We start from the raw sequence: 121,896 nt of genomic DNA on the forward strand, positions 1-121,896 counted from the left end.
GCCTATCACCTGTCCAGCTCTCGGCTCTATCCCTCCCCCTCCTGTCTTCTCCTATCATTTTGCATCTCCCCCTCCCCCTCCAGCTTTCAAATCCCTTACTCACTCTTCCTTCAGTTAGTCCTGACGAAGGGTCTCGGCCTGAAACGTCGACTGCACCTCTTCCTATAGATGCTGCTTGGCCTGCTGCGTTCACCAGCAACTTTGATGTGTGTTGCTTAACTTTTCCTAATATTCCTGCCTGGTTGACACTGAGGGGCAAAAGACATGGTTGTATACTGCACAGCTCTATGACTGTGTGGTAAGTAGCAATTTCACAGAAACAAGACAACAAACACGATCATGTCTTATTTTGTCAATTCTGTGAATTTCCAGATCAGAATCTTATGGAAATGTATACAAGTTTTGCTCAAGTTCCCAGAGACTCCCTGTTCATTGTTGACAGCTTCCAGCAAGTGTGATCATGCAGACTCTTTGTACTTTTTTAATATAGATTTCTGATTCAATCTCCATGGATTCATTATCACATGAATTGATTAGTTAGCACAAGTTTCTTCAGAGTCTGGACTGCTTAAGAAGTTTTGTTTTTATGTGAAAGATTTTCTGTATATTCAAGTCATTGCTTATATGGACGTTATCACTAAGTATCTTCCATTTAAAGCAGTACAGGAGACCATTCCATTAATCAATGTGTTCTTGGGGATACTGTTTAAATAAGGTAGAGTCAACCATACAAAGGAAATCAGTGCAGAAAACTTTTACCTGCAAATTTTGGCATAATATTTCTGCTACTATAACCAAATAAGATGTAGTATTCCAATTCCAAACATCTTAAAATTCAACAACTGAAGGAACACTTAAGTATAGAGATGCCTGCTTGCAAATTGGAGATATAATTAATAAGATTTTTGAACTTTATGGTATAGACAATCTTTCAACCAACCTATTATCCCTGTATCATTACCTCTTTTTTCCTCCCCCACAAAGAGCCGATTCTTTTGCCTTGCACGTATTTGTCAAATAGTTGATGCGCTTGAAAGCTTGAAGTCATAAAGGTGAAAATTTTCAGTTCCCCTGTATTTACTATTTTTCAATTGAGAATGATTAGCAAACTTGTCTTTATACAGAAGTTTCTTCAGATGAATTTAACCCAGCATCTCATAAACCTATGGTGCAAGCTATATGCAAGAATATGGGCTGAATGTGTATGTAACAACTGTAATTGGAGAATAGGAACTAAATAATTAAATACTTTCACTCTAATGCTTTAGTCATCTGGTGGTACCTATATTTTAATAGAGACCTCAATCTTTTCAAACCCAAGTAACTCAATAATGAAAGTTTACACCCAAGGCAATTCTCATCTCATTCATCCCTATGAGAAGCAGGGAAAGTGTAAGTGAAACTGAGGATTTATATAGCTTTCTCTACACTGCACACGCCCTACCCTTAATCCTACAGCCCGCAGCTCTCTTGCACTTTCCAGATTTTATTCACTCCTCTATTGGTTGTCCTGTTGATTCCTGAACTCTCTCGTATTCTCTCCACAAACTTCTCACCTAGCTTTCCCCTTTAAGACAATCCTTAAAATTGAAGCTTGATGACAATTTTTGCTTAATAACAATCATTTATGACTGCCACATAATTAGGAAGTTGTTGATATTGCCAAGTATTTTTGAAGCCAGGCAGATGAACTACAGGAGTCCTCAAATTAGCTGTCCCTTTAGAAATGAGTACGCATGTTAAAGGTTGGGGTACTCTCTGCAACTCCGAATGTATCACAGTTCAATTCATTAATTTGTTCCCTCTGAAGGTTGTGGACGTAATTGCCATGCTCAAGGTGTGCCAATCAGTGGGAGAGTTAATTCTGAGAAACACAGGGCTAACTGATGACCTGCTAGAAATGCTCGTCAGTGCGTTAGCAAACAACAGCCAATCAGAAGTGGAAACAATTAACCTCAATATTAATAACCTTGGGTGGCAGAGTGCCAAGCTTCTGGTGGAGCTTCTTAAAGTCAAGCCCTCAATCAAGTGCCTGCTGTAAGTAGCACATTACTTGCACTGTATGTGACAACACAAATGAGGTTTATTAATTTGTGTATTCAATTATTTGTACATAACCATCTCATGACAAGCTAAAGTACAAGAAAACAAATACAAACTAAATACTAATAGATGGAAATGCAAAAGACTGCAGATACTGCAATCGGGAGGAACAGTCTGCTGGAGGAACTGAGTGGCTGAACAGTGCCTACAATCTGAAATGGAAATGTAGCACAGACAGCACGAGAGTTGCAGTCAACGTTTCAGGCCATCGACCTCTCGGAACTGCTGATGGACCTTAACAAATAACATTGTCACTGAGCTATTTAAAAATCCAGGAAATGGTAATTAGGAATCATATCTCTTGGACAGAGAATCTAAGGAGTGCTTTTGGTCCATTGGCCTTCATACGTCAAAGTACTGAGTACAGGAGTTGGGATGTTGTGTTGAAGTTGTACAGGACAATACTGAGGCCTATTTCGGAGTAATGTGTGTAGTTCTGGTTATCTACCTACGGAACATGTATCAATAGGATTGAAAAAAGTATGGAAGGATTTACAAGGATGTTGCTGGGATTTGAGGACCTGAGTTGCGGGACAAGGTTGAGAAAGTTAGGACTTTATTCCCTGAAGAAAAGGAGAATGAGGGGAGATCTGAGAAAGGTACATAAAATTATGAGTGGTATTGACAGGATAAATGCAGGCAGGTCTTTTCCTCTGAGGGTGGGTGAGACTAGAACTAGAGGTCATGAGTTAAGGGTGAAATGTTTAAGGGGAACATGAGGAGAGACTTCTTCACTCAGAGGGCGGTGAGAGTGTGGAATGAACTGCCAGCACAAGTGGTAGAAAATATGGAAAATATTGGAAAAATCAGCAGCAACCAGATAGAATAGTTTACTAACTATGATGTTCAAAATTGGAAGATAATGGAAATGCTGAACAAGTAAATTAAAGTTTTGAAACAGGCCAGTTGTTTCAATCACACCAGTGAATACGCCCCACACAAGATTTTTTTTTCCTCACCTTAATTGATTTAATTCCATCAAGGTAACCTCTCTCTTCCTTTTATTGTTTGACTATAAGTATTAACTGTTTCTCTCCCCACAAATGCTGCCTGATCTGCTGAGTGTCTCCAGCATTTTCTGGTTTTATTTCAGATTTCCGGCATCTGCAGATTAAAAGTTTTGCTTTCCATATCCTTTCTCATGTATTTAACTGTTCCTTAAGTCCATTCACACGGCATAAAGGGGCACATATAATAAGGTAACACTTTACCCACCTTCTGGTTAACAGGATGTGATCCCCAATGCCCAGTGCCAATTTTGGAACAAATATAGGAGGCACTGAGATACAATGCAAAGTGGAGATGAGCTGAAGGCAAGATTGCAAGAGCAAAGCTTGAGTCATTTTAGTAATCACAATCCCATTAGGAATCAGTAAACATGCCAGGATATTAATTTATTTTCTATGTGTAATCAGTTAAGTGGGTTTTTAACTGTATAGGAGAAGGACACACAGCTTGTACCACAGTGCTAGCTCCATACAGATTCCAACCAGTCATGCACTCCACATCATTTAAATTTAAAACAGAAGATAGTAGAAACTTGTAGCAGGTCAGGAAGTACTTGTGGAAAGAGAAAATCTTTGTGTACTGGAAAGTGCATTGACTGGCTGCATTGCAGCCTAGTATGGGAACACCAATAACTCCGAGCAGAAAATCCTATAAAAGACAGTGGATTCAGCCCAGTACATCACGGGTAAAGCCCTCCCAACCATTCAGCACATCTATATGAAACATTGCCGTAGAAAAGCAGCATCCATCAACAAAAATCCTCACCACCCAGGCCATGCTCTTTTCTTGCTGCTGCCATCAAGTAGAAGATACAAGAGCCTCAGGACTTTCACCACCGGGTTCAAGAACAGTTACTACCCTTGAACCATCGGGCTCTTGAACAAAAGGGGATAACTACACTCATTTAAGGACTCTCATTGTTATTTAATGCTCATTATTTCTATCTGCATTTGCAATTTACAGTTCCTGATGTTTACAGTTTAGTTAATGTTCCATAGATTTGCTAGGTATGCCTGCAGGAAAAAGAATCCCAGGGTTGTATGTAGTGGCATACACGTATGCTGATATATTTTACTTTGAATTCTGACAAGGCTTAACTGTTTCTCTTTCCACGTACTGTCTCACATTTCCAGCATGTTTTGGTTATTCGTCATATTCTACATCTGTACCTTTTGATTTCCAGATCACTTAAACTTTGAATTTCACATGACAAGAGTGTTTTTAACGATTGGGATTACAGTTGCAGATTCATGTCAAGATTGGGACAAATAATTTAGCTGATACGTTATCTTCTACTACTGGAGTGTTCCCTTTTTTTTTTGCAGATTACATGGAAATAACTTGGGTGACAAAGGTATTTGCATTTTGATGAATGGACTCATTGACCTCTTTCTGGTGGAGAACACTGAAGAAACCAGGAATGACAGTCAAGGTGGTGAGCAGGCAGTGATCCAGAAAAAGCTGCAGCTAACAGAACTTGACATTGGTTCAAATCAATTAACTAATGAAGGCTTGAAGCGCGTGGCCTCGTTTCTCAGCTTGAACCCACCTCTCCAATATTTGGGACTGTCCCAGAACAATGCTGTAGACTTGATTGGGTGGAAAGAGCTATTTGATATTTTGAAGAACTGTAGGCACATCTCCCACATCCTCCTCGATGAAAATGTTCTTTGCAACGAAGGGGCAAAATACTTGGCAAAAGTGCTCAGTGTTAATGGAAGTTTATGTAAAGTAGACCTGGACTCCAATGAAATTGAAGATGAAGGAGGTCTAGCTCTGTACGAAGCCTTGTGTTCCAATCCTCACCGTTCACTCAGGTATTTGAGTCTTTATGGAAATAGACTCAGCAATGGAGTGAAGAACAAACTAAATGTATTACTCACAGAAAAAAACCAGGGGTATGTCAAGCCACATTGAGTTTATGGTCAAAATAAAGGTTTATGCGGAAGTACTATTTGACTACAGCTGTTTCTGTTCTGGCTACAACACAGTGATGTGCGGTGCCAAGATGATTTACAAAATAATGAATTTTCTTTTAAAATCACATGCCATCATGTAGGGTATTTAACATTGTTTTAAGCTGCTCACAGGAGCTTTATTAAAGATTAATCACCTATCATTTAATAGAGATAATTATCAGACTGACCAAAGGGAAGTTTTAAGGAGCATCTCAAAAGATGAATGAAAAGAGGAATTTTAGAATTTAGCATCCAACTAACCGAAGGCACAAACCACCAAGGGATCAATGATTGAAGACAATGGTCAGTATGGGAAGAGCAAGTTTCAGATGATTGTTAAACTATATATGGGGGCTTGGGGGCTTGGGGCTTGGGCTTGGGGCTTGGGGGCTTGGGGCTGGGGGCTTGGGGCTTGGGGGCTTGGGGCTTGGGCTGGGCTTGGGGCTTGGCTGGGCTTGGGCTTGGGCTTGGGGCTTGGGGCTTGGGCTTGGGCTTGGGCTTGGGCTTGGGCTTGGGCTTGGGGCTTGGGCTTGGGCTTGGGGCTTGGGCTTGGGGCTTGGGGCTTGGGCTTGGGGCTTGGGGGCTTGGCTTGGGGGCTTGGCTGGGCTTGGGCTTGGGGCTTGGGGCTTGGGGGCTTGGGCTTAGGCTTTTCAAAGGCAATGTACAGTATGGAAAAAGTAAACACACACACACACAAACAATGTTGGAGGAACTCAGCAGACCAGGTAACATCTATGGAAAATAAACAGTCGACATTTTGGGCAAGACCCTTCATCAGGACTGAAAAGGAAGAGAAGCCAGAGTAAGGTGGTGGAGGGGGGAGGGGGGAGGGGGGAGAAGTAGTACAAGGTGGCAGGTGATAGGTGAAACCTGGAGAGGGGGAGGGGTGAAGTAAAGAGCTGGGAAGTTGATTGGTGAAAGAGGGGCTGGAGAAGGGGGAATCTGATAGGACAGCATAGAAGACCAGGGAAGAAAGGGAAGGGGGAGGAACACAAGAGAGAGGTAATGGAGTTGAGATGAGAAAGGGAAATAGATATGGGGAAGAGTGAAGGGTGGGGGCATGAGCAATTGCCAGAAAACCACGTTCATGCCATCACGTTGGAGGCTACCCAGAAGGAATATAACAAAATCCTATTCCTGGTCTCTCTTATCCTTGTTAATAGTGGAATTATTGGATTTATTTGTGGATAAATGAAAAACTGATCAGAATGAGCATGCACAACTAAATAAGCTTTTCTTTTTGTTCTTAATTATTTGAGTCCCCAAATGACCAGAATTAACAGCAACTAGAAAGTACCAGGGGATGTTGTCTCCAGTCAGCCTTAGATGATAAATAATCAGCTTATGTTAAATAGCAAGTTGTTTCATTGGCACATGGAGATCAACAAAATCACTAGGCAACATTTGGCAACTGATGCATCTGTTAAAGTCATTACATAAAAAGCACAATGGGTGAAAGTATTACATAATGAAACTTGTCTTGCTGTTAGTCCAATATACAAGCCTTTGAAAACCAGACACCTAGTTATATAAACTACTGAAGCATCATGCTGAAAATGGTGGAAACCGGAAACTTCCAGGAGGTTTCTTCCCAGAAACAGAAAATAATCCATGTTAAAGTGAGTTAATTTCAGCTTTGCAAAGATTTATTAAAATTTATTAGCATTTAAAATTATTTTCAACATCTCTCTGGAATACTCCATTGTCCCCTCAGTTTTCAGGGTGGCAACCATCATTTCAATGCCAAAGGAGGCAATAGTAACCTGCCTAAATAACTATTGTCCAGTGGCATTATCATCAACCATTACAAATGCTTTGAGCAGCTGGTCATAGAGCATATTAAAGCCTTTCTCCCAGCTACACTGGCCTCTTTCCACTTCACTTATTGTTCCAATGGATCCACCGACAATGCAATAGCCTCCATCCTCCACCACCTGGAAAATGAGGTTTCATATGCCAGACAGTTGTTTATAGACTTCAGTTCAGCATTCAACACCATCATACCCCAAAAACTGGTGGGGAAACTGTCCTCGCTGGGTCTCAACACCTCCCCCTGCTATTGGATACCGGACTTCTTAACAGTAAGGCCACAGTCAGACTGTGTGGGCAACAATGATTCTTGTCCCATTACACTGAGCACTGGCACTCCCAAAGGCTGTGTGCTCAGCCCACTGCCACCCACACCACTGACGCATGATTGTGTCACAGGTTCCAGCTCAAACCGTGTCAAGCTTGCAGATGGCATAACAGTGTTAACAACAGTTATCACATGGCTCCAATGTAGAGAGAGTTAAGTGCAACAAGTACTATACTGGACCAGGCCAGTACGGGACCTCAAGAGAGAGAATTTGTAGAACGTTTAAGGGATGACTTTTTAGAACAGCTTGTTGTTGAGCCCACTAGGGGATTGGCTGTGCTGGATTGGGTGTTGTGCAATGATCCGGAGGTGATAAGAGAGCTTAAGGTAAAGGAACCGTTAGGGAACAGTGATCATAATATGATCGAGTTCACTTTGAAATTTGAGAGAGAGAAACTAAATTCCAATGTGTTGGTATTTCAGTGGAATAAAGGAAATTACAATAGCATGAGAGGGGAACTGGCCAAGGTTGACTGGAAAGGGGCACTAGCAGGAAGGACAGCAGAGCAGCAATGGCTGGAGTTTCTGCGAAAAATGAGGGAAGTGCAAGTCAGATATATTCAAAATAAGACGAAATTTTCAAATGGAAGGACACTATTGTGGCTGACAAGTGAAGTCAGAGCCAAAGTAAAAGCAAAAGAGAGGGCATACAAGGAAGCCAAAGCTAGTGGAAAGATAGAGGATTGGGAAGCTTTTAAAAACTTGCAGAAGGAAACTAAGGACACTAGGAAGGAAAAGATGAATTATGAAAGGAAGCTGATGACCAATACCAAAGAAGGTGCTTAAAGCTTTTTAAAGTATATAAAGGATAAAAGACAGTTGAAGGTAGATATAGGAGCAATACAAAATGATGCTGGAAATATTGTAATGAGAGATGCAGAGATGGCAGATGAACTGATTGCTATTTTGCATCAGTCTTCACAGTGGAAGACATCTGCAGTATACCAGACATTCAAGAGTGTCAGGGAAGTGAAGTATATGAGGTGAAAATTACAACTGAGAAGGTGCTCAGGAAGCTTAATGGTCTGATGGTGGATAAATCTCCTGGACCTGATGGAATGCACCCTCAGGTTCTAAAGGAAGTAGCTGGAAAAGTTGCGGAGGCATTAACAACGCTCTTTCAAGAATCGATAGATTCTGGCATTGTACCGGATGACTGGAAAATTGCAAATGTTACTCTGCTATTTAAGAAGGGTGGGAGGCAGCAGAAAGGAAACTATAGACTGTTAGCCTGACATCAGTAGCTGGGAAGTTGTTAGAATTGATTGTTAGGGATGAGATTACGGAATACCTGGAGGCACATGACAAGATAGGCCAAAGCCAGCATAGATTGCTGAAAGGAAAATCCTGCATGACTAACCTACTGCAATTCTTTGAGGAAATTACAAGCAGGATAGACAAAGGAGATGCAGTGGATGTGGTATACTTGGATTTTCAGAAGGCCTTTGACAAGGTGCCACACATGAGGCTACTTAGCAAGATAAGTGCCCATGGAATTACTGGGAAGTTACTAACATGGGTGGAGCATTGGCTGATCGGCAGAAAACAGAGTGGGAATAAAGGGATCCTATTCTGGCTGGCTGCCGGTTACCAGTGGAGTTCCACAGGGGTCAGCGTTGGGACTACTACTTTTTACGATGTATGTCAATGATTTGGACAATGGGATTAATGGATTTGTGGCTAAATTTGCCAATGATACAAAGCTAGATGGAGGAGCCGGTAGTGTTGATGAAACAGAGAGACTGCAGAGAGACTTGTAGTTTAGGGGAATGGACAAAGTGGTGGCAAATTAAATACAATGTTGGAAAGTGTATGGTCATGCACTTTGGTGGTTGAAATAAACGGGCAGACTATTATTTAGATGGAGAGACAGTTCAAAACGCAGAGATGCAAAGGGACTTGAGAGTCCTTGTGCAGGATAACCTAAAGGTTAACCTCCAGGTTGAGTCGTTGGTGAAGAATGCAAATGCAATGTTGGCATTCATTTCTGGAGCTATAGAATATAAGAGCAGGGATGTGATATTGAGGCTCTATAAGGCACTCGTGAGACCTCACTTGGAGTATTGTGTGCAGTTTTGGGCTTCTTATTTTAGAAAGGATATACTGACATTGGAGAGGGTTCAGAGAAGATTCATGAGAATGATTCCAGGAATGAAAGGGTTACCATATGGGGAATGTCTGGCACCTCTTAGGCTATATTTCCTGGAATTCAGGAGAATGAGTGGGGATCTCATAGAAACATTCCAAATGTTAAAAGGCCAGAACAGATTAGATATGGCAAAGTTACTTCCCATGGAGTCTAGGAAAAGAGGGCATGACTTCAGGATTGAACGACGCCCATTTAGAACAGAGATGTGGAGAAATTACTTTAGTTAGAGGGTGGTAAATCCGTAGAATTTGTTGCCACAAGCAGCTGTGGAGGCCAATCATTGGGTGTATTTGAAGCAGAGATAGATAGGTTCTTGATTCATAATAAGCATCCGTTATTCTCATGAGACCATGGATTTGCACCTTGGAAGGTTTCCAGGGCGCAGGCCTAAGCAAGGTTGTATGGAAGACCGGCAGCTGCCCATGCTGCAAATCTCCCCTCTCCACGCCACCGATGTTGTCCAAGGGAAGGGCACTAGGGCCGATACAGCTTGGCACTGGTGTCGTCACAGAGCCACGTGTGGTTAAGTGCCTTGCTCAAGGACACAACAGGCGGCCTCAGCTGAGGCTCGAACTAGCGACCTTCAGAACACTAGACCGACGCCTTAACCACTTGGCCACGCGCTACCACAGGGCTGGGGTGAGGGCAAGGGTGTGCAGATGACTGGAAGAATTGGATCAGCCCATGATTGAAGGAGCAGGTGGGTGAGGGCAAGGGTGTGCAGATGACTGGAAGAATTGGATCAGCCCATGATTGAAGGAGCAGACTTGATGGGCCGAATGGCCTGCTTCTGCTCCTATATCTTATGGTCTTAAGCTCTGGGAGTTCACATCAAGATGACCTCACCTGGTCCCTTAATATCACCTCCTTGAGCAAGAAGGCAGAATAGTACCTCCACTTCTTAAGAAAATTAAGACAAGCAAAGCTCCCTCACACCGCCCCCCCCAAATCTTAACTGCAGCATTCTAGAAGCACCATTGAGAATGCCCTGACAAGTTGCATCTCCATCTGGTATGGGAGCAGTCCAGCATCGGACCAGAAGTACCTACAAAGGACTGTGAGAATGGCTGAGGGGATCATAGGAGTCTCCCTACCATCCATCAGGGACACTTATTAGGAACACCACGTATGCAACGCCCTTATAAGGATCCCACACATCCTTCCAACATCCTCAGACTTTCTAGCATCAGGCAGGAGACTACGATGTGTAAAAACAAGAACTGTCAGGATGAGAAACAGTTTCTTCCCCCAGGACATTAGGCTTCTGAACTCCCTAGTGCATTGTATTCAAAGTGTCTCTGGTTAATCTGTTCTGTACCTTACAATATTTAATATTAATGTACTTTGGTTTGTTATTTATGTGCGATTCATCTGTAGATTTTATCCTTACCTACACCCTGATACAGAGAAACATTGTCTCATTTCTATATACATTATATTCATGTATATAGTTAAATGACAATAGACTTGACTATTTGTTAAAATAATGTTTTATTTAAATAGCCTGCAACACTGGGAAAACAAGTCTCCTCTGGGAATCAAAACCAAGTTTTTGCAGAGGAGATCCACATGCCTCACAGACTTCTGAAACACATTTTCTCTTTTTATCTGGGAAAACAGGAGATGGGACAATGTCTCTAGATCTTCAAGATCTCTTGGGGTGGGGTGAAATCCTCAATTCACTGGAATCCCTAGCCCAAGACTTCTCAACTGGCAGAGAAGTATCCAAGAGGGTTCTCAGCTCTTCTGGCCCTGGAGACCAAGACTGCCAGTGGAAGTAATCTGTAGCATCCCAAGTAACCCACCTGCCTGCCTCTGCCAATAAAATGTCACTTGTGGCAGGATCTTGCCAAGGACTCACTGGTCACCCCAAACCCTTGAAAAAAACTTGATGCACAGAATATGGGAGATACCCTCAACATTTAAGTGCATGGACAAACATTTAAATCAACAAGGCAAAGAAGATTGCATACCATGTGTTAGCAAACGGGATTAGTAAAGATAGGTATTGAGATTTGGCACGGACATAATGGGCCAAAATTCTTATTTATGACTCTTAGACTTCCACTTAAAGATCTGAGAGGAATCATACAAAAGTGATATTTCCAAGTCAAGACAATGTTTAACCTGGAGAGGAACCTACAGGTTAAACATTGTCTTGACTTGGAAATATCAAAGCAGAGATGCCTTGTGCTCATATATGACAAGAGGTGGAGAAACAAAAGATCTTGTGTTTTTATGCAGTGAACTTTACAATCTATCATATACACTACAGATATTTGTGCACTGTTATCCAGCACAGGCAATAATACCCAATCAGCGCTTTCATATTGTACCAAATGAAACCTGAAACACAAGATACAGGATGACGCTGTGTGGTCCAGACAGCCTGCATTGCTGCCGAATAAGACTATAGCTGGTTTAATCTTGGACCCAGCCTCACTTGCATACTTAGGCACAACCCTGTATACACCACTTGTCCCAGAACATCTTAGCCTTAAATAACTTGAACAATTCCACCTCTATAGGTCTCCAGGGTAAAGTTTTCCACAAATTAATTCTCAACAATTCTTCAACTCCATCTTAAATGGGCAGGTACAGATTTTGAAATTGTCCTTTTTCTCCTTTTTCTACTGGAGGTTTTGAGACAACATAAAGCTCGAGTACGCTTTAATCAGTCACAGGATATGGACAAGTTTGACATTATGCTCACCCAAAAACATTTGGAAGTGGTGGCAAGCTGCTATTGAACCAGTGATAAATGCCAACTCAAACACTTGAAACAGGCAACGAAGATGCTTAGTTAGGAAATTCCAGGATTAGATGGTTAAATTATTGAAATGGGATAAAAATGAGCTTCTGATTTCATTTCAGTCATACAAGTTTTTTTTTAATAAATATCAAGATTGATATTCAGCTGGAAATCAAAATCAGGTGAATGCTATTACATAATATATAAATTTGGTTCCACACCGCAAAAAGGTATTTATGTTACTTGAGTTGCATACCTTACCATTACTCTGTTTTCTTAAAGGAACAGAAAGGAAATTGCTAAAGAGATTGAAGATTCCACTTAATTGAAGCTCTGTCCAATACCAGGCTTCATGTAACTTGTCCTTTACAAAAAAAAAATTTAAAGATAGTCAATACTGTCATCAGTGGTTATTCTCCACCTTCCACAGCTACTGCTGCTGTTGCTTTTACAAAGTAAGGACCTTCCTGCAGGTAAGCACGGAGTTGCAGGTAATGTTGGTTTCCAAAGATTTCGGCTATTGTCTTGGAATTTACAAGGGCTTTTACCAATTCAAAATTGGCATCCTTTGAATTTTTGTCAGCTTCAGTTGACCTGTCGACGATGTATTCCACAAATCCTGGTGTACCGATCATCAGTTTCTGACCCCAAGGCTGGCTAGCAATTGCCTGAATTTAGGAAAGAAACAGGAGAGAAGTTATTGGGAAAAGGATGTCAACACTAACAAAAATAACCAATTCAATAACACATATTCATGAATAGGAATGGGACTCTTAATTGATTGCCATTATGAGCGAGGAGCAAAACAGAAAAGTTACACTCAAGTAATGAGCAAAGTGGAGATAATAAGAGATCTCCACACATCTGAGTAATTAAATTGACAAATTCCAAGATGCTATCAGCTTAAGTCTTTAGCAACTCAGTAGTAGAAACCAGATAATGAGTTACGAAATCACATTGCAAAGCAAATACAAATACAGCATGTCTGTAATTATAGAAAATCTCCGAAGTTCTCAGATTAGTATGCACATGTGGACCAAGTGTTTCAGGTCAATGGCTTCTCATCCAGATTGCTAATCAGCCTAAAATAGTAACCCTCTCCCTCTCCGATACTGCCGATTTCTAGCATTTTGTGCTTTTATTATAAGCTACAAAAATTGTGAAAACAGTTTCTACTTCAACGTTGTTCCCTTATTCAAGGAAGGGAGTAGAGATAACCCAGGAAATTATAGACCAGTGAGTCTTACTTCAGTGGTTGGCAAGTTAATGGAGAAGATCCTGAGAGGCAGGTTTATGAACATTTGGAGAAGTATAACATGATTAGGAATAGTCAGCATGGCTTTGTCAAGGGCAGGGTGTGCCTTACGAGCCCGATTGAATTTTTTTTGAGGACGTGACTAAACACGTTGATGAAGGAAGAGCAGTAGATGTAGTGTATATGGATTTCAGAAGGGCATTTGATAAGGTACCCCATGCAAAGCTTATTGAGAAAGTAAGGAGGCATGGGATCCAAGGGGACCTTGCTTTGTGGATCCAGAACTGGCTTGCCTTCAGAAGGCAAAGAGTGGTTGTAGTAGGTCATATTCTGCATGGAGGTCAGTCACCAGTGATTGTGCCTCAGGGATCTGTTCTGGGACCCTTACTCTTCGTGATTTTTATAAATGACCTGGATGAGGAAGTGGAGGGATGGGTTAGTAAGTTTGCTGATGACAAAGGTTGGGGGTGTTGTGGATAGTGTGGAGGGCTGTCAGAGGTTACAGCAGGACAAGGATAGGATGCAAAACTGGGCTGAGAGAAGTGGCAGATGGAGTTCAACCCACATAAGTGTGAAGTGGTTCATTTTGGTAGGTCAAATATGATTGCAGAACATAGTATTAATGGTAAGACTCTTGGCGGTGTGGAGGATCAGAGGGATCTTGGGATCCAAGTCCTTAGGACGCTTAAAGCAGCCGCGCAGGCTGACTCTGTGGTTAAGAAGGCATATGGTGTATTGGCCTTCATCAATCGTGGAAATGAATTTAGTAGCCAAGAGGTAATGTTGCACTATATAGGACCCTGGTCAGACCCCCACTTGGAGTACTGTGCTCAGTTCTGGTCGCCTCACTACAGGAAGCATGTGGAAACCACAGAAAGGGTGCAGAGGAGATTTACAAGGATGTTGCCTGGATTGGGGAGCATGCCTTATGAAAGCAGGTTGAGTGAACTCGGACTTTTCTCCTTGGAGCGACAGAGGATGAGAGGTGACCTGATAGAGATGTATAAGATGATGAGAGGCATTGATCGCATGGATTATCAGAGGCTTTTTCCCAGGGCTGAAATGGCTGCCACAAGAGGGCGCAGGTTTAAGGTGCTGGGGAGTAGGTACAGAGGAGATGTCAGGGGTAAGTTGTCTTTTTTTTTATTAACGCAGAGAGTGGTGAGTGCGTGGAATGGGTTGCCAGCAACGGAGGTGCAGGCGGATACAATAGGGTCTTTTAAGAGACTTTTGGGTAAGTACTTAGAAAAATAGAGGGCTATGGGTAACATTAGTAATTCCTAAGGTAGGGACATGGTCGGCACAACTTTGTGGACTGAAGGGCCTGTATTGTGCTGTAGGTTTTCCATGTTTTAAGCTACAAAATATCTTGCAATTCTGATACAGGTGTCCTCCGCTTTTCGGACGTTTGCTTTACGAAACCTCACTGCTACGAAAGACCTACATTAGTACCCTGTTTTTGCTTTCAGAAGGTGTTTTCACTGTTACGAAAAAAGGCAGCACGAGATAAAAAATCAGCGTGCGATAAAAGGCAACGCGCGCCCCGAGCAGCCGCGCTCCCCCGGATTCGGAACAGCATTGCTTAAACACGTTGCATTGAGCAGCCGTTTGAAAGATGAGTTTTAAGGTGTCAGAAAAGCCTGAAAGAGCTCGTAAGGGTGTTACACTTAGAGTAAAACTAGACATAATTAAGTGTTTCGATCGTGGTGAACGAAGCAAGGACAAAGTGAGTTAGGCTTGTGGAAGCTGACGAAGATGATGTTGAAGAGGTTTTGGCATCCCATGACCCAGATCTGATAGATGAAGAGCTGATGCAATTGGAAGAGGAAAGGATAACAATCGAAACCGAATGCAATAGTGAAAGTGAAGCAACTGCGTGAGATTTTCGTTGCAATGATAAAGTACGACTTTAATTTTGAAAGGGTACGTAGGTTTAGGGGATATTTGCAGGATGGTTTGAGTGCTTACAAAGAACTGTGTGATAGAAAAATGCACAAGGCTCAGCAGTCAAGCAAGCCTTCCACATCAGCCACAGCAGACGACGAACCTCGACCTTCGACATCCAGGCAGGGAGTCATAGGAGAAGATGAGCTGCCTACCCTGATCGACAATGAGATGACACCCCTGTGTCCCACCACCCCAACACCCGAACACCCGGGCCCCGGACAGATACTGTACTGATTCGCAGAGAATGCAGCGATAGCCGGGAGGCACACAGCACATCTTTAAGAAAAAAACCGAAATAAACATGCTAATTAATGAGGTGCCACCGATACGTAATTGTCGGCCCAGATCAGAGGCGATGCAGTCAGCAATCACCTCTGATCTGCGCCGACATTTACGTGCCGGGCAGTACCTAATTAATTGGCATGTTTATTTCGGCTTTTTTCTTAAAGATGTGCTGTGTGCCTCCCGGCTACCGCTGCACTCTTCGCGGCAATGTATCGGGTCGGTGGCCCGGAGGGTGGGGGCCACTGCACCACCCCAACCTGCAATGACTCAGTCTAACACACCATCAATGTACTCGGCGCTGTTTTCCCAATTCCAGTAAGCGATACTACACTGTACATACATTATTTCTACTTTATATAGGCTGTGTATTTTTACGTGTTATTTGGTAGATTTGGCAGCTTCATAGTTTAAAGGTTACTGGAGAGCACGTTTATGCCAACAACGCTTGCGTGAGATTTTCGCTACGGAGATCTGTGCAGGCAATCATTGCAGAGAAGTATTTCTACTTTATACAGGCTGTGTATTTATCATATCATTCCTGCTTTTACTATATGTTACTGTTATTTTAGGTTTTATGTGTTATTTGGCATGATTTGGTAGGTTATTTTTGGGTCTGCGAACGCTCACAAAATTTTCCCATATAAATAAATGGTAACTGCTTCTTCACTTTACGACATTCCGGCTTACAAACCGTTTCATAGGAACGCTCTACCTTCGGATGGCGGGGGAAACCTATACACGAATTCTATCTTAAGTTTCACTGATGGAAGAGAAAGGTAAGCAAAACTGGAAAACAGAAAAGCTAAAAAAACTCAGCAGGCCATGCAGCATCTGTGGAAAGGGAAACTAAGTTAAGTTAACTCTGTGACCCTTTGTAAGAAATGTTTCCTTTTCCACAGATGCTGCCTGACCTGCTGCATTTTAAGCATTTTCTGTTTTTAATTTAGATGTTCAGTACCTGCAGTGTTTATTGATTTTTATTAAAAACTGGTATGTGCTACCATAATGGTATAGATAAATCCAAGTGTCTTCCCTGCACAATAATATTTTTACCAAATCATTCACATCTTCAAATCAAAGTGCAATTGTAAAGCCATTTATAGAATGCATTTCATATTTAATTTTTTCCCCAATGAAATGCAAAGAAATTAAGCATTTGTTCAGTCACTATCCACGTTTCTAATTTAAATCGTTTATTCTATTAATTGTGGAAGTTAACACAAATCAGCTACAGAAGATTTAGAAACTATCATGTCTATCTAGAAATCCATTAGATCTCAGTGTTACCAGTCAACATGTGTATTTCATTGTATTTTAAGTTAAGACAGCATGTCTAAATACACAAGTTGTTAATGACAAAAGACTCACAGTGAAGACTTTTAGTGCACCAATGTGGATATCTGGGAAAGGCTGGGAACTCAGACTGCGGAATGTTTCCATTGGATGGCTGTGCAAAGCGTGGAACCAGGACTCAGTCATTCCTAGAATATCTTCAGTTTGCTGATCAGTCTGTGAAATTGATAGAAACATAAAACAACATTAACATAAGAAAATAGCACAGTTGGCTACAGCTAAACCCCAGAAAATGTTGAAATAAACAGAATGATGATTTGAAAACTCATCTCAGAGATAGTACTACTGAGGAAAATTCACTACAGTGTGGTAAAAGATTTTACAAATGTATAAGGATTTCACATTCAAGAGCATAAACAAAATAGTGGATTCCGTTAATTGGGATACATCAGGACCAGCACATTTTGGCTTAATTAAGCGGCTGCCACAATTAGCCAAAGTTTCAAGGAAATTATTTTTTAAAATTATAAAAAGAGATGAGCTAACATTTAACAGAATAAGAAATTATGTATTTAAATGAAATACAGAACACTACCAATACTGCTACAGCACTATAAAACTGTATTAGTTCCTAATAGTTTTCAAAGAGGAATTCAATGTACCCCATGTTCTTTTGACTGACTGTAAATGAATAAAATCAGCGTAGACACTTAGTGCAGATAACAGACTGTCTTCATTGCCTTCCTGCATGAAATAGTGTTTTAATCCAACAATAAATTACTGCTTTTTGAATGACCGTCTGCCGGTCAAAATGGATAACTTAACACCAGCACCCGCAACTGTTGCTATTTAAAAATTGTTTGCTCTCAGCACAGCGTAACATCTAACAGCCAGACAAGTGACTGACACTGGTTAGAAACTGTTTGGCAACAGTCTCCTGTTCAAATTAAGCGGCATGGTGTCCTAACTAAACAAAGGGAATCCAGGCTATTTTCTCTATTAGATTTTATTCTTTAAGGGTTGTCCCAAGTAAGCGGCTGTCCCAATTAATCAATGGCCCAATTAACTAGATTCCACTGTGCTGCAATATTTTGCAGACTAATCCCTTTTTTTTAAAAAAATAGAAGAAATGCTTGCTTCCCATAAACAATAAATATGAGCACCCAGTAAAATGCTCCCAAAGGTTCACAAGCTCATTTGCTAAATTATGCTTGCCAACATGGATAAAGAATTAGTTGAAATACAGTACAACGCACATAATAGTTTGCTGGAAAAACAGCAAGGTTTAATCACACTTTTCCAACAGGTAGAAATACGAATCTCTATGCAGGTCCAATATACAGTACTTCCAATCTAGTCTTATGCAAAAGGACACCAATGCAAAGTCCTCTCACTTAACCACAACTAGTGATCTGTGCTTGGTTTGTTGTTGCCACATGTACCAAGATACAGTGAAAAGCTTTGTTTACATGCTTCTGGGAAGATCATTCCATACACAGGTACAACAAGCTAGTATAAATGGACAAAAAAAAATGCAAGACATAGCTTTCTAAACAGTAATATTTTCAATGATTCACTCACATACAATGTGCATCTTCAAAATGGCAATTGTGAAACTATTTATAGAAGGCAATTCATATTTATTTTTCTCCAGTGAAATATAAAGAGATTTCAGGTATTACATCAGTCACCAACCATCTACACATGTCTGATTTAAAGCCCCAATTATCATAATAATTGTGTAAAAGAGGATGTGCAGTGCAGGTTGACAAAGTGCAAGAACCATGATGAAGTAGACTGAAGAATCAAGAGTACATCTTTAGCATGCAAGAGGTCCGTTCAGGGCAAGGCTAACAGGGGAATAGGAGGTGTTGGTGCCCTTGAGCCTGGTAATACATGCTCAAGCTTTTGTCACTTTCCACCCTGTGAGGTACTGAATTTCCTTAGCCCTCCAAGTAGAAGCATTAGTGTGTTCTCTTGGCCAACATGTCCATGTGTTGAATCAGGACAGATTGCTGGTGATGTTAACATCTTAGAAACTTAAGCTCCATCTCCACCTCAACCACACTGAATAAGAGAGCAGCATATACTGCACCCTGCTTCCTGAAGTCAACATCAGTAAAACAAAAGAGCTGGTCAATGAGGGAAAGGCTGTTGTCAGCAGGCTCTCCATCTGCTTCCTATACTCAGTTTCATTATTGTTTGAAGACCAGCCACTACAGTGGTGTCATCTGAAATTTATAAATACAGTTAGCAAAGGGACTTAGGATGCAACCTTACAGAGCATCCATGTTGAGGATAATTGTGGAGGAAATGTTGCTTATCCACACTATTGGTCAGGAAGTCAAGGATCCAGTTACAGAGAAGGGTGTTTAATTCCAGTTGTAGGAGTTTGGAGCAGTTTGTTCGGGATTTATGGCATTGAAAGTGGACCTACAGTCAATAAATACGAGTGTGACACTTCCAGATGGCTTGTGGCTTACCAAGTGCAATGTCTTACATGCACTTGCCCACAAGTAGCACAATTGTTCCACACTAACTTTATCCACAATGGTCAACATCAGAAGCCAGAAACTATTGTCTTTGATTCTCACCATCACTTTGATTCTATACTTTTCCTTGGCATCTGCCTGAAACTTAAGCAGATTGTTTATAAATGTAGTGTCATGCTCAGCCTCTGCCACAAGCCTTAAACTGCCCATGTTCATTTCTGAGACGCGCATACAGTATTGAACTCCTTATTTAAAGACTGATGCTAATGCTTTGGAAAAAGATGAGGGAAGATTTACCACATTAATTCCTGAATGGAAGGGTGGTCTTAAGGCCAGATTGGCTAGGCTTCACATATATCTGTCAGAATTTGGAACAGCAAGGGAATATAAATAAAGCATACAAGATCCTGTGGGGTTTCAATATGGTAGATGCAGAGAATGCCTCCTTTTGAGAAAGAATCTACAACTGGGAGCACTCTTTAAAAAAAAAAATCGAGGATCATCCATTCAGGAAACAGATAAGGTGAGTATTTTTCTTCTCCCAGAAGGCTGCAAGTCTTTGGAACTCTCTTCCTTGAAGGGTGGTGCAAATAAGTCTTTGAATAGCTTTAATTTAGAAGTTGAAAGATACTTTAGAGCTGAAAGATTTCTGGAGCAGACAGAGTTGTAGACAACCAGTAAAGCGCAGAGTAAACTCAAGATAACGAAAGTCTTACTTGAATTCCAAACTCTTGTATATCTGAGCAATAATTCATTTTGCACAACTGCATGCCATACAACCTTAACCAGTTTACATAAATACTTAGGTCAATCTTCTCTCCTTTAGGCATTCCTCTTCTCTCCATCCCAATTTTATTTATTTATTGAGATGCAGTGTGGAATAGGCCCTTCCGGCACTTAGAGCAATGCCTCCCAGCAACTCCCGAGTTAATCCTAGCCCAATCACCAGACAATTTACAATGACCAATTAACTTACCAACCAGTACTTTTTGGACTGTGGGAGCAAACCAGAGGAGGAACCCCATGCAGTCAAGGGGAGAACACAAAAACTCTTCACAGGCAGTGGTGGGAATTAGTTTTAAAGCCTAATTTTAGCTGAATTAAACTAGAAAATTTCCAATAATTTTTAAAAATTAACTAATTCTGTTTCTCACTGCTCATTCATTAGATGAAAGTAAAAATTTACAAATTCCATTGTTTTACTTCTTGAAGAAATAATTGAGTGACAGCGATCCAAAGATTTATGGTCACCTTGATATAATAGGTATATTTACAATGCACAGACCTCTGAAGTGAAAGCGTCACGCAATAAACATAGAAAACCTACAGCACAATACTTGCCCTTTAGCCCACAATGCTGTGCCGAACATGTACTTACTTTATAAATTACCTAGGGTTACCCATAGTCCTCTATTTTTTTAAGCTCCATGTACCATAAAATATACTTCTAGGCTACATCTAGTAATTTTAAAATGCAGAAGACAAAAAGTGTGACATTAATATGTGATGAATGATATCTTTTTGTGCAATATTTGGACAATATGAACACAGCACCCTTTCTACTTCAAACTAATATGACTGTGGAACAGCCACTTTTAAAATGGCATGCTTATTAAAAGAACTACGAGAGCGAATGTACCATTACAACTTGATCTGACATCAGGACACTAATTTTTAGTGTTTATAAAAATTGAAGTTGGAAAATGGATGAAAATTAGGAAGACATTTGTAAAGATCTTGTTTAAACGCAGGTTTTTTTTTCAAACCACATCCTTTACTTACATTCAACGACACTTTTTCCTGGTACTCACCGGTAGAGAAAGGAGAGAAGCAATTGTGTCAAGACAGCGGATGCGTATGTCTGTGGAAGCATTGCATGAAATCGAACCAAGCCTTCTCAAAACCTCTTGGAATGCAGAACCTTGTACAATGGAATAACTGTATTACAATTCCACATTTCAGCACAAGATCATGTAAAGGTGACAAGTATTGTAATACTTAAGCTAGATTGGTGTTGCAGTTCGAATATGGCATACGCAAACACGAAGAATTCTGCAGATGCTGGAAATTCAAGCAACACACATCAAAGTTGCTGGTGAACGCAGCAGGCCAGGCAGCATCTCTAGGAAGAGGTACAGTTGACGTTTCAGGCCGAGACCCTTCGTCTGGACTAACTGAAGAGAGAGCTAGTAAGAGATTTAAAAGTGGGAAGGGGAAGGGGGAGATCCAAAATGATAGGAGAAGACAGGAGGGGGAGGGATAGAGCCAAGAGCTGGACAGGTGATTGGCAAAAGGGGTATGAGAGGATCATGGGACAGGAGGCCCAGGGAGAAGGAAAGGGGGGGGGGGAGAGAACCCAGAGGATGGACAAGGGGTATAGTGAGAGGGACAGAGGGAGAAAAAGGAGAGGGAGAGAGAGAAAAAGAATGTGTGTATATAAATAACGGATGGGGTACGAGGGAGAGGTGGGGCATTAGCGGAAGTTAGAGAAGTCAATGTTCATGCCATCAGGTTGGAGGCTACCCAGACGGAATATAACGTGTTGTTCCTCCAACCTGAGTGTGGCTTCATTTTTACAGTAGAGGAGGCCGTGGATAGACATGTCAGAATGGGAATGGGATGGGGAATTAAAATGTGTGGCCACTGGGAGATCCTGCTTTCTCTGGCGGACAGAGCGTAGGTGTTCAGCAAAATGATCTCCCAGTCTGCATCGGGTCTCGCCAATATATAGAAGGCCACATCGGGAGCACCGGACGCAGTATATCACCCCAGCCGACTCACAGGTGAAGTGTCGCCTCACCTGGAAGGACTGTCTGGGGCCCTGAATGGTGGTAAGGGAGGAAGTGTAAGGGCATGTGTAGCACTTGTTCCGCTTACAAGGATAAGTGCCAGGAGGGAGATCAGTGGCGAGGGATGGGGGGGACGAATGGACAAGGGAGCCGCATAGGGAGCGATCCTTGCGCAAAGCAGAAGGTGGGGGGGAGGGAAAGATGTGCTTAGTGGTGGGATCCCGTTGGAGGTGGCGGAAGTTACGGAGAATAATATGTTGGACCCGGAGTCTGGTGGGGTGGTAGGTGAGGGCCAGGGGAACCCTATTCCTAGTGGGGTGGCGGGAGGATGGAGTGAGAGCAGATGTGCGTGAAATGGAGGAGATATGTTTGAGAGCAGAGTTGATGGTGGAGGAAGGGAAGCCCCTTTCTTTAAAAAAGGAGGACATCTCCCTCGTCCTGGAATGAAAAGCCTCATCCTAAGAGCAGGTGCGGCGGAGACGGAGGAATTGAGAAAAGGGGATGGCATTTTTGCAGACAGGGTGAGAAGAGGAATAGTCCAGATAGCTGTGAGAGTCACACATCAAAGTTGCTGGTGAACGCAGCAGGCCAGGCAGCATCTCTAGGAAGAGGTGCAGTCGACGTTTCAGGCCGAGACCCTTTGTCCTGACCTCTTCCTAGAGATGCTGCCTGGCCTGCTGCGTTCACCAGCAACTTTGATGTGTGTTGCTTGAATTTCTAGCATCTGCAGAATTCCTGTTGTTAGCTGTGAGAGTCAGTAGGCTTATAGTAGACATCAGTAGATAAGCTGTCTCCAGAGATAGAGACAGAAAGATCTAGAAAGGGGACGGAGGTGTCAGAAATGGACCAGGTAAACTTAAGTGCAGGTGAAAGTTGGAGGCAAAGTTAATTAAGTCAACGAGCTCAGCATGCGTGCAGGAAGCAGCGCCAATGCAGTCGTTGTATGCCATACGTTGTTTTGCACTGAGCAAAGCACATCTGTTCCTACAAACTGGAAGGTGACCTGTACAGTGAAACCGGAGGTACAGACAGCCACAGTGAAGGGAAACATACTAAACAGAATGGCAGGAAAAAAAAACTGCTAACGTGCTCAGGGAAAGACGAGAGACAAAACAAAAATCTGCTAATAGGTTCACACAGAAATATTTGTTTAGAAGCTTGCTTATATGACACTAAATGTGCAATTCTGCTTGGGAAAAGTAGGTAAATTAGTTTTTCCAATATTCAACAAATCAGCTCTACCAAAGTGAATTGAAGGCAGAATATTAGAAAGAACAACTTATCCTGCAACTTGCATAAAAGAGGGGGAAAATACCCAATTAATTTATTTTTCATCCAGCTGCAGATTAAAGCAATAACATAGTTTACCCGTTTTATTTAGAACTTGCTTTCCTTCTATACATGATCCAAGAATCCCAATGGTATCTAAACCAACTCCAATCATGGTTGGCTCCTGTCCTTCAATCATCTCAAACACCTTTTTGATAAAGACAGGATAACGTTCACATATCTGCTGAGGACTATCAACCATTGCCAAGTTTCCAAAAAACTTCACCAGATCTACAAAGGAAATAACAAATACATGTTCAAACATATTAGTGCTCCAAAACTGTAATAATTTTAACATGATTAATGCTCAGATACATAGGAAGTCCAAATCCAGTGCCCATATTTCTGTCATTGGATTTAACCTTGTTTCTTTGTGGAGAAGTCAAGTGCAAAGACATACAGATTGGTATGTAAATTGGACATGTGTGTTGTTGGAACAATTGACTGGAAACAAAAATATTAAAGTCACTGCTTAGCTAGAACTGGATGATTTACATTATCATTAGAATGGACAAGTGAGCTTTCCCTTAATACTGGCTTGACATAACAGTAAATTTAAAAAAACAATTTTCTTTACTTACTTGGCAAATAAAAGCCAGAGAAGGGGTCAGAATTTGCACCTATAATCATATTTGAGATTTGATCCATGACACCTTGCTGAGTCAGGTACTGTCGTCCATGCTGACTTTGAGCAAGAGTGGTGACCATCTCGATAGCAGTCGCTCTTCAATTGAATGGAAATACTTGTAATTTATTTAATCAACCATTAAGACAACTTGCATTTATATAACATTTTAATAATGGGAAATGCTAATCATATATCAATGGAAAACTTAATCATAAATCAAGAGTATTAGGAAAAAAAATAACCTAATCAAAGTGATAGGTTTTAAAGCAGCATCCTAAGGCAGACAAAGTAGAGACAGAGGATTAGAGTGTTCCAAACTTGACACCAAAGCCACAGAACGCCCAACCCCTAATGAAGAATTTAAAAACTTTGGATTGTAGAAAAGTTCCAAAACTGGAAGACGATTTTACAATTATGTCAAAATACAGGCATCTTAGTACTATCCCAACAATGTAATACAACTCCAAGAGCCAGAAATTAAACCTTGATGCATCAAGGCGAGATACCTGTGTGATTTAAGGGAGCTAGCTGGTGGCAAATTGCAAATATTTTGAGTAAATACCTTGAATGATGACAGAAAAACCTTCACATAACCCCTACTTTTCCTCTTTCCATCAGTAAATCAACTTTAACAGGCTAAATGGGACAATGTAGTCTCAAAATAATAACTGTTTGACAGTACTCTGAGGAGGCACAACCGCAAACCCATACTGGCCCTTCATTTTAGCAGGGCTACTGTTTTACCTACTTCTTGCTGTGGGAAAACCTGGTCAAAATTTGAAAGTGATCTCATATAGGAAAGGAAAGGTACGTCGCATCCGGAGTTTCTCTGGTTAGCGGACGATTTCCCTCCACGCCTCTCTGACGTAGTGGGGAAACCGCGTACGAGGCAAATTACAGCAGTGGTTTGCCATTGCCTTCTGCCAGGTGAGTTTCCAAAGAGATCACCAGCTCGTAACCCAGCATGGATGGAAGGCATGCAGGGGAGCCGACTGGATTCGAACTCGGGACTTTTCATTCCGAAATCTGTCGCTGATGCCACTATGCCACCAGCCGGGTCTGATCTCATATAACCAAAGACAAAAACCCATGGTGCCATTTAGCTCACTGACACCTCCAAATTTGCTGTTTTGGTGACTGGATTAAAAAAACCATTTCAAACAGGTAGAAGCCTTCTCACCTGATGAGGACATCATCCCCTGCAAGCTCGCCAAGCAGCTGAGTTAAAAAACTACTGCTGGCACAATACTCCAGTGAAACAGACGACACGTTTGCGATCTCCAGCACCAACTGCAAGACAACAACACAAGCAAGCTTAATGCTCCTGTCAGAGTGACGCATGATTGCTAGATTATTTTAGTTTACTCGATCGGGTTCCCTCCACGAGGACAACAACCACGTTGTTGGGTTTGGATGTTTGCGTACGTCAATAACCAAAAGAGCTGTGTTGGCTGGAGTCAGGGCTGTATGCTTTGATTCTTGATTGTGTCACCCATGCCAAACAGGTCAAAGGGTAGAGGACAGACTAAGAGTGGTGCACCAGTTCTCCAGGTTCAGAGGTTCAGCTCAGGGTTAACAACCCTGACTGGTTAAACAAAGTTGTTATGGAAACAGCAATGAAGAATCCTTCTACATCTGTGTGTGAGGGTATTCCCAAGTCTTCACCTGGGACCTGCATGACTGACAGTAGTGAAAACTGAGAGGAAGCTACTGACACAGTGAAGGAAGCCCGGAACTCTGCCAGAGATGGAGGACCGTCACTGCTGCCCTAAACACCAGCAGTGTGACAGACAGTAAGTAGATTGGGTTCGTCAATTTATTTCTGAAAGTAATATACTGATAATTTAAAAACCCATCCTAGATGAGTATAGTGAGCTTGCTTACAGCCCTACAATCATATTGCGCTTCTTTTTTGAAGTTACATAAACATATCACCACGAAATGTTCAAAGTGCCTTAGATGTTACTCAGCAAATATCTCCATTTCCACAGCACCTTCTGCATGAAGTTGTTTTCTCTTTTCTGAACATGCACCAGTTCATTTAAATCTATATATTCATGATTAACAAAAGCACTAGGATAAATCTATGCCATTCTACAAAGATTACCCCTTCAGAAACCTGTTTAAATTTGAAGAGCCGAAGACATTTTGTTCTTCTCTCAAAATTTACAATGGATTAGGTCATGTGGTATCTGAAGGTGTTGGTATGACACCCATTCACAAATTTAAAAGGCTATACATCTGAAGCATTCCAGGTTTAGTAACTATATCAGGCTTAATAAAATCTCCAAAGTGTCATCATAATTCAGAGAAAACGTAATCGCAGCTCAAAGTCAAAACAAGCCGATCAAGTGAATCAGGGTTGTTTAGATCAATTTAATAACTGAAATGATACACCCAAGTGTGGCTTACTCCTGAAAAAGGAGTTATGGAAAACAGTAAATACCTAATGAATCAATGAAAATATCTGGTATTTTATTGACTTAAATACAACCTTTGGCTCAGAAAGCAAATTAAAGTTTACAAAATGAATATATTAAAGAGTCTTATGACATCTAAATTTGACTTAGAAAAAAAATGTTGGATGTCAACTGCAACAAATTCACTGTACCTCATAAACTCTGTATCGTACCACATCACTGATACCCATGACATCTTTCAAATCTTGTAACATGTTGGTTGTAAATAACGCATCAAGTCCAGCTTTCTTCTGGGCTATTCTAGAAAGGCCTTTGATTGCCTGAAAGTTAAAAAAGCAGCACCAATAAATGTTATGCCTTGTGGAAGTAAATAATTAGGCAAGTAGAACTATTCATATGTAGCAAAAATATTTATAGGGTTTCCCACTCTTGTAAGACCTGTATTTATGATAACGCTATTCAATTATTTTTTTAAATCTTCCCATTTAACCAAGAAATTCAACACCACAATTGCTGCAGTGACAAATTAAATTTCAAATTAATACAATCTGTGTAAGATTTGTTCCATCTTTGATCAGATGTATATCAACCATGTATGTTTATAGAATACAAGAACATAATATATAGTAAGACTGGCCCTCAAGCCTGCTCTGTCATTCAGTAGGATAATATCCTTTTGTACTTGGTTCCAATTACCCGTCTAGTTCTCATGCCTTCCGAAGTGTCCACTTCACCATCGCTGAGCATTCAGATCTTTTAGTTGGAGTGATCCAGAAAATCTATACTCTCTGCTTATAGTAACTTATCATCTCATGTCTTATTTAGGCAACCCAATTCTGGATTGAGTTCACCTCTCCACCAGCAAGCCCACCGTTAAATTCAAATTGATTCCTTTCCAGTTCCACGAGTTCTGAGATGACTGAAGAATCCTATACAGGATCCAGAGAGGTGAGACAAGTGGTGATCAATGAGACCAGCAGATGAACTGGTTGGAATTCTGTATGCTCTTTCCACTGTTTGCTCAATTTTTCTATTTGCTCCCTTTATAGAGATTAGAAGGTGTTATGTGCATCCCAAATACTCCTCCTCAATTCTGAGCAATTATAGGCCAGGGATTTCTACAATTCTTTCTTTGTTTCATGGCTACCCAGAGAAGAAGAATTTCAGAGTTGTACACTTTGATAATAAATGAACCTTTGAAGTCAATGAGGTGATTGTAATGTTCTACAGGGAATACAGAGGCAAGTACAACTATGACCATCATTCCAAGTTGACCAACTGACTCATACTGATTGATGTTGCATTATATTTTCTTCTGGGTTTGACACATAATGAAAATAATATCTATTTTAACTGACGAGTTCCTTCGTCAGGGTCTCGGCCTGAAACGTCGACTGTACCTCTTCCTAGAGATGCTGCCTGGCCTGCTGCGTTCACCAGCAACTTTGATGTGTGTTCCTACCTAAGCAAACACCTGGACCCACTGTAATTTGCCTACCACCACAATAGGTCTACAGTGGATACAATCTCCCTGCCTTTCCACTTGGCATGAAACCAGCCAGACAACAGCAATAACTATGTCAGACTGTTGTTACTGATTACAGCTCAGCATTCAACAGCATCATACCCTCAGTAATAATCAACAAGCTACAAAACCTGGGTTTCTGTACCTCCCTCTGCAATGGGATCATTGACTTCCTCATCAGGAGACCATAGCCAGTGTGGATCGGAAATAACATCTTCTCCTCACTGACAAAAAACACCAGCGCACCTCAGGGACATGTGCTTAGCCCACTGCTCTACTCTCTCTACACCCATGACTGTATAACAATGCACAGCTCAAACATCATCTATAACTTTGCCAATGACACAACTACTGTTGATAGAATGGTGATAAAGAGGTGCACAGAAGTGAGATATATTAGCTGTATGAGTGGTGTCCCAACAACAACCTTGCACTCGACAACAGTAAGACCAAGGAATTATTTGTGGACTTCAGGAAGGGGAAGTCAAGGGAACACACACAAATCCTCATCCAGGGATCAGCAGTTTCAGGATCCTGGATGTGGACATTTCCGAAGATCTATCTCAGGCCCAACATACTGATGCAATTACAAAGGCAGCACAACAGCAGTTATATTTCATGAGTTTGTGACTTGAAATTCTAGCAAGTTTCTACAAATGTGGAGAGCATTCTAACTAGTTGCATCACTGTCCAGCATGGAGGTGCCGCTGCACAGGATTGTAAAAAGCTGCATAAGTGTGGAGGAAAGTATTGGGAGTTGAATATTTTGATAGACAAAGGGTTAATATTGGCTGTTTTGAGTATGGAAACCAATTTGGAGCTTAGTTTGTTATAGATATAACCCTGGCATTCGGCAGAGACGACTCTTAAGAATAAATACTTGCAGTTGCTTATCTTGTAAGAATTAGACTCAAGGATAAGAAACTAACTGTTAATACAAAGTTGTACACAGGACTGAAATTTTAATTTTTGGCTGTTGCTATGAACTGCATGTGAATCTAGCTTATCTTTTCTAATTCACAAAGTTAATCAAATAGCCTTTGCTTTTGCAATCCATTTGTACATGTCTAAAAGGAGCTGTGCTCTCTGGATTATTTGGAGATTGAAACCCACTGCAAGAGGTTCCACTCCCCACGATATCATGAATAAAGCTCTCTTTACTTTGAAGTCTGTGTCTAATTTACTTGCGATCAACTTTAATCAAATTTCCCTCGCAAATTATTTTCCCTAACAATAAGGTTGCGAGTTCAGCTAGTTCCATCATGGACACTAGCCTCAAGGATATCTTTAACAGGTGATCTCTCAAAAGGTGGCATCTGTCTTAAGCACCTCCATCACCCAGGACATGCCCTCATCTCGTTGCTACCATCAAGGAGGTGGTACAGGAGCCTGAAGGCACACACTCAATCTTTTAGAAACAGCTTCTTCCCTTCCATTAGATTTCTGAATGGACAATGAACCAACCCATGAACACTACCTATTACTTGTTTTTTGTTCTCTTTTTGCACTTATTTGTTATACAACTGTATATCATTTCTTATTGTAATTTATCATTTTGTGTGTATTGCAGTATACTGCCACAAAACAACAAAATTTACGACGTATCCAAGTGATATTAAACCCGATTCTGATTTTATTATGCATTCTAATTCATCTCTTATTCTCCACATATTCTGTTGAAGAATCTTATTTTCATAATTTAGGTTAATTTGCTATGTCACACGGCATAAGTTTCATAGTTCCATCAAATTTTGCACTAGACAGACCCTCCAGCATCTCAAAATGCAACAGGAATATACATTCTCTCGAATGCACGAAGAAAGTACCACTTCTCCCAATAGTGGAACTGTTTAGATCTCAGTTCTTGGAGGATGTCAGCAATCATTTCACTCGAGGTAACCTTACCTCTTTTGCAACTGATATTTGCTCGCCACCAATACTATGGATCATCTCCTTAAGCAACTCAGGAGAATCAAGAATTGTCACAACTGCATCTGTGTTCTCAACAATCCGTCCAATCTGAAACAAAAATAGTACTTAATGTGAGTCTGAAATGAACATACTGTCTGCTTCCATTATTTTCCACTCCAACTTCACTTTATCCCTAAACACTGAATGCTATCTTTTTTACAATGTTACTTAAGCCACATATCTCAATGTGCAATATTACTAAAGTTCTGTTAACATCAATAAAGAAAAATAATGATTTTAATTTTGAAAAACAGCCTGGGGTTAGGCATTAGCTGCGCCAATTTCAATGTGCAAGGATTGGGATTACAATACAAAGAAAGATGCTAACTCATTTAGTTCTGAATTAATAGAATCACTGGTGAAAGTGGGAAAATATTTAGAAATACAGCATCAATCCACAGCACCCACCTGATATTCAGTAAAAGGACACCACTATTATCAAATCTCTCTGCTCCCTAAATTCTGGCAACATAATCATCCCCAATTTTAATTGTTTCATTTTCAGTTGTAATGTTTTTAGTTGCTTCAGTTAGAACTGGAATTACTTCCTCAAACCTCTCCAGCTCCCTCTGCTCCTTTAAATGAGTTTATTAAAATCTACCTTGACAAAGCTCTGCCTTCTCCTTTTGTAGTTGAATGTCAAAATTCCTACTGTTCAGTGCATCAGAAAATGTTGCTACATTGAAGGCGCAATAAGAATACAGATCTTGATAGTTGAAGACTTCTGCCTACTGCAATAGTGCTGTCAATTTGGACTAGGTCAAAACCTCAGAGAAGGAAGTATCAGGAAACCAAGGCATTGCACAGAACATAGCGTAATCTTTCAAGTGCAACTCAAAATTGTCAGAGCATATCAGGTGTATGCTTTGAACTGACCCTGTATTTCTAAAAGCAGTGGATTCTGGTTAATTGGAACACATCTGGACCAGTACATTGACCCAATTAAGCGGCTGCCCCAATTAGCATAAGTTTCATGGAAATAGTTAAAATGCAATAAAAAAGACAAACTAAAGTTTAACTGAGTAACAAATTACATATTTAAATGAAATACAGAACAAATTACAACATTACCAATACTACTGGTGGTTGTTCGTCATATATGACGATGACAGGAAACCTGTGCAGGGACAGTTTTAAAGTAGAAAAGCCATTGCACTGGCTATACTACTACACGACTATAAAACTGTATTAGCTCCAATACTTATCGACGTAAGAATTCAAGCAGTGTACGCTGGTGCGTTCTTTTAATTGACCGTAAATGAACAAAATGAACGCAGACACCCAGTGCAGATAATGAGCTGTCTTCATACAATTCTTTTTTTCACTGCATTCTCCAAATCTTCATTTTCATTGTAACATTCGAGATGATTGTTGATACCTACCAATTCTTCATAGTTCCTAACTTGTTGAAGTAGTGAAATCATTTCATTTTCACTCTTGGCCATTTCTGACATCTCCAAGCCTGAATGCTTGAAAACGCAGTGAGCAAAACAGTTCCAAATTGTCTTACTGCTTATTGCTCAACAACTATCACTGACAAAAATCACTGTTTTTTAAAAAAACATACACACACTTAACTGACACTATTTAAAACCTGTTTGCTCTATGCACAGTGCAGGGTCTAATGGCCATAAGTGCATTTGGCTGATGCTAGTCAGAAACTCTTCAGCAACATTCTCCTAGCCCAATTAAACGGCACAGTGTCCCAAATAAATGAAGAGAATCCTCCTGTTTTCTCTATTAGTTTTATTCTTTAAGAGTTGTCCCAAATAAGCAATTGATCTGATTAACTTATGGCCTAACTAAATGGAATCCACTGCGTTTTTCCACTTTCCCCAATGAAAACATTTAATAATGCTAGTGATCAGGGGTTCAATTCCTACCACAAGTAAGGAGTTTGTACCCTAGGGCTATATTCTGGGTGCTCCAAAGACATATGGGTTAGGGTTAGTAAGTTGTGGCCACGCTATTTTGACACTGGAAGGATGGAGACACTTGCAGGCTGCTCCTCGGACAGTGCTGGTTGTTGATATAAATGACACATTTCACCTTATATACATGTAATAAATAAAGCTAATCTTTAAAACACACTCTTGAAGAATACCCGCCTTACTTGTGTCAGCGCCAAGACTTTAACACGGTCATCCGAATGCTGGAGTCCCTTCTGGAGTTCCAGTTTGTAATTTTGAGCCAGGTAGACTGGTTCTAAGGCTTGCAGAAGGCGCTCCAGAATGGCAACACACACATCGATTTGTTCCCTGAATGTAGACCAAATACAACAGATACAATAAAATACTGGGTAAAGCACACAACTTACCAGGCAAAACATGATAATGCAGGGCTGAAAGGACAAAGTTATTTTATCTGGCTTGGCAGTAACCACAAAGGTCAGCTTGAAGATAGAAGTAAGTTCAAAATATCTTGAATCTCTAAAGTCCTCAGAAAGTTGATATGCTCAGTATCAAAAAAAAAGTTAACTGGCTCTTGGACACTAATGAAATCAAAGAAGACGAAATTGGAGGTTCTGTCCTGGTCCCAGTGAATGGTAATGCAGGTTCAAGGAAATGCGTTGTCTGTTCCAGCTCAAGGGGGAGGGTGAGCACCAGAGCTTGTGGTCCATGTCCGTATCAATGACATAAGCAGGAAAGATGATGAGGTCCTGCAGAGCGAGTTCAATGAATTAGGTGCCAAGTTAAAGAACAGGGTGGTGATCTTAGGATTTCTACCCGTACGAGCTACGGAGGGGCTAAAAAAAGATAATACTGTTTAAATGTTGGGTAAGTGGATGGTGCAAGGGGAAGGGCTCTCTTTCAGGGAACGTGGGACTTGTACAATTGGGATGGTGTAGACCTGAACTAGACGAGGAACTACTATCTACACGGGAAGGTTTGACAGTGCTACCCTGTTGGGGTTTAAACTCGAGGGGCAGGGGGATGGGAGTCCTTACCGTGAAAGAAAATGTTAAGCTTACATACAAGGACAGGGACAAAAAGGTTGATTATCATGGAACTAATGTTCTGAGTTACATCTATTTCATTGCATAAAATGTTGTAGGTAAGACAGATGAGCCTAGAGCACGGATTAGCATGTAGAATTATGAAATTATAGCCATGAGTGAAACTTCATTGCAGGAAGGACAGGAATGGCAGCTCAACATTCTGAGGTTCCATTGCTTTAGACATGATAGAGGGAGAGGAACTAAAGGAGGGGTGACATGTAGCATTACAAGTCAGGGAAAAGCCATATGAATAGAACTGAGTAAGAAAGGGATGACCATGTTATTGGGATTATAATATAGACCAGAATTTAGAGGAGCAAATTTGTAGTGAGATAGCAGACAGCTGTAAGAAAAGCAAGGTTGTAATAGTAGGTGATATTAACTGTACACATACTGACTGTTACTCCCTTACTATAGAAGGACTAGATGGGACAGAGTTCATCAAAAGTGTAATGTGTTTATAAAAGCTTTCTTAATATCCTTAATATTGGAATTTTTTTAAGGAAATAAAAGGCAGGATAGACAAAGCAGAGTCAGTGAATGTTGTTTACTTGGATTTTCAGAAGGCCTTTGACAAATATGCCACACACAAGGCTGCTTAACAAGTTAAGAGCCCGTGGTATTACAAGAAAGATGCTAACATGGATAGAAGATTGGCTGACTGGCAGGAGGCAAAGATTGGGAATAAAGGGGGCCTATTCCACTCGGTTGCCTGTGACTAGTGGTGTTCTACAAAGATCAGTATTGGGACTGTTTCTTTTCACATTATATGTCAATAATTTTGATGAAAAGTTGCTGACTTTGTGGCCAAGTTTGCAGATAATGCAAAGATATGAGGAGAGGCAGGTAGGGTTGAGGAAGTGAGGAGTCTGCAGAAGGACTTAGATTGGAAGGATGGGCAAAAATGTGGCAGATGGAATATAGTGTAGGGAAGTGTATAGTCATGTTCTTTGGTAGAAGAATTAAAGACGTAGACTATTTTCTGAACAAAGAGGAAAATTCAGAAATCAGAGGTGCAAAGGGTTTTTAAAAAAATTAATTTAGAGATCTGTATCTCTAAATTTAAAATAAAATACTTGCTGGGGTTTAGAAGATTGGTGGGGGGTGGAGAATCTCATTGAAAACTGCTGAATATTGAAAGGCCTGGATAGTATGGACTTGGAGAGTATGTTTCCCATGGGTTAGGGGTAGAGTCTCGGACCAGAGGGCACAGTCTCAGAATAGAAGGATGTCTCTGGAATGGAGATGAGGAGGAATCTGTTTAGGCAGAGGGTGGTGAATCTGTGGAATTCATTGCCACAGATGGCTGTGGAGGCCATGTTATTGGTTATATTTAAAGTGGAGGTTGGAAGGTTCTTAATTAGTAAGAGTGTCATTAGTAGGGAGAAGTCAAGAGAATGGAGTTACGAGGGATAATAAATCAGCTATAAAGGAATGGCAGAGCAGACACAATGGGCCAAATAGCCTAATTCTGCCTCTATGTCTTATGGCCTTAATCAATACATTGAGGTCTCAACTAAAGGGACTGCAATATTGGATCTCCTATTAGGGATATTAGGGAATGAGGTGGTGAGGTGCTAGAAATGGATGTAGGGGAGCTTTCAGATCTTCAGGCTTCTGAAAATGAATCTCAGAATTGTACATGGTGACATATAGGTACTTCGATAACAAATTTACTTTGAACTTTTGACTATACATCCTTCCTGATAAGAGGAGGGCATGCCCTGGATGCTGAGGGCCCTGAATGATGGATGCACCCTTTTTGAGGCATCAGCTTTTGAAGATGTCCTCGATGGTAGGGAGTCTAGTGCCCATAATGGATCTGGCTGAGTTTACAACCCTCTGCTGCTTTTTCCAATCTTGTGAGTTGGCACCTCTGTACCAGACAATGGCTCCACTTTGCTTATACTCCTAAGTCCCTCTCTTCTGTAACATTGAGGACCCTGCCATTCAGTGGGAAAGTCCCACCTTCATTTGTCTTCCACTCAGTTACCTGAATTAATCATCATTTGCCACCACTTACCCACCTGAAGATCCCTCTGGAAATCCTGATAATCACCTTCACTGTCAATGGCACCACCTATTTTAGAGTCATGTGCAAACTTACCACCCATACCGTGTACATTCTTACATAAATCATTGATGACAAATGACAATGGGCCAAGCACCAAGCCCTGGGGAAAACCACTTGTCACCGGCCTCCAGTCTGAGAAATAAGCTTCCATTTCCCTTTGCTTCCTACCAACGAGCCAATTTTGTATCCAATTAGCCACATTTCCCCAAATCCCATGTGATCTAACTTTCCAGAGCAGCCTCCTATGTAGAACCTTTTCAAAGGCCTTACTATGGTCCATATTGGCCATGTCTACCACCCTATCCCCCTCAAACTTCTTCAAAAATCTGTAAGACATGATCTTTGCAGTGAGTATCCTGAATTGACATGTGTTTCCTAATAACAGGAATTCTGCAGATGCTGGAAATTCAAGCAACACACATCAAAGTTGCTGGTGAACGCAGCAGGCCAGGCAGCATCTGTAGGAAGAGGTACAGTCGACGTTTCAGGCCGAGACCCTTCGTCAGGACTAACAGAAGGAAGAGTGAGTAAGGGATTTGAAAGTTGGAGGGGGAGGGGGAGATCCAAAATGATAGGAGAAGACAGGAGGGGGAGGGATAGAGCCAAGAGCTGGACAGGTGATAGGCAAAAGGGGATACAAGAGGATCATGGGACAGAAGGTCCGGGAAGAAAGACAGGTGGGGGGGGGACCCAGAGGATGGGCAAGAGGTATATTCAGAGGGACAGAGGGAGAAAAAAGAGACTGAGAGAAAGAATGTGTGCATAAAAATAAGTAACAGATGGGGTACGAGGGGGAGGTGGGGCCTTAGCGGAAGTTAGAGAAGTCGATGTTCATGCCATCAGGTTGGAGGCTACCCAACCTTAGCAGAAGTTAGAGAAGTCGATGTTCATGCCATCAGGTTGGAGGCTACCCAGATGTTCATGCCATCAGGTTGGAGGGTAGCCTCCAACCTGATGGCATGAACATCGACTTCTCTAACTTCCACTAAGGCCCCACCTCCCCCTCGTACCTCATCTGCTACTTGTTTTTATGCACACATTCTTTCTCTCACTCTCTTTTTTCTCCCTCTGTCCCTCTGAATATACCTCTTGCCCATCCTCTGGGTCTCCCCCACCCCCCGTCTTTCTTCCTGGACCTCCTGTCCCATGATCCTCTCGTATCCCCTTTTGCCTATCACCTGTCCAGCTCTTGGCTCTATCCCTCCCCCTCCTGTCTTCTCCTATCATTTTGGATCTCCCCCTCCAACTTTCAAATCCCTTACTCACTTTTCATTCTGTTAGCCCTGACGAAGGGTCTCGGCCTGAAACGTCGACTGCACCTCTTCCTACAGATGCTGCCTGGTCTGCTGCGTTCACCAGCAACTTTGATGTGTGTTGCTTGTGTTTCCTAATGCTTGTATTTCTTATCCTTCAGAATCTCCTCTAGTAACTTATTGTTAGGCTTACCAGTCTACAGTCCCCAGGTTGTTTTTGGAAGCCCTTCTTAAATAAATGCACATTAGCCACCCTCCAGTCTTCTGGCACTGCATCTAATCACCGGCGATGATGCATATATCTCAGCTAGGTTGCTTCCATTTTTCTCTACCTTCTCAATGTTTCTGAATGTATCTATTCAGGCCCTGGAGATTTATCTATCTTCACACATTTTAAGGCATCCAATATCTTTTCTGTTGTAATGAAGACAATCCCCAAGTCCACCCCATTAACTCAGTCAAGACCCAAAGTCCTCATGTCACTGTCAAAAGTAAAAGCAGAGGAGGAAAGACTCCAAAATAGGTGAAAAGGTCCTACACCAAGCAATGACAAACACTTCAAAGTATATTGTCATATGCACAAGCAAATGTGTTCACAGGTGCAATGAAAAACTTATTTGTAACAGCAACACAGACGCACAGCATTAGATGCACAACATTCACAAGAAAAAACAAATTAAAATTACACAGAAAGGAAACGAGAACAAAGCACAGTCCATTGTAGTGCAAAGTGGCCATAGTGTCACTACACTAAGGTAATGATTAGGGTCGTACAGATTGGTTGAAGGACCGAATAATTGAAGGGAAGTAGCTGTTCTTGAAGTTAGTGGTGTGGTTCTTCAGGCTTCTGTATCTCCCGTCCAATGGTAGGACAAGCAATGTGCACAAACGGCGAGAAAAGCAGGAAAACGGTCAGGCTCACTGACTTACACAATGTCACTGTTAATGGGCTTTTCCCGGGGACTCAACAATTTATTCCGCTCGACCGTCAACCCCAAGAGCTAAGTCCCGTCCCGCCCCGCCTCTGTCCCCACCTGTCATTGCAATCCAGCAAGTTGAACAACACCCCAACGCGCAAACCCGTCGCCAGTTCCTGCAGCGTGTTCAACGGCACAGCATTCACGGCCGCCTTCAAACTATTCAGCTCGGCCAGGGGCTCCTCCAGCTCGGCAACCTCCCTCAGCAGTTCGGTCACCGAGGCCGCCATCTTCACCCGCGCACACCGCGACCGGAGCCACGGACGGTCTTATCGCGAAGCTTCGGTGCGGGGAAAATCTCGCGATAGAATGCCATCTCCTTGGATTTTGTTGTGGGCCGTTGCCAGGGCAACCCCGCAGCCTCGGGAAGGGTTTCGCTTCAACCCTTCTAAATCATGTAACAACAAATTGTAGAATTTAGCTCGGCATCTTCACAAAGGTAATCTCCTCTTAACTTTCATTAAATTGCATGTAATGGTAGAGTTGACATAGCTATTGAATGGGGAATGGTTTGATAAGAGATTATTTCCAATGATGGGAGTGGGTTGAGGATTAAAACAAGAATCAGAATCAGGTTTAATATCACCGGCATGCGTCGTGAAATTGGTTAGCCTAGCAGCAGCAGTACAATGCAATACCTTATAATATAGAAAGAAAAAAACAAAGTAAATCATTTGCGCGCGCGCACACACACACACACACACACACACACACACACACACACACACACACACACACACACACACACACACACAATCTAAATGTTAATTTATGAGAATTGTTACTATTGGCAGTTTTATCTGCATTGGCAGCTGCTCGTGAGGCACGAGTTAACTGCTGTGTTTTGCCCAGTGTCTGGTGTGAACTCGGCCCTAACCCTGAAGTGGTGATTAAGAGCACTGCAGTTCCGCTTTCTTGAATTGGTTGTTCATGAAGAATAAAAGGGGCAAAGAGCTAATAGTTTGCTAATCAGAATAAGATGAAGCCTGGGCTACTGAAATTGTATTTCATTTTAACTACCTCATTGCCCTATAGAAACCATGCAATTTAGAGGAATTAGAGCACTATAACTGATTTAAATGGAGAATTAAAAATTCTCAAAGACCTGATTATGGTCCCCTTATTTTTCTAGAACTGGGGGATTAGTGTAAATGGGTAGTTGATGATCAGTACAGACTTGATGGGCCAAAGGGCCAGTTTCTGTGCTATATAGTACTGTGCAAAAGTCTTAGGCACATATATACAGTACAGCAAAGGCACCTAAGACTTTTACACAGTACTGTATTTGTCAGCGCAAAGCAGAGACTGAGTTTGCAGATCTGAAGGGAGTACAGGATATTGGGAATGGCGAGGGTGGAGTACCGTGGGAGGGATGTGGGACAGGTGGCAGATAAGGAGTACTGGGGCAGGGGGATGGAGAATCTGCAGGCACACCCAGCCGTGAAACACTGGGTACGGTCATCTGATTCCAAATAATTGGTTTATTGATCACTACAGAATGTCTCTCTGGTGCTTCCCACTCCCACCCTTCTCCCTTCCCCTTTCCCAACCATGACTCCCCTCTCCCTGCCCCCCTTCCTACTCATGGTCCACAGTAGAGACCCGTATCAGAATGGGGTTTATCATCACTCATATATGTCATGAAATTTGTTTTTTTTCTTCTTCAGCAGAAGCAGCGGTGCAGTGCAATACATAAAATTACTGCAGTACTGTGCAAAAGTCTTAGGCAACCTAGCTATATATATGTGCCTAAGAATTTTGCACTTTATACTTTATACTTTATTGTCGCCAAACAATTGATACTACAACGAAAATCATCACAGCAATACTGGATTCTGCGCTTCCCGCTCCCTGGATTACAAATCGATAGTAAATATTTAAAATTTAAATTATAAACCATAAATAGAAAATAGGAAAATGGAAAGTAAGGTAGTGCAACAAAACCAAGATGCAGGTCCAGATATTTGAAGGGTACGGCCCAGATCTGGGTCAGGATCCGTTCAGCAGTCTTATCACAGTTGGAAAGAAGCTGTTCCCAAATCTGGCCGTACGAGTCTTCAAGCTCCTGAGCCTTCTCCTGGAGGGAAGAGGGACGAAAAGTGTGTTGGCTGGGTGGGTCGTGTCCTTGATTATCCTGGCAGCACTGCTCCGACAGTGTGTGGTGTAAAGTGAGTCCAAGCACGGAAGATTGGTTTGTGTGATGTGCTGCGCCATGTTCACGATCTTCTGCAGCTTCTTCTGGTCTTGGACAGGACAACTTCCATACCAGATTGTGATGCACCCTAGAAGAATGCTTTCTACGGTGCATCTAAAAAAATTAGTGACGGTTTTAGGGGACAGGCCAAATTTCTTTAGTTTTCTCAGGAAGTAAAGGCGCTGGTGGGCCTTCTTGGCAGTGGACTCTGCTTGGTTGGACCAAGTCAGGTCATTTGTGATATTGACCCAGAGGAACTTAAAGCTTTTGACCCAGTACTGTGACAGAGAGACACAATACTGTATCTCTCTGTGTTTCTCTCACAGTTCATGGAATAAATAGGGTTTCAGAATTTCAACTTATTTTCTCATTTTGTCATATCTTGAGGAATGATAATAGTTACAAAATTATACAAAACACTGCAATACCACGTTGCATGCTAATGTTTTCGAATTTGTTTTTTACTCGAATAATCTTCTTTCTGTTTCATTTCGAAACATGCTACTTCCTTTCCTGGTGCTGATTCATTTTGGGTGACTAAAGGTCGATCCTTCGCATAATGGACGAGGTTCATGTGGTACCCAGTGGAAAGGTCTACAGACAAATTTTTGATGCAGAGGTAGATTCATAATTGCTTCTTGATTTAGTCGCATAAAAGTACTGCACATTTTAATGCTGTAAAAGCTTTTGTGCATCATAATAGCCTAGTTGTTAGCTCCATTTGTGAGCATATTTGCTATGGCATAGTGGATGGTACATGACTGCATTAATTTAAAGCCTCTGTACAGAGTCCAGAGCTTTATTGCCGTCTTGAAGAAGAGGTAATTTCACGAGGCACGAGAAAGATAAAGAGTGAGCTATCTACCCATGGGTAACTGGAATGAAGGGAAGGGGACGCAAGCTCTGGGGAGGGGAGACCAAATTTTCATCATGAGTTTACTGGCCCAAAACGAAAACTCTAAAAAGATTACAACAGTGATCCTCTTCAGGATATGATCCTTCTAGATGACTTTATCAGTGCTTGTCCCAGAATGGAATGTTACTACATTGATCAGCAGAAACACATCACATTGGTGGCCCAAATTACGCCACCGAACCTTAAATTATAAATCACCTAATACTGTAGAATAACCATAACTTAAAACAGTTGTATACTTGGGTGCAGCAGGAAGGAACTGAATGCTATTTCAATTACCTGCCTGATCTGCTTTGTAAGTGAGTAGGGTTAAAAATCAGCCCTGATATATCTGTTGAAGTTTGTTTAGAAGTTTATTTTTACATTTGGAAAGTTTTAAAAATGCTTTTGAATTGCTGAACAGATTTCACTTTGAGTTGTGGAATGGGTAGCTGTCGTGCTCAGAGTGAGTATTGTGACATACATACAGTGATCACTTTATTAGGTACCTTCCAAATTACCGGGGACTTCAATCAGGCTTGTTTAAAGAAAACTCTGCCCAATTATCATCAACATATCACATCAGCACCAGGGGTCCCAACACGCTCAACCACTGTTACACTACGATTAGGAATGCCTACTGTTCCATGCCGAGACTGCATTTGGGAAATTTGATCACTTAGCTATCCTCCTTCTATCTGCAAACAGGCAGAAGAGGCTAAAGACCAAGGCTCCAGAGATAAGACAACAAAGAGGTAACTATGGGAGGCTGAGCAGTGGCTACGAGGTTGCTTTGTGTCAGTAAATGGGGCTGTGTTCAAAGACTCATCAGAGGATCTGAACGAATACACCACGGCTGTCACAGACTTTATAAAAACGGTTGTAGGTGAGTGTGTCCCTACAACATCACTCAGAGTCTACCCTAACCAGAAGCCCAAGATGAACCATGAGATCAGCAAACTGCTGAGGGCTAGGTCAGTAGTATTCAGGCCTGGCAACCAAGTTGAATACAAGAAACCCAGGTACAATCTCCAGAAAGCCATCTCACATTCAAAGGGGCAATTCCAGAGCAAAGTTAAATCATTGAAGATGCACAACACCTACGGCGTGGCTTGAATGCTATAACCTCCTACAAAGTGAAATTAAGCAACATAGATGACAGCAAAGCTTCATTCCCAGATAAGCTCAATGCCTTTTATGCTCTCTTGACCATCAAAACATGGAGGAACCTTCACAAACTCCCACAGCCTCCAATGACCCTGTGATTTCAGTCTCTGAGGCCGACATGAGAGCATCTTCAGGAGAGTGAACCCACGGAAAGCATTCAGCCCAGGCGGGCTACTGACTGAGTACTAAAAGCCCGTACTGATCAACTGGTTAGAGTGGCATTGGAACTGTGCTTAGCCTCACCGTCATAAGTATAAAGTTAGTAGGGCATGGCACTAAGCACACAGCCTTGTGGTGCACCTTGTGGACCTCCTTGTGGAGATTGTAGAGGAAATGTTGTTGTCAATCCAATCTGAATGGGGTCTGCAGGTGAGGAAATCAAGGATCCAGTTGCACAATGAGGTATTGAACCCTAGGACTTGAAGCTTAATAATTAGTTTTGAGGGGATGATAGTATTGAATGCCAAGCTGTTGTCAATAAGGGACATCCTGATATACGCATCTTCACTGTCCAGCTGTTCCAAGATTGAGTGAAGAGACAAAGTAATGGCATCTACTGTCGGCCTGTTGTGATGGTAGTCAAATTGGAGTGGATGCAAGTTGCTTCTCCGGCAGGAGTTGATATCTTTCATCACGAGCCTCTCAAAACACTTCAGCGCAATGGATGTAAGTGCTACATTGATGGTGAGGAGGTGGATGTGGTGAAGACCTACAAGTACCTGGGAGTGCACCTGGATGACAGACTTGAGTGGAGCACCAACACAGGCCGAGTACAAGAAGAGCCAGAGTCGCCCCTACTTCCCGAGGAGACTTCCTTTAGAGTTTGCAGGCCTCTTTTTGTCACCAGTAGAAACTTCAGCACGGTGGTGTGTTGAGGCAATGGCATCAACACAGGTAATGCCAACAGGCTCAATAATCTGATTAGAAAGGCTGGCTCTGTTATAGGAGTCAAACTGGACACACTCGAGGCTGTGGTAGAACAAAGGATCCTATGGAAAATCCTGGCAATTCTGGACAATGTTTCTCACCCTCTGCATGCCACCTTGGCTGAGCAGAAGAGCACGAAAGAGTCTTTTTCTGCAGATCAATGTCAAAAAAGCCAAATTTAATCCACCAATTTAATGTTGTAAAACAATAAAATATGAAAATTTCCAGGGTGGTGAATAACTTTTATAGGCACTGTAGACTGAGATGTTCCCATTTTAATAGATTAGACACTGCTGTTAGGAACAATCTGTCAGAAAATATTACTGTTATTGACAAAGTAAGATACACTCATTAATCACAATAATTCACTGATCAGATAGTTATGGAGAATTGTTAATAATTATCATGATTGAAGAAGTATGAGTAAGTACGTATAAATCAGCTTTTTACAATGCAAGTCAGAAAATTGCAAAAAAAAATCAATTTTTCCAGTAATTTGTGAAAATTGTATATCTGAGAGGCATTATTAGGAGATTAATCACCACATGAAGCAGCAACTTGCAGATCTTAGAAATAAAGTTAAGGAATAATTAAGCTAATTTTAGTCAGGCTAATTAAATTGATTCACACTTCTGTGTTGCTTTGACCTGAAAGCTGTATTGTGCTAAAAGTGAAAGTGAGAGAGAGAGAGCGGTGGAGGTAAAGAAAGAGAGAGAGGGAGAGGGATGGGGGTGGTATGGGGGAGGGGAGGGAGAGAGAGAGAGAAAAACAGTGTGAGAGAGAGAAAGAAAGAAACAGAGAGTGTGAGAGAGAAATAATGATCTGTTTAAGGTGTTGCTAGATAAAAGAAAATATTGGGAGGGTTTTGCTGATGTGGTTATAATGGAGAGAAGAGGCTTATATTGTGCATAAGACCTCCACATATTGGGTTGATTGGCCTGTTCCCGCAATGTATATATATATAGCGTCTAGCATTAATTCAGGGTTAAATCACATTGAGGATGCTAAACTTTTGCTGTAGGAATTAGAAGCCTGGCGTAATGGAGTACTGAAGTAGTGTATAGAGTAACATCACACATTGTGAAGCTAGTAAAGATATAATTAATCTCATTAGTTTGAAAAATATTACTTTGTTATTATATGATCTTTGTTTCAAAAAGATACACATTAATTTTTTAAAAATTGTACATGTCTGTAAAGGTTCAGCTCGTCCGTTCTCTGGGTGAAACAAGAAGAAAATCCCTGTGCCCTGATATATCCTTTGGCAATGGGAGAATTCCTATCATTCGGAATTTGGACACACCAACAGGGCATATCCTCTCACAACGTCAGCGTTCCTGGATGGAGGGGTTAATGAATGATGGGTACACTGAAAATCCAGTGTTACGCAGGTAACAGAGAAACGCAATTTCAATGTGATATTTTCAAGGCTGCATTGATTTTGGCAGACTCTGCTTGTAATTTAACCAATATGACATATTTAATCCATAGTACAAGACCCTTCCTGTTGGCAGATGGATCAAGGGCCATAATAAAAAAATTAAAGTGAAGCTCAGATATCAGAGGTGGATTTGAGAAAAGTCTTTTTTTGTGTTAAGATTCTGATCATTGTAACCCAGTGGATGGAGGGATCACTGGGGCTTTCTAAAAGTGACTGATTTTGGTTTATTTTGTTTATTGAAATACAGTGCGGAGTAGCCCCTTCTGGCCCTTTGTGCCGTGCTGCCCAGCAATCCCCTGATTTAATCCTAACCTAATCATGGCACAATTTACAATGACCAATTAACCTACCAACCAGTAGGAGAGGAAACCGGAGCACCCGGAGGAAACCCACACAGTCACGGGGAGAACATACAAGCTTCTTACAGTCAGCAGTGGGAATTGAACCCAGGTCATCTGTACTGTAAAGCACTGTGCTAACCACTATGCTACCATGCCACCCCAAAGCATGAGAATATGATTTACTAGGTTGAGAAGAAAGAGGTGTGGAATGAGATTGAATGAATTGCTCTGCAGGGGTTGGTATAGACTTGATAGACTAAATGGCCTTCTGTGCCATTAAAGCAACATACATCAAAGTTGCTGGTGAACGCAGCAGGCCAAGCAGCATCTGTAGGAAGAGGTGCAGTCGATGTTTCAGGCCGAGACCCTTCGTCAGGACTAACTGAAGGAAGAGTGAGTAAGGGATTTGAAAGCTGGAGGGGGAGGGGGAGATCCAAAATGATAGGAGAAGACAGGAGGGGGAGGGATAGAGCCGAGAGCTGGACAGGTGATAGGCAAAAGGGGATACGAGAGGATCATGGGATAAGAGGTCCAGGAAGAAAGACAAAGGGGGGGGTGACCCAGAGGATGGGCAAGAGGTATATTCAGAGGGACAGAGGGAGAAAAAGGAGAGTGAGAGAAAGAATGTGTGCATCAAAATGAGTAACAGATGGGGTACGAGGGGGAGGTGGGGCCTTAGCGGAAGTTAGAGAAGTCGATGTTCATGCCATCAGGTTGGAGGCTACCCAGACGGAATATAAGGTGTTGTTCCTCCAACCTGAGTGTGGCTTCATCTTTACAGTAGAGGAGGCCGTGGATAGACATGTCAGAATGGGAATGGGATGTGGAATTAAAATGTGTGGCCACTGGGAGATCCTGCTTTCTCTGGCGGACAGAGCGTAGATGTTCAGCAAAGCGGTCTCCCAGTCTGCGTTGGGTCTCGCCAATATATAAAAGGCCACATCGGGAGCACCGGACGCAGTATATCACCCCAGTCGACTCACAGGTGAAGTGATGCCTCACCTGGAAGGACTGTTTGGGGCCCTGAATGGTGATAAGGGAGGAAGTGTAAGGGCATGTGTAGCACTTGTTCCGCTTACACGGATAAGTGCCAGGAGGGAGATCAGTGGGGAGGGATGGGGGGGACGAATGGACAAGGGAGTTGTGTAGGGAGCGATCCCTGCGGAATGCAGAGAGAGGGGGGGAGGGAAAGATGTGCTTAGTGGTGGGATCCCGTTGGAGGTGGCGGAAGTTACGGAGAATAATATGTTGGACCCGGAGGCTGGTGGGGTGGTAGGTGAGGACCAGGGGAACCCTATTCCTAGTGGGGTGGTGGGAGGATGGAGTGAGAGCAGATGTACGTGAAATGGGGGAGATGCGTTTAAGAGCAGAGTTGATAGTGGAGGAAGGGAAGCCCCTTTCTTTAAAAAAGGAAGACATCTCCCTCGTCCTAGAATGAAAAGCCTCATCCTGAGAGCAGATGCGGCGGAGACGGAGGAATTGCGAGAAGGGGATGGCGTTATCATTCTAGGACGAGGGAGATGTCTTCCTTTTTTAAAGAAAGGGGCTTCCCTTCCTCCACTATCCATTCTAGGATGAGGGAGATGTCTTCCTTTTTTAAAGAAAGGGGCTTCCCTTCCTCCGCTATCGACTCTGCTCTTAAACGCATCTCCCCCATTTCATGTACATCTGCTCTCACTCCATCCTCCCACTACCCCACTAGGAATAGGGTTCCCCTGGTCCTCACCTACCACCCCACCAGCCTCCGGGTCCAACATATTATTCTCCGAAACTTCTGCCACCTCCAACGGGATCCCACCACTAAGCACATCTTTCCTTCCCCCCCCCCTGCATTCCGCAGGGATCGCTCCCTACACAACTCCCTTGTCCATTCGTCCCCCCCCCCATCCCTCCCCACTGATCTCCCTCCTGGCACTTATCCGTGTAAGCGGAACAAGTGCTACACATGCCCTTCCACTTCCTCCCTTACCACTATTCAGGGCCCCAAACAGTCCTTCCAGGTGAGGCATCACTTCACCTGTGAGTCGACTAGGGTGATATACTGCGTCCGGTGCTCTCGATGTGGCCTTTTATATATTGGCGAGACCCGACGCAGACTGGGAGACCGCTTTGCTGAACATCTACGCTCTGTCCGCCAGAGAAAGCAGGATCTCCCAGTGGCCACACATTTTAATTCCACATCCCATTCCCATTCTGACATGTCTATCCACGGCCTCCTCTACTGTAAAGATGAAGCCACACTCAGGTTGGAGGAACAACACCTTATATTCCGTCTGGGTAGCCTCCAACCTGATGGCATGAACATCGACTTCTCTAACTTCCGCTAAGGCCTCACCTCCCCCTCGTACTCCATCTGTTACTCATTTTTATGCACACATTCTTTCTCTCACTCTCCTTTTTCTCCCTCTGTCCCTCTGAATATACCTCTTCCCCATCCTCTGGGTTCCCCCCCCCCGTCTTTCTTCCCGGACCTCCTGTCCCATGATCCTCTCGTATCCCCTTTTGCCTATCCAGCTCTTGGCTCTATCCCTCCCCCTCCTGTCTTCTCCTATCATTTTGGATCTCCCCCTCCCCCTCCAACTTCCAAATCCCTTGCTCACTCTTCCTTCAGTTAGTCCTGACGAAGGGTCTCGGCCTGAAACGTCGACTGCACCTCTTCCTACAGCTGCTGCTTGGCCTGCTGCGTTCACCAGCAACTTTGATGTATGTTGCTTGAATTTCCAGCATCTGCAGAATTCCTGTTGTTTCTGTGCCATTATTTGTATTTAGAGATACAGCACAGTAACAGGCCCTTCCGGTCCAACGAGCCCGTGCCTCCCAATTAGACCCATGTGACCAATTGACCTACTAACTTGCGTGTCTTTGGACTGTGGGAGGAAACTGGTGCACCCGGAGGAAACCCACTCAGTCGCGGGGAGAATGTACAAACTCCTTACAGCCAGCGGCAGAAAGTGACTCAATATCCACAACCCTAATGTTAGTTCTAAAGTTTCATTATGATTGTGATCCTCAGATTCAATAGCAACTGATACCATGGTAATAAAAGTCCCATCTAAAATTTAATCAATAGAATTCCGATGTGATTTGATTATCTTAATATTATACAGTAGTTATTTAAGTGGGACTACTCCCATTGAATTTTTTACGGATTTTTATCAGTGTTTTCTGTTAAAGCACAATCTTAAGTTTCATTCCTTCCAGCGCCTCACGCCAACTGCAATCCTGAAGTATTGTTTCATATGCAGTATCACTTCAGTTCTTGGCTCAAAATGCTATTCTTTATCTGTGAGTTTGTATCAACAGACTCTCAGTTTGTGGGAGCATCACAACTAAGTCTGATCCTGCACTCACTAGTTGCCAACATGTGGTCAGTCCCATCAAGGATCAGAAGCAAAGATCTGACTATTTTCTCTCTGCCTATTCAAGGCATTGAGCTCATATGCAGTACTTTTGCCCCCACACATTTCTGGGCACAGAGTAAAGTTTGCTGGAGCTACCACAGGATCCAAACAATTTAGATAGAGGAACACTGGCGACAATGTTAGTTCTGAGGTGAGTGTGGGGGAACAAATAATTTTACAGTTTAGGTTTTAAAATAATTTAGCATTTACAAATTTTGAACTATAACAATTTTAGTTATTGACTTCAATGTTATCACTTTGAAGGGGGAGAGGCTTCTGAGAAAAACCTGGAATCTATCCCAAAGACTAAAAAATAAGACAATTAAACCAAATAAACCAATTTTACAGGAATACTTTTAATGATAATGGTTACATTACTAATAACTTTATTTGGGTTGTTATTTATAGCATGCATTATTTAATGCATGAATGTATTGGGTTAAAATAGCCTAGGCTCAATCTTTGATCAACAGGAACACTCTCCCTCTTAAAAAGTCTTAAGTACAATCCAAATTTCAGAGACTTGAACAGATCATCACTTTGGTTCAATGTTGAAGGAATCCTAAAATATCAGAAGTGCATTGCTATATTGAGATGATATGTTAAACTGAATCATACCTTTTGACTTGGCTGTGTCTTTAGGATTCCAAAGCATTATTTAAAGGTCATTTGTGTTCCCTTGGTGTCATAGTCGCTGCTTATACTTCTACCTATATCAGGGACATTAATTACTTAGCCATTTATTTCTCTGCTTTTGCGATATGTTGTGTTTAAATAGATTCTGGCTTTTCCAACATTAAATACTGTCAACATTTCTAAAGCATTCAAATGACTGTATCCCACTTTGAGACATCATAAGGTTATGGGAAACATTATATGCATGTATGTTTGTTATTTATTGATATGATTAAACATCCAAACAGCAATCTAAGAAATACTTCCTATTGTTGCACTCTGACATTGTAGAGATGCAGTCCTTTCAGCCATAGAAACTAAAGAGGTAGATGAGCTGAACAATGCAGTGACGGAAGTGAAAGGTCTTCCTGATGTAATTGGTAAGCATGGTTTGTTAAAAGCTTTTTAATGAACTTTTTCTCCTAGAATTTTCTTCTTTCCCACCCGTTGAGATGCTGCTTTATGCTGGGTTGTAACTCCTCTGAAACTTCTGAATGATCTTATTTATAATTGAGCCTAAACATTCGTTGTCAGTAGCCTGCTTTCTGGAGCGGTTAAGATAGCTTTAATTTTATTCTCACCTGATGTTCGCAGATGGACAACTGAATAGAGATCACCAAGAAAAAGATTCTTACTTCTTTTTCTCTCCATTAGCTTAAAGGCCCTGAAGGAACAAGGCAGCACACTGGCTGTTCAGGCTTATATTAGCAGCAGAATCAAGTAACTTGCATGGCTCAGTATTTTACCAAAGCTGGCATTATGCTCAGTCAGTATACATACTGCAAAAAACTTGGAATAACGTTCAGTACTGATTCATTTCCTACGTTTCACCATCTGTTCTAGAAATGTAATTAATACTTCCTACCCACTGCTGCCGTTAGTGCTGAAGTTTGAATTCACCGACCTAACATATACGTGAACATTGTGATTTGATAATAGTAGGGTATTGTATGTTGCCAATGTATTGTCAAAGCTAACTTTCCAAATGGCAACTGCTGGATACACAAGGCTCTTTTAGGTTTTTTGTTCAGTGAAATTTGGTAGGCTCTCAGTGGAGTGTTTATAAGTGTCTGTTAGACTGAAACCACAGAGAACGCTTGCACCAACGTTGCCCAAGTTCTCTCTCGATTTTGGAAATCTCCTCTGCAACTGCCCACCATGTACTGTATGTATCACTGCTCCACAACTACCTGCCTCTCTGCCTCACCACAACACCTCCCCCCTCATACACACACACCCCTTGATTTTTGACCCTGAATTGCAGATCTAAAACAAGGTTTCTTTGTTATTAATCATAAAGAGGATCTACCTTTGGGAGTACTCATATATCAGACTATACCGTATTTTGAGTCAAGTGTAGGCAAGCCTCACCTGTCATGGGAAATGTAGGTCTTCTAAAAGAGCGGGCTGTCCACTTTGCTGACCAAGTATACACAAATAAATCTTGTGTTAGTGACATTGCACAACATCACTGATGCTCAGGAACCTCTATGCGTCAGCATAACTTAAAACAAATTTGCATTCTATGTGACTTGAATTGTAGGTAAGCTTTGAGTAAATTCCATTGAATCTGCTCAAAAACATGCTGCGAAAAAGAATTTCTAGGTGCCTGCTTAAGATGTGTTAGCATATGTGATATTTTCCTTTAATCTATAGTTCCTACAAAAAAAGGCTCCATCATTATTCAGCAGATGATTGAAAATAAACAGAAAAAACATGAGGAGGCAATAATTGAATTGGACCAAGAACTGATGACCATCAGTAAGGTATGATAACATTACATTTATTTCTCTCTTATGGTACAAGATGTGTTATTTTCCATCGTATTACTAGATGCAATGAAGTATGACTTGTGGACTTGCTTCAGTAATGTACTTTTCACTTAATTACTTTGACAGCATGCTTAAGGATCAATTCTAAATACAAAGTATGGTGCTTCTCATCTCCCAAGTTCTTAGGTCAAGCCTGAGATATTAAAACCTTGATGTTACGTTAAAAAAATTAATACTGTCCATTGTCATCCTGCCACTCCAAGTTCCTAAATACAGTTCAAATATCTCATCACTGCCTCAAAACGCAGGTTTTTTTCTATTAGTATTTCTGGAACAGAAATAAGCTTCATTTTCTGATATTCCTAGGACATGGAGAAGCAGTTTGCTGAAGCTGCAGAAAAACTTCTGCAGTACATGGAAAAGTCTCACCAAAATGTCCATGAAATATTCTCAAAGATAGAGAGTGACAGTGATTTGCCTACCTTGACATTTGAGGTATAGTTTTCTTTATTGTTAAATGCAATTGTACAAGGAATAGATTGATGTAACAACTTAAATTTTATGTAAATTACTTTGTAGTCAAATGCAGAGTTATAAATCACTTATTCAACAAAATGGGTACACTTTCCTAATACAGTCTGTCCCCAGATCAAGAATGCCCAACTTATGAATATAAGCTCCCATAGTATTATTAAATTCAAAAGTCTGATGTACATATATATGTTTTTTCCTACAAATAGCAGAACTCGTTTGCTCTTTCTTTCCACTTTTAGTAGTGTTTCATTCTTATCAGCTTTATGTGTTTTTAATGTCATTCATTACAATACCATAGAGGTATGGTTGCTATATTGAGTAATTTATGTGCATTTTCCGACTCGGACAAAATTCCACATTCACCTGTGTGAAATGGGGGATGGCCTGTAAAGTGTGAGACCAATTCTTTGAAACAGGCGTGGGAAACACTGTGTAGCTAGCAGTGTCCATTTGAGCTGGTGGAAGTCGTGCAGGATGCTCTTGCTCAGTCCTTATGACTACACGTGCAGCAAACAACCAGTGCGGATGACATTGTTGCTGTCCTTGGTGCTGATAAATGCACCCCAATGACTGTTGTGTTGGATACCAGTTGAAGTAGCGACAAACAAGAGATAATCAGCAGATGCTGGAAATCCGGGCAACTCACACAAAATGCTGGAGGAACTCAGCAGGCCAGGCAGCATCTATGGAAAAAAATACAGTCAACGTTTCAGGCTGAAACCCTTTGACAGGACAGGTAACCTCTACCCCACCCACTTCCCCTGTGCCACCCCCATCTTCATATCCACAGTGCCATTATCAAAATAACCCATGGCTATTAATAACAAAAATAAGTAACTCAGAAATTATTTTTGTTTCTCATAAATTTGATCCTGCAGTATAAAACAAAAATCTTAACTAAAATTAATTTTTGAGGGATGCAAGATAAAAAGTGAAATTAGTAAAAACAATGGAAAATTACAAAATAAGTAATGTCACTGTCACTGTACATAATTTGCCTTGTTGTCCTAACCTCAGAAAGATGGACATCTATGCATTTTACCAGGATGTGATTATCCTTTTGTTAGGATATTATAGTTGTGTTCGCTAGTTCTTTCCGCCGGCCTGTACTTAGCATCAAATTAAGTGAATTTGTACATGCCACAAATTTCTGTGATTGTGCTAATTTATTTTGGAAAACTCTGAGATGCTCTGGGAGGCTCCACTTCTTTGAGGATTTCTCTCTTGTTGCTAATTAGTTAGCTGCTGCAAAAAGTTAGTAAGTAATTATGTAATCTGCTGAACTGCTATCGTAATTATATGTGCTATGTGTTGAGAGTGACTATTATTACTGGGTTTTGTACCTTGGCCCCAGAGTATTGCTGTTTTGTTTGACAGTATACATGTGTATGTTAAATGACAATTAAACTTTAACTTGAACTTTCATTTTTGGATGTACTTCCACTGTTTTCTGTGTACTAAGCAATATATCACTTCCTTTCTTCACCTATCTTGAAGGTGCTGTTGTGGAACAATCTGTGGGAGTACTTTTACCACAGAGACTTAAGTAGTTGAAGAACCACTTTGTTCAGAGTCAATAGTCTTGAGTATTAAAACACTCATATCCCACATAAAAAATAAATAAATACTGATCAGGAGTTGAAACCTGATTGGTTTCTGCCTATTCCTACCCAACCAACCCCCACCTCTTGCTCCATTCTCATGAACTCATCTGTTGAACTAATTCTTTACTTGGACTATGATCGAATAGCTTTGGAATGGTAGGCATCATCCTTTTGAAGTATATTTGTTAGCCGTTCACTGATTTAACTGCTGTGTTATTAAAATACCAGACTTTCTAAACATTGTGGACTCCATCCTTTGAACGCAATGTTTAATATAGAGGCCTTATTTACCTTTGTATGACAAACTTTACTTCTTTGTAGAGTCTAAATGATTTATGGGAGAGCATTAGGAAACATTCTCACCTGAGGAGGGAGCAGATCAGAGAACTTGATAATACATTCAAGGAGTATGAAAAAGAAAGAGTGAAACGGGTAAGTAATTGAAATGCTGGGAATTTGTAATAAGAAGAAAAATGCTGGATACACTTAGTAGCTCAGGCAGCATGTATGAAATGAAAACAGTTTTGCTGTTTTAGGGTGGAGATTTTTTGTTAAACTCGTTGGCAGTGGCCATTTCCCGACACTTATATGCCACAAATGTTGCTTATAATTTATGAACCCATTCTTCAGTATTATCCAGGTCTTGATGCATGCAGGCACAGAGTTCAACAACATTTGGATAGTTGAGAATTAAATTGAATTAATTATAATCTTGAATGAATGTACCCACTTCTGATACTATAATTGAGGAAAGATAATTTTTTTGTGGCAGCTTGGGATTTTTAAGCTCAGGCCACTGTCTCAAGAAATTCCTGAATCTATGTTCTCCATTCCCTTTTATCTATATATTACTGAGTCTTCCTGATCCTCCAATCAAATGTTTCAGTGATGACAAGGGCAGATCTCCTCTCCTCAGGGATTCATCTGTTTGAACCAAAACTGTAGTGGAATCAGTAGCCCTGGTAAATCCAAACTGGGCATCAGTGATCAAACTATTGCTAAGTTAGTGCACTGTAGACAATACCTTCCATCATTTTGCTGATAATTGAGAGTAGACTGTTGAGGTGATAATCAGACAAGGTGGATTTGTCCTCATAATGTTGACAGGAGTATCTAGGCATTTTCCCACATTGTCCGGGGAATGCCAGTTGAAGTGTTCTCAGACCCATTAGCCCTTACTATTATCAACGCTCTCTGCCTTTTCTTGGTAATGTAGGAATTGAATTGAATAAGTTTTATGTTTGTAGGGATCTCAAAAGAACCAAAAATGGATCGATATTTTCTATCTTCAAATACAAACTGCTAATAATATAAATCGATATGTGTGATTCAGGTAACAGCAACATTTAAGGACTGCATGAAGACTTTAGAAAAGATCGCTTATTTACCAGTCGATGATATTCATCAATTTATTGATAAAGAAGCAATGGTAAGAATTTTTTTTTTCAGAAATGTGTTAACAAATTGTTGGATTAGGAAAATCACAGAGGAGGTATCACTGACTGTTTACAGGCAAATTTTTTAGACTTGGCAAAAATACTCCTACTTCTGCTGACCCAGGACCTCTCACCTCTTGATAGACCCAGACATGCTTACCTGCCTTTTGATTAATGGGTGGCCCCAGACTTGGATCTCTTAATTCCACACTTAGGATTTGTACAATGCTGGACATTGTGCACTTTCAAAGTGTGACAGAAATAAAATCTCATGATATCACATAAACTGAGTTGTACACATCACATGTATCTAGCCAGCATTATCACAGCATGAGGCACTTTAGAAGTGGATAATTAAGAGATGCATTATTGTTCACTTTCCATCTGATTAATGTATATTTACATTAATACATCGAATATATCTAATAATCCTCCTTTGATCCCTGTGTTTTCAATTGGATTTCAGTAACTACGAGTAGGTAAAACATTCATGATATTTTCCCTGAAACTACAAACATTGCCGCGACAAATTTTATCTGTGCAAAGTCTGGTTCAAGTGTTAACAAAAGTTTTGATAAGTTTACCTCCATTCAGGGCCCCAAACAGTCCTTCCAGGTGAGACAATATTTCACCTGCGAATTTGTTGGAGTCATCTACTGTATCCAGTGCTCCTGATGCAACCTCCTCTACATTGGCGAGACCCAACGAAAATTGGGGTACTATTTTGTCGAGCAGTTCTGCTACATCCACAAAAAGCGGGGTTTCCCTGTGACCAACCATTTTAATTTCTTTCCCCATCCCTGTTCCGACATGTTGAAGCCACTCTCAGGGTGGAGGAGCCACACCTTGTATTCTGTCTAGGTAGCCTCCAACCCAATGTCATGATTTCTCCTTCCCTTCTTTTTCTTTTCTTTTCCTCTTCCCCTTCCCTCTTGTTTTATTCCCCACTCTAGCCTCTTACCTCTTCTTTTCTCCTTCTTATCACATCAGGCAGTGCTCCTCCTTCTTCCCTTTCTTCCATGGTCCACTCTCCTCTCCTATTAGATTACTTCTTTTCCAGCCCTAATCTTTCCCATCCACCTGCTTCCACCTATCACCCTCTAGCTTGTCCTCCTGCCCCTCTCCCCACCTTTCTATTCTGACGTCTTCCTCCTTCCTTTCCAATAATGATGAAAGGTTTCAGCCTGAAACATTGACTGTTTATTCATTTTTCTGGTCGCTGCCTGACCTGCTGAGTTCCTCCAGCATTTGTGTGTGCTGCTCTGGATTTGCCGCATCTGAAGAATTTTTTTGTGTTCAGAAGTTTGGATATTTATACCTCAGTGGCCGCTTTGTTAGGGATATGTGTATACCCGCTCATTAATGCAAATATATCATCAGCCAAACATGTGGCAGCATTACTTAATGCATCAAAGCAGGCAGACATGAACAGTTGTTGTTCAGACCAAACATCAGAAAGGGGATGAAATGTGATCTAAGTGACCATGGAATGATTGTTGGTGCCAGACGGGGTGGTTTGAGTATGTCAGAAACTGCTGTTCTCCTGGGATTTTTACACACAACACTCTCTAGAGTTTACAGAAAAAGGTGTGAGAAATAAAAATCATCCAGTGAGCGGCAGTTCTGTGGATGAAAATGTCATGTTGATGAGAGAGGTTGGGGGGAATTGCCGTACTGGTTCAAGCTCGCAGGAAGGTGACACCACATGTTACAACAGTGGTGTGCAGAAAAGCATCTCTGAATGCACAGCATGTCGAACTTTGAGACAGATGTGCTACAGCAGCAGAAGACCATGAACGTACATTCAATGGCAACTTTATTAGCTACCTCCCATACTTGTTAGAGTGGCCGCTGAATGTATGTTAAATGCAAGAAAATTTTGAAAGATGATGTATTTTGTATATTGCTAATATGCACATAATGTAGGACTTGTTTATTTTGCTTCAAAATATTTATATCAAGATGAATCATACTAATATTTCTATTGTATCCATTCCCATTTTGCACAGCTAGTAAACCAGGCTGTGCTAGCAAATCACAGAGCAATGAGCCAATTGTATGTTAATCTGATCAAGGCTGACCTAAAGCGAGAGATATCACATCGGCAAAAATGGAACACTAAGGTTGAAGACTTAAAAACCTACAAGAAGCAGCACATTCTTCATAAGTTGAAGTAAGAATTTTTGTTGTCAATACTGTAAATGTGTGGAAAAGTATTTTTTAACGATCAGACTTAACAATTTAATCTTTTAGCTGTAAGTACAAAAGCAAACATTAAATCAAGTTTATTGTCATTTAAGTATATACATATATAACCATATAATGTATATAGAAATGAGACTTGATTATGAACTTGTGGTCAATGGGGAGCACAGTTAGCTAATTACAGATCTTGGATAAAAATTCATGTTTAATTTTGATAATGATGTCAATGGGAACTGGTAAAAACTGTCTGGAGGTCAAGGACCTAGGAGCCATCGAGGTATTACGAAGTAAAACGCCTTCTGTGATGCAATAGTAACCAGGCGTACCCAGAAAAGGTAGAAAACTAACTGCCAGCAATGTTGTGCTATCTGTTTAGCTAGAACAGTCAAGCATTATAACCATCCTTTCTATTTCAGATTTCTTCACAGGCTGTCAGAAAAATTAAAAAACATTCAAAAACTGTTCATAAGATATAGTACAAAAAAAGTATAAACTCCCCTTCAAAGATATCTAATCCCTTTAAGTATTAAAAAAACTCAACAATCCTTTAGAAACTTGAAGAATTCTAATTTACAAGCATATTATTAAATAAGGACAAGTACCATAAAATCATTTCAAAATAATAAACTTGGATCATTTTCCTTCCATTGTCAGGAATAGAATTATTTGATTATTCTACAAGTACAAAGCATTTTAGCCAGGTTCACAATCCCTCACCACGAGGAGTCCAGCATTAGGGTGCGGATAGCTGTGAAGCAACATCGCATCAGCTTTCGGATTTCTGCGCTAGAAATAGAAAATACTAGAAAAATGTCAGCAAATTAGGTCTTATCAGTCGACCTAAAGACATAACATTTCAAACTTCCCTAGATTTCGACATAAGTACAGTATAAAATAAGCATTCTCACATTTCACAGTACTTTGCTCATCATTTTACTTATGGTATCTTACATGGTACTGACTACTCTTGAATCAATTCACATGTCACATTCCTTAACTTGGTTTGCTGTAAACTGGTGGCTGCACATACTTTTCTTGTCATTTGTTCAATTAAAATATTATTTTTGAATTTTATTAGTTTTTTTCAGCCATATATGTATGCTTTGTAATCTTGATCCTCTGCTCCAATTGCCCAAAAGTATATAATTAAAGGTTAATAATTGTCCATTGTAAGCTCTATGTCAGACATTAATATCATTGTAAGAACTGATAATAAAAGTATTATATGGCATCAAACAGCTTTCAGTATTGAATATTCAAAATTGCTATTAGTTTAACTACAAATAATAATGTTAGTCAGAGTTTGACTTCTTGTTTTGTTGCTCCTTTTGCAGAGGTTATTTAGCAAAGGATTGGAAAGCTGGTTTGGCAAAGGAGGAGGAGTTACTAAGGAAACAACAGCAAGGACTAAACTATCAACGGAAGCAGCTTCTTGAGGAGATAGTGTACGTTTAAAAAATCATGATTCTGAAGAAGGGTCACTCCTGAAATCATAGCATTCTCTTTTCCAGATTGAAATGGAAATGTACATTCCCAGTGAATGCAAACTACCGATGCTGGAAGTCTGAAATCTAAACAGAAATGGTTAGAAGCACTCAGTGGCTTAACAACATCTTTCAAAAGAGATACGGTTAATGTTTCAGGTTGAAGATTCAGAACTGGGGAAGAGAGAAAATATGTTAGTTTTAAATTGCAGTGAAGGGAAGGAAAGTAATGGAAAGAATAAAGAGCTAGGCCACGCTTGTCATAGAATAAGCTTTAGAGTTCAACACATCAAGAGATTATTGGGCAGTTAAAGAGTGAGAGTACAATCTAAAGGGCATAAAATGTAAAGTGCAATTCCTCCCTCTGCATTGTATTTGTTTAGATAATTAGACTTTCCACACAGGTGCCTATATGATGTCTTCCTTCTTTCTGAATCAAAACTTTTACTTGACCATAGTTGACTGCACCTCAACTATTTCCCACATCTTTGCTCTCAGCTCTTCTCCTTGGTGGAGCAGAGAGGGAGTTCCCCTAGTCCTCAACTTTCATCCTAACAACCTTCACTTTCAACAAATCACCACACACAATTTTCTGCTAGCTTCAGCAAAATTCTATCACCAGAACTTCTCCTTCCAGTGTTTAAAAGATCATTACCTTCAAGATTCTCCAGCCTGCTCTTTCATCCTCACCACCCACAGATCATAGATCAAGAGCAAAAGGATAACTAGGGAGCTGGTAGGGTCCGGGATCAGGCCTGATGGAATGGTGGAGCAGACTCAATGTGCTGAATGGCCTAATTCTGCTCTTATGTCGTATGGTCTTATGGTCTACGCAAGGATAAATGGGGTAACATTTGCTGAGATGCGGAGGTTGTGGGAGAGGTCCTCAATGAGTATTTTACCTCAGTATTTACCAAGGAGAAGGACGTAAAGGATAGAGAGATTAGTGCTGAGTGTATTGATATGCTAGCGCATTTCGAGGTAAAGCAGGAAGTAGTGTTAGGTCTCCTAAGGAACATTAAGATGGTTAAGTCCCTTGGGTCTGATGGGATGTACCACAGGTTATCGAGCGAGGCAGAGGAGAGACTGCTGGGGCTTGATCAATATCTTTGTGTCCTCTCTAGCCACAGACAAGGTCCTGGAAGACTGATAAGTTCCATCATTCAAGAAGGGAACAACAGATAATCCTGGAAACTATAGATGGTTGACTCGTGTGTCAGTAGCAGGGAAATTAGTGGAGAGAATTCTTAAGGATAAGATCTATGAGCATTTGGAAAACCATGGCTTTATTAGAGAGAGCCAGCATTGGCTTTGTTCGGGCAAGTCATGTCGTATTAACTTAAATTGAGGTTTTTGACAAGGGTGACGAGGGTGAATGATGAAAGTAGAGTTGTAGATGTTGTTTTCATGGATTTTAGCAAGGTATTTGACAAGAATACAATAGGATATAGATCAGTTGCAGATGAGGATAGAGAAATGGCAGATGGATCTTAACCTGGCCAAATGTGAAGTGTTACACCTTGGCAGGTCAAATGCAAAGAGACAGTACATTATTAACAACAAGACACTTAACAGTGTTGATGAGCAGAGGTTTCTTGGGCTCCAAGTTCATAGTTCCCTGAAAGTGGCACCTGGGTATATGGCATCTTGGCTTTATTAGTTGAGGCATTGAGTTTAAAAGTCAAGAGGTTCTGTTGCAGCTTTGTAAAACCCTAGTTGGGTTTCATCTAGAGTATTGCATATAGTTCTGGTCGTCTAATTATAGGAAGGATGTCAAGGCTTTGGAAAGGGTGCATAAGAGATTTACCAGCATGTTGTCTGGATTAGTGAGCAGGTGCTGGAACATGAAGCTGAACAGACTTTACCAGCATGTTGTCTGGATCAGTGAGCAGGTGCTAGAACATGAAGCTGAACACACTTTACCAGCATGTTGTCTGGATCAGTGAGCAGGTGCTGGAACATGACGCTGAACAGACTTTACCAGCATGTTGTCTGGATCAGTGAGCAGGTGCTGGAACATGACGCTGAACAGACTTTACCAGCATGTTGTCTGGATCAGTGAGCAGGTGCTGGAACATGACGCTGAACACATTTTACCAGCATGTTGTCTGGATCAGTGAGCAGGTGCTGGAACATGAAGCTGAACAGACTTTACCAGCATGTTGTCTGGATCAGTGAGCAGGTGCTGGAACATGACGCTGAACACATTTTACCAGCATGTTGTCTGGATCAGTGAGCAGGTGCTAGAACATGAAGCTGAACAGACTTGGGTTGTTTTTTCTGGAGCTGCATAGACTGAGTGGAGATCTGATGGAGGTTTGGAAGATTATGAGAGCCATAGTTAAAGTAGACAGACAATATCTTTATCCAAGGGTTCAAATGCTTAATACCGGAGGACATACATTTAAGGTGAGAGGTAGTAATTTTAAAGGAGATGTGAGGGGCAAGCTTTTTTAAACAAAGTGATGGGTGCCTGGAATGTGCTGCTGCGGTGTTGGGAGAATCAGAAATATTGGAGACTTTTAAGAGACGTTAAAATAGACACATGAATGTGAGGAATATAGAAGGATATGGAGATTGTGTAGGCAGAAGAGTTGATTTTGTTTGCCACTTGATTTAGCACAACATTGTGGGCCAAAGGGTCTGTTCCTGTGCTGTACTCTTTCTTCTATGTTCCATCTACTCCCTTTCTTATAGCACAGGCAATCATAGAAGATGCAATACCTGTTTATTTTCCTCTTCTTTTCCCACCACCCAGGGATTCAAAAAACACACATCAAAGTTGCTGGTGAACGCAGCAGGCCAGGCAGCATCTCTAGGAAGAGGTGCAGTCGACGTTTCAGGCCGAGACCCTTCGTCAGGACTAACTGGGATTCAAAAAGTACTTTAAAGCAGAGCTGAGATTTCTTTATGCTTCTTCCAGATTCAATAATCACAGTATGCGCTGGAGAAAGCAAAGGTTAATGACTGCTTTGCAAAACATTCATATTCATTGTGCATTGGTGACCTTTAATTCTGCATCCTAATACATACCAATGACCTATCTGACTGTGACCTCCTGTGCTGTCACAATGAGGCCCAACACACCTTATCCTCCATCTGGACACCGAGCAGCCTTCCAGACTCAATATTAATTTCTACTCTTTCAGTACCTTGTTTTCTCAGTCTAGCAGAACCTGCTATTTCAGCTATTAGGAATCAGAATCAGGTCTAACATCACCAGCATGTGTTGTGAAATTTGGTAACTTTGTGGCAGCAGTACAATACAATACATGATAAAATAGAATCAAAATCTGTAAATTACAGTAAGTATATACATATATATTAAATAGTTAAATCAAATAAATAATGCAAAACACAGAAATAAATAAGTAGTGAGGCAGTGTTCATGGGTTCAGTGTCCATTCAGAAATCAGATGGCAGTAGAGGAGAATCTGTTCGGAAATAATATATATAAAAAAGGTCAGATAATGTTCATAGGTTTTATGTCCATTTAGGAATCATATGGCAGAGGGGAAGAAGCTATTTCTGAATCTCTGAATGTGTGCCTTCAGGCTTCTGTACCTCCTTCCTGGTGGTAACAATGAGAAGAGAGCGCATCCTGGGTTGTGGGGGTCCTTAATGATGGACAACGCCTTGATGAGGCACCACTCCTTGAAGGTGTTTTATATGCTATGGAAGCTAATTTTACAACTTTCTGCAGCTTACTTCGATCCCATGCAGTAGCTCCCCCATACCAGACAGTGATGCAGCCAATTGGAATGCTCTCCATGGTACATCTGTAGAGATTTGCAAGTGTCAACCTACTGAAATTTAGCCACTGTCTTGCCTTCTTCATAGCTGATCAATCTGTGATATTGGCTCAGTTTATCTGTCCATTAATACAGTCTAATCATTTGGGCATGTTCTACAGCTCTGAATTTTGCATTTTTTCTGGTCTTTTGTTTGTATTCTCACTGTTTTAAACTATCAACTATTGACTTCTGCACAGCAACCCACAGCAAAGCTGGACTTGCCCCATCTCATGCATTTTCTATCTTCCCCTCCATTTACCTATCTGCAACTTAAAATTAACTTGTTTTCTCTCTTAAACAAAAATAGAAAATGTAGAAAAACTCAGCAAGTATGGCAGCATTTGCAGAAGGAAAAACGGGCAATGTTTCAGGACTGTGATCCTTTGTCAATGTTTCCTCTCTTCCCCTGTTCTGACAAAGTTAACTCTGTTTCCCTTTTAACAAACCTTGCTTGACCTGCTGAATATTTCCAGTATTTTTTACTTTTATTATTTTCTATTTCCAGTATACTGTTGTTGCAAGGAAAGTTCCCTTCTTATTGTTGCATATTCCCAGTATTGGGCTACCTTCTACCTTGAACCGGCTAAACTTTCAGTTTAATGATCCTTTATTTAAGAAGATGAGTCACTGACTCTCATGCATGGGACTATTATATTGTTTTGATTACAGAGACGTGGCTGAAAGAAAGACTGGATTGGCAATTTAACATTCCAAGCCCTTTTTCATTTCCAGAAATTCCAGATGTGCCAGAAAATTGATGTACAAATTTACAAAATCGTTCTTGTTTAAGAAAGGAGAGAAAGAAGTTGCCTTCCCACTTAGAAAACTTTAAAGTGCATTGCAATCAGATTGAATAACTCTCCATGAAGCTGGGAGTGATGTTGTGAGGTTGAGGGGCCATGCTAGACAATAATGAACAAAGACGGTTGAAGGCTTTATCTCTAGTGAGGGAATATAAGTTGCTTTAGGGGCTAAAACTCTGGGAGAAAAGAGCACACAATAGAATAAAATAGTGCTATAACTTGCAGGAGTAAGTTGAGACAGGGTCAAGGAAGAGTCTGAAAAGAGATGTCTTGAATTAAATGCATTGGAGAGTTTAACAGTAGAACATGATGTAAGAGTATTAGGAAAGTCTGAAGGGAACAAAAATAGGAATACTTTAGCTAGTCACTTTTCAGTGTTGATGAGGAGTCTTTGACTTGAAATGTTATTACATTTTCTTTAGATCCTGCAAAGATTTTCCAGGATTTTCTGTTCTTATTTCAGATTTCCAGCATCTGGATTTTTTTTATTTCTATATTTTAGCTGAGTTAGGAATATATAAGGGCAATGTTGGATGATATGGTGAGAGTGGACTTTATTAAAGAAGGGTAGTAGATGGTGTCAGCAGTTTGAATACTTAAGTTTCAAGCAAAATGTTTTTACTTATTTTAGAAATAGTGTGTGGAATAGGCCTTTCCAACTGTTTGAGTTGCACTGCAGAGCAACCCTCAACAAACCTTGATTTAAGCCAAGCATAATCACAGGACAACTTACTAATTCATCTACTCATTATGTCTTTGGACTGTGGGAGGAAACTGGAAGGTCTGGAGAAAACCCACATATACCACAGGGAAGACATACAGGGACTCCTTGCAGAAGGTTCCGATGCCCCAAGCTGTAATAGTGTTGTGCTAACCACTGCGCTAATATGAAACCATCGTTTAATTGAAGTGGATCAGGTATGCAGTTTGTTCAAATTTAGTTTATTTAATGTTTATTTGTCTCTTTTTGCAGAAACATAAAGCCGTCTGATTGCACTAAAAACTCGTTGGATGTGTGGTACGACTCTGTATCTGCCTTAAATCAGGAAATTGGTAAGTATAGAGTATATCATCAAAATGGACAGATGTCATCAATGACTTTGATTTCCTTTTGATATGAAGGCAGGTAACTTAATGCATGTTTTTGCTTATTTAAAAATTAGCTGTATAAAATAAATAAGTATTGAAGGACAAACGAGAAAGCTGGAAATCAAAGTGCTGGAGGAACTCAGCAGGCCAGGCAGCATCTATGGAAAAAAGTAAACAGTCAATGTTTCACTGACTGTTTACTCTTTTCCAAAGTTGCTGCCTGGCTTGCAGAGTTCCTCCAGCATTTTATGTGTATTACTAAGTATTGAGTGCATTATTTCATTGGACACCAGCACCATTACTGGGGAAAGTACACCATTAAGCCAGTGCTTGAAGCAGCAGTGGGAAATGTTTAAAATCGAATTCACAGGGATTTGGAGAAATATTTTCTAATAGCAACTAAGAACAAACTACTCAATAATGAATCAGAATCAGGTTTATCATCACTGACAAATGTCATGAAAGTTGTTGTCGTTTTGCAACAGCATTACAATGCAATGCATACAACGTACTATAAACTACAATAAGAAATAAATGGAAGAAGTGCTCATGGGTGCATGAACCATTCAGAAATCTGGTGGCAGAGGGAATGAAGCTGTTCCTAAAATGTTAGATGTGTGTCTTCAGGTTCCTGTACCTTCTCTCTCGTGGTAGTAATGAAAAGAGGGCATGTCAAGAATGCTGAGGGTCCTTAATGTTGGATGACATCTTTTTGAGGCATCACTTTTTGACGATGTCCTTGATGCTGGGGAGGCTGGTGTCCATGGGAGCTGGCTGAGTGTACAGACCTCTGCAGCTTTCTCTAATGCTGTGCAGAGGTCTCTCCATACCACACGGTGATGCAACTACTGTAGTTAGAATGCTCTCCATGGTACATCTGTAGAATCTTTGGTGACATAGCAAATCTCTTCAAACCCTATATGGACATGTGAAAAGTTGAGGGCAAAATTGAAAAAATCTAAGCAAAAAAAAAACAAAGTAGAGGAAGACAAAAGGGAATTAAAAATATTTGGAATAAATAAAATTTACAATGGGGAGACAAGAAGATCTTCAAAATAATTATTGAGGAGCATGAAGTAAACAGTATAATGACTGCAGACAAATAAAGAGCAAAAGAAAATTAGGATAAAGGTAAGTTCAGTAAGAAATGCACAGGATACACTGGCATAAGTCTTAATATCACTTGTCATTTTTAGTAATTTTATCTTATATTTATATGTTGGAATTTATATAATTTACTCTTATTTGAAACTCCACAATATATTTCCACAAAAGTGAATCTTGAAAATATTTTTGTTTTCACTTCCTAGATTCACTGCATATTCAATTTATAAATAAATTGCAAATTTATTATGAAAAACTCCATCATGAATGGATGGCGGAAATTGAAAAATGTAAGGTGGGTACATGTGCTAAATTGATGCAAGGTAGGAAAAGCAGGAAAATTTCATTGCCATAGAAGGTTAAGCAGGTGAGGGTAAAGTCCTTAAAGTTAAAATTACACTCTCAAAATAAGGACCAGATTGTCTTTCTCATTCTAGATCTTCCTCGCAGTAATACCCAGCATATCAAATACAGGTGGTCTGCAGTATAGCCAGTAAACTGGGAGGAAAGGAAGGGGGATTTTTGCAGCTAAAGTCTGATTTATCTGAACCCCAAACAAGGAACTTGTTTCTATATTCAGTCATGTAACTATCACAAATATACTGGTAAGTGTCAGTGACTATGATCATTCATATTTACCTCAGTAAATATGTATAAGACAAGGTTGGATAGATTTTCGCATAGTAGGGGAATGGGCAGGTAGGTGGAGATGAGTCCATGGCCAGATCAGCCATGATCTTATTGAATGGCAGATCAGGCTTGACGGGCCAGATGGCCGACTCCTGCTCCTATTTCTTCTGTTCTTATTAGGATAATTGTTGCTGCATGAATTAATTTAGCAATATATAAATTTATGTAATAAATTCTGAGAACAGCTCTGATTGGTTTTGCTATGAAACAGTGGCTGTTCAATTTATATTGTGGTGAAATTTAAACAGATGTGATCCAATCTATATCTCTCATCAATGACATTTGTGTGCCTCAATGCATGTGTGGAAAAGAAAAGCCACAATTAAACTTGATACTGGAGGCATTTACAGGATATTTGTTAATGCAGGATTACAGTATATTTATTAAGGTTGAGTAAGTATCAATGAAGACAATAACATTGCCTGAGAATCATTCATTAATTAAACAAATTAATTAAGCATAAAATAGGGCTAAACTAGAACAGACTGCAACAGCAGGAATGTCAATCCATGTGATGGGCTGTGTTCCCTCCTTATCTTTTTTTTGTGATAGTGATCATGACAGAAGAGTCATTTGAAATTAGCTGGTTTGTTTCTGTTGATTTGATGTCACACAATGTAGGTTGCTCTCATTTGATATCTGAAGAGACCTGGTGAAAGGCCCTGGAAATGTGGAGAAAGCTATTTTTTTTTAAATGGCTATTTACAACCTTGTCTTTTCCTATAGTTCATTACAAGTTATTAAGTGCAACATCCAGGTAAGTGTTATTAGATGTTTACAAACTGGTCAGATGATGTGGTGGTGTTAGTTTCCTGGTGAAATATATATTAAAATGTAGTTTGTTTATTATTTATTATCTACAGTAATGTTTTTATTATGTTTCACTGATTTAGGAGGAGCTATTGAGTTCCAAGACGTGTACAGAAAAAGAAGTCAAAGAACTAATGATCTCTGACTTTCTTCCTCTTCTTGGCAATTTACATCGCCGCTTTGAAGAGGAGCTCTTTGCTATAGACGTAAGCCTGTTTTTTTCCTACTATTGCAGTGGAATGAGTGGAGACAGCTGATGGTCTGAGTGAGAAATCATAAATGTGGCAAAGAGTTACATTTTAATCCAATGGATCTCTAAGTAATGCTGCAGCATGCTCCAGTACAGTGTAATAAGATTTGGGGTCTGACCAAGATCTTCAGTATACAGCATTGCTGACTTCAAACACATGGTTGAAGGCAACAAGCAATCCTCCATCTGGTTAGGGGAAGTTTTTTAAATCTTTGGCTCTGTTTATTATTTTTATAATTGGCAATTGATATGCTATTTAAAAATTGGGATAACCTTTCCTTAAAGCAGCATATACCAGCATGTTTTTTGCTGGTGTGAGAGAAAAATAGAACAAATTATAGGAACGCACACAAAATGCTGGAGGGACTCAGCAGGTCAGGCATCATCTATGGAAAAGAGCAAACAGTTAACGCTTCAGGCCAAGACCGTTCCTCGGGTCTTGGCCTGAATTGTCGACTGTTTACCCTTTTCCACAGATGCTGCCTGATCTGCTGAGTCCCTCCAGTATTTTGTGTGTTGCTGTGGATTTCCAGCATCTGCAGATTTGCTTGTATTTGAGAACAAATCATAAACGCTCTGCAGCTAGATAGTGGATGGAAGAACCACTACCAAAAACGTAAGCAAAGGCCAGCAGTCTCGGGGTAATGTGTGTCCCAAAGGAATGCTGCAAAGTACGTTTGCTTCTGAAAATATTGATTTCTCAATGAGCGATAAACAGAAAAAGTAGGAAATGTTCAGATGGTCAGGCAACATCTGTGACTTGAGAAACAGTGTTAATGTTTCCAGTCCAATGACTTTTCATCAGAACCGATGAAATATTAACTCTAATTTTGTATTCACACCAGCTGAGTATTTCTAGCTGTTTTTGCTTTTATTTTTGATTTCCAGCAAGTGCAATTTTTGTTTTGCTGACACATATGGAATTTGATTCAATGGATGTTGAGCACTCACTAACGCCTTGCCGCAGTGGGCATTCTTGGCAAGTAAATCTGGTCAGAGATGTAAGTGGACAATAGAGGAGAGACTGAGTCAGCAGAATAATGCAGCCCTCACATAGAAATTACACACGTTCATTCTCTTCCAGTAAAGGCTATCACATTGTTATTGGAAATACAGTCAGTAGTCACTTTATTCGATACCTCCTGTACCTAATAAAGCGGACACTGAGTGTGTGTTTGTGGCCTTCTGCTGCTGTAGCCCAACCCCTTCAAAGTCCGACATTGTGCATTCCGAGATGTTTTCCTGCAAAACACTGTTGCAATGTGTGGTTATTTGAGTTACTGTTGCCTTCCTGACAGCTTGAACCAGTCTGGTCAATCTCCTCTGACCTCCCTCATTATCAACGCATTTTTGCTGACAGAATCGCCACTCACTGGATGTGTTTTGCTTCTCGCACTTTAAAGACTGTTGTGCATGAAAATCCCAGGTGATCAGCAGCTTCTGAGATAGTCAACCACCCCCTCTGGCACCAACAAACATTCCATGGTCAAAGCCACTTAGTTCACATTTCTTCCCCATTCTGATGTTGGTCTGAACAACAACTGAACCTCTTGACCATGTCTGCATGCTTTTATGCATTGAGGTACTGCCACTTGATTGGCTGACTGGATATTTGTATTAACATGCAGATGGATAGGTGTACCTAATAAAGTTGCATTGTGTGTAGATACAATGTATGGCTGATTTTACCCTCTTTCTTGTCAAGGGGACTAATTTGAATAGAATTAACTAAATCAACATAGTCTAGTAATTATACTTGCTCAGTTGTTCATTGGTTGATGCAGAGATTTTTAAGAGGAAATAATCAAATTGTGGAAAGCCAGGAAAATTCTCTGAATATTTCCACTCTGTTTCCTTGTGTAATTTCTGTTCAATATTTTCCATATCTGTAGAAACACATGGAGGTGTTGGCCCAAGAGACAGAGTTGAATTGTAAGGACTTGTTCCGTACTTGGAAGGAAGCTGCTTTACTCTGGGAAGAGCATGAAATGAATTTATCTAAACTGGAAGACCAGCTGAAAGAACAGCTAGGTGACTGTCGCAAGAAACATGATAAAGCAAATCAGGTAGGCAGACAGTTCTAGAGCTCAACGTGGAGCCGCTGTCACACTGGAACTAATTTGCAGCACCCCAATCAAATATAAAATCAGGATGTGTGTAATAGGACAACTATAGGAACTAACTCAAATTCCTTCCCACTGATTGGATGGAAATTAATGTTCTTTAGCAGGTATCCAAAAACAAACAACATTGATGGAGATAAAATAAGGATTGTTTTATCTCTATCGAGAATTTCCCAATGCCGTTTCTTTTTTACTTAATGTTTGCAGAATGTTCTCCAAAAACATAAATTTGCTGCCATCAAAAATGTTTGGTTCTTTCCCTGCCAAGAACTATAAATTATTAATCAGTAAAACTGATCAGGAAAGCAATCAGAACTCCTTCATACTAAGTATAAGTGTGCAACATATAGTATATTATTGATGAAGTTGACATATTTGTCACATGCTGATCGACACTTGGCATTGAATTTACATGCATTGCTGGAAAGATGTATCAGTATTATTAGGGACCTTTAGGTTACTGACTTTCTGCTGTTCATTAAAAGTTCTTTTCACAAACTCATCCCATGTTTTGGCCCAACTGTAAGAAACAACACTTGTGGCACTGTCAGGAGGCTACCTCCATGATAATAAAGTGGGAATATAAATTTTACGTTCAGCCTCCATCAGAACAAACAGCTTAATTGTGCTTCATAATTCTAGTGCAAGTTTGCCATGCAGTGCAGCTTCTCCCCCATTGATTTTTTCATTGACATAATGTAATTCATTTCACAAAATTAAGCTGTTGATTTGATAACAGGATATGTCAAAGTACTGGGAATTAGTTATATTCCAGGAATTAATGACCAATCTAATTACTTTAAAGGTTTCATATGAAAGATTAGTTCACTGTTTGATTTGTATTTTTTCCTCCTGGTCCTACTCCCAATTAAAAAAAACTGCTATATTTCCATTCATGCAGCAACAAGGTTAATGTGAATTGCATAAAAGTTTTAATCTTTTCTCAGACAAGAGAAGCAAATCTAGACCTGCTTATTGATCAGCTGAGACAGGATAACACACAGACAGAATTGAAAGCAGACTACAAAAAGGCTGTCTGCCTGCTGAATGGAATCATAAAAGGGCAAGTATTTTTACCACATGAGGTACTTCTGTTTAATGTCAGCTTCTTCAGCAATGATTATGACTCTCCAATAAAAAGACTAGGTTCAGGGATCAAACTGAATCCTCATTCACTTAACAAGCTGTTCTGATGCAAAAGGAAAAGAAGATAGATTAATCTTTCAGAGATAAAGATTAAAGATTAGCCTTATTTGTCACATGTAGCTCAACACATTGAAGCATACAATGAAATACGCCATTTTGCATCAAAGACCAACAACGTCCGGGGTTTTGCTGGAGGCAGCCCGCGTGTCGCCACACTTTCAACACCAACATAGCATGCCCACAGCTCACTAAACCTAGTCGTAACCGTACATCTTTGGATTGTGGGAGGAAACATTCAGACTGACGTGCTAATTTTTTAATTTGATGCTTCAGTGGAAAAGCATTCAAAAGCAGAATTTTTAATATCTTGACGTCACTGGCAAGGTCAGAATTCATTGCCCTAGAGAAGGTTGTAGTGAATCACCTTTTAGAAGTGCTGCGATCCTTCTGGTGAATCTAATCCCACATTGCTGTTGGCAGGGGTTTCCATATGTAATGAAGAACCAACTATGTAGCAACATACATGCCACTATTTCGTGTGTTTGGTGCATATAAACTTGGAAAACCTCCTTCATCTTTTTTCTTCCTTCTCAGTTAGGATGCTTATGTATATACTTTCAAGTTGATATTACTGAAGACTAATGAGGAATAAATAATCAGGATAGTTTCAGTTACATAAATGTAGACAGTGGTAAGGAAATGGATTTCAATAGCAGAATACAACACCTGCTGCTACTATTCAGCAATATCAACCAGGGATGAAACACTAGGCATCTGAGAACAGCTGAGTCCAATACATAAACTAATAACAGCTTATCCATGCATATTCATGTCAAGTCTATGTGAATTGGTACAACTATATAGTAGGATATGAATACTTTTATTTAATATTTACTGAGATAAAAACACCATAGGAAAGAAACTCAATTTCATTTACATCACATGCATTTTAGTAAGTTCATTGTAACCATGTAAACCCGCTAGCTGTTTTAACTTGGTACTATTTTCGCACTCTTTGTGGCTAAGCACAGCTCAGATCGCTGATGACAACACTGTTGTTGATGAATCTCAAGCGAAGACAAGGAGGCATACAGGAATGAAATAGATCAGGTGGTTGAGTGGAGTCACAATGACAGCCTTGCACTCAACATCAGCGAGACCAAGGAATTGATTGTTAGCTTCAGGAAGTGGAAGTTGGGAGAACACACCCCAGTCCTCATTGAGGGATCAACAGTGAATGGAAATGGTGAGGAGCTTCAAAGTCCTGGGCATCAACATCTGAAGATCTATCCTGTGCTCATTATATTGATGCAATCGCAAAGTAGGCACACCTGCAGCTATACTTCATTAGGAGTTTCAGGAGTTTTGGTATGTCACCAAAGACTCCAGTGAATTTCTACAGATGTGGAGAGTATTCTGACTGGTTACATCACCAGCCGGTATGGAGGCTCCAATGCACAGGACTGATAGAGGTTGCAGAGGGTCGTAGACTCAGACAGTTCCTTCACGGGCTCAAACATCCCACCATCATGGACACCAACAAAAGTTAGTGCCTCAAGAAGGTGGCATTCATCATTACGGACCTTCACCGCTTGGGACATGCCTTCTTCTTATTGCTACCGTCAGGCAGGAGACACAGGAGCCTGAAGATGCACTATCAGTGTTTTAGGGACATCTTCCCCTCTGCCAACAGATTTCTCTATGGCCCATGAATCCATGAACACTACCTCACTATTGCTTTTTTGCACTATTTATTTATTTTATATTTCTATAGTAATTTATTATCTCTTCCACTGTACTGCTGCTACAAAACAACAAATATCACGACCTATGTCAGTGTAATAAGTCTAATTCTGATTCACAGATATGAAAATTTTTACCAAAAACAGATGGAAATAGTTAGTAAATACCCTCCCACATTGAGGAAGGAGCTACACAGATTCAGCACTGATGTCAGTAAATATTTTGGTGTGATTGAAGTCTACAAACCGGTATGAAAACTGTTCAACCTTATAACAATTTAATAAAATATTGGGGGGAATATCTTCTCATTTTGCTGTTGCAGCCAGATATCAGGATGGCTTAATGTAATACTCTGCTTTATTTTCATAGGCCCAATAGAGACAAATATTTAACAGGATGGTTTGATAATTGTGTGCCTCTCTGTCTCTGTCCCCCCGTCCCCTAATCCCTGGGTAGTGATACCCACTTCCCACCCTAGTCCTCACATCTATATGGTGTGGATATCCCTCCCCATCGGCTTATTTTTTATTGTGGGTTACCAACAACAGTATTTACAATGTTACTTTTTTCCCTTGGAAAGCTACTGAAGCAGCATTTCTGACGATAGTTGACACCTAGGGTGGGAGTATTACAAGTCCGGGTGTGAATGAGTGAGACCATGGCTCGGCTTGGTTGAGCTATGACCTCACTTTATTGGCATTTGTTGGCATGGACTAGATGGGCCAAAGGGACTGTTTCTGTGCTGCATTACTCTATGGCACGAGCTCTGCTATTTAATTTTCACTTGGTAGAAATGAACCTAAATCTGTCCTAACTAATGTCACTTAATATTGAAATTTTGGAAATAGTCATATTTTGCACTCCAGATGTTCTTGAAATGATTCAAAATTGCATTGTTCAGAATCAAAGCAGACAGTAGCAGATCTTCAGCTGTATGAAATGTTTGTGTTAGCTTGTAATTGTAAAGCTATATTATCAGTATTTATATTCTTTGTTTTATAGGGTGAAACAAAGATAATAATAGAACCTCCAAAAGAGGACAAGAAAATATTTCTTACTGAAGGTTTGCTTCTTTACTAAGTTCTTAAACTCTTAGTTGGCGTTACCCTCTGCCCCACCCCCACACTTTTGTGAAGGCAGCATAATCTTATACTGTACACTCAGTGGCCACTTTATTAGGTACCTTCTAATAAAGTTTGACGTGTGCATTCAGAGATGCTCTTCTGCACACCACTGTTGTAACACATGGTTATTTGAGTTACTGTCACCTTCCTGTCAGCTTGAACCAGCTTGGTCATTCTCCTCTAACCTCTTTCCTTAACAAGGCTCTCTCCTTGGATTTTTTTTTTCCTTTTTTGCACTGTTCTCTGTAAACTTCAGAAACAATTGTGCATGAAAATCCCAGGAGATCAGCAGTTTCTAAGATACTCAAACCATTCCGTCTGGCACAATCATTCCAAGATCAAAGTCACTTTGATCACATTTCATCCCCACTTTGACATTTAGTCTGAACAACAACTGAACCTCTTGACCATGTCTGCATAGAGTTAGGGCTTTACTCTTTGGAGAGAAGGAGGATGAGAGGAGACATGATAGAGGTGTACAAGATAATAAGAGGAATACATAGAGTGGATAGCCAGCGCCTCTTCCCCAGGGCACCACTGCTCAATACAAGAGAACATGGCTTTAAGGTAAGGGGTGGAAAGTTCAAGGGGGATATTAGAGGGAGGTTTTTTACTCAGAGGGTGGTTGGTGCGTGGAATGCACTGCCTGAGTCAGTGGTGGAGGCAGATACACTAGTGAAGTTTAAGAGACTACTAGACAGGTATATGGAGGAATTTAAAGTGGGGGGTTATATGGGAGGCAGGGTTTGAGGGTCGGCACAACATTGTGGGCCAAAGGGCCTGTACTGTGCTGTACAATTCTATGTTCTATGTTCTATAAAAGTTTGTTCTACATTATATTATATAATTTACACACCAGACAATTCTCTGAAAAAGTATGAAAAATAGCAGTCTGTTTACACCTGAACTAGGGCCACTGTGTCGTCATTTGTCTATGAGCAATATTTCCTTATAAGATTCTGTGTGTAACTTTGTTCCCCAACACTAGATGCCTGTTTTGGTGCTTCTGAGAATGTTACGGGAGAAGGTGATGGGAATCCATGCATAAGGGAAGAGCAATCGCCAAATCAGTTAAACCTCCTTGAGGAACAAAGTGTAAGGTCACGCAAGCAGCTACTTACGTTATAACAGAAATAATTATCAATCTCTGCTTTGAATTACTTAGCAACCAAGCCCCTGCTGCCCCAATGACATCCGCCCTTTGGTCTTTGTACTGAATGGCATTCTCATCCCAGCTAGATCATCATCTATTTTTGTAGTACTGTATCTGCAAATATATTACACTGTATCCCTTCTGAATGTCTGAGTCATTGATGTTGACAGTTAGGGCCCCATCATCCCAAAAAGAAAATGAGCTGCATTGTCCTACTCTGATTTCTCTTTGTTATTCAGCCTTCTGTTCACATTAGTAAATTAGCCTCCATACAATTTTGTTCAATAATCTTGTGCATGGCATTTTACCAAACGCCTTCTAAAATCAGTATTCACCACATCAACCGATCCATCTTTGTTCCTTCTTGTAGGCACAATCTCAAAAGGCTCTAATAGATTTGTCAAATATGATTTCCTTTCATAATTCCATGTCAAGTTTGGTCATCATGTCATTATTTTCTAATGGACCACTTTACTAACAATGGATTCTAAAATCTACTACTTCTATTATTGATGTCAAATTAACTGTTCTGTAGTTCCTGGCTTTTTCTTTCACTCTTTTCTTCAATGGTGGAGTTTCACTATTTTTAAAAATACTTTCAACAATTTAATATTCATGCTAAATACAACATTCACCTGTGATACTATCTTTTAGGAAGAAGAAATGGAACATTCAGAGGTTGAATTAAGTCCTCAAATGTTAGGTATGTACCTTAAACTAAATAAATCCAAAATGGAACCTAATAAAGTTCAGATTTATAACACTGCTAAAAAAAATCTACACTTTAAGTCATCTTTAAGATGAATTACAGTTCCTTTTCGGAATTGCATTTTCATTATGATAACGGGAATTGATTTTCAATGGAATCTCCCTTTAGAAAAAAGTGAAAGTTGAAAAAGATTCTGATTATTAGTCTTAATACTTTTTCCCACATCTGTGAAGAACAAAACTAAAAGGGGAGGGGGGAATGGAGTACTAACAATGCAGTATAGGCCACAAAACAAGCGATAGAATAAATATATAAGTAGACTTCTAAGAAGTGCAAAAATAGAAGTAAAAGTAGATTTCAACTACTGTAATATTGACTGTGACCAAAAAACTGTAATTGTCAAGAAAATCTTTCAAATCAGTGCTTTGCAAACCCAAACACAATATCAGCCCAGTGGGAATCATCTGATTAAATGTATAACTAAACATAAGGGGACAGAAAAATAAAAGGATGAAAATGAAGTTGGTCCAATTGGACACATACCTCTTTATTTCTTTGATTCCTCGTTACTTTAGACATCAACTTTGGACTTGAACAGAAAGCAAAGGGCTCGAATGAAAGCACAAACACCAGTAATCAGGCAGACCGGGAGGCATCACCTCATCCTAGTGAACGTTTTTTTGAAGATGGGTATAAGGAGGAAAAAGCTTTCATCCCGGAAGAACAAATGGTGAAAAATCTGAATTCTTAGAATTGATTGATTTGCAATTTCTTATTGCCTTCTACAATTTCAGCTAGCTATATTATCATCATGGCAAAGCCATTCTGAAGCCCAGGGAGTATCCTTCTGAAGATTCAACCATGCATGTTCATTAGTGTTTAGGTTGCAGAGTATCAGGTCTCCAAGTAGACCTGGTAGTCAGCCAATAATTATATGAAATTTCTTCATATATGGTACCAGAGATTTGCCACATAGTGTGATAGATCTGTGTTCATACTTCCCGTAAAATAATTTAACGTCTGGTGCAGGTTTGAAACTTGTTGGAAACAGTGCCTCAGGTAATGCAGATGAATATTGGTCAGCTGCTGCCTCCAATGTCTGAAACTTTGTCAGACATGACAGTAAACATGTTAACAGTCTCTGAGCTATGCTCATTGAACCCAGGATAATCAAATAGAAGCAGCTCCTTCAAAATTCATAGCATAATAGATATTGTTGGATATACAGTTGTCACAAGATTACAGGAATTGAATGTGTTGGTGGTGTTTATTGTGGCCATCAGTCTAGGGTTGAATTGTAATGTGTAAACTTTGGTGAATAGCTTAATAAACTATAGAAAATCAATGAGTTATAGTCTAAGGTACTGATAAATAAACTTCGGAAAATTAGAAAGCAGCTTTCCTTCTGGATATTTAACTGGATGTGATAAATGGATAAGATGTTACATAATTTGTGGATTATGTTTGACTAGGTTTCTCATTCCATGATTTCTTAAAATGAACTTTTTTATTCATCATTATATTCTGAAAATCTCTTTAAAGATTGGCAAAGGAAAAACCTATTCAGTGGCAAGTAAAAAGGCAAAATTAAATACAACAACCATCGACATTGATGAGAAAACTTTAAAGTAAAGATTTCTTCCTTTTATTACAATTCCCTGATTAGAGAGATCAGTTAGTTGGGTTTTACAAGTGCTGTTTGACAGCTGAGCCTTTCTTCTCAACATCTGTCCACAATTATATCATAAAAAGGGGTCGCAGCTGTGTACTGCAATATACAATAGGTTGGGATAATAGACCCTAGTTCTATGAATGTTTTTCTTTGAATTTTCTCCATTCACGTCTGGATAAACATATAACAGCAGCTCTCTGGCACTTAATGTGTTTTATTCATGCACAAGACTAGTCAAGTCAGTATTACTAATTTGTGGAGCGCAGCATAAATCAGCACAAGGTGTGTGCATCCAAATAACCCATCAGTAAAACTTGGAAAAGCAGCCAGGAGAGGAATTACACGTGACTGCCTCTTTCCCTAACCAGGTATGATGAGCAATGCAGTCACACCCTCCCTCTGCGTACCGTTTAGAACAGGACAGCAATTAAAACCAGCAGCAGCAAGCAATGGCCCAATTTATTCTAGCCAAGAATTTTAATTCAGTAATAATGATTATTGGAATTTCTATCACTATACTATATCCTGAAGCACAGTTCGATGGAAAATTCCTTTTTTTCTCTCTCCAGGTTACTCGTCAAGAAAAGCCAATTCAATTGCAGCATTTCTCTACTTCCAAAGGGAACACCTATGCAGTGCCAGTTAAGAAGAAGGCAACATTGAAAACAACAGTGATCACTAATATGGATGAAAGTGAAAAACTAGAGACCCTTCAAATCTACACAAAGCATGCTTTTCTTCCTGAAACAGTGTTTATTGATTTAAAGCAAATGTTAGTAGAGCAAGTTTCTACCTCTTAAATATTTTTTTCGCTGACAAAACTACTTTGGGAAAAAAACGAAAGTCCTTTCAGTTCATGAGGATGTTCTTATTTATTATCTATTAATTACTTTTGAAATTGCTGCCCTTGTATTTTCAAGACAAACACGTGATAATTTGTACACCAGAAAATCCCACAAACCTCAATTAAGTATTTGCTTTTGGTTAAAGATTTTGGTATAATGATCAAGAGATCAGCTTCAGTTGGGATAGTGTGAAAATTTCCCCAGGTTTGAATTATGCTTTGGGATTTCTTACATCCAACAAAATAAGCAGATTGAATCTTGTTCATCCAGAAGTCATTATAATGGGGATGAGGGCTTAGTGACCATTTAGTAATTAAACAGTGTCCATGATATTTAAACTCCATTCATAACTAATCAGAAATACATAAATATTTTTGTATATTCTATCATTTTCATGCCTTTAGTTGATAAATATTACTGATACCTTCAGATTCATTATTTACCAACAAAAATGTGCAGTCAACTGCATTGAAATAATTACCCCTTTATTTCAGAAATGTCTACCCTAATATTATTTCCATTTCCTTTCACTGGCACTGGACATTGGTAATATGTTTGAAATCTATGTCTGTATTGAAAATATCCTTGTTGCTTCTGCAAGGAAATTAGCTTTGAAATACTTAGATTATTACCAAATTAACTTTCTTTAAAATACCAGGTTTGTTTCTAGATCCATGCTAAATTAGCTGTTTCCAGCTTTGGATCACAAGTGATCGCTATGTCTCTGCAAGATGGAGGGAGTATCAACCCTGGTGTCCAGTTGTACCCTGAATCTGATAATCCTCTATCTGAAGGGCATGCTCAGGTCATGGATGTGGTTTACTCCACACTTACTAATTTATGGCCCCATGGAGAAAGGCTTTTTGAATTCAAGTGCCTGTGAAACAACACTTAATATACTGCAAGGCAGTATTTATTAGAGAAGAGACAAAAGTTGGCTTAGACAGGGAGCCGAAGTAAGTACATAAAGGGTCCTGAGGCACAGTCTCTACCCAAGTTGTATTCTATCCCTTTACCACCACAGATGCTGTTTGACCAGTTGAGTTCCCCCAGCTTTTTTTGTTGCTCTAGATCCCAGCATCTGCAGTCTGCTGTGTCTCCAGTATATAAGTTCAAATTTCAAAGTAAATTTATTATCAAAGTACATATATGTCACCAACACACATCAAAGTTGCTGGTGAACACAGCAGGCCAGGCAGCGTCTCTAGGAAGAGGTACTGTCGACGTTTCGGGCTGACACCCCTCGTCAGGACTAACTGAAAGAAGAACTAGTAAGAGATTTGAAAGGGGGAGGGGGAGAGGGAGATCCAAAAAGATAGGAGAAGACAGGAGGGGGAGGGATGGAGTCAAGAGCTGGACAGGTGATTGGCAAAGGGATATGAGGGGATCATGGGACAGGAGGCCCAGGGAGAAAGAAAAGGTGGAGAGGGGGAAAAACCCAGAGGATGGGCAAGGGGTATAGTGGGAGGGACAGAGGGAGAAAAAGGAGAGAGAGAAAAAGAATGTGTGTATATAAACAAATAAATAATGGATGGTGTACGAGGGGGAGGTGGGGCATTAGCGGAGTTTGAGAGGTCAATGTTCCTGCCATCAGGTTGGAGGCTACCCAGACGGAATATAAGGTGTTGTTCCTCCAACCTGAGTGTGGTTTCATCTTTACAGTAGAGGAGGCCGTGGATAGATATGTCAGAATGGGAATGGGATGTGGAATTAAAATGTGTGGCCACTGAGAGATCCTGCTTTCTCTGGCAGACAGAGCGTAGGTGTTCAGCGAGACAATCCCCCAGTCTGCGTCGGGTCTCGCCAATATAGAGAAGGCCATATCGAGAACACCGGATGCAGTATATCACCCCAGCCGACTCACAAATTTTAATTCCACGTCCCATTCCCATTCTGATATGTCTATCCACAGCCTCCTCTACTGTAAAGATGAAGCCACACTCAGGTTGGAGGAACAACACTTTATATTCCGTCTGGGTAGCCTCCAACCTGATGGCATGAACATTGACTTCTCAAACTTCTGCTAAAGCCCCACCTCTCCCTCGTACCCCATCCATTATTTATTTATATACACACATTCTTTTTCTCTCTCTCCTTTTTCTCCCTCTGTCCCTCTCACTATACCCCCTGCCCATCCTCTGGGTTTCCCCCCTCCCCCTTTTCTTTCTCCCTGGGCCTCCTGTCCCATGATCCTCTCATATCCCTTTTGCCAATCACCTGTCCAGCTCTTGACTCCATCCCTCCCCCTCCTGTCTTCTCCTATCATTTCTGATCTCCCCCTCCCCCCCTACTTTCAAATCTCTTACTAACTCTTCCTTCAGTTAGTCCTGACAAAGGGTCTCGGCCCGAAACGTCGACTGTACCGCTTCCTAGAGATGCTGCCTGGCCTGCTTTTATGTGTGTTGCCTGAAATTCCAGCATCTGCAGATTTCCTCGTGTTTGCATTATATGTCACCATATACTGCCCTGAGATTCATTTTCTTATGGGCATTCACAGTAAAAACAAAGAAACACAATAGAGCTACGAAAAACAACCAACCAATGTGCAAAAAACAATAACTTGCGCAAATACCAAAAAAAAATCCATGCTTTTAGATGATGTGCTTAATCTTCACAAACTTCCAAAAAAGTTGAAGCATTGCCATGCTTTTTTTGTAGTGCACGCGCATGCTGGACCCAGGACATGTCCTCAAAGATGATAATGCTGAGGAATTTAAAGTTTCTGACTCTCTCCGCCTCTGATCCCCCGGTGAGGTCTAGGTCATGGACCTCCAGTTTCCTCCTCCTGTAGTTAATAATTAGTTCTTTGGTTTTGATGACATTGAGAGGGAGGTTGTTTTTGTGGCATCATTCAGCCAGGTTTGCAATCTCCTTCCTATATGCTGATTCGTCACCACCTTCGATAAAATATAAGAAATATTTATATATATGAGAAAACTATCCCTTAACCCAGCAGCTTCTGTATGTTGCACTGCTTTTAAATTTGTGCATTTGTCCCCCATGCTGTTCTGAAACACAAACCTTCGGTCTTTATACTGTATTTGTTGATCACTTGTGAAATTTTACTTCAATACAATATGCTATATAAATGGTATAAATATACAAGTTGTTTCATTGGCAAAGCACTGACCTCCAGCAGCTGTATAGATTGAACTCTACCAGGTTCTATTTCTGTTCTGAGTTAAGTGAAGGTATTTCAAACAAATAATTCAATTTTGTTCATAGGCTAATGCTTTTACCATATTGCAAATTGAATTTTCTTTTTCTTAAAAGCCTTGCTACTCTTTACAGAAGAACCCAAATTGTATAAAAAGGTCAATAATTTAGGATATTTTCATTTGTCTTCTTTAACCTCTTTATTACATATTCCAACGATTGCTGATGACTGATAAGTAATTTCTTGAAAGTTTTCATATTTTTAATAGATCTTTGTTGCCGGGATCGTCTATTGAGTCCAGCACTCCCGATACGGCCTCCTCTACACCGGTGAGACTAGGCATGTTGGTCCATGCTTGTGCCAAGATGAGGCCACCCTCAGAGTGGAGGAGCAATACCTTGTATCGGTCTGGGTAGCTTCCAACCTGATGGCATGAATATTAATTTCTCCTTCTGGTTTAAAAAAAATCGTTACCCCTCCCCTCTTCTTTTATTCCCCACTCTGACCTTTTACCTGTTCTCACTTGCCTATCACCTCCTCCTAGTGTCCCTCCTCCTTCTGGTCCACTCTCCCCTCCTATCAGATTACTTCCTCTCTAGCCCTTTACTTTTCCCACCCACCTATCTCCTTCTGGCTACCCTTCTTCCCCTCCCCCCCCCACCTTTTTTTATTCTGGCATCTTTCCCCTTCCTTTACAGACCTGAAGAAGGGTCTCAGCCCAAAACGTCAAGTTTTTGTTCATTTCCATGGATGCTGCCCGACTGCTGAGTTCCTCCAGTATTTTGTGTGTGTTTGCTGGTAGATTTTGGTTGTGTTTTGATACCTGCACAGTAAGGCAAAGAATGTGGTGAATTATAGTAAAGCATCATGTGAATGCTAAATGCTAGTATGATATATTTGAACCAATTGCTATTTAGACTGCTAATCAAAGGAATTTTATATGGAAGTTGATTTTAAAAAGCACAGATAGGTTATGCATTTTTTGGAAGTTTCACTTTCGATTTCAGTTCTTCTAATTAAGTGAAATAGAGAAGTTTGGGTTCATGTGAGGTGAACCAGATCTACCATCAACGTTAATGTGGAAATTCTGAGGAGTGCTTTAAATCTCTTGAGTATTTTTGCTATGCTCAGACATCTTGATTAAATTATAATCTGGAGGCCATGTTGCTTCTTCGTATACAATCCAGAGGTTATTGGTATATTACTACAGGAACACTCTATATAACAACATATGGATGATGGAAAGGAATAGATTTTGCTAAATCAGGGTAGTATATCAAAATAATATATTATATTTTATAGGATTCGCTTGAATTATTTTGATCTCTTAGAGGACTGGTATGATAAAGCTATTGAAAATGCCAAGAATGTTGCTGTGGCCAAGAAGAAAGAGTTTAGAGCAGAGTTGGAACTGCGAACTCACTTACATGAGCCCAGAGGAAAACGCATTAAGATGGATGTACTCCATGTCCGGGCTGGTACTGTATCAGTGCTGTTTGAAAAGTATAAAGTAAAAACCGAAACATGGCGACACCCTCAATAAGTCAATCAATGATTGCAAATCAGAGTGTTGTATTCCAATGTACAAGCCTGGAGAATCGCCAGCTTAATCCCTCAATTCAGCACAACAGCAGTAACAAAAGACAACCTACAATTCAGATTAGAGGGAAAAATATCTGATGAATTCATTTCTCATCATTATTTGTGACTTTTACTGAAATGTAACTGCTGGCAGCTGTTGAGATACTATACAAGATTTGGCTGATCTGTGATGTTAAACATCATGAAAAATAGTCCATTGTCTAACCCTTTACCCAAAAAAATTAGGTGAAGCCTCATTAAGCCTAATAGAATAACTTTCAATCTGCCTTTTACCAGCTTTTACACAGTAAGAGGCATAGATAGAGTGGACAGCCTGAGGCTTTTTCCCAGGGCAGAAATGGCGAATACAAGGGGACATAATTATAAGGTGATTGGAGGACAATATAGGGGGGGGGACCTCCAAGGTAAATTCTTTACACAGAGTGGTGGGTGCATGGAATGTCCTGTCAGGGGTGGTGGGAGAGGCAGATGCATTAGGGGCATTTAAGAAACTCTTAGATAGGCACATAGATGATAGAAAACTGGAGGGCTATGTTGGAGAGAAGGGTTAGATTGATTTTAGACTAGGTTAAAGGGTTGGCACAACATCAGAGGCTAAAGGGCCTGTACTGTACTGTGCCGTACTGTTCTATGTTCTACCCGGCCTGATCAGGTAACCAATCGACTAGTTTCTTCCCTGTATTTTGGCTGTTCATAATAAAGTTAACACTCTGAATGGGTAACCTGCTCCCTTGCAGTAGTGCTGCAGTTGACGTCCAGGAGCTCACCAACAGTCCATAGATATTTTCCAGAAGTTAGAGTTTCTATTGTGCTGAGGTTAACCATTGGCTTTGTTCACAGCGGAATTACGTCTGCACAGTAAGAAAGTGGAACGCCACTGTAAAGGAGTGGATGAAGCGTTGCAAAACCTCAAAAAGGACTTTACAGAGATTCAAACGGCACATTGTAAATCTCTTTTGGACTTCCGTAACAGTATATACAACATGGAGCAGATCTTCAAAACAGCAACTAAATCTGATAGGTAAATCACCTTCCAAAGACGATTTATGTAAAAGCAGATTCATCACTTGGAGCTGTTATAAAGGTCATGACAGTGTTATGTGGTGCTTATTACTCTCTAAATAACATCAATGCTCTTTTTTTTAAACCCTAGACTACTTAATCTGGTAAATTCCCTTAAAAGCCAGCAGAAAAAATATATGGACGGTGTAAACAAATTACTTCGCGACTTCCAACAGAAGCTGGACAAATCACTTGCAAAATTACAAGATGACAATTCACATTTTATTAAATCGCTGAGGTACTAATGGAAAGGGATTAAACATAACTTTAAATATAATGTACTAAGCTTTAGATGCATCGTGCAGTGAGTAAATTTCTCATTAATAATGGCTTGCAGCTTAATGACTGGTGGATTCAAAATGGCTGCTGGATTCAAGTCCATCCTAGATAGCTGAGATGACAACAAACTTTGTCCAAAGTAAAGTGGGTTTGGGCATTCTTAGCGCAAGTGGTACAGAGAGTGTGGGAAGTTTGAAAAGTATATTTGTATAGGGAAGACTGCATATTTGAAATTGGAACTGAAGAACATCTGTAGGACAGAGTATTAAATGTCTTCCCTTAAATAACTAACAAAAATAAAGCCCACTGTATTCAGAATAGTTTATACAGGACATGGCATTGCACCTGTAAAAGAATAGTTTTTGCAGTGCGCACTAGATTGTAGCTATCCAACACAAGTCTGACAGTGCCCAGCTATATGTGTTGGGTTCTGTTGAGTTGAGTCTGAATTCTGATAAAATATTTGGATAGGATTTTATTTTTATACTGAGCAAACTTCTGGTGATAATGCCCTTAACATAAATGTACAAACTGAAAACAAAGAAAGCTTGCATCTAATATGGGCTTTCACTGCTCCAGGATGTCCCAAAGTACTAATCAGACAATTAAGCACCTGTCTCTACCAGCCCCTCAAGTTTGTCTGTAATATGATATGGAAAATTTGTGGCGGCACTGTAGCATAGTGGTTAGCACAATGCTTTACAGTATCAGTGACCAGGGTTCAATTCCCACCCCTGCCTGTAAGGAGTTTGTATGTTCTCCCTGCGACCGTGTGGGTTTCTTCTGGCTGCTCTGGTTTCCTCCCACAGTCCAAAGATGTACCAGTTGGTAGGTTAATCGGTATTGTAAATGTCACCTGATTAGGCTAGGGTTAAATCGGGGGACTGCTGGGCGACACAGCTCAAAGGGCTTGAAGGACCTATTCCACACTGCATCTCAATAAATAAATCAATATGTACTTTAGTGTAGGTTCTATCATATTGTGTACTAAGAAAGTGCTTTATCGTCTGTCACATCAGCATTTAATATGAGCCTTGAGACTGAGAAAGAAGAATAAATAGAAATAATACAGGAGTCAAATACAGCAGAGAAGCTGGCCATTTGGCCCATCTGGTCTGTGCCAAAATGTTTTTTGTGAGTCCCTTTGACCCACACCTTGACCATATATCCTACAGCAAAGAGATTTGGGGATGCTGGCAGAGGAAGGAAAATATAAACAAAATATTGCTCAGGGTACCACCAGAATATTTTGTGCAGAACTGGTAACTAGACCATAGCAAGGATATGATTGCACTGGAGAGGGTGCAGAGGAAATTCACCACGATGTTGTCCAGAATGGAACATTTAAACATTACATAAACTCATCAGATTTCATATCTGCCTTTCCTCCAAAGAAAATAATGCCAGCTTCTTGTAATTATAGTTCTTCAAGCCAAGAACCATTCTTGTGTATCTGCTCTGGATGCTCTCCAGTGCCTGACATACCCTAAGAAATGGGATTGATCCACCAAAAAGGCACAGGGTTGTGGTGCAACATCTTCTTTTTGTTAAAATTGCTTTAGTTATTATGTGTTGTTTGGATTTTTAGGTTATTTGCAGAAGGTGGCAACTTTACAGCAACAGAAGTTGACATGTACCGCCAAAAGGTGGAGCAGACAACCACAAAGACTGCAGAAACAGAGGGGGCAATTATGGTTGACCTGGAAGTAATGGAGACCATATCCCTACAGCAGGTGTGGACTCAATATCACATAATTTATTACATTTAGTTTATTTTAAATTAAAAATATCCTGAAAATATACTGAGGATGTACCAAGATATCTTCCTAGGCTCTATGGAGTACTTCAACACTTGATGGAGTTAATTTGTTTTAATATAATTTACAGCTAACAATTGACTTCAACAGCATAGTAGCTTGTCATAATTTAAGCTCAAAAATCAAAATGACTGTGGATGCAGGAAATCTGAAATAAATGCAATAAATACTAGAAACACTCAACAGTTTGGACATCCTTGGAAAGAGAAACAGTTAAGATTTCATTCGACGATCCTTCATCAGAATCAGTTAATGTTCTGTTAGTTTTCATACAGAGCTGATAGAGCTCCAAGTTATTGTAGAAACCGGGTGAGGAAGTTATTGAAATGGCTTTAAGTTTTTAAAAAAAACAAGCTTGCATTTGTTATATCAACATCAGCATCATTCCCACCGTCATTAGCCACAATCAACAATTTTGCCTGAGTTGCCTGAGTTATTTTTCATGTGAAAGCACTACAACAGAATTGGCTGTTTGACGGCATCGAATGCCATTTTGGTTTAACCATAGTGACTGATGCACTAGCAATGCCCAGGGTAAGTATGCAAAGTTTGCAGATTAATAACATGGTGACTTAGCTCCATTTCAGTTAAATTTCAGCTCAGGGCATCAGCTAACACTTCCAAGCTTTGTATCCCTGAACAAGTACTATTTTCAGCTAATGGAGTTTAGTTGCTGATGTATTTCCTCTGGCTGTTTCTACAGTTCTTTATTTGGCTCTTTCTAGAGTTCCTTAAAGTTGTTGACACTTACAGGGTATGCTGTATGCCTATTTTTCACCTCACATATTGACCCTGACCCTGAATGCTTGAAAAGGACAATGGATAGCACAAAACTTCCCACTTCAGAGTTTTGTTTAAATTCAAGATAGAATTTAATCTGCCAAATATGAACATAAAAATGCTTGAATGGATTTCAAATATGCTGAGAGTGAGGGACCCAAATATACTTTAAGGTTAGGTGAAGGGTCTCAAACCAATGCTGACTTCCTACTTCTTTCCATAGAGGCTGCCTGACCTGCTGAGTTCCTCCAGCATTTTGTTTTGTGTTACTCTGGATTTCCAACAACTGCAGAATCTCTTTATTTTAAATGTTTGGACCTCATTTAAAAAGAACCAAAGAGCTACTCTGCAAAATAAGATCACCCAATGCACTGGGATTGGTGTAACATGAGACGATCTTTGGCAGCAAAATAAATGTCAGTGGGTATGAGGGAGGGGGTGTGAAGTTTGGATTGGGGGCAATAGGGGAAGTTGCTCTATTTTGGGGAATACCTTATTTTGTAAATGCTAATTGCATTTCATTGGCTTTGTGTCTGTACTCGGCACAATGACAATGAAGTTGAATCTAATCTAATCTAAATACTGGTTCAGTAACACCAGCATGGCCATTAAAATCAGCCCTTTACCTGTAATGTACTGATACGTTCTTAACATAAGAAATCTTAAAGAACCTACACAGAATTGATATTAAGAATGAATGTGTTTTTACTGGGGAGACAAATATTTTTAAAAATAAGCTGATCTGCAACAGTGACGGACACATTGATGTTTAATGTATCTACCACTTTGTTTTCACTCACTATGGAGAAACTGAACAACCTTTCACCAGCAAAGGTAATCCTGATCATCAGAAATCTGAAATTAAAACATTACGTTATACAACAGGTCAAGCACTTGAAAGTGAGAGATATGATTCTACATCAGAACCAGAAGAACATAAAACCAAGTGTCAGGCAATTATACAAGAACGGAAGAAGAGGGATAGTTTAAGGGTGAATGGACAGGCAAAAATCACAACCAAATAACATAGAACATAGAATAGTACAGCACATTACAGGCCCTTCAGCCCACAATGTTGTGCCAACCCTCAAACCCTGCCTCCTATATAACACCCCACTTTAAATTCCTCCATATACCTGTCTAGTAGTCTCTTAAACTTCACTAGTGTATCCGCCTCCACCACTGACTCAGGCAGTGCATTCCACGCACCAACCACTCTCTGAGTAAAAAACCTTCCCCTAATATCCCCCTTGAACTTCCCACCCCTTACCTTAAAGCCATGTCCTCTTGTATTGAGCAGTGGTGCCCTGGGGAAGAGGTGCTGGCTGTCCACTCTATCTATTCCTCTTATTATCTTGTACACCTCTATCATGTCTCCTTTCATCCTCCTTCTCTCCAAAAAGTAAAGCCCTAGCTCCCTTAATCTCTGATCATAATGCATACTTTCTAAACCAGGCAGCATCCTGGTAAATCTCCTCTGTACCCTTTCCAATGCTTCCACATCCTTCCTATAGTGAGGTGAGGCATATCATAAAACATTCTCATAGCTGGCTCATCTTGAAGGGAGATCAATCAGAGAGCAGCAATAAAAGGAGAAGTTACTAAAGCTGGTAATGCACTGAGAGCCTGACAGAGAAACACTGGCTCACTCCAAGGCCTCTAACAACTGCAGACTTCTTTCAAACCAAAATTGTGAATAGATTAGTATTACTATGTGCCTGCCAGTTTGTCAACATGACATCAGAATCGATGGCTAAAGAAACGTGAGTCACAGCATGTTATTGAATGTGATACTTTTATTGATTCTTTCAAAAGTCTTCTGATGTGATCAAAGAGGTTGAAGACAAATATATGCGTTACACCTCAGATTTGATCTTCATTGAGAAAATTAAACGACTTTTGACAAACACTCAAACAAGAATCAAAAGTGAGGTAAGAAAAGATTTCTGAGTAACTGACCCAGTTAAGTATGGACAGTGTACAAACCAAATAGAAATCAATTAGTTCAATTGTTCCAACAAACTTTGTGGGAAGGGAAACATAACAACAGCTTCCTTTATTTGTAGAGCTGTAGAGACCACATCTGATCCCTTTGCAAGGTAGCTTTGGATTGCTGCAAATGCTCCTGGGCTATGGAGTGAAATGGCCAGTTAAGGGTTTCACCATCAAATATATATTGAAAAGTTAGATGGATCATGAACCTTAGAACATTTACCAATTTATCTAAGCTAAGCGTTGAATCTCTCTCTGCTAAGGTTTAATGCCACCAATATATCAGAAAGAATTTTAATGTTTGCTTGAATTGAGTATGTAAAGAAATTATTTTAATAGCGCTGCTTTTGGTGATGTGTGAAGTTCCTAGCAAACTCAGGTGGGAGACTCTTGTATAAATACCACTGGTTGGTATTTATACATCAACAATATTCCAATATTATGATGACCAGAACTTGAGCAGAAATCATACCACAGCTTTCTTGTGAGGCTGAAGAAGTTCAGGAGATAATAAGAAGGGTGCCAAAACTCTTTGGAGATACATTTCTTTCTTTCATCTTTATGTTCCACAGTTACCAATGTCTTTATCCCAGAAACTAACTCAACAACCTCTTGCCTATCCTATCACATCTCCTGCTTCCAACAACAGGAAGCCAGTGATCAGCCAAAGGCTGTCAGATCTGTTCCCTTTCTCACACTCCCACCTCTCGGTGCCTAAGGTAACCCACTGCTTCCCCATTACAAAGACAATTCTATAAGAACAGGAAATGGTTATGTCTTTAAAAGAGTTAAAATTAAGTGAGTAAGAGTTAAATAATTTTCCTGCAACTATATGCTTGCAGATTGAAAAATGATATCAAGAATTTTTCTCCATTCACCATGTTGGATTGCACTGAAAATGTAAAGCAGGAATTAATTTAATTTAGTACTTAAAATTCATGGAGTCGTAGAGTCGAACAGCACAGAAATGAGCCCTTCGGCCCATCTCATCCATGTTGAACCTTTTGCCCATCTAAAAGAAGAGAAAATCTGCAGATGCTGGAAATCCAAGCAACACACACAAAATGCTGGAGGAACTCAGCAGGCCAGGCAGCATCTATGGGAAAAAGTACAGTTGACATTTTGGGCCAAGACCCTTCAGCAGCACCTCGGCTTGAAACGGCGACACTACTTTTCCATCGATGCTGCCTGGCCTGCTGAGTTTCCCCAACATTTTATGTGTGTTGCTTTTGCCATCTAATACTCTTCGCCATAACCCTCTCGTGATTGTATCTGATTCACCACATACCAGATATTGGCCTGTGTAAAGAAAATCCCATTTAAAACTCCTTCCTCTCAGCCGAAACCTAAGCCCTCTTGTTTTTGATATCACTGCTAAGGAAAAAAGACTCTGACTATCTACCCATCTATGCCTCTTATAATTTTAAACAGCCCTATCAGTTCAGCCCTCACTCTTCTTTACTCCAGGGTAAACAAACCCATCCTACCTAATCTCTCTCCATAACTAGTAGTGTAGTGGTTAGTGGTTAATGTGACGTTATTATGACTTGGAGGTATCAGAGTTTGGAGTTCAATCCCAGCATCCTTTTTAAGGAGTTTGTACATTCTTCCTGTGACCACGTGGGCTTCCTCTGGGTGCTCCAGTTTCACCCCACATTCCAAAGACGTACTGGTTTGTAGTTTAATTGGTCATTGTAAATTGTCCTATGGCTAGGCTAGGGTTAAATTAGTGGGTTCCCAGGTGGTACACCTCCGTGGGCCTGAAGGGCTGTGTCCAGGCTGTATCTCTAAATCACAGGTTCCCAACCTGGGGTCCTCAGACCCCTTGCTTAACGGTATATGTCCATGGCTTAAAGAAGGTTGGGAACCACTGCTCTAAATAAAATAAAACCCACCTATGACGGCAACATCCTGCATTTTTTTCCAGTGCAACCACATTCATCCTATATTATGGCAGCCAGAACTTTACACAAAACTGTAAAGCCATCTTCCTTTTTCCATTACTTCTTCTTGGTGAGTAGAGATGTATAGCATTTATTTATGACCTCATCCACATCCTTTGGATCCACACAGAGATGACCCCTTTGATCGCTTTGGAGACCCACTCTTTCTATCCTTTGTACTGTATACTCACAGCATATCTTGGAATTCTCTTTAATCTTACTTACCCAAGATATTTCATAACCTCTTTTTGCCCTCCAGATTTTCTTTATTTCTCTCATTTGTTCTCTATATTCTTCAAAGGACTCACTCAATTCAATTTGCATAAATCTGGCACGTGCTTCCTTTTTTTCCTGAACAAACCTATAAGATCTCTGGTGTTGATTGTTGTTCATTGATTTATCATTGTACAAGCCAGTGGCAGACAGGGAAAGAGACTGTTGAAACTTGCTCCACAGGACCCCTTACTAGCTACATTCAGCAATTATATTCAAGATTCAAGATGGTTTATCGTCATTCTTCAGTACATGAGTGAAAAGGAAAACAAAATGATGCTACTTGAATCTGATGCAGCTTAAAAACACAATAAGCATCAAGAGAACAATAAGAAAACAAAAAAGTACAATAAATATGAAAATAAAACCAACCATATAACATACAAGTAACTGAGTGCAGCTTGTCTACATAGACGGATTGTATGTACATAAAGTGACACTAGGTGCAGGAGTATCTGAGCATACGATAACTCTAACAGGAAATGATAAAGTGACAAAGTGACTTTTGGCAAGAGGAACTCATCTAGGTAGCAGCAGAGCATATGAAAACGCAGCAGGAGAGAGACTGTGTCAGTGTAGGTGTGAGGTGTGGAGTGTAAGCGAAAGGTGGCAGTGCATGGGAGGGGTGAAGGGTGCTGGGTGACTGATGTGGATATAGTGCTGGTGAGGGATGGTGGGTGGATATAAACTTGCCCTTTAATTGTTTGCTTGGGCAATTTAAGAATCAAATCTTGAGATAAACACATGGAAACAGGAGAAGTACATTAATTCCCTTAAAATAAGTGAAACAAAGGCAAACACCACATACACCCAGGCAAAGTTATGCAGATGCTGAAAATGTTGGAAACACTCAGCAACCACAGGAGATAGGAACAGAATTAGGTCATTCGGCCCATCGAGTCTGCTCCAGAGCTAAGTTAATTTTAACTTGTCAATAATTCCGTGTTTTCTTCTTTTCCTCCTTCTTTGAGTGGTGAAGTTATATTTCCAACCTTCCATTCAAAAATCTATGAAATTTTGCAGTATGACAATTAGTTGCTCCATTCCTTCAAAGGTCTAGGTCAATGATATTTTATCAGAACATGGTAGAAGCCTGAGAGCTTGGCAAAATACTTTTAGTAGTCAACTGTTCTCTGGCATGTTTTGCCATTTGTGATATTATTCATCCTATAGCTTGATCTATTAGATACATTACTCAATTCAAATCCTATTCAGATAATTTATATCCCAAACTCCTATATGAAAATAGAGTACTGATGAAGTAGCATCAACCTGAGATGTAGGCTTTACCTTTCTCTCAATTCTGCCTGATCTACTGAGTATTTCCAGCATTTTCCATATTCACATCCTTTTCACTGTGTCTTTCAATATATTTTATTAATGAAAATTTAATAACCTGAGCTATAGAAAGACAATTGCACATATTTCTTAAACTTTACATACAAAACTGTTTCCGAAATTCATTCCTGAAACATCCATCTTTCAGACTATCTCTTCTAGACTCTCTCCAGACAGCCAAAGGAGCTTGTTTAAATACTCTGTATTTTATCAATTCCTCCTAATATCTTGAACAAAAATTAATGTAGGAATTTAGAAAGGGGGTTAGTGATGTTAAACAGCATAGGGGTATTTGCTACAGGAAGAATAACGATAGTTATGGAATTTATGTGAATTTTGGTTACTAGCAGATCTGCTAAATTCCTCCAGCATCTTGTATTATTGCTAAAAAGAAGTTCTGTGTCAGTAGTGCAGTGTTAAATCACGTCATCTACTCTGACGCCATTCATAATGATTGTGTGAAAACTCTTTCCTGTTTAATTTTAAATTTGTTTGACTATATTGCAGGTGGCCAAAAGCAACCATCAGCTCAGAAATGTAGCTTCCCACCTTGAGCATCTTGAAAGGAAAATAGACGCATGTGCCCGACCAAACCTTGACAAAGAGGCAAGTTTTATTTCCGCTGGCTCACGCGTGGAAATGTTTGAATCTTATTGTTGCAGATTTTGTTGCACAGTGTTGTTGATTATCTTTTTCTCTATCATTAACAGTAGTTGATCTTCCTGAATCTTCTGGAGTATTAGCACAAGTTTCCCATGCTAGCTTTTTGTTCTGATATGTAGATGTTCCAATTTTACAAATTGAGGATATTTTCAGTTGCAGAAGCAGAACCTTTATTCACTGTTCATCTATTTTGCATTTATGGAGAATTTCCCCAGATTGCAATATACGAGGGGTGATTGATAAGTTCGTAGCCTAAGGTAGAAGGAGTCAATTTTAGAAAACCTAGCACATTTATTTTTTCAACATAATCCCCTCCACACTTAGTCCAGCGGTCATGGAGCATACGGATCCCTTCTTTGTAGAAGCGGTCCACAGCAGGGGTGATTGATAGATTTGTGGCCTTAGGTAGAAGGAGATGAGTTATACAGCTCTTGTTACATGCATGTGCAGTTCAACTCTTTGAGTGAAAATGCAGAAAGCTTGAAGTTAATAACTCATCTCCTCCTACCTTAGGCCACAAACTTATCAATACCCCTGCTGTGGACCACTTCTGGAGGTCCAAGATGCCGACTTCTACAAAGAAGGGATCCGTATGCTCTTCGACTGCTGGACTAAGTGTGTAAACGTAGGAAAAATAAATGTGCTAGGTTTTCTAAAATTGACTCCTTCTATCTTAGGCCACGAACTTATCAATCACCCCTCGTAGATTCACTTTGAAAAATATGCAGTGAGACTTATTAGTTGTTTCAAGTTTTGTTTTCCTTGTAAATTTTCTCCTGACTCATACTTGCCAGCAGCTATGAAGTAAGTAAAACTTCTGCAAAATTAGCACTACTTTGTTCTCCTCTCTATCCTGGTGTTGACACCCCTTTGTCCCACTAACGGTTGAGGTGACGAAAGGATCGCACCAAATCCAGTCATTCTGTGTCTTGGAGGAAGATTCCCTGCCACAAGATAGTGGGCAGGAGCAAAAGGGAAACTGGTTACTGTAATTAGTTACCCTTCTTCAAAACCTTAAGACTTAAAAGCATATACTTTTAAAACCAAAACACTGTGCAATGTTATTTATTATCCCACTTCTCTGTTATATAGTTTAATATTAATATATGTGCACATTATTTTCACAGCAGATTTTTTGACAGTTTTAATGTTCTACCCAACTTTATGCTATCACATTTACTGTATTACAAAACATATCCTGCATGTGTGTGATCATAGGGCATTTATCCATTAGGAAATTGACCATATGAGCCATAATAAGTCAGAAATTCCTTATTTTAATCTTTTTGTTTATGACTAACAGAGTAGACTTGCAAATGCAAGCTATCTGATTGGCAATATTGTAATAGTTCATTTGTTATGGGTTGTGTCATATGATGTGGGCTAACATGGTCTTTCCATGACCATGATTGTTCTTGGCAAATGTTTGTACGGAAGTGGTTTGCTATTGCCTTCTTCTGGGCAGTGTCTTTATCAACACTCTTCAGAGATTGTCTGCCTGGTGCCAGTGGTCACATAACCAGGACCTCTTATATGCACCAGCTGCTCTTACAACCATCCACCTCCTGCTTCCACGGCTTCACATTGGACCTGATCGGGGTGGGGGTGGTGGTGCTACACCTTACCCAAGGGTGACCTGCAGGCTAACAAAGGGAAGGGGCGCCTTCTACCTCCTTTGTTAGAGACGAAGCTCGACCCCACCACCCAAATGTAATAGTAGGGTGCTTAAAATCAGCTTTGGGGTCTCTGGAATAAAGAAGCTGAAGAAAAATGTAGCTAGAACTCCAATTTCTGATTACTCTCCTGTAAAAGTGACCAACTGCAGATGGGAACACAGTTAGGTTCTGCTCTCAGCTATCCTGTAGCTGGCTAACACACTTCCCCAGACTGAGTCATGAAAACTAGCCACCTGCTAAATGCTGGAAGACGGGCCACACTTCCACAGTCCAGGTTACTCAGAATGAGGAAAGCATGGGGATGGAAACAAAATGACAGCTGCAATTCCTCTTTAACAAGCTGTGCGATGCCATAGAGGCCCAAAATGATGAAAGCCTTTGTAAACAATTAAATATTTCTAGCTGTTTTAAAGGTAATTAAGAAACTGCAATTGCTGAAAAGCTACAACTGAAATTATTAAATAGAGGCTAAACACATCAACATTCAGAAAGAAAAAAAGGAAGGGAATATTTTGGAAACGAAATTTGCATCAAATGGGAAAGCAAAATTGTGTATTTTGTTAAGAATTCTGAGGCAATCAACGTTCTATTACTGTTAATGTAATTGTAGTTTTCATCCACCTTATCCCATTTCACCCCTCATAGAGTGTATTGCCTCAGGACCTATACCAGTTTACTCAAATTATTAGGGATTTAATGGAGAAATGGGCCATCTACCTCAACTGCTTGGTGGTAAGTGTAATTGTTCATTACAAAATTAGAAATACATTGTTTTTTTATTCAGAATTCGTTTACAATCATGGTTCTTGTGCCATTGACAATACAACTTAAAATTTAATATTCTGATGTTTATCTGCTTGTTGTCTCATAAACAATTTATTTCCTTTGCTTTGTGGTTAGAGCAATGTTTTTTGTTGGGTGACTGACATTGTGTTCTGTAAATTAGAACATAGGTTTCTGTGAGCATGATAGTATTTTCAGGGAGGCTTCTGAGAATATCCTGTTACTTTCATAAATTATTCATTTGCAGTGGATTGGAGGGTTGTGCCAGTTTCAGATTGCTTTATCAGTATCTTACAAGATGTCCCTCTTGCAAAAATTAAAGATCATAGGTGGAATCCAGGGAAAGGTTATCGGCAGGAAATCCAAAAGTGGGTTTCTATAACACAGAATATGGACTCAATAAAATAAGCCGTATGATTGAATATCATTTGATATTGATCTCAATCTTTATCAGCAGGACTTGGAACAGTCAATGTGAGAATGTGTGAAAAGGGAAAAAAATACATGTTTTAATTAAATAGCTGTTGTGTGCTGTAGACTGATACTTACTGATTCTAATGTAAATTTGTATGGAATGAGTACAGGACTCAAGGCATAATCGCCTTTGAGGAGTCATAAAAAAATATTGTATTTATACAGAAGGTGAGTTAGTGTTGTCTTTCAGAATTGTTCTTCTGCTTCTTGATTGTTGCATTCCCTTTGTACCTTTGTTGTGCATCCTACAATTATTTTCTTGCTAACCCTGGGAGTTTTCATTAGAGAAGTTTTGCTTGAAGCACTTTGTTAAATCTGAGCAGTGAGTTTGTGAGCAAGATCACTCAAGCCTCATGCCAGGGCATGGTCCACTCTGCACAGTGGCATGAAAATTTTATTATATTAACCGGTCTGTAAACTGTATCTTTAATTGATATTTAGTAATTATTGCCAAACATAGATGGTGTCTATCGTAAGAACCATCAGCAACTGAATTATATATAGTAATCTATACTACACACTGCCTTCAGAACTGAGATTCTCTTCAACTCTGGACACCCCTTCTATCACCCTGATGCCAAGGTAAAAATACACATGAGATCAATAATGCAGACTTTATTACTTTGATCATTTTCCTGTAACAAAACTGGAGCATGCTCAGCACCAATAGTAAGAGGACCGCACTGGCACTACTGTGCTGACTATGTAAAGATGGCCTGCTTGCATTGGGTCTGATGAGAACGCCAGAGTTATCACTAATGACTCCGCATGTCCAAAACTTCCATTGTTAATTATTAATTAACTAAACTGTTTTAACGATTGATTTCTTTTAAATGTTCTTTTTCTAGGAACCGGTTGTAACCGAAGTCCCTCTCCAGGGGCCGATTGCCACAGCCACTCGTGGTGATTTCCAGAAACAAGACAATAAAGTAACCTTCTCTGTCAATGAGAATTTATTTCAGCCCAGCAGAAAAGGACGAAATGCCACTGAAGATGTGGCTGTTGGTGTCATCAAAGAAATACTACAGTAAGTGAAAATGTAATGATTTCGCAGGCACTAGCAAGGAACAGATGGTGACACAGAGTGCCAGAAATGTGAACCCACCAGCTTCTCGTCTCAGTTAAATGCAGGATGCTCTAACTCTTTTTAACACACGGCACAGAATGACAAACGACACTAAATGTAACAGAAAGAGAACAATGCACAAAGATCCTTCTGCTGCATGAGATGAAATATTCCTGTCGTCTTTATAATAATTTGGTTGTGTAACCGACGATCTGTTGAACAAAAAAGTGATGTACTCATTTGGCATTTTGAAGAACATAACATATGTGAGACCACACGCAGAGTATTATGAGCAGTTTTAGTCTTCTTACCTAAGAAAGGATATACTTGCCAATGCAGGAGTACAATGAAAATGAGCCAATCTGATTCATAGAGTCATAGTGTTAAAGAGCATGAAAGAAAACTCTTAGGACTAGCACAGTTAGACAATTTGGTTGCTATGGGCAAGTTGGGCCTATTTGCCTCCATTTGGTCCATATCCATCTAAACCAGGGGTTCCCACATTGGGGTGTATGGACCCCTTGCTCAATGGTATTGGTCCATGGCATAAAAAAAGTTGGGAACCCCTGCTCTTAACCATAGAAACCATAGAAACTACAGCACAGAAACAGGCCTTTTGGCCCATCTTGGCTGTGCCGAACCATTTTCTGCCTAGTCCCACTGACCTGCACACGGACCATATCCCTCCATACACCTCCCATCCATGTATCTGTCCAATTTATTCTTAAATGTTAAAAAAGAACCCACATTTACCACCTCATCTGGCAGCTCATTCCATACTCCCACGACTCTCTGTGTGAAGAAGCCCCTGCTAATGTTCCCTTTAAACTTTTCCCCCCTCACCCTTAACCCATGTCCTCTGGTTTTTTTCTCCCCTTGCCTCAGTGGAAAAAGCCTGCTTGCATTCACTCTATCTATACCCATCATAATTTTATATACCTCTATCAAATCTCCCCTCATTCTTCTACGCTCTAGGGAATAAAGTCCTAACCTATTCAACCTTTCTCTGTAACTGAGTTTCTCAAGTCCCAGCAACATCCATGTAAACCTTCTCTGCACTCTTTCAACCTTATTTATATCCTTCCTGTAATTTGGTGACCAAAACTGAACACAATACTCCAGATTCGGCCTCACCAATGCCTTATACAACCTCATCATAACATTCCAGCTCTTATACTCAATACTTTGATTAATAAAGGCCAATGTACCAAAAGCTCTCTTTACGACCCTATCTACTTGTGATGCCACTTTTAGGGAATTTTGTATCTGTATTCCCAGATCCCTCTGTTCTACTGCACTCCTCAGTGCCTTACCATTAACCCTGTATGTTCTACCTTGGTTTGTCCTTCCAACGTGCAATACCTCACACTTGTCTTTATTAAACTCCATCTGCCATTTTTCAGCCCATTTTTCCAGCTGGTCCAAGTCCCTCTGCAGGCTCCGAAAACCATCCTCACTGTCTACTACACCTCCAATCTTTGTATCATCAGCAAATTTGCTGATCCAGTCTACCACATTATCATCCCGATCATTGATATAGATGACAAATAATAATGGACCCAGCACAGATCCCTGTGGCACACCACTAGTCACAGGCCTCCGCTCAGAGAAGCAATTCTCTACCACCACTCTTTGGCTTCTTCCATTGAGCCAATGTCTAATCCAATTTACCACCTCTCCATGTATACCTAGCGACTGAATTTTCCTAACTAACCTCCCATGCGGGACCTTGTCAAAGGCCTTACTGAAATCCATGTAGACAATATCCACTGCCTTCCCTTCATCCACTTTCCTGGTAACCTCCCGAAAAACTCCAATAGATTGGTCAAACATGACCTACCACACACAAAGCCATGTTGACTCTCCCTAATAAGTCCCTGTCTATCCAAATGCTTGTAGATTCTGTCTCTTAGTACTCCCTCCAATAACTTACCTACTACCGACGTTAAACTCACCGGCCTATAATTTCCCGGATTACTTTTTGATCCTTTTTTAAACAACAGAACAACATGAGCCACTCTCCAATCCTCCGGCACCTCACCCGTAGACAGCGGCATTTTAAGTATTTCTGCCAGGGCCCCTGCAATTTCAACACTAGTCTCCTTCAAGGTGCGAGGGAACTCTCTGTCAGGTCCCGGGGATTTATCCACTTCAATTTTCCTCAAGACAGCAAGCACTTCCTCCTTTTCAATCTGTACAGTTTTCATGATCTCACTACTTGATTCCCTCAATTCCATAGACTTCATGTCAATTTCCTTAGTAAATACAGATGCAAAAAACCTATTTAAGATCTCCCCCATTTCCTTTGGTTCCGCACATAGCCGACCACTTTGATCTTCAAGAGGACCAATTTTATCCCTTACAATCCTTTTGCTCTTAATATACCTGTAAAAGCTCTTTGGATTATCCTTCACTTTGACTGCCAAGGCAACCTCATGTCTTCTTTTAGCCCTCCTGATTAATTTTGTAATTTTTAACATTGTCATTTTACCCACCTCTACAGCTTCCTCTGGCAGCTCAGTCCATATACCCACCTCCTCACTGTGTGAAAAATTTGACCTTCAGGTGCCTTTTAAATCTTAACCCTCTCACCTACACCTATGTCCTCTAGTTCTAGATTCCTCTATCCTGAGAAATTGACTATGACCTTATCTCTGCCCCCTAATCATTTTCTATGTCTCTATAACATCACCCCTCAGCCTCCTATGCTCGGGTGACCCCATTCAGCTTCCCCTTGTAACTCAAGCTCCACAGTACTGACAACATCCTTGTGCACACTTTCCAATTAAATGACACTTTGCTGGGTATACAGTGCCCCAGGTGTGGTCTCAACAACAACTTGTCCAGTTTTAACATAATACAGTACCCCAACTCCTCTAGTCAGCGCTATGACCCATGAAGCCAAGAATGCAAAATGCCACCTTTGCCATCCTCTTCACCTTTCTTCACATTAGGGGAACTATGTACCTGTACCCCAGGCTTTCTGTTCGACAACACACTCTCTTGAGTCCTACCATTTACTGTGTAACCTCCGACCTGATTTAACTTGCCAAAGTGCAACACTCTGCACATCCAAGTTTAATTCCATCTGCCATTCTTTGACCCACTTTCTCAGTTGATCTAGATCTTAAATAACCCTATTCACTGCACATTTTATCACCAGTTCTGGTGTCATCAGCAAACTTGTTAAACATGGCAACTACTAGAATTGCAGGAGATGAAATTGGATCAATTAGGCCTGTATTCACCAGTGTTTAGAAGAATATAAAATAGTGGGAGGTCTGGGAGATGTCAAATGTCCCTGACAAATATATTCACAGGAGGTAATACTCAGATGGGGATAAATTCATAGAAAACATTTATGGGTGAATTTTAAAGTAGTGTGTAGAGAGCCCTACTGGGGAAGGGGCTATACTCAACCTTGTCTTAAAAGGAATGAGGATGGGCAAGTGGAGGAAGTGTTCGTGGAAGAATCCTTTCAGTGACAAGAAGTCGGTTTGTTTCAAGATAATAATAATAATAATCAAGAGAAATAAAAAAAGCAGAGAATGGATTTCACTCATTTGAGATGCATAAATTAGTGTTGTGTTTTTCCCACATCCCAAATCAAGTATCCCCAAATAATCTGGTGCACCTTCACCATAAGAATTCCCGTTTATAAAACGGTGGGGCGCAGCAGCCCATTTCTGTGCTTATGATTCTGATACGTGTGAACTTACAACTGCTAACTCATTGATGCACAATGGTTGGTGTGGAGGTCAACACTGCTAAAGAGCTTTCATCATGGCAGCCATGCAGTGCTCAGACTCATTGTGCATGATGTTCGGGAAAAAAGAAAGTTTGTATATTCGAGGATATTGAATGTCCTGACAATAACAGTGGTACCATGTAAAAGGGGTAGAGAAATGGCCATAAAATGGAACTGCTGACTCTTTCATAAACACTGCATCAAAGGTAATGTGATCTCAATTGAATGAATACTAATTCTGTATTGTGTTGAAAAATGTAATCTGCAGGACTCGAAAATCAAAGGTATTACCTGAAATGCTGCCTGAGGAGAATGCTGACCAAGTTAAAGTGGCAGGTAAGGCTTTATACAAAACAGAATCCCTTGCATCTTCCCATTACCATAAGACCATAAGATATAGGAGCAGAATTAGGCCATTTGGCCCATTGAGTCTGCTCCACCATTTCATCATTTCCCCCTCAGCGCCAATCTCCTGCCTTCTCCTCGTATCCCTCGAAGCCCTGACCAATCAAGAATCTATCAACCTCTGCCTTAAATATACATAAAGACTTGGCCTTGACAGCTGTCAGCGGTGAAGAATTCCAGATTCACCACTCCAATAACAGTGCAGATTTATTCCTGTTTCCTTATTGCTTACCGAAAAATATAAAGAAAGTGCTGCTATTGTCTGTAACTTAAAAGAGTGATGACAAAGCAGCATTTTTGGCCACTTCATGCCTGGACTTGGGTAAGGGACAATGAAGTGAACCAGCTCTGTCACTCCTGGTCACTATGACTGTATGTGTGGCTCCAATATTACATTAAAACATACACATTCAAATATGCTAATTCTGTAGAAATTGATATTAGAGATTGAGTGAAATACTAGTGAGTGCCAACTCCACAGCACAAACCTTATTCATAATTTTCAATTATTTAATGATATGTTTGATTCTCAAAACAGTTTATTTCACAGATACGAGAAAATCTGCAGATGCTGGAAATTCAAGCAACACACACAAACTGCTGGTGGAACGCAGCAGGCCAGGCAGCATCAATAGGAAGAAGTACAGTCGACGTTTCGGGCCAAGACCCTTCGTCCTGACAAAGGGTCTTGGCCCGAAATGTCGACTGTACTTCTTCTTATTGATGCTGCCTGGCTTATTTCTCAGGTGCTATTTACTGTGGGGTTTCAGTGAATGCTAACCAGAATTGTCAATCATACTACAGTTGGTAGATGATTGCTTATAATTTTCTGAATCAAATTTTGTTTCTTTTATAATTTCTTTTACAGTTTTCTTCCCATATCATCTCTTTTCACAAAGGATACATGTGGAAGTTCCAGTTTTTCACTCACATGGCTATTCTTTAGTTGCTACCCCAGCCTGTGAGATTTTTCTGCCTACTCACTTTACTGCTACCCAAACAGTACCCTGTAAAGGTCACTATATTGTGATTGGAAATGGAAACACTGCCTAAATTTTCTTCAGGACTTTAAGATCATGTACTGTAGTTCCCTTGCTACCATTGCAATTAGATCAGTTAACTTAGCATGGACTGTGAATTGAACCTGTGCCTTTTTGATGCAGTACCCTCTGTCATATTCCACAATTGAATATTATACCTTTCAAAACTGGGCACTGATATTTGAAATTTTGTTAGTTACTATATGTGTAGATTAATAGAGAACACCATTAAAAATATTGGCAAGTGTCTGTAACATTGACAGTAGCTCCATTGAATATCAAGCAACACACATCAAAGTTGCTGGTGAACGCAGCAGGCCAGGCAGCATCTATAGGAAGAGGCGCAGTCGCCGTTTCAGGCTGAGACCCTTCGTCAGGACTAACTGAAGGAAGAGTTAGTAGGACTCTTCCTTCAGTTAGTCCTGACGAAGGGTCTTGGCCTGAAACGTCGACTGCGCCTCTTCCTATAGATGCTGCCTGGCCTGCTGCGTTCACCAGCAACTTTGATGTGTGTTGCTTGAATTTCCAGCATCTGCAGAATTCCTGTTGTTTCCATTGAATATCACACTGTTTTTCACACTTCTTCAGGATCTCAAATATCATTTCCTTCTGTGTCCCAAAATGTCCGCTCTGCTGGTGGGTCTTCCAGAGGACAAAAGTCTGCATCATCAGTACTAAGGTCTGTTACTGCTCAAGTCTATTACTTCTGACAGAGATAAGTTCCTGAGTGTGGTTTCATTTTTATGAATCGCTGTTCATTCATCTCAGTTTGAACAGAACTAAAAAAAATCAGGTACAGCAAAGGACATAAGGAAGGGGGTTAGTGGTGAGGCAAGTGCCTTTTCCTTTCCCTTCTCCCGTGCCCTGGTATTAAAGGGTTGTTTTAGAGACTGTCCTTAGACTTCACTGGAAATATTCTCTCCTTATTCCTGTAGTTGGTTTAGTCATTGGAACCTAACACATCCCTTCTGAGACCTCCTAAAGCTCCAGACCTCTACTAGTACAAACTAATTAATCCCTGGGAACATTAGTTAAATTCACCAAAAGCAAAAAACAAACCTCTGGGGACTGAAAACTTGCACAAGAAAATTCTTTTGGTCTCTAAGGATCCCAGGGGAAGTGTCAAGACGCCACAGTGTCTTACAAAGCCAAGTCTGTTCTGTCAAGGGCCTGAAAGTTTTCGTATATAATCAGCTCCACCATTCTGCACTTCAGCCCTCCTCCCTTCCACAGCACCCAGCAAATCTCATTCCCATCTCCAGTAATTATTTTACAATAGTAGAAGAGAATGTCCAGATAAGATGAAAAATTACCATATATAACTGTTACTGGACAAATTCTCAGATTGCACTAATTCCTGGAGATGAGGCTTGTCTGGGCACCACTGGTGGATCAAAAGTGGCCTTCTGCTTTGCCATGAGTGTAAGTAAGCACATCTGTGGGACATTGGTGGATCCCCTTGCCGAGGGCTTGGATGGGTGAGGTTTCTGTTGCACCACATTTAAACTGGTTAAGCAACCATGACCCAGTCTAGCTACTCCATGTAATAGTTCCCTTAATACTGGTTCACCAGCTAAGTTTCACTTGTTTCTCTTTTAGTTAACTTTTAAGTGGAAAGAACCAAGCAGTATTATTCTGTTTGCAAATCACTGAATGCATTGAAAATCATGGTCTTGGCTGTAGCAACTACAGCACTTATGTCAAAGGTCACAAGCAAAAATATAGGGCTTATTAGCAAACAATGGACTGACACCTCCAACAGAGGCATTTTAATTTTTGCTACTAATCTTGATTTAAAAGTCACTGCTGCAGCTTCTCTATTTACTGCAAGCCAAAGCTATGAATCATTGGGTAAATTTCTTATCTCCAAGTCAAGTTCAGAAACCACTCCAGAGCCTTGACTATAAAAATCTAGGTTGATGCAGGGGTTCCCAACCTTCTTTATGCCGTGGACCCCTACCATGAACCAAGGGGTCCATGGACCCCAAGTTGGAAACACCTGCTTTAGTGCCATTTAGAAGGAGTGCTGTTGCATTTTTTGGATAAGATATTATTAAACCAAAGACCTGCTTTCTCTCCCAGCTAAATGCAAAAGATCCCATGTTAGAATTTCAAAGCATTTTCCGCTGTTTCCTTGTTATTCTGTATACCTAGATCAGCACTTGTTAAATAGATGATGTGGTTATTCTATTTATTTAGTGATACAGCACAGAGAAGCCCCTTCCAGTCCTTTGAGCCATGCCGATGAACACCCCAACAAACCCAATTAATCCTAACCTAATCACAGGACAATTTACAATAACCAATTAACCTATCTGGTACATCTTTGGACTGTGGGAGGAAACCAGGGCACACTGGGAAAGCACGTGCATTCCACAGGGAGGACGTACAAACTTCTTACAGAATGGCACTGGAATTGAACTCTGAACACCCTGAGCTGTAATAGCGTCACGCTAATCGCTACGCTACCGTGGTTGTTATCAGACTTCTCAGACAAGTTGTTTGGCTTTGACCACCTTACTCATTGCTGTGTTGGCCTATATCCATAGCTAGAAGAAAATTGAAAAAGTCCCAGTTCACAGTAACTAAACTGTTTTGCTCAGGTTTGTCTGAATTACCTTTCACCCTTTGATGGCTTCATAGATCTCCCAGTGTTCCAGGGATCACTCAGCTTCATTTTCGGTGGTGGTGCAGCCTCACCATCCAAGGACTAGGGTTCGATATCGATCTGGGGTGGAGTTTGCAGATTCTCCCTGTGACCCTTTGGGTTTCCCCTTTGTGCTCTGGTTTCCTTCTCAATACCATAGCGTGCCGGTAGGCAAGTGGCTAACTACATTCCTACTAGTGAAGATGGGTACCAAGAAAATGAGAGAGGTATTGATGGGAATGTGAGAGAGAATAGGATACAAGGAAACAGAGGGAGAATGAGACTGATAGGATTGTTTTGCTGGGAGCCACTGAGCCAGATGGCCTCCTTCTGTACCATAGTATGTAAAATATGTGAAACATACAAACTTAAGTGAGCACTTTTACCTTTCTAGTGCAATTAAGTATTCAAAGCCAAACCGCTTTGATCCAAAGTATCAAGTTTTTGGTGAAACTGCAGAAGCATCTGAGTAAGTAGAATCTCATTTTGGTTACTTTTTTTTTGTTAACTGTTAGCATTGTGCCCTGTTTTTGTAAGTAAGAGTTAATTTAAAAATAAGTATTTTACTATTGGTACATACCGTCTTGGACCTCCAGAAAGTGGTCCGCAGCAGGGGTGATTGATAGGTTCGTGGCCTAAGGTAGAAGGAGATGAGTTATTAACTTCAAACTTTTTGCATAATTTCACAAGGAGTTGAACTGCATGTGCATGTAGTGAGAGCTGTATAACCCACCTCCTTCTACTTTAGGCCACGAACTTACCACTTTCTGGAGGTCCAAGACACCAACTTCTACAAAGAAGGGATCCGTATGCTCCACGACCGCTGGGCTAAGTGTGTAAATATAGGAGGGGACTATGCTGAAAAATAAATGTGCTAGGTTTTCTAAAACTGACTCCTTCCACCTTAGGCCACGAACTTATCAATCACCCCTCATATGATCAGTTAAGTGAATATACCTAGCCTCTAAGATCACAGCAGTAACTTTATCTCAGGAGAGTACTCTAGTTGAATGCCAAGGCATTTTTTACTCTCTCCCACAGGTTTAAGAGCATGACATTCCTTTTTAACATATTCATGCACTACCTGCATGACGGACAGTTCCAGCAATAACCAAAGTCTGAGTCAACAGCGGGACACTAAGAGGTTTGGTTGAGCACCCAGACATCATTGGCCACAATGTGTAGGAACTGCATGAGCAACAACAGACCCCACCAGCTCTGTTAGAGGATTTGATGGAAATAGTTACCCAAAAACATGGTTATTAAAGAGAAAACATATGGGCCCTACCTTACAGCAATAATAAACTGATAGACAGTTATTAAACGAATCATCTTCATTATTTGGCATTTTGTTCTGATGCATAGCTACTTCTGAATCCCAATAAATATTAGTTTGAATTTTTTTAATCAGTGAATGGCAAGCACTATGTTTACGATATTTATCGTGAAGTAAGAAATTTCCTGAAGATCATTTTGGAGAACTACGGCCACCAACAAAAGCAGGGCCACTTGAACCTCAATCCTAGTTGCTCCATTGGTGTTCCCTGTTTTCAACCACTTGTGTTGCTGGGATGTGTTAGCAGAAGAATGTTATAAGAGGCATTTGGAGGAAATACTAGCCTGCCACTTTCAGGGTAGACAAATAATGTGAGATTAGAACATAGAACATAGAACAGTACAGCACAGTACAGGCCCTTTGGCCCACAATGTTGTGCCAACCCTTGAACCTACACCAAGATCAGTCTAATCATTCCCTCCCACATTGCCTCCATTTTTCTTTCACTCATTCAGGATGGGTGGTTGCATATCGATGGACTGGTTGTCCTTACTATTATTGCTCATTTGTATTTAGCCCTGATAGCATCATGTGTTCACTCAGTGTTGTTGGTCAACCTACACTCAGTGTCCACTTTATTAGATACACCTGTACACCTGCTCATTGATGTAAATATCTAATCAGCCAATCATATAGCAGCAACTCCATGCATAAAAGCATGCAGACATGGTCAAAAGGTTCTGTTGTTGTTCAGACTAAACATCAGAATGGGGAAAGAAATGTGATCCAAGTGCTTTTGACTGTGGAACAATCGTTGATGCCAGACAGGGTGGTTTGAATACCTCAGAAACTGCTGATCTCCTGGGATTTTCATGCAAAACAGTCTCTTGAGCTTTCAGAGAATGACCTAACAAAGTGGCCACTGAGTGTATTGTCCAAATAATTGACCATCTGAAAAAATTAATCTTAGCACTCAACATAGACAAATAAAGCTCAGTTAAGGTCATGTTTAATGAGCGTGGAACCTGGAACCATTGCTCAGCAAGCAGGTGTAGAAAGATCCCGCAGCTGAATGTTTACTTGCATACAGATTCAGTAACTCTGACAATTCCAGGCTAGTCATCTGCCAGGTAGGACTCCCTACATTTTGAGTTTAAACCACCCTGAGATCTCAGCAACCACATGGGTGAACAACTTTTATATGTCCATTGGATGCCCACCTGCTGCATGGGTATCTTTCCCATTAGTAAAAGCAGCAAATTAGTATGACGGTGGGGAATCATCTTTTAAGTACATACATATCTTCCCTATTTGCACTCTTCATGTGATAGATGAATTTCTAGATGCATCACTTAATGATTGCTCTAAAACAGATATGGATCACTTCTGCCGGAGAACCTTTTAAAGGAATTTATCTTGTGAAGTGACTCAGTACAAGTTACCTTTCAAACAGTTCTGATAAGCTAGCCAAAGGACGGCAGGGAGAGAGGTGAATTTGAGGAATCTCCTACCATTACCACCTAAAGATCTTCTGTTGTCACCAACTATGCTGTGGCAAATGTTATTGTCCTGCTTTTCTTTGGGTTATGCAGGACAAGGTAATATGAGTCATGCCATATCCACGTTGCTGCTTCCTTCTTAATGTGAAGCCTCCAGTGGGGCTCCCTCAGAAATAACTTTAAATCCCTATGCTGATCACTCACTCTTCAGCTCCAAAGCAATTCACACCATTAAATGAAAGGTTAACATGAGCTATTTGCCTTTTCCAGATATTATAAAGGAGCAATAACATATATTTTATGGGAAAATACCAATACCTTACTGGCAATGGCTGAGGCAAGTAATTAATTTGTTTTTTGGAGCTGAATATTTTATCATTATTCCTATATTTTTATTATTATAAATATTAGAGCTTAATGTTCTGTCATAATTTTACATTTTTATTGGTCAATTTAGGTGACATGTGGTACTATTTTATTGTAGTGATAGGAATTATTTCTTTAGCCCCTGCTGCCTTTTCTGCTATTTTTAAAGACCATATCTTGTAATTTTCTTTCCTTTCCATCTTATGAAAATGCTGACTCTGCTGTGACACAGTCCCACTATGGCAAACTTGTTTTAGTATTTTATCTAAGTGGCTTTTCTTTGTATAATGGTCTGTGTGGTCTCGAGTTTGAATCCCACCGAGTGTAATTTTCAGGTGCCAAATGGGTGCTGAAGCCTGCAGGAGTCCAGGCAGCAAGTATGTGCTCTTCACAAAGCACAAGTACATCACCTGCCACGTGGAAGTGGGCAGACTGATAAGCATCCAGTTGTTCTGCTCTAAATGGGCATGGTGATTGACCGTTACATGTGCAAGCAGGGAGCCTGCTGCATGTCTGAGGCAGTGCTGCAGTGGTTAGTAGATACAGCTGGGTCCCCTGCTTGGCCTAAGTATCGCTATAAGGGGGTTCTGCAGGCTGCCACGACAAACATCAATTGCCTGAACGTGCATCAATGGGAGCTGGAGTGTTCCTTCTAGTTCATGGTCAGCTCCCATCAGAGTTCTCAGTCAGCTCCTGGTTGTTCTCTGCCCCCCCCCCCCCACTTGTGACCACCTTTCCTTTTCTTCTCCCCTAATCAATCCAGGGATGCTGTAAGTGTGTGACTACCTATTATTCCAAGCCATTTTGCCAGCTACCATAGATGCCTTCAGCTGCCCTGCAAGTATGCACAGCTCTAATATAATATAGCCCATATTGTTGGATGAAAGCATTATCTGCTCAATTGCAGTTGTTATTTCTTACACCCAGTCTGCATGAATGACAGGGGGCTATTTTGCAGCTGAATGTGATCTTTAAAATGCTTAAAAGGAATCTCTGAAGAGCAGTCAGGGTTAAGAATTTGGATTTTCTTCTTGTTTGATCCAAGGAAAGCTAAGGCCAATTTTAAATATTTACTCTCTGACAGCTGCTGATACAGCAAAGGCTAAAGACTGAACTGGCAAATGTCCTGAGCTAATGAATTTGCCAGCAAACCAGTTAGGGAAGGTGGTTTGACATTTCCATGATGTCATCAGATCCCGTGCATTGACACGTTCAAGTGATATCACTTTAGATATTTCAGAATTTGGACCTCATTCTGGCACTGAATCATCATTTCAATAAAACAATGCACATTCATGCTGAGAGTGAAGGGTCTTTCCTCATTGGCCAAGAGGCTGCAGAGACAGAAACTTAGATCTGGGAATGGATAAAAAGGGATGAACAGCACATCCAAGTTTTCTTGTTATGTGAGGAGCCCTGTTGAAAACCCAGATTCAGAAAATCATGTAGATACAAGCCAGAAATTATTTTCCTACCGTTAATGCCATTAAAACAGTGTTCCTCAGTACATTGAACTGATGCTGTTAGAGAATTCACTTAGTCTTCAATCAAGTGGCTCCAGTACAGCATTGTCAGTTGTAATACCACTATTATGAGTTGTATCCTCCTCCCACGTGCCTGCTTATGATACTTTGATGCCTGCCTTCCATCCCCATGTCATCTAGAAGAAAAACGTTTGAAATCACCAAACCCTTGTTGAAAGTCAGTTCTGAGTATAAGAGAACTAGTTTAAAATAGAAGAAAAATTTTCAGCAGTGTGCCCAGTGCAGAGTGCCATGGAAATGAGACTTTAGACACAGTTTCGGGAGAAACAGTTTGTAAGCCTGGCTGTTTCCTAAGTAACAAGAATTGTTTGTCAGACCATTAAGGAGAAAATCAAAGTGGTAGTGAATTTTGGATAAATTATGGGGGAGTTTTTGCGAAGAGAAGGTGCTAATGAAAGTTTGGCTGGAAAGTCAAATTGAATTTCCACTGGGCATGTTGAGTTCTTCAAATTTCTTTTCTTCAGATTAAGCCTGTTTTCAAATAGATTTTTTTCTTCATTATGATAAGGAATTCCTAGGTCATAAAATGTTTTCAAAACTTAATGCCTTTTAACTGAGATATGCAAATAAATCAGTTTAATTTGATAAAACATTGTCCTTAGCAGGGTAGCTTGTTAACACTGTATGCAAGGCACAGGCTTTATATATGCCAATGCATCTTTATCAGTTTCTACGTCATATTTTTATTGAGGTGACCTGACTGGATGAATGCTTATTTCACTCGGTTCTTGACTACTTTTCTTTCAACATATTTGTTGCCTTTGGATATATACCATTACCTTCAACCGAACAAATCCTTAGGTGTTGTTAATTATATTTAAACATATAACACTACTTCTTCATCCGCATTAGGACTACTACAAAAAAAAAGACCGATTTCCAGTCTACAGGCCTGAGTACCTGAAGGACACATTTGACTTATGTGCAGAAGAGGTGATTCAGAAGATGCTGTCATATCAGTCTCAGGCGACTGATTATTACAATAACATTCTGCAAGGTATCAGAACACTAAATTTCATATTGTAATTTCAGCCCTACATGTAATTTCAGAAGGTTTACAAAGGAATACACAGCAAAAGACAGTGTGGGGCAGGGTGCTGTTTTGCGTTATGGTTTCTGATATGTAATACGTTCATAATTAGCTTCAGTTAATTTTATGATAAGAACAAGATGAGTAAAAAAGTACATTTTGTATATTTTCTCTCCCTTTCCTGAGGGCATTCGTGTTTGTTTGCTGTGTTATAGACTCCACAGATACTGAGTTCTTTGGTCCAAGAGGCTTGATACAATTAAATCTCCTTCTGCTCTCCTTCAGGGCCTTTGCTTATATCATCCAGCAGGATAGAGGAGCACAAATTGCGGCTGATTCTGACTTGCCCCCAGCTCAGGAATTGTCGTCATGGCTGAGATCGGCCAAAACCAATCATACTGACAACATCAGGGAAATTTTTATTACTAGAAAGTTTTCAAATACTGAAGTAATTTATCCCTGCTAGCTTACTCTTTCTTGTCACACTTAACCTTTTTTTTACAGTAATAAGTGAGAACATTTTCCTAATAATTTTCTCTTGATGCCCACATATATACTGATCTGTCAAAAACAAGCGACAAAGGCATCTCTTGCCATCATTGTTCTATCATTTCCAGAACCCTGAAGTCTTCCCTCTTGGATTCACCTCCAATCTCTCTCTCTCACAAGTCTTCTCTATTTTCCTATATAAGGCTGTTAAATATAGATGATTAACTCAATGTCCATTGATCTGTTACCTACTTAAAGTTTAAAAGAAGATGCTTTGGGAGTGAAAGAAAAAATGAGAATGTGCAAATTTTTTTTTTATTTTGCTAACCCCATTCCTTTCACTAAGTAAAAAGGGAGAATTTCCATGATAGCTCTCTCACTATATTTGTGATCGGATCCCTAGAAAATAGCAGAAGCAAGTGTTTTGTGGGCTGTACAGGAAAACCTATGTGAAAGCAACTCCCCAAACAATTAGTTGACCTCTTCTAAGGGTGGGGTCACTAATACTTGGTCTAATTTGTGAGAATGCAAACAATTAATTTATGAATTTCAAAAAGAATAATATGATTTCCTTTGTGCCAAATGTTGAAACCTTTGAGTGTTATTTTCATCTTCAGAATTCAGAGAGCAGCTGCTGTTGTTAGAACAGTTGCTCCCTGCCGTACCTCGCTTCCTAATCGAAGAAATCCTCAAGCATCACATGGAGGTTATCACAAAGGCAATGGCTGAGAAACACTCCACATTCAGCAAAAAACAACAGCAGCTGGAGAGTGGCAAGGTAGGAATGTGTCATATAAAAAAATATTGAGACATTGCACAATGTGTCCAGGTTTTTGCAGGCTGTGTTAGAAGGATATGTAACAAGGAGTAGCTATAGAAAGAGTGCAGCTGATAGGAAGTCTGGTATGGAGGAGATAAGTAGTGATGAGTGACGGAGTGGTGAGGAAAGGACGGGAGGTGGTGGAGCTACAGTGTTGTGTGATGCCAGTTGTAGAGGGGACCATGGATAGAAAGTGTGCAGTGATGATGATGGGGCAAAAAAATGGGCATCAAGGTGAGGGAGTCATGATAAGCGGGATAGCGACAGAATGTGTATGATGACAGAAGATAATAATGAGTGGTGGAATGTAACAATAAGTGTAATGGATCAGCTGCTGGTCAACCTCCTTTCCAAGGCTCAGCTCAATAAGATTCCCAGATCAGATTGTCTGGCATTACAGTGTACAGAATAGCACTTACCGTTATACATCAGAGATCAACCTAATTGCATGCAGAGTTGCTTTACCATTTTTTTTCCAGCTAACTGTTGTCAACCATGCTCTTTGGTCTCGCCTTAATCTTTCTACATCAAAGGTATTTGTTTTCGATAAGATTTCATGATGTGTTGTGTTTCTGAATCTTTTGCAAATAGTCTATTTGTATTTTATATTAGCAGAGCTTTACATCAAAGGTAAGTTTCTTCCAAATTTATGGTTAAGTAAATCATTGAAACCTGTTTCATTAATAACTTATTTTCATAAACATCCGTATCATTTGATTAAGTCTTTTGTAGTTAATTCTGCCTTCTTGGCCATCCAAGTGATAGTGTAATCACACATTATTGATGTTGTCAAAGTCACTTATTTCCATGTAGGAATAAACTCAGAGGCCAATTCATTAGGTAGAGTTGTAGAATCTATACTTTATACTTTATTGTCGCCAAACAACTGATACTAGAACGTACAATCATCACAGCGATATTTGATTCTGCGCTTCCTGCTCCCTGGATTATAAATCGATAGTAAATATTTAAAATTTAAATTATAAATCATAAATAGAAAATAGAAAAATAGTAAGTAAGGTGGTGCAAAAAAACTGAGAGGCAGGTCCGGATATTTGGAGGGTACGGCCCAGATCCAGGTCAGGATCCGTTCAGCAGTCTTATCACAGTTGGAAAGAAGCTGTTCCCAAATCTGGCCGTACGAGCCTTCAAGCTCCTGAGCCTTCTCCCGGAGGGAAGAGGGACGAAAAGTGTGTTGGCTGGGTGGGTTGTGTCCTTGATTATCCTGGCAGCACTGCTCCGACAGTGTGCGGTGTAAAGTGAGTCCACGGATGGAAAATTGGTTTGTGTGATGTGCTGCGCCATGTTCACGATCTTCTGCAGCTCCTTCCGGTCTTGGACAGGACAACTTCCATACCAGGTTGCGATGCACCCTAGAAGAATGCTTTCTACGGTGCATCTATAAAAATTAGTGAGGGTTTTAGGGGACAGGCCAAGTTTCTTTAGTTTTCTCAGGGAAGTAAAGATTCTTCTCAGGAAGAATCTAATGTGGTCTTCTGCTGCTGTAGTCTATACATTTCAAGGTTCGACGTCTTGTGCATTCAGAGATGCTGTTCTGCACACCACTGGTGTAGTATTTGGTTATTTGAGTTACTGTCGCCTTCCTGTTAGCTGACCATTCTACTCTGACCTCTCTCATTAACAAGGTGTTTTCGACCACAGAACTGCTGCTCACTGCATGTTTTTTGTACCATTCTCTGTAAGCTCTAGAGGCTGTTCTGTGTAAAAATACCAAGAGATCAGCAATTTCTGAGATACTCAAACCACTCGGACTGGCACAAATAATCATTCCATAGTCAAAGTCAATGAGATCATATTTCTTCTCCATTCTGATGTTTGGTCTGAATAATAACTGAACATCTTAACTGTGTCTGTATGCTTTTGTGCGTTGAGTTGCTGCCACATGATTGGCTGGTTAGATATTTGCATTAATGACCAGGTGTACAAGTATACTTAACGAAGTGGCCACTGGGTGTATTTCTCGGTGGAAATCCTGAGATGCTGGAGCAGTAACAAAGTCACATTTTATTTTGTGGAACTCCATCACCGCCTTACTTGTATTCAGAAAACAAAGTTTAATTATGAATTCAAACAACAGGAATTCTGCAGATGCTGTAAATTCAAGCAACAAACATCAAAGTTGCTGGTGAACGCAGCAGGCCAGGCAGCATCTCTAGGAAGAGGTACAGTCGACGTTTCAGGCCGAGCCCCTTCGTCAGTCCTGTACCTCTTCCTAGAGATGCTGCCTGGCCTGCTTTAATTATGAATTCTTAACTCTCCAAATTGAAAACACACACAACATTCCCAAGATGTTTGACCTGAGGTGATATAGTTGTGAGAAGGGAAGTGATTAGGATGTTTTCATCATGATCTTTGACTTTCTTATTTTTTTATTTCATTATGTACGCTCTTAATTTAGTAAGATCAAAATCTATTTTCCCCTGTGTCACAAAAATAGAGGTTAACACATAAACTAGATTGCATCGTAGACTGCCTAATCAGCCATATCATATCAGCCTAATGTGCATATCATGTTGATCTTGTCTTATTCTACTTTTTTTTCATTAGGCTGGAAATAAACACAGGCTACGGCCAGTTTTAGGTCATCCCAACAATCTTGAGGTGCTCAACAGTCTGTGCAAAGAGGAGGAAGAACGACAAGATATTGAGTCCACAGAGATCATTAGCAATGCAGAAAGCCTGAAGGCAAGGAGATAATTGAATTTTGCCAAAACAATGGGCTATTAGCATTTTTCAAATCATTTACTCAGTTTTTAAAGTTAAAAGTTCAAAGTACATATGGACACTTTATACAACCTTGAGATTCGTCTCCTTACAGGCAGCTTTGCATAATTTGTTTTTTTCTCTCTCTGCACATTGGGTGGGAGATCTAGAAAGGTAACTTTCCTTGTTGCTTTGTAGGAATCGAATCACCCTTGGGTGGTGGGGGGGTAAATAATAATGGTTGTCACATTGAACAGCCTACCAGCACTCTCTGACATAGCAGCTTGGGTGAAGTAGTGGAGGGCTATTGGCAGATATGGAATTGACTTCTTGTAAGAATCATTTGCTATGATGAGAGGGTTCTGTAAACCTGCTTAAAGGGAAGTGGTCTTTGAAAGAAAAGAGGAGCAGGTTACAAAGAGGTGAGTTCCACACAGTTGGTCCATGATGCAGTTGATAGAAAATGTAATAACTCAGAAAGGATGGATGGAAATTAGTCAAACTGGTGAGACCCTGGGGAAGAAGTCTTGATGTGCTAATGCTCAGAGAAGCTCTTCATGATTTTATGTATTGACTTGCTGCCACATAACTGACTGATAAGATTATTTGCATTAACAAGTAGGTGTATCTAATAAAGTGGCCACTGTGTGTGCATGTGTAGGTATGTGTTTGTATATATATTATATACACACACATACATACATTGTTTATGCATGTGTGTGTATATATATAAATATATATCAACACTTGAAACAAATCTTTGCTTCAGTCTTTAATAAGGGTGATCTAATGCTAGCTAATCAGGAGAAACTCCAAGTTTGCCATAAATTTAAGGCATTTCTTTCCTATTTTTTCCTCTGCCACCCAGCCTCAACCCCTTTAAAAGAGTACGCTATATATAGTAAATTACCAGTATAAAGTACAACATCGCCTGCCTTTCCCATGGACATGAGGGCCAAAACAAAGGGATATCGATGGTTTGTCCAACAATGGAGAACATCAGTGCCAAGCCTGGTTCAGTCTTTGTCAGCCATCTGCTCACAATCCTTCATCTTTGGGCCACTGGACAGTGAGCAGGAATGAAAATCCTTGTTGACTCTTTTCCCTTTATGATGCCACATCCAGTGATAATTCTGTCCCTCTCCACCAACCAACTGAACACCACTTTTAACAAGTATTAATAAATTTGAGACAATGTATGCATGTTACCACAGATATGGGGACCTAAGTGTAGTCACTCCTTGAAGTTCCTTAAACGTAATTGAGCACATCTTAATCAATACTACACAACAGTTGATAATGAATCACCAACTCATTGACAACACATAAGTGAGTTTGTGGTTCTTCGTGTCTTCAGTGCCATGTACTGCACACTACTTTGATGATATTCAAAATAGTAAGAGTGGGTTTTACTCCTTCCAGAGGATAAACCACCTTACAGGTGAAAACTTTGCATGTGAGTTCAAGTATCACTTCAGCAGATCTCTACAAGTTGTACTGAATATTTAAGATCTAGTCCCCTTGCCTGTCTTCTATTGTGCCTACTGCTTTGTTAGTAACTGAAAGAATCTTCTGATGTTTTCACAGCAATGTTTATATGAACATGCCAAGAACTTTGTGTCTGAGCTCTCCTGCCTCTCTGAACAGCTCCTCCTGGAATTTGACAACTTCCTCACCATTGATGATGTCCAAACTCCTGGTAAACATGTGATCATGTATTAGTTCTTCTTTATTCAGTCTAATTTATTTCAAGAGTCCCAGAGACAAGCGGCTAAAAATGTTACAGTGGCCACACATTTTAATTCCACATCCCATTCCCGTTCTGACATGTCTATTCACGGCCTCCTCTACTGTAAAGATGAAGCCACACTCAGGTTGGAAGAACAACACCTTATATTCCGTCTGGGTAGCCTCCAACCTGATGGCATAAACATCGACTTCTCTAACTTCCGCTAATGCCCCACCTCCCCCTTGTACCCCATCTGTTACTTATTTTTATACACACATTCTTTCTCTCACTCTCCTTTTTCTCCCTGTCCCTCTGAATATACCCCTTGCCCATCCTCTGGGTCCCCCCCCACCCCCCCCGCCCCTTGTCTTTCTTCCCGGACCTCCTGTCCCATGATCCTCTCGTATCCCTTTTGCCTATCACCTGTCCACCTCTTGGCTCCATCCCTCCACCTCCTGTCTTCTCCTATCATTTTGGATCTCCCCCTCCCTCTCCAACTTTCAAATCCCTTACTCACTCTTCCTTCAGTTAGTCCTGACGAAGGGTCTCGGTCTGAAACGTCGACTGTACCTCTTCCTAGAGATGCTGCCTGGCCTGCTGCGTTCACCAGCAACTTTTATGTGTGTTGCTTGAATTTCCAGCATCTGCAGAATTCCTGTTGTTTGCGTTTTAAAAATGTTACACTTGTGTTTCTCAAAGTTTGGGAGAATAAAGGTTGAAGTTACTGAAATATAAAATCCTACAGGTAATAACAGGGTAGACACAAAGATATTTACACTAGCAGAGGATTCTCTAATGAGGGAACATAGTTACAAAATAGTGGGCACTCATTAAAAACTGAGGTACATTTTTCTTTATGCAGAGGATGGTGAATTCCTGGAATCCTTTAGCCCAGAGGTCTGTGAAGGCTAATTTATATGTGGTGTTTAAAGAGGAGGTAACTGAACTTTTTAAGGAACTTGGAATTGAGGACTGTAGAATGCTGACATAGGAGTTGTGCTTAAGGTAGTTCAGTAATGATCATATTGAATTGTGACGCAGCCTCGAGGAGATAGGTGCCCACCCGATCCTGTATCTTGTGTTTCCTCTGAAAAGGACTAGGACCTTGAGGTGTAATTCCTCCACTTGGTGTCATTTCAGTTATTTGTAACTCCATTGTTTTTGTAAGACCATTTCCTCTGCGAGACAGTTAAACACTGATTACAGTGCTTGTAATTCTATCTGCTTATAACAGACATGAGCCACAGCACCAGAAACGTTAGTCACAAAATAACTGAAGAACTCTCTCTTGCTCTATAGATCTGACTGAAGCAAATGAAAAGGCCTACACTTTGACTCTACAGAAGCCAGCTGGGCCTCGATTACAAGAGAAAGAAAATTACTGCGGGCATTCTGACCCAGAGGATCGAGGTGGCAGGTGATCAGTTCAGAATTCCATGAAGCAAACTGCTTTATCTTGTCATTTCCAAATCTTGCCTGAAATCTCGCCAGCCTGTGTTTTCAACTTCAAGCCCCAGTTTTCCTGTGCGAACCAGATGGGACAGGACTGGCTAGAATTTCTAATTATCATCATTGTTTAAAACTTGTGATCTGAATATCCAGCCTTGATTGTGAAGTAAGGTATTACACATAGAGGAAGTGTTGAAAGCACATCGCAGTAGTTTCATCATGCACATATGTCACATTTAATATATGCATAAGAGGGTTTTCATGATGATCAACAGACTGACAGTAAGATGCTATATTATGAGAAATTCAGATGAGTAATACTTATGAGTTACATTTTTCAGCTGAGAGGAATTTCTGCACTCATATATAAAATAAAGCTCTTTGGAATCTATAGCAACAAAGCACATGACAATGGCATAGGTGTTCTTATAACCATGAAGATTGCATTTTGATTTCAGTTGAGATGATTCAAGAACAGCTTCTTCCCCTCTCCCATCAGATTTCTGAATGGATATTGAACCCATGGACACTACCTCACTATTTTTTCTTTCTATTTTAGCACTACCTATTTAAATTAACTAATATATATAGCCTGTTCCCTGCAATTGAGTATTTGGTGATCCTCATAGTTCACCTCTCCTAAAACTGTTGCTGAGGCATGGTAGTACAGATGCCAAACTGTACCCCAGAGGGAGAGAGAAAACTTAACGGAAAAGCATAGTATCTGTGTGCTGTAGATCATGATTAAACTGTGCTGGACTTGCTCATGGGAAAGTTAAGAAGTAGCATTATACTTCACTCCAATTATGTTCAGTCCAGCCTGATTTGCCCTTTCTGTACCAGTTCCCATAGCAGCATTCTACTGACCTGCAAAATGCTGACATGCGCTCTGGCCCCACTTGGACCAGAGTTGATTGATTTGGCACTGCTATTCAACTAACACCCATTAGAAACATTCTCACCCAATTTTCACAAACATGATTTAGCAGTGGTGGATGGATTCTGCCTGGATTTGAATCATGCTGTCAGAACAGGACGTGTCTGTTCCACACCACCATATACTGATTGTTTTCCTTTACACATCCATTATCTCAGACATCTGAGATTGTACACTAGTATCTTGCCCTTTAGAAACAGCACTGACCCACCAGTTCTAGACCGCTGGGTCAGCGGACATTTTCAGGGAGGGTTTCCTGATTACATACACGTGTTGTTGCCCCTTACCCAATATCGCAAGACCAACGAATGAACAACCATAGGTAGCTCATCCGGGTTGGAAGCATAGGATCAGGCAATGTTTTGCACTGCTGGAAAACTTACCCCTATTGTACCAAGAGCACCTCCGTTACCTCCAAAACCCCAGTGGTGGGGTAAGTGAAGAAGTGAAGAAACCCCAGTGTTGGGGTAGTGTTACTAGACCAAAGCAACAAGATCCAATACACAGTATATCTGTGTATTGTTAGGCCAAAGCAGCACGGGGACAAAAAGAAAACAAGAATGTGGAAACCATATTTCTGCAGCTCGCCCAAATCACTTTTTCACCTCAGCTGAAGTAGCCTTCCTGCTGATGGACCCAAGAGCCATTATTACACAGAGGTTTAAAGCCAATGGACTACTGGTGTTACGATACGCACCCGAATGCACCACCTTGCAGGGTTTAGATGCTCCGACTCACTGGAATATGGCTAGCTGGTGTGGCCTTTTTAAAGACTCAGGTCAGCCCTGCTGATTGGTGGCCTGGATTTTAATATTTAAAGAGCACTTGAACCGAGGTTCAGTGCTCAGTCATCAGCTCTACTTTGGGCTCTCGTTTAGCATCTAGTTTAGTACCCTGTTCTTGTCTCAGTCCACATCGTGTCCCAATTCTAGACTCAGATACTCCAGCACTAGGGTCCATCCATCCTCGCCTAGGCCTCTCATCACAACTGGTCCATAGAAGGAACTTCGACATTTTAGTCCAACAAGTACAGTTACACGTCATGAAGCAACATGGGAAATCAGAAATACTTGTGATTTCCACCCCCACTATCTTCACTCTATCATCCCTTACAGCAGAACCATTGTAAAAAGAAAGGGAGGTCTCCCACTTACATTCCATAAGTCCTTTTGAAGTGTGGTCAGTCTAGTAAGAGGAAAACCTGAGTGCTACCCAGTCAGTCCCAGTCAGCTCACTACAAGCTCATCCCAGGACGTTCACTAGTGCTGCTTGTCTGCCTGAATTCTACCAGCATTTTAGCTTTTATTTCAGATCCCAGCATCTGCAGCTTTATTTGTTACCCATGATGTTGTGTGCATTATAGCTTATTATTCCACACAGTGGCAACTTAACCCAAAAGGGGTAATTTAATGGATAACTTTGAGGCAGTGCATTGATTTTATGTTCCCTCCAATGTTCTCTGTTCTGTCCAAGATCCACATTCCTCAGAGTATTTTCTTCTCAAACTGTACCTGCTTGAGGTTGATAGTGAACATTGTGATTGAGTACCATTTCATTTTCTTTATTCCCTCATGAAGGAGCTGGCCAGGGATTCCAGCCAATGAACTTCTACAAATTGAATCTGCACCAGCAGGAACTTTGTCTACAGAAACTGCAGCTGTAACAACTGCTAAGACAGCTCTGGTTCATTTGGCTATGATAGAGGCAAGAGACGCTGCGTATCTGGTTAGTCATTAACTTTTTATTGATCTTGTATATTTCTTGGCACATGAATCACTTACACAATCTATGGCTTTCAGAAAATGGTAATTCATATCTCCATTAAAGATCAGTGACCCCCATCATTAAGCAGGGATGTTATAATGCTTTCTCATCACCACTGTCGTAATTTGCCAGTTGAAGAAACTGAACTCTTATGGTCTTGTGGAGTAAAACTGACAATGTAAGTCAGTGAGACAAATTGCCCAGCTCCTGTGTCCATGGCTACTGATCTGTGTGGATACAACAGATTCCAATTAGATGATTCCAATTACAATATAGTTACTTCTTGTTCAAGAAACTCAGTGCTTCCTGTCTATTATTAGCACCAAACCACCCCCAGTTTGTAATGTGTCCTGAGGAAGGGTCTCGACCTGAAACGTTGACTCTTTACTCTTTTCCGTAGATGCTGCCTGACCTGCTGAGTTCCTCCAGCATTTTGTGTGTGTTCCTTGATTTCCAGCATCTGCAGATTTTCTCTTGTTTCCAATTTGTAATGCACTTGATTTGAGATTATTGTTTTATCCCACACACTCTGCCCGTGCACACCCACTGCATGTTCATAATGTGTGCTCTCTAATCCTAACTCCAGAGTTTTCATTTGATGTAATTATTGAATTCCTCCTTTCAACAGAAATACAAGCAATATTTTCTACAGGAGATGTCACAGATAGAACAGGAGACAAATGGGCTGCTAATTAATGCCCAGCGATGGGCGCAAGGCTGGAAAGACTCAGTGATGAATATAAAGAAGCTGTATGCCTAGACCGACCTTGTAATATGCTTTAATGCTGAACTTCGAATTGCTCAATAGTTATTCACAGTTGTATTTTAGTTGGTAAATTAATAAATGTGTATGATTTTCTGAATTATAGATTAATGTTATTATCTGTTGAATGAGATAGAATGGTATCATGCAAAAATTATTATTTCTCTCAACGTTCTGCTCCAGGTTCGCATTCCAGAACACATACAGCTCACACACCAGCTTAAGCAATACAATGCCAAATGCTATATATTAATACTTCATCAAAGAAACATTATAAACTATACTGACAGAGCAAGGCAAGAAGACGTGAGTTTGAACTAATCAGACACTTTAGGGTTGATTCTGATGAAGAATAACCAGCACAGGATATCCACATATTTTAGGGTAGATTTGTAGGCAAAAACAAAGTAATCCTCAAAATTTGATTATGAAAAGCTGAGTTGAAGTAATATGAGCCTTCATATTTGTTGGGAGGCACAAGGGATTTCAAAACGTTTACAGTATAATGCAGGACTCTTGGTGGTATTGATGCACAGAGAAATCTTGGGGTGCAAGTCTATAGCTCCCTGAAAGTGGCAAGACAAGTGGGTAGAGTGGTGAAGAAGGTGTTCGACATACTTGCTCTCAGTGGTCGGAACGTTGAGCATGAAAGCAGGGAATTCAAGTTGCAGGAAGGATGTGAAGGCTCAGAGAGAGCACAGAAGAGGTACACCAAGATGTTGCCTGGATTAGAGAGTATTGTCTCTAAATAGAGTTTGGACAAACTTGGATTTTTTTTTTCTGGAGCATTGGATGCAGAGGAGCAACCTGATAGAAGCCCATAAAATTCATAGACATAGAGAGTCATAGATAATTTAGACAGAGTATTTTTCCAAAGGTAGAAATCCTAATTACTAGAGGGTGTAGATTTAGGGTGTGAAGGGGCTAAGTTTAACTTTAGAGCAGTTTTCTGATTCAGATAAGAAGCCTCACCCTGAATTCCTTTGCACCCAGTTGCCAGTTCTGTATTATGCCAGATGATGGCAGCACCTAGAAAAGCCTGAAATGAAGCATTAAATCTGGGGCTTTGAATGGCTATCAACAGCTATGTTAAATGATAGGCTGTCGTACTGGATTGTGTGGAACTCAATAGAGAGTATAGTAAAGGGGAATAAGTGATGAACATCGGACACAATTAAGCCCTTTAGTGCTGCCAAGCATGGAACTGAACGGAGCGAAAGATAAGAATGGGAATAAGAGGTGTAAAAATGTAAACTGGGACCAAGTAGTATGAGAGAGACTTGTTATTGAATGCTTTATAGAGTTAATGTGGTACAAGAGATGGAAGAGTTTTCACTTGGTCATTTTTCTTTGCACAGTGAGCTGCCTGCAGAATGAGAGCCAGAGATTTCTTTAACCCTCTAACTGTGCGGGTAGTTGTTTACACAGAACAGTGAATGTGTTTGCAGATCATGATATAATGCAGTCAAAACCTCAATAGTTGGCAATACTCACTTTGGAGTCAGAATATCTTGTGTACAAGTCAGGGTCTTGTGTCAGTACCACCTGCTGGATGGCTGTAAAAATGTTGAAATCTAGGCTGCTATTTCAAAGAAAAGCAGGAAGTCATTCCAGATGCCTTAATATATATCACTCAAACAACAGATTGTCTGTCTATTACCATACATAGGACCCGCCTATGGGGAAATTAGCAGTTTTGTGTGCTACATTGCTACTGCACACAGTGTTGGTTGTAAGGCACTTTGTCTAGATACATTATAAAGATAATTCCTTTTTTGTTTATGTCCCATACTCTATTTTCAAACCCTAAAAAAAATATTTATTTTAAACAAAAGTAAAGCTATGTGGATATTTTTATATTCATTCAAGGAATGTGGCTTTGCAGCCTGTGCCAACATTTCAAATATGAAATTAGATTAGATTAGGCAGTAAATACAGAGCAGATTGGCAGTGTCAGAGGAAAGCAGCATTGAAAGGTCATCAATCGAAATTGTATAAATATTTCCAAGGTTTTTTGCTCCTACTGTAGGATTCTTCACCTCCTGGTTTTCGGTAATGGTACTTATATGTAACACACACAAAATGCCAGGGAACTCAGGAAGTCAGATACCGTCTATGGAGGGAATCAGTAGCTGCAGAATCTCTTGTATTTATGGTATAGGAACTCAGCCGGTCATGCAGCCTCTATGGAGGGGAATAAACAGATGACATTTTGGGCTGAGATCCTTTATTAGAAATATCGACTGTTTATTCCTCTCCACAGATACTACCTGACCTGATGAGGTCC

At 40.4% G+C, this 121,896-nt stretch overlaps 2 protein-coding genes across 2 annotated transcripts; one reads left to right on the top strand and one right to left on the bottom strand.

Annotated features, from left to right (window-relative positions):
* Positions 1-11,590: 11,590 nt before the first annotated feature.
* Positions 11,591-37,612, bottom strand: psmd5 (proteasome 26S subunit, non-ATPase 5). Its single transcript, XM_063073117.1, has 10 exons — positions 37,401-37,612; positions 32,155-32,299; positions 29,976-30,089; positions 26,737-26,865; positions 25,306-25,415; positions 24,079-24,221; positions 23,537-23,728; positions 21,191-21,300; positions 16,963-17,103; positions 11,591-12,775 (listed from the first exon to the last, which is right to left on the bottom strand). Exons 1-10 carry the CDS (start codon positions 37,571-37,573, stop codon positions 12,518-12,520), a joined length of 1,515 nt encoding a protein of 504 aa, XP_062929187.1. The 5' UTR covers positions 37,574-37,612; the 3' UTR covers positions 11,591-12,517.
* Positions 37,613-37,691: 79 nt separating this feature from the next.
* Positions 37,692-119,669, top strand: ccdc180 (coiled-coil domain containing 180). Its single transcript, XM_063073565.1, has 40 exons — positions 37,692-37,782; positions 40,081-40,156; positions 43,727-43,917; positions 48,676-48,764; positions 50,041-50,150; positions 50,523-50,651; positions 52,616-52,726; positions 53,628-53,723; positions 55,740-55,903; positions 57,270-57,380; positions 62,990-63,069; positions 64,416-64,504; positions 65,793-65,915; positions 67,852-68,025; positions 69,030-69,145; positions 71,093-71,219; positions 71,974-72,034; positions 73,084-73,190; positions 73,903-73,951; positions 74,533-74,687; positions 76,199-76,401; positions 80,934-81,109; positions 82,074-82,254; positions 82,387-82,533; positions 84,163-84,307; positions 86,987-87,103; positions 91,225-91,323; positions 93,702-93,788; positions 95,162-95,340; positions 99,396-99,463; positions 101,161-101,251; positions 103,614-103,688; positions 106,265-106,331; positions 108,757-108,901; positions 110,041-110,201; positions 112,812-112,949; positions 114,555-114,666; positions 115,996-116,113; positions 118,660-118,807; positions 119,475-119,669. The coding sequence occupies exons 2-40, from the start codon at positions 40,097-40,099 to the stop codon at positions 119,604-119,606; spliced, it is 4,731 nt and encodes a 1,576-aa protein (XP_062929635.1). The 5' UTR covers positions 37,692-37,782; positions 40,081-40,096; the 3' UTR covers positions 119,607-119,669.
* The last annotated feature ends 2,227 nt before the right edge of the window (positions 119,670-121,896 follow it).

Source organism: Mobula hypostoma, chromosome 21 (assembly GCF_963921235.1).
Source record: "Mobula hypostoma chromosome 21, sMobHyp1.1, whole genome shotgun sequence".
Classification (NCBI taxonomy): Eukaryota; Metazoa; Chordata; class Chondrichthyes; order Myliobatiformes; family Myliobatidae; genus Mobula; species Mobula hypostoma.

What these genes read in the sequence shown, in the direction of transcription:
- psmd5 (XM_063073117.1), bottom strand. Translation starts at nt 37,573, where the DNA reads ATGGCGGCCTCGGTGACCGAACTGCTGAGGGAGGTTGCCGAGCTGGAG. An exon ending in AAATATCAGTTGCAAAAGAG is followed by an intron (nt 26,866 to 29,975) that starts GTAAGGTTACCT and finishes TTTAACTTTCAG; the next exon opens with GCAATCAAAGGCCTTTCTAG. An exon ending in TACGATACAGAGTTTATGAG is followed by an intron (nt 25,416 to 26,736) that starts GTACAGTGAATT and finishes GTTGTCTTGCAG; the next exon opens with TTGGTGCTGGAGATCGCAAA.
- ccdc180 (XM_063073565.1), top strand. Translation starts at nt 40,097, where the DNA reads ATGGACGAGGTTCATGTGGTACCCAGTGGAAAGGTCTACAGACAAATT. An exon ending in CACATTCTTCATAAGTTGAA is followed by an intron (nt 55,904 to 57,269) that starts GTAAGAATTTTT and finishes CTCCTTTTGCAG; the next exon opens with AGGTTATTTAGCAAAGGATT. An exon ending in TTACAATAACATTCTGCAAG is followed by an intron (nt 108,902 to 110,040) that starts GTATCAGAACAC and finishes TTTCATCTTCAG; the next exon opens with AATTCAGAGAGCAGCTGCTG.